General features: G+C 46.4%; 6 protein-coding genes across 19 annotated transcripts; 2 read left to right on the forward strand and 4 right to left on the reverse strand.

Moving 5' to 3' along the window:
- Positions 1 to 334: 334 nt before the first annotated feature.
- Positions 335 to 36,392, forward strand: PXK (PX domain containing serine/threonine kinase like). Of its 10 annotated transcripts, none has more exons than XR_005702890.2 (20): positions 343 to 536; positions 10,794 to 10,844; positions 11,507 to 11,554; positions 15,574 to 15,760; positions 17,648 to 17,725; positions 17,897 to 17,970; positions 18,816 to 18,890; positions 19,707 to 19,811; positions 19,960 to 20,061; positions 20,729 to 20,890; positions 22,163 to 22,280; positions 22,713 to 22,791; positions 24,914 to 24,962; positions 26,559 to 26,636; positions 27,046 to 27,132; positions 27,761 to 27,830; positions 28,695 to 28,757; positions 32,009 to 32,043; positions 32,316 to 32,397; positions 35,350 to 35,387. XR_005702890.2 is itself a non-coding variant. In XM_040076776.2 (19 exons), the coding sequence occupies exons 1-18, from the start codon at positions 435 to 437 to the stop codon at positions 32,369 to 32,371; spliced, it is 1,584 nt and encodes a 527-aa protein (XP_039932710.1). In that variant the 5' UTR covers positions 343 to 434; the 3' UTR covers positions 32,372 to 32,397; positions 35,350 to 35,447. The 10 variants fall into 10 exon arrangements, 8 of the variants coding, with proteins under 8 accessions (XP_039932708.1, XP_039932710.1, XP_039932711.1 ...); XR_005702891.2 differs by having other exon boundaries at positions 28,698 to 28,757; XM_040076776.2 differs by lacking the exon at positions 32,009 to 32,043 and having other exon boundaries at positions 35,350 to 35,447.
- Positions 36,393 to 36,896: 504 nt separating this feature from the next.
- Positions 36,897 to 40,949, reverse strand: PDHB (pyruvate dehydrogenase E1 subunit beta). Its single transcript, XM_040076783.2, has 9 exons — positions 40,811 to 40,949; positions 40,543 to 40,650; positions 40,409 to 40,471; positions 40,290 to 40,325; positions 39,893 to 40,178; positions 39,073 to 39,183; positions 38,357 to 38,448; positions 37,928 to 38,069; positions 36,897 to 37,646 (listed from the first exon to the last, which is right to left on the reverse strand). The coding sequence occupies exons 1-9, from the start codon at positions 40,946 to 40,948 to the stop codon at positions 37,501 to 37,503; spliced, it is 1,122 nt and encodes a 373-aa protein (XP_039932717.1). The 5' UTR covers position 40,949; the 3' UTR covers positions 36,897 to 37,500.
- Positions 40,950 to 41,312: 363 nt separating this feature from the next.
- On the forward strand, positions 41,313 to 49,277 carry KCTD6 (potassium channel tetramerization domain containing 6). Of its 4 annotated transcripts, none has more exons than XM_040076594.1 (3): positions 41,313 to 41,395; positions 46,565 to 46,673; positions 47,881 to 49,277. In XM_040076594.1, the coding sequence occupies exons 2-3, from the start codon at positions 46,647 to 46,649 to the stop codon at positions 48,565 to 48,567; spliced, it is 714 nt and encodes a 237-aa protein (XP_039932528.1). In that variant the 5' UTR covers positions 41,313 to 41,395; positions 46,565 to 46,646; the 3' UTR covers positions 48,568 to 49,277. The 4 variants fall into 4 exon arrangements, with proteins under 4 accessions (XP_039932528.1, XP_039932529.1, XP_039932530.1 ...); XM_040076595.2 differs by lacking the exon at positions 41,313 to 41,395 and adding an exon at positions 41,763 to 42,773; XM_040076596.2 differs by lacking the exon at positions 41,313 to 41,395 and adding an exon at positions 42,804 to 44,698.
- A 935-nt stretch (positions 49,278 to 50,212) lies between these two features.
- ACOX2 (acyl-CoA oxidase 2) lies at positions 50,213 to 67,600 on the reverse strand. The gene is made up of 15 exons (XM_040076593.2): positions 67,482 to 67,600; positions 66,517 to 66,800; positions 65,203 to 65,365; positions 62,434 to 62,585; positions 62,068 to 62,175; positions 61,261 to 61,380; positions 60,670 to 60,785; positions 60,102 to 60,274; positions 58,879 to 59,041; positions 58,037 to 58,227; positions 56,740 to 56,901; positions 55,681 to 55,786; positions 53,515 to 53,732; positions 51,651 to 51,780; positions 50,213 to 50,940 (listed from the first exon to the last, which is right to left on the reverse strand). The coding sequence occupies exons 2-15, from the start codon at positions 66,674 to 66,676 to the stop codon at positions 50,878 to 50,880; spliced, it is 2,025 nt and encodes a 674-aa protein (XP_039932527.1). The 5' UTR covers positions 66,677 to 66,800; positions 67,482 to 67,600; the 3' UTR covers positions 50,213 to 50,877.
- A 4,164-nt stretch (positions 67,601 to 71,764) lies between these two features.
- On the reverse strand, positions 71,765 to 99,301 carry FAM107A (family with sequence similarity 107 member A). 2 transcript variants are annotated; one of them, XM_058422280.1, is made up of 5 exons: positions 98,832 to 99,301; positions 87,853 to 87,916; positions 78,173 to 78,347; positions 74,889 to 75,045; positions 71,765 to 73,721 (listed from the first exon to the last, which is right to left on the reverse strand). In XM_058422280.1, exons 1-5 carry the CDS (start codon positions 98,853 to 98,855, stop codon positions 73,614 to 73,616), a joined length of 528 nt encoding a protein of 175 aa, XP_058278263.1. In that variant the 5' UTR covers positions 98,856 to 99,301; the 3' UTR covers positions 71,765 to 73,613. The 2 variants fall into 2 exon arrangements, with proteins under 2 accessions (XP_058278263.1, XP_039932535.1); XM_040076601.2 differs by lacking the exons at positions 87,853 to 87,916; positions 98,832 to 99,301 and adding an exon at positions 86,412 to 86,922.
- Positions 99,302 to 102,229: 2,928 nt separating this feature from the next.
- FAM3D (FAM3 metabolism regulating signaling molecule D) lies at positions 102,230 to 107,923 on the reverse strand. Its single transcript, XM_040076598.2, has 10 exons — positions 107,793 to 107,923; positions 107,015 to 107,079; positions 106,154 to 106,261; positions 105,840 to 105,860; positions 105,249 to 105,372; positions 104,861 to 104,919; positions 104,540 to 104,590; positions 103,467 to 103,551; positions 103,198 to 103,324; positions 102,230 to 102,979 (listed from the first exon to the last, which is right to left on the reverse strand). Exons 2-10 carry the CDS (start codon positions 107,025 to 107,027, stop codon positions 102,890 to 102,892), a joined length of 678 nt encoding a protein of 225 aa, XP_039932532.1. The 5' UTR covers positions 107,028 to 107,079; positions 107,793 to 107,923; the 3' UTR covers positions 102,230 to 102,889.
- Between the last annotated feature and the right edge of the window lie 20,766 nt (positions 107,924 to 128,689).

A 128,689-nucleotide genomic window follows, 5' to 3' on the forward strand; every position in this document is an offset into this window, starting at 1 on the left:
CATCTCTCCGTGTCCCCCCATCTCTCCGTGTCCCCCCATCACTCCGTGTCCCCCCATCTCTCCCTGTCCCCCATCCATCTCTCCGTGTCCCCCATCCATCTCTCCGTGTCCCCCATCTCTCCGTGTCCCCCATCCATCTCTCCGTGTCCCCCATCTCTCCGTGTCCCCCATCTCTCCGTGTCCCCCCATCTCTCCGTGTCCCCCATCTCTCCGTGTCCCCCATCCATCTCTCCGTGTCCCCCATCGCTCCCTGTCCCGCTCTCCTGGGGCGGAACCCGCGCGGAGCGGCGGCCGCGGCGCCCCCTGGCGGCGGGCGGTGGCAGCGGCGGCGCTAAGGCCCCGCGGCGGCGCTGCCGTGTTGACAGCGGCGGCCGCGCCGGGAGCTGCCCCGGGAAGCGGGTTGGCGGCGCCGGTTCTCTGCTCCCGGCTCCGCTATGGCCTTCATGGAGAAGCCGCCGGCCGGCAAGGTGCTGCTGGACGACACGGTGCCGCTGACAGCGCAGATCGAGGCGAGCCAGAGCCTGCACTCGCACACGGTGAGCGGGGCAGGCCGGGCCGCGGGGGCAGGCGGGAGCGGCCGGGGCGGGGGAGGGAACGGAGGGAGCCGGTAACGGGGGCGCCGGGGGGTGCGCGGGGTCCGCGGGGCCGGCCGGGGCGCGGCGGGAGCAGGGCCGGCCGGGGGCCTGAGCTGAGCCCGCGGCAGCGGGGCCGGAGGTGGCGGGGGGTGCGCCGGGGCACCGCGGGGCGGGCCGGGGGCGAGGGGGAGCGGTGCGGGAGGCAGCGGGGCCGCGACCTCGCAGCGCGGGTTGCAGCGCCCCGGAGCCCCTCGGTGCGGTGCGGTGCGGCGGTGCCGCCGCCGCCGGGAGCGGAGGGTCCTTCGGCTCCTTCGCCCCCTCTGTGTCCGCGGGGTTCCCGGGGGCAGCCGGCAGCACCCCCCGGCACCGACCGCCGGGGCTCTGCGGGGGCGGCCGCTGCGGGGTTCGCCCTGTCTCGCGTTCGCTCCGAGCGCGGCCCTGTGAGTTACTGTAATTCCTGCTTTCCTCGGGGTGTTGCAGCCTTTGGAGCAGAGACGGGCTCTGGCTGCCGCGTTTCAGCGGCTGTGATGAAGTTACACGTGAATGGGCTGCGTTCGCCTCCGGGTCCTGCCGTGTGGCTGAGGGCAGGCTGTGGAGCTGCAGAGACCCCGCAGCCCCAGCCCCGCTTCCTGGCTGTGGGGAGCGGTGGCCCTCAGCAGAACAAGCCCTGCCGTGGCTTGGATGTCACAGATTCATTCTTTCGGGATGCCTGGGACACATGCACGGTGCTTCCATAAGAGCTGTCTTTGAGCGTGCACTATTAATCCAAATTCTATAATGTCCTGTTTGCAGTTATTTTCCATTTTAAAAGCCGGGTTTCATTATGGTATGACCAAGCAGTAGTGTGAATCAGAGAACTGGCTGTCATTTCTGATTCCTGCTTTAGCTAAGAAGCAGGCGTGCTGGAGAGGAGGCCAGAGGTGCCTCAGCAGCAGGTACTCTGGTGGGAAGCTGCTTTAAATGGAGAGAGAGTTTCCTTACATCCCTTACACAGCTCTGATTCCTGCATTGTGGATCGCTTTCTGCTTCCTTGCATCTGTTGCATACCCTTAACCTGAATGACAATAACTGTAGGTTCACCATGGGGTATACAACTAATTTACAGATTGTCTTATTAAATACTCTTCATATAACTCACATCTAAGAATTTTTTTTTTTTTTTTCTTCCTGAGGAACTCACATTTACTGATGTTCCTGTCTTTCTCTGAACAGAAGTTACATGTGAGAAATTGTCTAGAAGGTATTGTGAATCTAAAAGGCTGTGGCTCTCAGTTGTTGCAACTCCTCTTCTTCTAAGTAAGACTAAAGAGATTTATTTCGTGGCAAGTGTGATGCTTTTTACCTGTTTCAATAGCTGAAGAATGGGCGTGCCAAGTCCCGTGAGAAGTTGTGTAACTCCTAATACTCCCCAGTTAGTAGACCAGCTTAAGTTTCATTGGTAACTTATTTCCTTATTATGCTTTATTTGCTAGCGCAAATGACAATAGCATTTTGTGTTCTTTTCTTTGGTTTGCGTGATTCTGGTTAGAAAAGAAAAAGTCACAAAATTCTTTTAGAATGATCACTTGGAAGAACTTTTTCAATCCAGACTCTTTTCTTGTGTCATCTCATCTGAGGGAGTTTGATAGCAAGTGTTGCCCCCCCCGCTTATCTTTCCTATCTGTATTCTATTATTAACGGGTGTGCAGAAGAATTCTCTACTGTTTGGTTCTGATATTTTCTTAATTACAGAATGCTGGAGCACTTTCTATTTAAAATCTGTCTCTAAGATACATCTATTAGTAATTGTTTGTTTTATTGCAGAAGCCCTGTTGATAGCCAAAAGATGGTTCGAAGTGTGTGTAGCACAGATGGTTTATATAGAGCCAGTGTGGGATAACAAAATACAGGAAGCCGTTAACAGAGACTTGGTTTCTTATTTGATATAAGTGGACTATTCTGTCATTTTGGATACTTCATCTTATGCCCCTGGTGTCTGAATAGTTTGTTTATTGGTGGGAGATGCTGTCCCTGATTTGAACTTTCCTGATTCAAAATAAGCTGGAGAAATAAATCCTTGTCTCTGAAGAGGTGTGTAAATGAAGAGTTCTCCTAAGAAATAAGGGTTGAAGTGTTTTTGTGGGGCCTGAAGACTATATTTTACTTTGTTAAATTATACTTAGAAAAAAGCAGATTGTCATTAACTGAATGCTTTTTAGTTTTGTTCATCATTTCACCTCAAAGCAGTATCTTCAAAAGATGTAGATCTATAAAATCCTTTATCCCAAACTAATGTTTGGAGAGCTAGGCCTGTTCTAAAGCAAAGGCAGCCATGAAAAAAATTTCTATTCTTTTGTCAGCAGTATATATTAAGATTTTATAATGTTGTTTAGTTTTGCAAGAGTTGTTTTAAACTTGAGTTTGTATTTTTTTTCCTGTAGATCATAGCTTCTAAAAGCACTCCTACGAAGATGGCTTAGGCTGAGTTTAGGTGCAACTTTAATATGGCAACTGAACCAGTAATTATGTAAACCTTCTGTTGGTGCTGAAAATAGCCAGTCTTCTGAAAAAACAGCTGAGGAAAAGGTGAAGAATTTCAGGAAAAGCTCTGTAGACATGGTGAAATATCACACAGAAGACCAAAGCTTGTTTCTAATGAATAGTTTGCTTGTGTATTGTTCTAAGCAGTTTCTGTTAATTTAAATTTAGTACAACAGACTGAGTAAGTGTAAACTTCATAGCATTGAATCAAGGGCTGTACTTGGCAGAGGCTGAGTTTCTGTTTCCTGAGGCTGAAGGTGAAACTGAAAAAAAGCAAAACTGAAAACAAAACCTGAAATGACTATGTTCTTACCTCCAGAAACCTAAGAAGGGATTAAGCTACTTTTGAGGATTTGCACTTTTTGCTTAGTAAGAGTATGTCAACCCCCTATAAATGGGTTTTTAGATTGATAGGGAGCCAACTGCAAAATTATCTGATGGGTTCACAGGCTCAGCATGCTTCGTTCAAGTCAGAAGAGCTCAGAAGTTCTTACTGGATTTAGGACATCTGAGCTGGAACATAATCTCCATGTTTTTGCATTGCAACAAAGAAATTGTTCACTGAGGTTTTCTTTCTGTGTATTTATTTCCAGTCATAATTGGAAGAGGAAAATGATGCCTTTCTGTATTTGCAAAAGTTGTTTCCCTGTTTAAGTGTGTTACAAGCAGTCTGAATTTTGTTGGAATGTGCACTTAAATACAATTAATTCTATAGTGTGGTGTTTATGGAGTCCTTTTTATTTTGAAATCCAAAAAAGTACATATTGCAGGTGCATTCCAATGGCATCTCACCTAACAGATTTGAAATTACAAGGGCAAGCCCAGTCAGCTTCATTTTGTCTCTTTCTTTATGCTTCGGTCACTAGCACTGCCTCAGAGAGGGAGTAACTGTGTAACTTCCAGGGGTGTGTTGGGCACTTTTCCATAGCCATGAGTCAGTCTCTGCAGGTCTGTGTACCAACCCTTTTGTAGAAAATGAAGTTTTATTACTATTGCATTCCTTGACTTCAGTAGGAGCAGAATTACATCCAATATACTGAGCCATTTGCAAGTGTCTCATCTTGCTGCCAAATGTTGTGTTCTGACAACAGAGGCAATTTCAGCACTAAAGCTTTAATAAATTTTGGCTGTTAAACTTGCCTCATATTGCAATATTTCATCTGTGTGTTCACTATTTAATAGTGGCTTCTTTCTAAGCCTTAAAATAGGATGCTCTTTTCTTCCATGATAATCTAGACGTTTTCCTTACTAAGAACTGCACATGCAAGTCTTTTCAGCAGTAAGAACTACTGGTGAGTTGTAGTGTTCTTCTGAACATTTTTTAATTCTTTTCTGAAGTGATTTTCCTTTTTTGTGTGTTTCATATTTTGAAATTGAAGTAGTGAAACAGCCAGCTTTGATACAGTACATTGTTGTCTTAAAGGCATTTGGAAATGAACAGCTGAAATAAATCCCTCTCCTAACAATCCTTCAGAGTTTTTAGTTTTCCTTAAGCAATGATGAATGTTGACACTTATGGCTTTTAGATTAGAAAAACGTTGAGAAAGCATTTATATTTTTCCTATATTGTTACAAAATAGAAAAATTGAGCCACATATTTCTAGGACTGTAGGGTTTAGTTTAAAAGCTTGTAAAAGATTTTGCACATCTGCTTTACAAGGAATTCAGTCTTTTCAAGGCTGCATTCACTTTGGACAGACATGAAGTTACATTTAGACATGGCTTTACACAGGGAACTGCCATAGTTCACTTGTTTGAGGTTTCAGAAATGCAGTTCCTCCACTGGACTTAGTAAGATTCACTACCTCCCACCTCTCCTCCAGCCTGAGCTCACAAAAGATGGCTCTTTCATTTGCACCTAGTTTTAAATATTCCAAACTTATGCTTTCCACTGGTGATATTACTAAATTAGTACTGCATTTGTAGATCCTGTGAAAATTGTAGTCAAAATATTAGTTTCCGTATTGTACTTTAGTAAACCCTAATCATAATGGGTTTTTTTTGGCTACTGAGTATTTCCTGAAAAATAGCGAGTAATTTGCCTTTCTGGTGAAGGTCACGGTGATGCAGAGCGCTGAAAATCTGTGATTTCTCATCTCCAAAGCTTTTGGTATTCACTAAGTTTCATGACATGTAAATGTGTGTCCTATTTTCCCCCTGCTTCATAGCTTTCCCTTTTTGAATGGCTGACTCATTACTACAGGAGGGATACGGTGTGTGAATGGTGCAGCACACACACACACACACACACACACACACACGCACACACACACACACACACACACACACACACACGCACACACACACACACACACACACACACACACACACACACGCACACACCCCCCTGCATGGTTTAGAAAGCAGGGAAACAGCAACCACTGCTGCTGCTCCTACCTCGGCTGGGCTTAATGGCAGGTTGTGCAACAGCAAATAAATACTGAGCCCTGTAACAGAGAGGCCTCTGAGGCTGAGCAGCTCTCCTGATGTTGTTGCTGCTTTTCACATGGGAGATTTTCTAAATAAACATTTAAAAGAGCTTCTTACTAGAAATTGTTCCAATCCAGCCTACTTAAGCAGGGATTGTGTTCATGCTTAATTAGGCTTTCCTCTCTTTAATGCTTATAAAATAAAGCCCTTTCAAACTTTTAGTTGATGTGACCTGAAGGTGACCTGGATCTTTATAATGGTTGGCTTTTCAAGCCTATTGGATTAAACAGATGTAAAGCAGAAATCTGTGGAAAAAGAGACGGGCTATCCTGATCTGGAAATTTAGAGACTATTTGCTTGGGGAAACAGAATGTATTACCTATTATTGTTGAGTCTCTACATTTTTTAATAAGAATCTCTTCACTCACTTTTTTTTTTTTTTTTTTCTATTTTATCTCTGCAAAAGCCTTCTTTCCTGTTTGCTTCCTTTTTCAAAAACTAGGAATGGTGATAAAGACCGATTGTTAAACAGTTGGAGTGCTTTGCTGAGCAATTTTCACCCAGGAACGTTAACAAAATTTTGCTGAGCGGCTCTGAATTGCTGATGATAATATTTTGATAAGTGCTGGAACACCAGGGACTAATCTTGGTGAATTTCGAGGGAAAAACCAAAAAACAACCACCTAAATCTTGGCTCTGCATGAAAATGGGTAAGTTCAGGATAGCATTAATCCCACGCACTGAGTGTGAAACTGTTAGCAGCAAAGGATTGGAGAAATACAGTGTGGTTGTCTCTGATCCATGTGGTTATTTGGAAAATATTCCTTTTCAGAAACTCTACCCAGAACTCTGTAGTACTAGGAAGCAGATTTTAGGAAATGACAGTGTGCAACTGGGGTCATACATCTTTCCCTGCTCCTGACCTCCTTTTTGACTAATTGGAGCAGTCAGGAAATGATCCCATAGGTAAAACAGCTTCCCTTGGCATCTTTAAAAATGTATTTTGAGCTGCTGCAGGAATATCAAGGTTGTGGCATGAAGTGGCTTGGCAGTACTGATAGGAAGAGCAGTGGATGTACAAACCTTACCTGTATGGAGGGACCCAGGGAGGTTGTTTTAGGAATGGTTTTGTGGCCGGTCTTGTCCTGCTGATGGTGACCTTGCTGCCCGTGGGCAAAGCAGAGTGGGAGGTTGTCTCTCTTCTGCAAGCTGAGACCTTTCTTTCCCAACCAGCAGCTGTTAGGGCTCCTTTGAAGTTATTTGGTAAACTGAGTAATAGGAAAAATTCTGTGCTATTCTTGTGGGAGTGAAAGATGCCATGGGAATTTCTACATGAGCGTAGCTAATATAGACCTCCCCAAGCCTGGTTGTTGATGCCTAAAATAGTTTGCAGGAGTGAACTCTGGTAATTAATATTTTTTTCTGAAGGTATTTCCACCCTGTTTTCCTACGTTAGATGATGCTGCTAAACAGAAACGATCCTGAGCGTGCCTCTGTTTTCCTTATGCTTTCATTTATTTCCTATGGGCACAGTCTCAGTCCCACTATCAGGCTGTCTCAGAAGAAGATTGTTGTAATTCAGGGGTTTTTTTTCGTAGCTGAGACAGAATTTGGCAGAGTAATAAAGGCTTTTGTGCATTTAGACTTGAAGGGTTGAAAGCTCTTCTCTGGTCCTATGGGAAGCATATATCAGCGGTGCTAATTATAATCCCATGCCAAGCTTGTTGCCGCACGGAGGCAATAGGAAGTATCAACTTCTCACTAGAACTCAGCATACTCTGCTCTGCTGATTATGTGTAGCCATGGCAGATACTGGGAGTGGGATTGTATTTCTCAGCCTGGCTTTTCTACTCTTGCTGTTCTTTGACTTCCAGTCTTGTTACCAATTTTGGGGGAAAAGCCCTTCAACCAACTCAGAAGACCATGTAGGCTTTGTCATTAGTTGTATTGACAGGGTAGTGCTGAGTTGGACAATAACTCGTTATGGTCAGTGCTGGGGGAGAGCACGTGGTGGGTACTTAGCTTTTCCATCTAGACAGAACTAATGGGCACACCTGGAGAGTGTTTGCTCTTCTCTTTCCAGCTGCAAACCCTGTGACATAAAAAAGGGACTTGATTAGTGCATTAGGCCACAAAAGCAGATATGGATGGGATGGGAAAATGCTCAAGTAAGTGTGGGGAAAAATAGTCGTGGCCCAAATACGATTTTTTAAAAAATAGAATCTTACTGTGAGATAGAGCTCTGAGTCCCCAGTTATCACAAGGCTCTCCCAGAAGAGCCGTGCTGACCAGTGTGGTTGTGTGCAGTAAGATGCTTTGATGGTTGTGTAATGAATTTGTGCTCTGCCTGTCCTGGAGTGTTTTCTCAGGGCACCATAGAAAATGACAATCACTGGATAAAGAGCAAGTGCTACAAGGGATTGAGCAATAACTCTGCTTCTTTCAAAATCCTAGAAAAGATGAATGACTGCACGTGGTGAATCATCACTGGCGTGGTTTTTCAGAGAAACAGCCAATGTTCCTTTGAGACTTGATGAATAAGCAGTTGCTGCAATTTTTTTGTCTGTGTGTGAAGTAGCCTCTTCCCAAAATGCAGCAATGGTCACAAAACAAGAAAAGCCACGTTAGTGGTGACTATGGGTTTCCAGGTGTCCCGTTAATTGATTTCTGTCACGCAGTTTCCAAAGATAATTACACTGGTTGAATGTTATCAGCTCTGTGGATTTGTGTTACTGTTTATGAGGATTTGGGCTTGTTTTGCCAGAAGAAACCATAATTATGATTACAAATGGGTAAGAGGAAAGAATATGGAGGGACCATGCCAGGCTGACTTTCTGAAAATAGACACTTTAATTCTAATTTAACAGTTACATGTCTTGGTTTGTGACATCTCGGATTTCTATCATTTCCAGCTAAGCTGCTAGAACAAGAAGTGTTTTAAATCACTCTGATTTTCATGCTTAGTAGTCTTAGTAGTCTTGTTTTCTTATCAAGGCTAAGTGGTTCCAACTTGCTGCATGTATTTGAGAGCTCTGATAATGAAAGATATTTTAAGTGAATTTTAGAAAATAGAGTACCATTTTTGCCTCAGCGCACTGGGTTTTGGAAAGAAATTTCAGTAAATAAAATTTGGATAAGGTAAGGTTGAATACACAAGGTAATGCCAGCTGGTAATTGTTGTCTTTGCCTCTTGTCTGGAACAGTCATAGTTTTTGATTTACACTACTTACTTGGTAGATGTTAAATGAGTATTTAATTCTGTGGAGGGGTTCTCTGATATGCCTCACTTTTTTTTTGAATCCAATGGTTTATTTACGTTTTTCAGTGTAACAGCTTTTAGGTTAATTTCACTTGAAAGAGGGGAATTAGTTCTGTGATGTTCAGAAGGCAAATTCCAAAACCAGAAGACATTTCCCAGTACCTGAAAGAAGTTACTTATAACTGCATGATTTTTAACCGTGCAGCTGAATTTATAATACTTCATGAATTGAACACTTACTTAATTGAATTATCTACTTGGTATGCAGGTACGTGTCAGATAGAGTTATTGTTACAGAGTGGACAAATTTGATATTAAACGCAAGGTGCTGGAAATATATTTTTAAAATTTGTTATTTCATTACTGTTTATTCATGATCATTTGGAATGCAGCATTCATTTTAGTAGTTGAAAAAACCCGGTGGGTAATGCTCTGATCAGCCCTTTTTGTTTGTTTAAGACCCCTATTGATTTAACCAGCTCAGCAAAATTTTGGTGGCATTTGAAATCGAAAAATTATTCAGCACTTCACATAGACCATGTTTGGTAGCTTGTCCCTGGGGGGTTGGTGGCACTCTGAGCCCTGGGACAGGTCCTGCCACTGTAGCAGGGGTGGTGAATGTGCTTAAAGGGCACTCTCCTACAATATGAGAGTGGTACAGTTAGGATAATGTGTAAAAAGCACAGCTGCTGGTGTGGCTACTTCCCTCTCATCTGTTTTTGGGTATTCTCCAGCTCACCTCACTGGTGGAAATTTCTTTTTCTCAGGTGGCACTGTGCTTTTTGGCTCTCCATTTTTGTGTTTTTCAAAGTAAATTTTGTGGCCATGGGATTAATGGATTAATCTTATTATTAATTAATAATAAGCCCTTATTTCACAGATAAAAAGAGCTGCATTTGTAGAGTTTTATGTGTACTAATGACAAAGAAGTATCCATTACTATGCTTAGCCCAGATTAAATTTTTTTTTCTTACCAATTAAATATCTGAAATGGAGATTATAGCATCCTATAGGATTATAAGACTCTATATATCTATATTCTAATCTCTATATGTAGTATAAGCTATATTTTAGTATCTATATATTATAGGATTCTATATATCTATCTATAGAATCCTACAGGTCTACAGGATTTCCTTTTCTAGAGGGCAGACTTGCATTGTTTATGATCTTTGAAATATTAGAAGTGTTTTCAAACTGAAATAGAGTAGGGGTAAGTAGGGTAATTTTTTGAAGTATGTCTGAGTAGGGGTAGGAAATACTTAGTATCTATTTTTGAGATAACTGGATAAATATCAAATAATGATGTTGCTATATTGACCAGGTATTAGTCTACAAAAGGAATAGTGGAACTTGAAATTAAGGGACTGAAAAGAATTGTGATTTATGAATGTAATTGTGGTGGTAGAATAATTAATTCTTAAAATTCAGAAGTGGCTCACTGAGATTTCGATATATCTGCATGGCTAATATATAAATATTTAACATTAAGTATGCATTATAAATGAAGAATTAACATAATGAGAAACATGTTCTAGTTATTCAAGCACATTCCAAAACTTTTGTGGTAACCTTCCTAGTACAGAAATAATGAGAGGCTGTGCAGCTGTGGGTATTTACTGTGGTATTTTACTTTGTGATGGTGGTGGCAATAATTCCTGGGGGCACTTGTTAGATATTGGAGGTGAGGAGAGAGAGGTTTCTTCAGCTGTTGGCAGGTAGAGATATGTGCTGAGTATGCTTTTGCTGGCTTTTTCTGTAACTAAATTAAACTGCTCAAGTGCTCCACAGGTATGCAAACTCCTGGAACTGTCCTAGTCTTCTATGCTGGGAAAGCAGAGTGGAAAAACTGTTAGGGATGTGTCTGAGCAAACCCAGCTCTGAGCTTCCCCAGGGTGCTGCATCTGAATTTTCTGCATTTGAATGTTAGTTGTCACGTTTGAAGAAGTGCCTAATAACTTTCTTCAGTTCATTAGTTCGAATTTCTAATGACTTTCTCCTTTTATTAGGAATACATAATCCGTGTCCAGAGAGGAGTTTCAACAGAAAACAGTTGGCAGGTAATTTCTTAAGTTGTGGTTCATGTAACCAGAATTCTTTTTTTAGGAAGAGTTTGAAAATTGCCTATTCTAGCTTTTAAAATTTGAGCTGGAAAGAGAAATGTTGTTTTGGAATTGAGAACATGAAGTGCTTGAATTCTTTTGGTCAAAACTAAGAGAAAAACAGCATTGCTGCCAGCTACAGAGGCATGTTGTCTGCTGCTATTCTGAATATGCCAGGAAAAATGCCTGTCATATGTTTCTACTGTATGTTGGTACAACCACAATTTTAAAATCTCACGTGCCACCTTGCCTTTCTCAGTGCTAAAACCACAGCTCTGCTTACACGAGGCCAGTGAAACCAAGAAGTAGTAATGAAGATGAGTGTGAAAAGTTGTTACATCTAATGTGGCAAAAAATGCCTTGTTTGCAGCCAACTTTGCTCACAAGTTCTCTTTTAAGATAATTTTTTGAAATGCATTTTCTGTCTGATCGAGTTGTGATTAAAAACTCTTTTTTTCTCTCTGGCAATGTGACATAAATCCAGCAGTTAGGCATTTGTACAAAAATTTCAAAAGAAGATGATTGTAAACGGGAATTACTTTTCTCTGATGGGATTTTGAGGAGTAAAATGCTAATGGAAAAAGTAATTTGTTTTCTGAACTTTGTCTTTTATTTTACAGATTGTGAGGCGATATAGTGACTTTGACTTGTTGAATAACAGCCTGCAGGTAATTTTCACTCTTCATATATATATAAAAAAAGTCATTAGAAGAATATATTCAAAATGGTGATTTTTTTCTTGTGCTATTTTTACATATTGTGGTAAAAAAAAAAAAAAGAATTCTCATAGCTGTAAAGAGCAACTGTGTCTTCAAATGTAACATGAATTTGTACTTACTCACCCTTAACTTTTCTCTTATAAAATTTGAATTTTAGCATCAACAGGATCAATTTATATAGAAATGGAGGAAATTAGCAGATACTGAATCTTTCCCTTCAGTCCTGTGACTTGTTCCGGTTTTATGCATTTTTATTTGTTCCTCCTTTGATTTGGAGAAAGCCAAGGCACATACCGACCTTATAAATTCAGCGTTGAAGTGCTATGTGTCTCATTGTTTGTGTTCGTCCAAAAGCACCACCAGATGCTGCTTCTTATGTGATGGTTTTCTGTGCCACTGAGGAGCGTTCCTTGGTCAGACACTGGACTTACTGTGTGTTTTCTTCTGCTTTTTAGGACAATTATTTCTTTTTAGTTTGTGTGGGAAAAAGCAGGGCATGTGAGTGTGTTTGGGAACAGGGGGGAAGCAGCAGTGATTAACATCTACAGGAGACAAACTCGTTACTTGAGATTTCCACACTGGGCAAGCGAGATAAAAAATGAATGACACGATTTTTTAGGATAGATTTTTGTGACTTTAAAACTTTTCTGTTGTTAAGCGTTTCATGAATTCAAGAGCTTAATATTGCTTCCACTTCCTCCTCCCCAAATCCAATCAGCTGCTTGATGAACCTTGATGAGCAAAACCCTGTAAGGGAGTTGATTTGTGTGCTCTGGGAGACCTCTGTAACTGCTTCCTCTGCTGCGGGTGGATGGGGGCAAATCAGTCAGAATTCAACAGATGCAGCGTGGCTGCCTTGTGGAATTACTCTGTTAAATGTGCAGTAAGCACGTAGGAACTTTTATCGTGACCTAGAAACCTTCTCTGTGATGTGCTGAATAAATGCAATACAGAGGTGTCTCCTGCTCTAGGGACGTCCAGGATTTAAAATTAGACAAACACCTGTGGGAACACAAGGAGTTGAGATGGTACTAGTCATCAGAATACCTGGGGGTCACTGTGGTCTTAACCATAGTTTTGATAGAGATCACAGAGAAAAAAAATTGTGAAAGTTTTAAAAAGAGGGAAGAGTTCACTTTGCAGCCATCTATAACAAGCTCCTCTTAACCACGAGGGAATGGAATGTGTTAAGGCAAGAAAAGGCTCTGTAGCCTTCTCATTTACCTTTCAAATGAGGTAGCTTTAGCAGAGAAGGCAATGGACCTTTAAGACTTAAAATCCAGAAATGACAGGTACTGCAAAGCTACGCCTATGTGGAAAACCTATTAAGTGAAGGTAAATAGGTTATGTATGATGGAGTTTAGAAAGAAAAAGCCTTTTGTATCTGAAATAGAGGTGAATGATAAAAGTGGAGGCTCCAGGAAATTATCTGACAGCAACTTTGCAGAGTGGGAGAAAGGGGAAATTTGAAAGGAGAATCTAAAGTCCAGGACAAAAATGTCAGCTGCTTGACTGGCTGGAAAACATTAAAAAGAATTATCAAAATGTACCTCTAACTTTAATGGGAGGATATGTGAGGGTGGCTAAATTAGCAGGCCACGTGCTTTAGCAGTTGCTCTCCTCCAGTGGCTCTTCTCTCTCACTGTTTGAGTTTTTTATAAATTGCTCTTTGTGATGCTAGAGCTGAACTTTCCTCATCCATTAAGACAACACAACACTTCTCAGATGTTTCCATCCAAAACTCTAAGCAACTGTATTCCATCACAGTATTCAGGTGCTATGACATTTTAAAACTCCATACAAATGAGAAAATACCAAACCCTAATGTTTTTCCTTCAAAGCTAAAAATCTGCTTCAAGAGCTGCTGGAGCTTCTTTTGGGTGTGAAACCAAAAGGCATACTTGACCTCTCTGGATGTTTGTGTGGATGTGTTCAAGCACAGCTGCAGTTGAGTTGGAATGCGAATTTTCTGTTCTTAATCTGGTTCTACCTATGTGTTAATAGTTATCATTGAGAAGTTCAAAATTGTCTAGGCTAGGGAATGCAGTCCTGCCAAATACCTTGGAAAATAGTGAAGTGTATGCATGTGACCCTGATTTGTATCAGAAAGTTTCAATACAGGTTCCCTGAACTCTCAGTTGTATCAGATTGAAAACCTTCTTCCCTTTCTGCATTTCTTCCTCTTTACTCATTTGACAGAGCTCAGTGGAGATCTTTGGCTCTCTTCTGTTTTGTCAAGCGAAGTGCTGGTACTGGAAGTACTGGAATTCACAGCAAGATATCTGGCTTTTGTGAAGCATTTTATTGCAGCTTTTGAACAGACATTCCTGAGCAGGCTGTGTTTTGAAGATAAGAATGTTAATTCCCAGGTTCTTCCGTGGCAAAACCCCATCCTGGCTCCAGTGGTGAGCTGGGGCCACTGAGAAGCAGTGTCTGAAAGCATGTGAGGTCTTTGCAAGGTCAGGCCCTCAGTGAGGTGTTCTTGCTGTGCTGTGTGTCTTGGCACATTGCTACAAAAACCTGAGCCTGAATATTACTTTCTGCTGAAAAATAGTAGAGGTCTGATGTATAAGTTTTAAAAGAAATAATAGTGGTTGGAAACGTGAGTTAGAGTCGGTGTCTCTCTGATGGTAGCTGGCTGTCAGGTCAAGAAGGTAAAAGTGATGATGATTTGACATGCTTTTTAAGTGAGTAATACTAGAAAAGGATTTAATCTTGTTTAGAAATTCAGTTTTGAATTGAAATGAGTGGTCTACCAAAGGAGAGATCTGTTTGCCTCTGGTGCTAAAACTAAGTTGGTGAATTACTGGCTGTAAGAAATATATGGTTGCTTTTGGTTTTTTTCCCTGGTTTTTATTAACAGTTTCTGTAATTCAGACATAGTTCTTTTTTGGTCCATAAGTTGAAACCAGAAAATGAGAAATAGGAGAAGTGCTAAAGTTAGCAGGGAACAACTCCTGTGTTCAGATTAAGGAAGCAGAAAGGAAGGGGAATTCTATTCTGTCCCAGTTTGTTGAACTAATCCATTACTTTTACCACTAGTTAAAATGAAAGTTGTTCAAAGACCAAAAGTCCCGGTCTTCTCCATGGTGAACTGTTTGCTTTAGAAATGAGGTTGTTGCATCTGGTGCTAATTGATTCCTATAACACACAGTTCTTAAAGATAACTCCCATGGAGATTCAGCTTACCCAAGGCAGGTGCTTTGATCTGCAGGACAATGATGTGTTAACAACATGAAAAATGTATTTTAGCAATTCAGGTGATGTAATTGAATCTGAACACTAAAGATGATCTCTTTGATCTGATTTACACAAGGCTTTGAATTTTTTCATTGTCCTATTTTGAAGGATTTCTCTGATTTTTTTCCTGAAGTTTTCTTGTGTCAGTATAAAACAATCTGCTGGTAGATTGCAGCTGTTTCTGGGTCAAAAGATGTATAGATGTTTAAAAAATGTACAGGAACAGATTCAGAAGATAAAATGGAAATCTGCACTGTATTTGAAATTACATATTTAAAATACTAACAGAAAGGGCTTAACATTACCCACAAATACATAGAGGCAGAAGGAAGTTACTAATCTGCACTTGATGAAATAAGAAAGCATAAATCTTACCCAGAAAAAATGGTAAGGTGTGAATGGTTTTTGTGCAGTGACAGAAGTACGTCATAGAAAGAATCTGGCTGAAAACTAGTATCTGAAAGTTTCAGTGTATGACTCACAAAAATTCATCTCCTTGTATTTTCAATGTCGTTCCACTTACTAATCTTTTCACAGTGGGATGTGAGCTGTCATCTGACTCTGATAATGGTGCTTAGGAAAAATGTAAATGCTTGTACATGCAAAGTTCAAAAAGAGTTATCCAGTAGTTTGCTTGCTGCTGAGAGATTTTTGCTTTCTGGGTTGCTAGTTTTATATCCTTGAGGCATTTTGAGAGCAAGGTTAGTAATTTTTCCTCTCTTTTTAAGATCTCAACTCTAAGTCTACCTCTTCCTCCAAAAAAGTTGATTGGAAATATGGAGCGTGAATTCATCGCTGAAAGACAGAAGGGGCTCCAGGCCTATCTGGATGTAATTACTACCCATCACATCCTGTCTAACTGTGAACTGGTAAAGAAATTCTTGGACCCAAACAACTATTCTGTAAATTACACTGGTAAGTAGAAAATTTCAAAACTGTGCTTCAGCATGTGCTGTGTATCTTCTGTGAACGCTGGCCAGGATCTACAGTGAAGCATGGGGGGAACAATCTTCTAAATTATCATACTGTGCATGTGATTATTTATGAAAATGCTTCTCCAGCTCTGTGCACGGATCCCTGCTGGGATTGTCAAATATAAATATTTGAATTATTTCACAGAGGAGTGAAGAGGGTCAAGATCTGTATAAGCAGAACTTGGAGGAGGGGCATTGGTGAGAGTGACATCTATTTTTCACAATTCATAATAAATGAAAAGAGTTGTTTTTGGGAAATAATTTGTCTGTCACAGTGTAAGGTGGAGTTAAGTTTGTCAGCTCAATGTTCTGTTAAAACAGCCCATTTTCTGAACACTGAATCTTTTAAGCGTTGTGGTTATCTTGTCCAGCTCCTACCCTTGCTTTGGGGTGAGAGAATTTTAGAACTAATTGTTTGAGCTGGGTTGAGTACTTCTTCAAGGCTAGACTAAGCCAGACACTCTCTTCCTGCAGATACTGGAAAGTCACTGCATTCCTTAAAATGATATCCCAGTTTCTTCATTACTAACAGTTTCTTCTTTGAATTTGTCTTGCTTCAGCTATTGGATATCAATAAATATTTGTCTTACAGACTGAGAAAACTTCCTCTTAGTGATGAAACCCACTCCACAGATTTAGTTCATAAGCAAAACAGCTCTTTGCAAAATGCAAAGCTTGTTTTCTTAGAAGCAGAGCCTGCTGAAGCAGGAACTCACTGCTTCCTTTTCACTTGTCTTTTTTTCCTCTCCCTTTATGTAACATTCTTGTGTCTTCAGCTTCAAAGTGCAAAGAGCATTTCCCAACATGATAAGCTGTGCAGTAGTTGTAAATTCTTAGTGCCTCTTTAAGGATGCAGTTTGTCTGGCTAATGCTGAGCAAGCAATTTAAATTCTCAAGGAGGCGTTGTGACTTCTGTGCTTAATTCTGAGCACTTTTGTCAAGATTTTTTTTCCTGTGAGTTGCTGGTGCGCTGCTGACCCATGTCATTGCCTATGGTCTTTAGAGACACCATCAGTTTGTCATTTCTTAAGTACTGGAACCAAGAGATGATATTCATTGTACATTTTCTCTAGCGTATTTCTAAAGAAATAAGATACAATGCAGAGAGAACAGTGCATCCTTACCTTTTTGCTGTGTTTCTATGCCTTGTTAAAGAAAATTCATGTTGGCATGATTCCCTTTCTCCCCCTCACTTCTCATTGAGATTTCCCCTCAAGTCACTTCATGAATAAACCAGTTGTGTTCCCAGCTGCAGGAGAATTCACTAACCAGATGAGCGTCCTCCCCCTTGGCTCCCCAAAATGTATGAAGACTCATGGTAGCTGGCCAAATACCTCTGCCTGCACAAAAAAGGCACAATAACATAAAGTGAAACAGAACTAATTAGTTTACATAAACTACACTTAGTAATAGCAACATAGATGGATGTTAAAGAGATAAAAGCACTTTTACAGATATAGCAGAAACACTTGATGTCCTAATGTTGTGTGCACCTACTGTGGGAAATCTGAGCTGTGATTTAGACTTGGAAATGTAGATCCAGTACAGATAGAATGGAGATTGGTAAACTAGGTTTTTCAAGTGGTGCTTTCTCTGTTTTCTCTCTGGATTTGAGTTACCAGGTTAAAAATGCAAATACCTGCTAACTGTGTTTTTGTCTGATTTCCTTTTGAATTGATTTCGCTGACTTTTAGTCTGAGTTCCTGAAGGCTTCCTTCTGGAATTGAACCTTACCTCATGTGTGTATAATTACATTATATAGTGTCTTAAAAGCATTTAACATTTTTTCTTCTTTTTCTTTCTCTTTGTCTCCTTTTCTTCTTTCCAGAAATTGCCTTACAGCACGTTTCAATGTTCTTCCGATCAGAGCCAAAGTGGGAAGTAGCTGAACCATTAAAAGACATAGGTAAGAAGGGCACGTGTGCATGAAAACTTATCTGATTTTTTTCCCAGCTATGAGTTGTCCTAAGATTCCAATACTGTCTTTGCTTACCGACCTTGTCCTGACTGTAAGCTGTATGATTTAGCAGTGTTTAATTAAAGCTGCTGCTGACTTTTTTCTTTACTTTTTCTGTAGGTTGGCGAATACGTAAGAAATACTTCTTAATGAAAATTAAGAATCAACCAAAGGAACGGCTAGTGTTAAGCTGGGTATCTATACTTTAATTTCATACTTAAGTCTTTCTCAATTTCACTCAAAGTTTGATTTTGTCTACCATGTGTGAGTGATGGAGAGAGAGAGATCGAAGAGCTCAGGCTTTGGGAGACCTTTGGGAAGCCCTTAGGTAGATGTGTGGTGTGGAATTTCTTGTATTTCTTTCCTCAGGTGGCAAATCCAGTTTGGAAGTTCCTGTGCCTGGTCGTTTGTTCCCAAACCTGCACCTCAGGATTTTTTGGTTGTAATGCTGTGGCTGTTGACCACAATATAAATTTGCTCACTGAAAATAATGAGATGAACCTTTTTAAAGTCATGGGTTTTCCAACTCAGTTCTTTAGTTATACTGACAAACTAATAGGTGAGAGGGGCATGAATTGCTCCCTTAACAGCAGTTGCTTTTGCTCCTGTGCTGAAATGTGTTGTCCTGTTAGTTGTACGAGCACAGCTGCTTGTGAGACTTCACTGGAGAGTGGAGGTCACTAAAGCCTGGGAGAGGGGGGAAGTTTTTCTTACTGCAGAGGAAGAAGGTGCCTTATCAGTTCCTAATGTACACAGTCCCCCAGTTTAGGGTTGGCAAAGTTCATTCAGTGGTAGTAATGCATGTCAGGTCTGTGGGAGGAAAGAGGCAGTAATATTATTTATGGTCAGACTGTATTGCAAAACCATGGCCTTGTTCAGCCTCTTCAGGTTTCATTTTGTATGTATAATTTCCTTGCTTGCTCTTCAAAATAATGCCTTCAAACATCTGTCCTAATTTGCCAGGCTAGAACATTGATCACGTTACCTGTATGGAGTGCAGTATGTATTATAGTGCCATTCTTTTCCTGTTTACTTCCAGGCTGATCTTGGCCCTGATAAATACTTGTCTGACAGAGACTTACAGTATGCTGTGAAACTTCTTTCTTCCTGTTCTGTGAGTACTGGAGATTTTTAAATTGTGCTAGCACAAAAGTGTGTGTCAAGGACTGATCTTGGAAAAGCACATGTAGCCTAGTTGACATAGTTTGTAATTTTAGAGTTGCTTTCATTAAAGGTTTGTAAACCTTTTAATTACATTTCCCATATACTTTGAGGTAACATGTTCTCAGCATAAATAATAATCCTGCAGGATTATTACAGGAGATTCAGTGTTGTGGTTGGTTTGATTTTTTTCTTTTGCAGTACTGTGAGATCATGAGCTTTTATTTCATCTCCTCAACACCTTTAGGCTGTTAGGATAGTGTTGTTTAGGTATAATTGCTAACATGTGATCTGAGATATTCTCAGACAGTAGTGGATGAGGCACTGGAACGAGTATCATTATTTTTTCAGTTCTTTGGACTCAGGACAGGATCACCTTAGTAGAGCTGCAGTGGAGGGTGTGCAATTTAAGGTCCTGTGAAATGCCACATTATAAATCCAATAGACATCTCTGCCTGAAAAACTGGCATTTGACTGACTCCAGAAAAGTCTCTGGAGTCTCTCTTTAAGGATGTTAAGCATGTGAAAGACTGCCTGAAAATTTTTTTTTTAAATTTATATGTTAATTGAATAATGTCTTTGTGAAGTTTTCTTTGCATTTACTCCAGGTTAAGACTGAATAACTTGAGTTATTCCATGTCACTGACAGAATCCAATTCACTACTTCAAATATACAATTCAGGCTGATCTTTTCTTCCTTGTGAATTGAACACAAATGATTTAAAAAATCCATCATCTAAAATTTACCTGCAATTTCTTCTTTTGGTAGCATCCCTATATTTACAAAATCACTTTTGCCACTGCCAATGAATCTTCAGCGCTGGTTATTAGACCATTCAGTGAAAAAGGGACACTAAAGGATATTATTTATAAGGTAAGGCCTTCCCCATACCCCAGCTCAAATGGCAGAACATATATTGGAGTGACCATACATGTTTTTTATAAAAGCGTTTGCCATCAATTGCTAAGCCAATAGATAAATAGTGACTTTTCTGGGCATGATACTTATGTTTCTTTTAAAGGCAAAGCCAAAAGACCCATTCCTGAAGAAGTATTGCAATCCTAAAAAAATTCAAGGTCTTGAACTTCAGCAAATAAAAACATATGGAAGGCAAATATTAGAGGTACTTTTTTTTTTTTTTCTTTATTTATCAGATTTTTTTTTTTTTAAATTTATTTTTTTGGAGCCCAGCTGGTTTAGCTACAGAAAGTGGACAAACTTCTGAGTACACAGGCTTTATATCAGCTGCAGACTTCAAAACTAAATGTAAATTGAGAGATTCTGCTGAGTTGAATTTAGATATATTTGTGTGAGACCGTTTATGACTGCCCCCAAAAATGCAGTTGGTATGTGTGGAGCTTAAATGGGAGAGAGGTGATAGTACAGTCTGTTCCTTGTGTAGAAAGGGAAGGAAGTAACTCATAGCCTGCAGAACATGTGCCATAAATTCATGGTTGTTAGTGTATTTTTAATTTTTTTTTTTAACTCAAACTATCACATTCAGTAGAATTTTAAATTTTAGTTTCCAGATCTCTTTGGCAGGTGTCCATAAACCTGTTTTGAGGATCAGCATCAAATATTTGTTTTGTGAAAAGTGCTACCAGTTAAATGGGAATGAATAGTCAGAGAAAGAGGTTGTAAATAGAAGATGAAGTTGAGTGAGCATTCCAAATCGGGGCCACATTTATTATGTGCCTGCTTTAGTATTGGAGCATTTAAGCTGATGATCTTATGATCTTGAGATCATCACAGCATCTTGTGATAGTGCTTCTCCGTTGGATTTTTTTCAGGTGTTAAAATTCCTCCATGAGAAAGGATTTCCTTATGGCCATCTTCACTCTGCCAATGTGATGTTGGATGGGGATACCTGCAAGTTACTGGATCTAGAAAATTCCTTGTTGGGACTTCCATCATTTTATCGATCCTACTTTTCACAGTTTCGGAAAATTAATGTAAGGTTTGGACAGGGACTTCATCTGACTTATACAAATCTTTATTCTCAACCTTTGTTTGTGGAGAGCTGACTAGAATAGAAAAACCTCTCTCAAGCCCCTTTTTTTTGATCTGAGCTTTGCTCCATCAAATCACTTCCCTGCTCCTCCAAATCACTGCTGGCTGCACAGTAGACACTGGAGTGATGCTGAGGCCAAAGGTAAGCAGGTAGAGGGGGAGTGCAGTGTTATGACAAGAGTGCCAGCACAAATAGAGGTAAAGTGCAGTTGTTCCAAGATCTCTTTCCATCCTGGTCTGTATTTCATAGGAATGTGCATATTGCTATTACAGTTTCACTTGTATGTCTGTACAGTGAGCACAGGTGTTTTCCTGTGCTTAGCTGGGAGCATTAATCAGCCCTGTCTTGGGTGGTGACTGTGAAAATTGATCAGATGCTTGCAGATCTCTAGATACTCAAAGGTTATTTTTATTCGTTTGATGGGTGTCTGTTTGACTGCAGGCTTGCAAAGCAAAGTATTTATCTTACTGCTAAAATATGAAAACAAATTTGTCCTGTTAGAGCAACGTCATTCCCTGCCTTTGGGCTCTCATTGTAATAAATTCTATGCCGCATCACGAGAGAGCTGCTTGCTGGCCTTGCTAAACAAGTTCTGCTGTGTTGTCAAAGAAACGATCACAAGTTCACAGTTAGTCCAAATCTGTTAGTGCCATCAAAGCCTCTTACAGTAAGAGGAGCCTCTTCTGTTTAAACATGATTCAGAAATCTTGCAAATATGCTGTCTGGGAGCTCAGCATGTATCTACAGCCTGCATAAACCTAAGGAGGAGCAAAAGAGACTCTCCTAGGTTTGTTTGGTATGCATTTTTTCCTGTCTTTTTATCTACTTCCCTGTAAAGTGCCAGCTGGTTGTTTTATGAATCTTATTCTTTGCTGTTTGACTTAGCTAGGAAAGTGCGCTTGGTCGGGGCTCCTGTTGGTGTGTAGGACCACACACTTCTAAACTGCTTTGTGAAGAGTTGACTACTTCCCACATTTTTACAGAACTCGACTACACTGCTCTCCCATTTGTACCACCTTATGCAGAAAGGCAACAGAGGCTGCTTTAGCTTGTAGCGTGAAGATTTCATCTGAGCTACAGTTATGCAGGGAAATGGATGTGGTTAGGGACTGCCTTAATGGTTCCTCTTTTCTGTCTTCACATGCAAGATCACTGGGTTAACCAGTTGTGAAAAACTAACAAGTTGTGGTTTTATTATTTTGTTGTCCCACAGACTTTAGAGGGTGTTGATGTTCATTGCTTTGGACACTTACTGTATGAAATGACCTATGGAAGACCTCCAGACACGATTCCAGTGGAGAGCTTCCCCCCTGCTCCATCAGTGTGTGTTGGTTAGTATTCAGTGCAGAACATCTCAGTCACAGCAGCCTGGGTACACTCTTAGACTTTACCTAAGCTGAAGGGCTGCAAAATGGTTGCCTGAGATCTTTGTACCCTGTGACCAGAAAGAATTAGTAATTTTGTCGAATAGAAAATGTGTTCTTCATGAAATATATGTAGTATATGAACAAAACTTTGTGATAAAGCAGTGTTAATCAAGTAATGAGATGCCTGGATTCCCTTTCCTCATGTCTAACATTCTTGAAAAGCTTCTATGTGCAATAGTAATGCTATAACAAAAACCACATGCCACAGAGCTTCATCACTGCTTGGTTGATGCAATGCTTAGGGGAACATCACACAACAGTGCCAAACGTTCATTCTAAATAATTTGCTATCCTGCTGTGCACAAAATGTGTTCATTCTTATTCTTTCTTTGGTAGTGTCAGTGTTGGAGTCTATTCTGACTTGTGAAGCTCTGAAGAATGGGATGCCAACTGTCTCACGGCTCTTACAGATGCCGTAAGTCCTGTTCTACTGGTTTTATATTCATAGCAGTGTTTTTAATTATTTTAGGAGGAAGAAAATTTCTGCTCTTGTTCCTTTTTGGAATGGTTTGCTCCTTGTTCTGAGGGATGTGTCTCAAGTGAAGCTTGATAGGTGTTATAGATCCCATCCCATGTTAATATGTGTGTTTAAATTTCTTTGTCTCTTGGTGTGTTGGAGCTGTTACATATGCACTTTATTTAGCATGATTTGAATTAATCCAGCCGTTAAAGTAATGCAAGCATGACTGAGATAATGTACAGATTGATTTAAAGTATTTAGAATAAGGAGTCTTTTTACCTGTCTCCTTCAAGCCTACTTCAGCAGATTTTGCTATCAGTTCACTTAGGACTGGCAAAATGCATCTCTTGCTTTGCTCAGCAGTGACATTTAGACCTGCTCTGGGTATGAAATGTAGTATGGAAGTTCTGTCTGGTTTCTTGCAGGGTTGGCTTAGGGATTCTCTGAAGCATAGACAGAATAAATTTCCTTACAGGCTGCCCTCCAAGGATGCAGTGAAGGGGTGAGGGCAGGCATGGGGGCAGGGCCAGCATGCAGAAGGGGAGCACTGTCAGTGTGCCACTGAGTGGGGCCCACATCTGTCTGCAGTGCCATCCTGCCTGCAGGTAGGGCACAGCATTCCAGGGAAATTGCTGTCCCCGTGCTGTGACGTGTCACCAGCACGCTGAGCGTGGAGCCACGGTTCTGCTGGGAGGTTCTCTTATTATTTCTTAATGTGAGATGCTGTAGTTGGGACCTCCTAAGTGGCAGATTGTCCATCCCTAAATCTGGGTCTGATCTCACAGCAGAGATTGCAGTGTATATGGAGCCTGCTCTGAGGTTCAAATTTCCTGGTTGGGAAGAGTCACTGCAGCCTTCAATTCCTCCTTCTCCTCCCCTCCTCTGCTTTTTAAGGCGAGAGGTAGAGAAACCTATGTAAGCAGGGGAGAAATACTGTAGGAAAAAACCCTGAAATATCCAGGTGTTTAAAGATGTTGAATAAACAATCTATGCCCAGCTGTATTTCATATGTAAGATATTAGACTACATTCCCTTCATACCAATACTCTTTACAAAAGTGTTCTACATAGATATGCAATGCAATTAATGTAATTTAAAGCCATTAATATAATTTAAATATCTATTTATTATGGCCATAAGAACATGTAATCTGAAAGGGTCAGAAAGTCCTGTAAACAAGGATGAACTTTCATGGATTTTTGGAAGTATTTTAAAATTTGCTTTATTTCTGAGTTTTTCATTCTACTTGATTAACTTGGTTCTAGGTGTGAATTTGTTTTCTCTAGTATAAGCCTGTGATAATTTTCCATAATGAACAGCAACTCAAATATTTATCTTGGAGCCAGGATTCAGGTCTCTCTGTGACAGTTTTCTAGTATGTTCTCCAGGACAAAGTATCTTGAAATGGACTAATCAGTTTATTTTCAGACTACCATTGCCCTCTAGTGTCTTTGTTTTGGATGGAAAAGGATTAGTCACTTATGGTGTTTCTGCTGATACCATAGAGGGGAGAGCAAAAATATTACAATATTTGCTTTAGTTGCCTTTTGTAGAGGACAGGCAAGAATGCAGATATTTTCAAACGTTAAGTTCACTTGGTCTTTCACATGTTCTTGTTAATTCTAAGACAAAGGTCATGCTAAGAGAAGTTTTTTAACAAGACTAATGGTTTTGTTTAGGTGAAATTTAAAATAATTTCCCTGGATTTCTTTTTTTTTTTTTAAATAAAGAATCCATACACTTTTAAGGAAAAGGTATTCTTTTTAGGGGGGAGCCCTTCCCTGCCTTTGGTAACTGTACCTGTTCTCCCCACTTTCAAAATATCTCACACAAACCAGTTTTCTCAGTCATAAGTAGTGGCTGGGTTCTGAGGGCTGGGTACTGCTAATTTTACAGCAGTGCTTAGAAAATAAAAAAACCAGCACATAGAAACCCTTTGGCCAAGGACTGAGGACAGAGAAGCAAAAGAAGAAAGAGGAGTTGAAGTGAACCGTTACCAATAATACTCTTGTTCTACTTTTGCCTGTCTCTTGGGAATAATTTTCCTCTTTTCCCTTTTTTTTTAATCAACTCACAGATTATTCAGTGACGTCCTGCTAACAAACTCTGAGAAACCACAGTTTAAGGTAGAGTTGAACACTGATTTGCTGATGCTTGTGGAAGTGCCAGGATGTGGGTAGCTACATATTAATTGACAGAGGGAGTCTTGGGAGCTGGCTTCATTTACCTCTGTGGCCATTGCCATCAGTTTTTGGCTTCCTTTGCCACGCTGTCCCTGAGAACATTGTGCCACCGCTTAGAGGGGAGCACAGTGTGACCCAGAGGTGTTCAAGAGCAGCTGCTGAACTGGAGCCCATGTGTGTAACTGTGGTGATGCTCTGAGCAGAGCCTCTGAGCCAGGCAGGTCCCTTGCAGCGAGAGGAAACATTGCAAGTACCTGCAGAGGCCGATTGCACTGCGTGAGACCATCAGCACCTTGCTGCCAGTCCAGCACTGAGACCATCAGCCCCTTGCTGCCAGTCCAGCACTGAGCCCATCAGCACCTTGCTGCCAGTCCAGCACTGAGACCATCAGCCCCTTGCTGCCAGTCCAGCACTGAGCCCATCAGCCCCTTGCTGCCGGTCCAGCACTGAGCCCATCAGCCCCTTGCTGCCGGTCCAGCACTGAGCCCATCAGCCCCTTGCTGCCAGTCCAGCACTGAGCCCATCAGCCCCTTGCTGCCGGTCCAGCACTGAGCCCATCAGCCCCTTGCTGCCAGTCCAGCACTGAGCCCATCAGCCCCTTGCTGCCAGTCCTCCACTGAGACCATCAGCCCCTTGCTGCCAGTCCAGCACTGAGACCATCAGCACCTTGCTGCCAGTCCAGCACTGAGACCATCAGCCCCTTGCTGCCAGTCCTCCACTGAGACCATCAGCCCCTTGCTGCCAGTCCTCCACTGAGACCATCAGCCCCTTGCTGCCAGTCCTCCACTGAGACCATCAGCACCTTGCTGCCAGTCCTCCACTGAGACCATCAGCCCCTTGCTGCCAGTCCAGCACTGAGACCATCAGCCCCTTGCTGCCAGTCCAGCACTGAGACCATCAGCCCCTTGCTGCCAGTCCAGCACTGAGACCATCAGCCCCTTGCTGCCAGTCCGGCACTGAGACCATCAGCCCCTTGCTGCCAGTCCAGCACTGAGACCATCAGCCCCTTGCTGCCAGTCCGGCACTGAGACCATCAGCACCTTGCTGCCAGTCCGGCACTGAGACCATCAGCACCTTGCTGCCAGTCCGGCACTGAGACCATCAGCCCCTTGCTGCCAGTCCAGCACTGAGACCATCAGCACCTTGCTGCCAGTCCAGCACTGGGGCGTTTCAGGGGTCACATCTGGTCCCACTGGGGAGCTGCCTGCCCCAGGGTGCTTCTCCTGGAGGCGGTGTGCCCTGTGTCTTGTGATGTCTGCCCCATAGAAATTCGGGGATGTGACTGGAGTCTCAAAGTAGTTATCTGTCCTTGCCTTTAGGGTATCCCTTCCAGGGTTTGGTGTTTCTTTGTCCCTGCTGATATGTAGCTAGATTTGGAGTAGAAAAACATGCATGTAGAGTCTTCTTTTCTGCTTCACTTCTCACATCTTGGGGCTTTAGGTGAGAAATGGGATCAGATGAATAGTGAGTTTTGATCAGTGAAGTTGTGTTTTCCTTCTCACATTTTGTGCTATGATTTTGTTCCCCATTCTGTATTAGATTCCTACTAAGCTAAAAGAGGCATTGAAAATCTCCAAGGAATGCATAGAAAAGCGATTAACAGAAGAACAGAAATTGGTAATGTGTGCATTTCTTTATTTCCTACAGACATTTCTTTTCCTCTTATCACTTTTGCATGCAGAAAGTATGTTTTTATTCAAAAGTGATTTTCAGTTATAAAGGCTTTCACCAACAGATTTGCTTTCCCAAAAATGCAATATGAGGAGTTGTGTGGCAGCTGTTGACTGTGTGGCATCTCACTATTTTAAGAAGTGCAATTTCACAGGTTGTGGCTCCTAAGTTAGAGGATCATTTTAACTTCAGTACAAGTCTCTATCCTCTATCAGAAACAGTAAAAAAAACCAAACAAAAAATGAAACCCAAACATGCAAAGTGACTACAGAGTGTTTTCTTGTACCCCAAATGTTGTTTTCAAACATTTAAGATCTTAATATGGTCTTTTTCTATTTTTTACTTAATTTTGAAGATTCACCAGCACAGAAGGCTGACAAGAGCTCAGTCTCATCACGGCTCTGAAGAAGAAAAAAAGAAAAGGAAGATCTTGGCACGAAAAGTAAGCAATCTTTAAATAGGTTTCTCCCACAAAAAAAGATGTGCTTCTTTTTGTAACGTTTATCATGCATGGGTTTAGCCATAGGTCCATGACTCTGCTCTTTCCTGTGTTTTTCTGCATTACTTCCCGCTTGTTTTCACTTCTTTGGCTAAGGACTAAATTGACTAAATGTTTAAGTTACAGTGGTAGCTGACATACATATCGGTGCAGCCTGTTGGAGGTTGGTGTATGAACCCAGTCTTGGTTCACAGCTCACACCCAGCTGAGCTGCTCTGCTCTGCCCTGCTCCCTGGGGTGGTGCTGGAGCCTGCTTCACTCTGCTCCTGCAGCACTGTCTGCACGGGGCTTTTCTGGGAAAGGGGGTGTGTGTCAGCTTTCTTCCTTTCCCTTGTGGTCAGAGGGCACTGGAGTTCCCTGGTGCCTGGCTCCAGGTATTTGAGCACAGAACAGCCTTGCTGCTCTTGCAACCCTGTCAGTGTGTGCTGGGTATGGGGAGGGGGATGTTGAGCATTGAAAAGCATTGTGTGATACAGTGGATGGCTGCCACAAATCTGTGTATCGGTTCAATCCTTATCATAGAAAGTGATTATTCGTTCCTATCTTCTATTTCCTCTGCTCCCTTTTAAAGAAGTCAAAACGTTCTGCCAATGAAAGTGGGGAAGAGCACTCAGCCAAATACAGCAACTCAAATAACTCAGGTAACTACAGAGAGGGGAATTTGCTTCTACACAGTTGTGTCAGTTTTTTGTTATTACTGTCATTTTCTGTCTGAAAAGATTTAGGATTACCAACACTTTACATATTTGACTACCAAAGTCTGGTACCACTGTTTTGGGTATTTTATAATAAATAAATTGAGTGCTTAAAAATATTGTTGATACTCAGCTGCCTAATTTAAAGTAATGTCTCTTCTCTTCTGTGCCCCATTCCTCAAAAAAAAAAAATCAGTCTCTTAATTTTGTTTGATATTTGAATTGCATAACAACAACATTCATTACTTAGGCCATTAAATAATGAGTCTTCAGGGAGACTCTCTGGTGATCATAGTAAGGTGTTAAGATGAATGAGAAAATTATGTGTTAAATTGCTGCTTCGGGGCCAAATTTTAAAACAACAGAGCCTTTGACAAGTTTTCATTTAGTTAAAAGGCGTGGTTGGTACTATGGAACAGATTTCCAGAGTTGATTTACTTGGCTAAAATGTGTCTAAAAGCAGCTTGTTGTGGAGTACAGCTGCTGACTGAAAATCATCTCTTAGGAGAGATGGGGTGCCACCCATGCATTGGCACAACTCTTAAGGAGAACAGAATTTGTGTGCTGAAATCCAACAGCCTGAACAACAGAAATGTTTCCCACTGAGAAATATTGAGTGCATTTCCTGTGGTTTTGGGGCTTCTCTCATACCCTGTGCTGTAAAGGCACTGTTCTATGAATGGGAGTCTTTCCCAAGATGTGGAAGCAGGATTGGATTGTCACTCAGTAAAGCTGGCCTGCTCCCAGCAGTCTGTCTGGTGTTGAACTGCCATGTCACAGCTGTAGTTACCTGACTGTTGTTTTATTTAGCAGGCTCTGGGGCGAGTTCCCCTTTAACATCTCCATCATCCCCCACTCCACCTTCCACAGCAGGTACGTTCAAGAACCATTATCGTGTTTATCTTTTTGATGTTGTTTTTTTATCCCCCTCTGCTCCTCAGTGGTGGTGTTATTCCCAAGGATGATTAAGGGATGATGGTTTTCAAGGATGGAACACCAAGATGACAGTTATCTTGTGACAGCCTGAGTGTGGGCATGTGCTCTTTTGAGGATCATAGAGAACCTATTTATAACTATAGCCTTTTTTGAGGTCTACATGAGATGATTTACCCAGGGTGTACGTGCTTGCTTCAAAGTCTGTATTACTCCAGGCCTATCCCCATTGCTTCTTGCCAGGCATTTTCTGGGCATCGTGTTGCAGTTTGCATTTGTTCTGGTGTTAATGGTCTGTTGACTCTGAAATACTGCTTGTTCATCCCTTGTTTCTTTGTTCTTTTTATTCCTGTACTGCTGTGATGTATTTTTCAGGAATTTTGGGTGTGACAAATTCGGTGGCTCGAGCTTCATAAATCTCCCTAGTTCTGCTACAGCCCATTGATAACCCAGTAGCTGGTAGAAACAAGTCTAGAAACAAGATTGATTTGGGTTAAAAATAATACCTCTGTTATTTTTGACCAGTTCTGTTTTTCAGTTTGCTGCGTGGCTGTGCAGAGAGTTTTGCTAATGTTTAAGACAGGGGTGGGAAGTGGTGAAGAATCTGCTTGAGTGGGCAATAGAAATGCTCTGAAAGTTTAATTACAAATCTGAATATTGAGCAGTAGTGGATGTGCTTCAGTCTGAAAGACTGGAAGAGGAGCACTAGCAAATATTAATAACAGAAGTTGTTAACAGAATACATTTTTAGAGGGGAAGCAGCCCATGGCATTGCCATTTTTTATGGTAATTCATGCCATAGGATTTCTAATTCCAGGAACTTTCTACACAGCACAACTCATTAACCCAAGCAATGCAATCAAATTTGTCTTTGCTGTGGATAGTCTTTCAAAAGACACTGCAGTCTGTGTGATGTAATTCAAATCAGCCATGCTGAAATTCAAATTAGTAATTTCTCCTTCAATTTGAGGGCATGAGAAGTGTGTATTTTAGGAGCTAACTTCTCCCAGTTAGCCTGAGCAAGATAATGACTGTTAGGTGTTGAGCAGTAACTGTGCTGTTCTCTGGATACACTGACTGTGATCTGGAGAATTTGTTGCCAGTTCTGTGGCTTTAATAAGGAAGTAGCTGAAATGTGCCTCCAAAATGGACGGATGTTTAAAAGGCATTTTTTTTTCCCCCAATAAAACTACTGTCTAGTTATATCCTGACTTGGACTTGTTGGAACTTGGTTGAAAGCTTTTTCAAGTTTTAAACGTGGGATGCAGGTTTATGCACAGATATGGATTAAAATAGCTCAGGTTTGTGCTCAAAGCTTGTCTCAGTTCAAACCATATTGTCACAGTGGGTTTGTTGGTCATCTTGTGCCAGTGTGCTCCTGATGACTCGTGGGGGTCAGCCCTGTCTGACATGGTGCTTGTGGCCCTACCTGTGCTCACACTGGGAAGTGTGGTAGTGAGCCAATGGCTTGGATGCTGTTTCTGAGGTGTAAAGCCAAGTGTCACATTTTCAGGAATGCTTTTGTGAGTAGAATTCGTAGAAGAAATTTCAGATATTAATTCTGAGAGAAAACTAGATTTTTTTTTTCCACCAGCAGTGTTGTAGTTTTAGCTATTCTAAGGAAGTATGCTATTACTGCCTTGAGGAAAGACACACTGGTCCCATGGTAGGACTTTAATTGTGACAAGTGATGCATCTGTAGTTTGCATTTCTCTCTTCTGATTTCCTCGTACTTACTGAGGATATTTACCTCTATACCAAAATTGCTCATGGGTGTCATTGTGGTGAGAGGACTCTCAAAAAGGCATTGAGCCTTTCAGTCTGTCTGTCTGGTTTCATGTGGCTGTGTTAGAACCGGGGCATCTCAAAGCATCCTGCTGATACAATACCACAGCAAAACTAAGGCTGAGGAGGAGAAGTGCCCTCAAGAGCAGCTTCTGCTTTACCCTGGCCTGTAACCAGTCATATATAGAGTGTGGGTGTGTGAAGAATGAGAGACACTGACCGAAGGGGATGGGCTCTAGGCTGACATGCCCTGGGGAAGGAACCTCATTCAGGGGGTTTCTCAGCTATTGAGAGGTGCTTTGTCTCTGAGCAAAGGCCTTGTGAGGCTTGGCTTGCAGCAGAGTCGATGGAAAACTGAGTAAGGAATAAAACGATGGTTGGCTTCCCCTGCCTCATGGCAGCTGCAGCTGTAGCTCAGAGCATGGCCTGCTCTGAGGGGAACGTGCCTTCTGGAGATGCTGGCTCTCGTGGGCTGTTCCCATTGGTGAGAACCTTTTGGGCTGCTAGTGTTACAGGTTCTTGGCTGAATAAGATATTTGAAATTATTAAATCGTGCAAGTGACTCTAATCCTGTGTTTCTGACGTTCTTCCGTGTGGTTCCTTTTGTCCCCCCACAATTCTTTGCTTCTGCTGTGAAAATCTGTTCATTTTCTTTGTGGCTATGAGCAGTGGCTAGGATCAGAAGGCATGCAGAACAGTGTGGTATGGGCTATTTAAAATTTCACTGAATATTTTCTGAATCAAATAAGCCTGTAAGATTCAGCAAGATCTCTTTCAACAGAGAAAAATTTGGAGGATGTCACTTTTGCTTCTCTGGACTTCCCTGCAGGAATAGTGGAAGAATTGCACTTAACAATGTTTTTCTGTGCCGGTTGTTTCTGAACCCTTCATTATGACATATGTTTCATTGGCACCTCTATGGTGCATCTTTCCTGCCCCTCACCTTCCTGTAAAACAGTTGGAATGCTTTAGGAAGTGCTTTTCCTGAGTGTCTCTGACCCATAAGTGTGAATACAGGTGTTAATACAGCAGGCAGTGTTTCTTGAACTGAAGGCATTTCGTCTTCTGTGGCTAATCTTCCTACAGATTTCTTGCTAAATCTCTCTAAATGCACTTTAATCCTGTAAAGCTTGAATTATGTGCAACAGAAAGCGTGTGTGTTGTATTTGTTGATAAAGTGTAATAATGCTTAGAGCATGGAAAATTGTGGTTCGTTTTTGAAATTGAATGAAGCTTTATAAATATAATATGAAATAATCAATCTGATGTCCTTATATTTGTCAGTGAGTAAGAATATATTGACTTCTGTACTAACTTTTCAGCTAACAGTATCTGTTTTTCTTACTTTGACATGAGACCCGGGTGATTAACTTGTGTCCTCTCTCTTTCTCTGCTGTCCTCAATAGAGCATGCATCATTTTGAACGTGAATTTTCGGAAAAGTAAGCTAATGCTGATTTATCTCTTTAAAGATGCTCTGTTTCTGAATGGGGAAGTTGAATGCAAATCTTGAAGTTGCTTTGTATTGGGAGGGAATAGAGGAAAAGAAAAATCTGAATGTTCTTACAGATTATTTTAATGAAATACAGCATCTTTAAAAACTATCACTAAAATTATTTTCTTTGTTCACATCCCATTCTCAGCTAAGTTTTTAATGCTGCTTGCACAATTGCTGTCACTTTAAATTCATAATTAAGTTTTTGTTTCAATTCAGGCGTCAAGTTTACAGCATCTGATTTACTTCCTATTCCTTTTAACACACTCTTTTAACAAAAATGTCCCTGTAAAAATCCTTGGTAAGTTCTTGTTTGAGTGTTTTATTCTTACAACTGCATGAATGAATAAAATGTGTGTTTGCAGGCAACCTTCAACATATGTATTGGAAGGGCCTAATGATAGCTAAGCACTTGTCTCAAATGTTTTTTCTAGTAAATACAGGAAAATATTTCACTGTAGGGCAGAACTATTTCATCTGTTGATGTAAATGTATACGAATGCATGGGTGTGAACTGAGATTTCTTTTGGACCATTCGTGTCAAGAAGGGAAGGAGAGCTTTGGTGTTGATTGCCTAACTGAAGTGAATGGATTTGAAGATTTTTGAATCATGCTCTTAATTAACAGGTTCAATATGTAATGCTCATAGCTAGTCAGGTACCATTCTGAACCCTGTGTGTACTTATGTCTTAAGGTGGAGCTCAAGTGTAAGAGTATAATTCTTATCAGTTTCTCAGGAGTTTAACTGCATGATGTTGTCAGCAGCTCAATTTCAATAATAGTGAGTCCTGAGGAATTTAACAATTTTCAAGGAAGAAAGGTGATCTCTGCCCCTACTTCCCTCCCTTATCTACTCTTAACCAGACCAAAATTTGAAGATAACACATGGAATCTTAGCCTACTAATACTTAGTGATCCAAGCATTTTGTGTCTTTTTTGCCCTTCGTGTGCCTTCTTTCACCACATGTGTTACCATTGTATTTGTATATTTGCATTCCCTGGCCACTGCTTTTGTGGTCATTCCCTGTTACATCTTGTACCACGACTTGCATAGTCCCTTTCAGCCTCACCTTGCAATTCCAGATAAAAATCTTGTCTTTGTTCTCTGCAGTTCTTGCATCTCTTTGAAGCTGTTTCTTTTGTGATTAGCTGCTCTTGGTGCTTTTAGAGCAGTTTAAGTGATCTGTTTGGGGGGAGGTTGGTGCACCAGTCCTGCAGGGTGCTGCTCTGACCACTTCAACCACTAAATGGGTACTTGGACTGTTCTTGGTCTTGTTCTTCCTTTGGCCAAGTGCCAAATTTTTCTTTCCTGTCCCTCCATCCCCAAGAGAAACAGGACTCTAATGCTGGGAATGTTTTTTTCAGTATTTCTAATAGTAAATTGATGTACATCTTTGTCAAATATAAAAAACAGATTTGGATAAGTTAGAAGGCTCAGGTATGCAATTTATTTCAGTTTGTGCTGCCATTCTGTAAAGTTTTGGTTAATTCAGAAAGCAGCTGATCCACATGCCACAGGCAGGTTAAATTGTTTCAGTTGATCTTTGGTGTTCTGTTAGGACTTGAGTACTTCCTCTGGAAGGGAAGAGAGTGAAGATGAGCTCAATTTGTGCTTCAGTGCTTTGCTTTCACAGAAGGCTTTCATGCCAATGAGAATTTCTCCTGAAGAGCTGGAAGTGCTACAGTCACAGCACATATTAATGTACACTGGCAAAATCGGATGCTTTATTATGAATACTCTGCATTTTGAGGTTGCTCTGATATGGGAAAAGTCTTTCTTCAAAGACTGGTTCAGATAGAAAAGGAGGGAGTTTTGAATTATGTCTTTCATCTAGTACAACTGCTTGTTTTAATAACAGCAGTTCTGTTTTTACTGTCACTTGTTAGTCTAAAAACAATTGTTGATGAGGAATTGAGAGACAAATGGAGCACAGAGAATTTTTGTCTGCTTTTTTCTGTAGTTGAGCTTTATCCTTCATCAAATCCCTTTTGAGTCTGAGTGGCATAATGTTACATAATTGCTTGATATTTGCTCACTTCTAGCAAGCAGTTCTACTTCAGGAACAGTCTCTTGGTTGCCTTAATGTTTTTTTACCTTGCCCAGTATCACAGTTCTTGCCACTTACCAGTATATTCCTCTTTGCAGGTCAGAGCTATTGGAAGGAAGTGTTAATAGATGCCATTTGTCTCTTCAGTCTTCCTATGGCATAACTCATGATCTAGATAATAGAGTTGAATTTCATTGCTGAGTAGTTCCAGGATATCAATCATTATGCTCCTACTCCTTCCAGAATATGAGACAAGATAGACCCATTATTATTTGACTTGTGTAGCAATGATGGTGCAATGTGCAGCAGCAGAGCTGCACAAGAGCAGGGTGCTTGGGAGAGTGCCTGGGACACATGAGGCCACTTGCCTGGATCTGAACTGCCCGAAAACAGCTCCATGCAGGCCCTCGCTGCTGGACCAGCTGCATGTCCCACTGTGGGCTCTGGCTTCCCAGGGAGTCAGGACGTGGAGGCTGAGGTTGGATGAGAAGCCCAAAGTGGATGTGGCTGGCATAGAGAGCAAGGGACAGAGTACAGAGGTGGTTGGTGGGAACAGGAGAGGCAGGCTGGAGGCGTGTATGACAGTGTTGTGATTCATTCAGTCTGTCAAAACAACCATTTGTTACCACGTATTTGGAGAAAGTCAAACAGACCTTTGGAAGTGTAAAACACTTCCAGAAAACTCTATCTGCAGTTAGTACTTTAAAAATGAAGTATAATCTGACCAAGCAAAGTGGTCATCACAGATACTACAGTGATGTGGTCCTTCATTCATAGGAATGTAAAGTCAGTTACGTAAGTTAAGGACAGGTAGTGAAATTTGCTTCCAGTCTTTGTTACTGTTCATGTGCCAAAGACCAAACTGCCTCACTGGGGACAAATAGGAGAAACTAAATCTGGGAAGTTCCATTAAGCGATCTCTATTTTCCTTGGTGCAAGATCACATATGAGTCATGTTTTGCATCTGAGTCCTGAGGCCCTTCAGGCTTCATTTCAGCAGTATCTCAGATGACACGACTCACCTGCAGATAGAGGGATTTGATCACTTCGGCATTTTCCATCTGTTCTGTTCTTCATACTCCACTGGCATTCAAGGGATGATGTGACTAGTGCAGGACCGATGAGTCCAGCCAAGCAGCTGCAGGTGTCTGTGGCAGGACATCCCTGGCATAATCAAACTCCATCTTCTCTCCCCACCTTCTCAGGAGCATCGTCCATACCCCCAGCGCCGCCCCCGCCGCCGGCAGCTCCTTCCCCGAGCACAGAGGCGCCGACGGCGCGGCCCGACGTCAGCGCGAGCCGAGGAGCCTTGCTCAGCTCCATTCAAAACTTTCAGAAAGGAACGCTGAAGAAAACACAGACGTGCGACTACAGTGCTCCCAGGATCAGCTGAGGCCGCTGGTCACTGCAGGATTCAATTCCCTCTCCCCCTCCTGTGCTGACCCTCCTGACCAGAACTGACCCAGCAGCACAGAGCAGCTGCAGCTCCGTTCTCCCCGGTTTCAGCTTTCAGCGTCGCTGCCCTGCCCGCGTTGCTCTGCCATGCTGGGATAAGTACGCTGGTCTTTACTTGGCTGCAAGAACTGTCTTCTCTAGCTACAGTTTCAGGGGTACAGCAACTTCTATATAGCTGAATAAAAAAAGCTGAAAATAGGAATGACCATGATGATGGTGAATGAATGCATTTTTCCTAGTTCCATTCCACCCCTTTTTTCAAATTACTGGAATGTAGTTTTAGTCTGCTCAGTTTTTCAGCTCTTTTCATGCACTTGTAACTCATCGTAATTCTTGCTGCATGGAGTCAACAAGTTTGTTTTACATAATCCAACCCTTAAAGCATACTGCACAGGCGAGGGAACTGGAGAATTAAATCTTATTCCCACCATGTTTGCTGGTGGAGTTAAAATGCTGTCTCATAAAGCTTGTTTAAATGCACATCCTACCTGCAACTCTAGGGGAAAAGTGTTTTTAAATGAGGAAGCAGTTGAAGTGGGAGGTTATAGGGCACTGGGCTGTTATTGTTGATTTAATTAAATGAAAAGTTACTTCAAGTTAATTCTACCATTTAAACTTTATTGAAAGATCCTTTTTGATTTAAAACCTTAAACAAATTGCACTTTAAAGGATTATAGATAATCCATTTTTTTAAATTCAAGTACATCAGTGTTTGTTACTATGCAGAGAATGTCTGTACAAAGTTTCATGTAACCTGTGATATTCAGTCATTTTTATTAAAATGTTAATGGAATTCCTTCAGCAGCATGTGGTGGGTATGTTTGGGTGGGATTCAACCTCCAAGCCAGACTTCCCAAGAACTGAACAGCACCTCTGCTAAAGGAAATACCCTGGGAAGTATTCCTGGCTCTTCAGAAACAGGACCCAAGTTCTTCTGTCTGCTTACAGAGGTACCGCCTCTCCCCCCATTTACCCCTCAAGGCAGCTTTCCCTCTGTCCCAGGAGCTGCTGAGGGAAGCCTGGCAGAGCTCCCTGGGATGCAGTGATCTCCAAAAGGCTGCTCTGAATGCATCCCAGCTCTTCACACACAATCCACACGCCTGCTGCTTAGGCTCAGTGCAGCTGAATAAACAAACTCATTTTGCACTGCAAGAACTATAGTAAGAGTGTGCTGTTATCAGCCCAGGTAGGGAGTTGAAGCCACAAACAAACAGCAAAAGCAAAGCATCTGGGCACTTTTTTTATCACTGTTATGTGGCAGCTAGTAAAGAAAAATCAGATATTGTTTCCCATCACATACTGAAAAGGTTGAGGATCTTTATTTCAGCTCTTGTACAGAAGCCTTTCTGCATGTGCAGAGTGCTCTTCAAACCAGACACAGCCACCATCTCTTAACCCAGCCCATGGGCTGCCACAGCCTCTGCTCAGAGCTGCACTGAACTGCTGCACTCATGGGCTGGGCTTCACATGAGCAGCCCGATCGCTCCTCTTTAATGAGCCTGGCAACCACAGGCTCCTGCAGCTGTACAGCATTCAGGGCCTGCTCTTGCTTGTTGCAGCTCTGCGCTCAATCACTGCTACAGCAGGTTCAGAACAGCTCCTCTGGTACTTACAAGCCAAGCAAAAATGGAGGAATTTTTTCCTCACTTTGAATTTAGAGCAGGGTTTCTCCACAAACAGTAGCACTAACCCAGCTGTATTGTTGAACAAACAAGCATTATCACGTTGCATATAGGAAGTGTGGCTTGGGGGGTAACCCCATATAAATATTTTGGGAGGTCATTATACTTTCCCCACTGTAAAAAAAGACCATGGAGCTTATACAACGGAAATTATGTGTACAACGTGCCCAACACCAACAAGGCCTTGTAAAGCAGGATTTTAAAACATGTATTTACAACTTATATATTCAAAGCTTTTTTCACTGCAAATACGATATCCTTCACTTGAGGTATGCTGTTATCCTCTAAGATTTTAGCGTAAGGCATGGGGACATCGGCACCGGTGACACGCACAGCTGGAGCATCCAAGTAGTTAAAGGCAGGTCCTGAAACAGAAGACAGGGTCAGGTTGCCCAGTACTATGGTTTTGCCTTCATTCAATTTCTGAATCTTACTCTATTTAAACAATTTTGCTCCTGTAGTACTAATATTCCAGAGAGTAGTATTCTGGCTTGTTTGTGTTCATGCACTCTGGGCTTTGGTTACCCACCCTGTGAAAACCTCCAGCTCATCTGAGGTAACCTCTAACTCTGCCTTTGCCTGGCTTCATCAAGAATAATCAGGATTTACAGTAGGGAATGAGATAATGTACTATGAAACTCAGTACCTTCCATGATCCTGGCACAGATTTCAGCTCCTACTCCAAACTGGGGCCAACCTCCTTCTACAGTTACCAGGTGGTTTGTCTTGGCCACGCTGGCTTCCACCGTTTCCATGTCCATTGGTCGAATGGTTCGCAGGTTTATAACCTGGGGAAAAGGGAGAGTGAGCCTTGGTAATCTGCACCTCTCAGTCACCACTGTTTGGGTACAGGGCCCTTCAGCACTTTCAGCTGATTTCACTCCAGAGACAAAACTTTTAGATTAAATTAGATAAAATTTCTAACTCAGAAATGTGAAGGGCACACACTGTTCAGGCACTTGCAAGTATTAAGACCCTTGTAGTTAATACACTGACGTTTTGCAGAACTTGAAGATGATGCTACTTTTTTTCTCCCACTTCAGGGAAAGAGAAAAGTAACCCAAGCCTCACTCACCTCACACTCTACACCTTCTTTAGAAAGTACAGTAGCTGCTTCCAAACAATGGCCAACAGGTCTTGAGTGTGCAACTAATGTAACATGAGTTCCTAGAACAGAAACAGAAGTGTTAGAAAAAGCCTCTTGAGATTTAAAGCTTTTTTCCTAGATCTCAGGCTCCTTTCAAGGCAGCATTAGGATTCACTTGCAAATTAAAGGTTCTTAGGTTTATTTGAAATACTGAGCCCAGACATACTATGAAGAGAGGAAGGACCAGGTTATGACACAAATTTTATCTTTGAATTCAGGGAACTGAAGAGGTATTTAAATAGTTTTCAGATTATCCTATTCAAACATTCATATACTTCAGAGGTAAATTATGAACAAATGGGCTGAAACACTATAGTGATTTCTTTTTGCATTTTTGACCAAAATTACATACTTAAGTGAGAAAAAAACTGTTTCAGCCATCACCTACTCAATCTCTATACTACAGAACAAATCCTTTATGGAATCCTTTAGAAGAGTATAATTTCAGCTGAGATAGGGACAGTGAGGTGATATTTCCTTGTAAGGCCAACAGAACACGAAACCACACTACTGGATAAAAAGAACACTTAGCATTTGAAATACTTTTCTGTGCCCTGTGAGAGCAGTACCCTGAATATCTGAGAGGTTAAGAAAAGCCTCCAAGCATGTCAATTAATAAGGAAACAAATGTATTCTCAGCTTACCTTGCCTTTCTATTTTAGCTTTTCCAATGGGAATAACAAATTCCTTTGACTGTGCCTGTTCAGACATTTCAAAGGGAACACCATACAGTAATTCACTTTCCAGCATCACAACTAGAAGGAAACATACTTGGATTAGCGTGTACATCTGCAGGCACAGGCCTGCACTGACCAGTAATGGTCCTGCAGTTCAGGACAGTAAACCTATCCAGGCAACAAGGAAGGGAGGACTATGGTTGCAGGAGCCATTTTTAAAAAAGTAAATCTAAGTCTTTACTTCAGTAATGAATTATTTAAAAAACTCCTACAACTACTCTGAAATGAGGTTAGGTATTTTACTTTCAGTCCAAGACAGTACAATCACTAGTTTTCAAAAGGTCTCATATTTTTAATTACTGTTTGTGAAAAATAAAGATAAAGGTTGCCCTGCTCTTCAATAATGACATGCTGAATTTACCATTTGAATTTCATGATCTGTAAAATTGAGTTACATAGGCCCTATAAATATAGGGACTCCTCCTAACTCATCTTCACCCTTTTTAACCCCTTTATGATAGATTTATAAATGCTTCCAGGTTTCTTTGTTGATATCAAATTAGCACTAAAACCGTGCACCCGGCAGCAGCACAAAATCAGTCTACTGTTAGCAGAGCAGGGGACTGTTAGGAAAAGCATGATTCCCTCCGTGTCTTTGCACGTACCCTAAAACTGCAGTAAGACAACCTTGAGTGCTTTAGGGTTTAACCAATCTTTGTTTTTGTGGGGACAACAGACATTCCTTAGGATCGAGTGCCAGGTATTGCTGCGACCTGCTTGCACTCACCTGGATTATCATCCCGGATTGCTGCTTTCAGCAGCCCTTTGGCATCTTCTGAGCTCCAAGGACTGACGACTTTGAGGCCGGGGCAGTGCCCGTACCAGGCTGCGAAGCACTGGGAGTGCTGGGCAGCGACGCCGGCTGATGCTCCATTGGGGCCTCGGAAGACGATGGGAACAGCGATGGATCCCGCAGACATGTAACAGGTCTTGGCAGCAGAGTTGATAACTTGATCAATTGCTTGCATGGAGAAGTTGAATGTCATGAATTCACACACTGGTCTCAACCCTGCCTGTTAAATGTATCGAAATATATTTTTTACGTAAAAATATGAAACACGTTCTTTTACACAAAAACAGTTTAGTTTTTAAAATCTGAAGTAGAGGAATGCAAATGTACAAACCATAGCAGCACCAACAGCGATCCCTGCAAAGCCCATCTGAAAGAGAAGGAAACCAAGAGATGAGGACCAGGGAGCAGCTGATGGAGAGATCACCAGGGAAGGACACAGAGCAGCCTTACCTCGGATATCGGGGTGTCGATCACCCTTTTGTCCCCGTACTTCTTCCAGAGACCCCTGGATATCTGCAGGGCAGGAGAAGGGAGTCAGGGCCCGCCTGAAGCCCTTTCCCGGGCCACTAACGTCTCCCACATACCTTGTAGGCACCATCGTACTGTGCCACCTCCTCGCCCAGCAGAAAGACGCGCTCGTCCCGCTCCAGCTCCTCATCCAGCGCCTGGTTCAGCGCGTCCCGCACCGTCACCTGCGAGACAGCGGCAGGCGGGCTGGGCGGGGGCACGCTCCCCACACGCCGGGAGTCACCTCAGACCGGGGGCGAAGTCACCTCACCGCCCGCCCGCCCCGGGGCCGGACCCTTCCCTGAGGGGCGCGAGCCCCTCTCCGGGGACAGCCCTCCCCGCTACCTGTATGGCGGCGGGCGCGGAGAGGCGGAGGCCCCTGCGCTGCTGGAGCCGCTGGAGCGGGGCCCCGGCGCCGCGGCCGTGCGGGGCGAGGCGGGCGCCCAGCGCCAGGTGCCGCAGAGCCGCCGCAGCCGCCGCCATCTTGCCCGTGTCCTCTCGCCCTGCGGCCGCCCGGCCCCGCCTTCCCCGCTCTCGCGAGAGCGTCCGCTGCGCGCGGACGATGGCGAGACGCGCGCCTCCTTATCGCGCCACTTCCGGCACCGGGGCCGCGCGGGGATCCCCGCGGGGCCGCGCGTGGCGCGCGCCCGAACGTCCCGCCCGCGGCCCCGGCCAGGCCCGCGCAGCCCCGCGGGGACGCGCCCGCGGGGACGGGCCGGAACCGCCGGGCGGCCCCGGGGGCGGCGGGAACGCCCGTCCCGGCAGCGCCCGTCCGCCCCGCCCCGTCACCGACCGCCGGGGCGGGGCTCGCCAGGACACTCCCCCGCGCCGTCCCCGCCCGCGCCGGCGGCTCCGCTCCGGGATCGGGCGCAGTCCCCGCCGCCGCCGCCGCCGCCGCCGGGCTCCGCCTCAGCGCCGAGAGCTGCGCCCGTGAGTGCCGGGCCGGGCGGGGGGCGCGGGGCCGAGCCCCCGGGGCTGCCCCGGCTCGGGGGGGCGGTGCGGGGCGGGGGCCGCAGCCGCGGAGGGGAGCGCGTCACGGCGGGACGGGCGGGGAGCGGGGCAGGTGCCGGGCCGGGCTCCCGGGGCCGTTCCGGGCCCGGCACGGGAGCGGAGGCCCCGAGTTCGGGCGGGGACGGGACAGCTGTTACGGGGTCCGGTTCGGGGGAGGGCGCGGGGGGGATGCCCGGGTGGGAGCCGCGGTGCCCGGCGGTAGTTTGTGCCAGGGAGGGTCTGGGACCCGCGGGCTTTGCTCCGGGCGGGGAGGGGAGCGGGTCCTGCTGCCCCAGGATCAGAGGAAGCAGAGCTGGGACTCTCTTTTGGGCTGGGGGTCAGGCCGTGGACTCTTGGGTGACTTGCGGGGAGAGAGGCAAGAGCGGGTTCATTCTCAGCATCTTTGCTGAATCACTGTGATCCCGGGGAGAGTTCTTCTGCCACGATCTCGTTGGCTCCTCTGGGATGGAAATGGGTACTTCCCGGCTCCTGCTGAAGCCCTGGACCCCACTCTGGGCTTTCGGGGGGGTTTTCTGTCCCGTGTTGCTGTCACTCCTTGGTCTGTGTGTGTGCTAATCCCATCAGCGTGTGCAGGGAGGCTTGGTGTGTCTGACACCTGCCTGCCACCAAAACTGTTCACAGACATGTTTCCTCATTGGAAAAAGACTGGTTAATATCGCAGAAGCAAAGTACGTGGATAAACCCCAATTACTATCACAGCTCATGGAAGCCTGAGTGCCCTAGGTTGTTTCAGCAGGATCAGGCTGGATATTAGACTCCTCCTTTGGGTCTCTTCTAGGAGGGCCAAAGTTGTACTGGGATGTGGGCTCTTCCAACAAGAAGCAATTGAAATGAAGGTTTGGAATTGGGACTTAAACCAGGATGTCATAGAGCTCCTTGGGGGAGGGATGGAAACTTCAGGAACTTGGAATTTATAGCGAAGCAATTAAACATAAAGGAGTGAAAATGTTGAGTGGCTGGTGTGAGCGTTTTTCCATCCTGCCTGAGGTAAAGAATGACTATTAGTAAAAAACAACTCAAGAAAAGCAAGAACTAAGTTAACTTCTAATAAACTGCATTAGTCATGATATACTTGACATGTGTAGAAGGTGGTAGGTGCTTTCTTTAGTGAAGCTGATCTGCTGAATTGCCAGAGGATTTGGTAACTGGCTGTTTGGAGAGCGCTCCTCCTCCTCCTCTTTCCCCTGCGGAGGGTGGCACAGAGCTGGAACTCAGGGGCTGCTCTGCAGACTGCCAGCTCGCTGTAGTTTGGTGGAGAACAGTCAGCACTGGTGCTGCTCAGTGTTTGTCAGTTCAGGTGAGTCACCAATAACTTACAGTAAGAACTTGCCTTTCAAATGTTCTGACTGGCTGGGAAAGAAAGAGAGCTTATCCCTGTACAGCATAACTCTGCTGGGGGATGGAGTTTCTTCTCATCTTGTGAGATCTAAGTGTGAGAGGCAGGACCTCACAAAGAGGGTGAGTAGCTGAAATGCCAAGTGTATGTCGGAGTCTTACTTTGCTCTTTTTCATTTTTAAGTTGCTGCTGCTAGAATTCCTTCCATCTGACGTAGGAATCAAAGGTAACTCTTGAGGTTAAACAGCCTGTGCTGTAATATTGATACCAAACTGCCCGTGAAAGACTATTGCCACAAGTAAATCCCTTAATTCTTTTGTTTGAAAAACTAGATGAAGAACATTCAGAACAAATCAGGTGGTCTGTGCCTCTTGACTTACAACGGCTGGGTGTATTTCTGCTCCTCCTTTGAGTAGTAACATGTTACAGGTCTCTCCAGGAGTGGTGGTAGCCTATGGACCCAGCAGTGCAAATGCCTGGCAGTGCTGCTGGCATCCTCTGGCCTGGCCTCAGCTTGTGTGTGTGTGTGTGTCTGTGTGTGTGTTTTCACAGATGCAGACGTTCATCTGACTCTTAAATGCTTTCTTTGAATTTCAGCTTGCAAACTGGTTTGCAGCTCTGTTCTGGGAGAAGCCCTGCTGGAGTTAGTGGCACTACCTGTTGCAGCAGTATTGCTGATAAACAGCCTTGTAATCCTCTGAGTCATAACATATGAAATAAGAGTGAGCGTTTTATAAATGCAGGTATCCAGTTTGGTGTGTTGAGTATAAAGTGATGACTTGAGTGCTTTTCTCGCTTCCCATTCCAGTTGTGGCTGTGCTGGGCTGTGGCAGGAGCCCCAGTGACTGTGTCACTGCTGTGTGTCTGCTCCCTGCACGCAGAGCAGTGTCACGACAACAGGACTGTGGCTTGACACCATCCGTGCACTTCTGCTCTCATCAGAGAGGGACATCCCGTTTGGCTTAACTGTGTCAGCAATTTGTCTGACTGAATTTCACTTTAAATATTTTTTGTGGCTATCAAACACAAGCTGCCTTAGGATATGACTGTGTATCATCTGTAATTTGCTGTCTGGACAGGGGTAGCTGCATTGACAAGCCTGTCCCTGCATGCAGTCCATTGGTGTGTGACACAAGGACAGGGCTGGCTTGAGGCTGCCTGTGCTGGGGGACGGATGGAGTGTCTGCCCACCCCTGCTGATGATCCCTGTATTCCATTCAGGAGGATTTCAAGCATCATTGAAAGGACACGTGTCATGAAGGGCGTCTGTCCTCAGCCTTGCTGTGATGTGGTTGGCGAGTCCTTAGCTCAGGTTGCACCCAAACTAAGCTACTTTCACCTGTGAACTTGTCTAGAAATTCAGAGCTCCCAGGCTGGTGAGAGAAGTAGTGAATAGTTGGGATCACACCTGGGCATTTTAGCATGGCCTCATGGTATCATCCTTTTGTATGGCACATCTCGCTCCTGTACTGGTTTGCCAGGGAGGTCTGTATGTGTCTTGTGGTTTTGGGTTCTTACACAAAGGTCACAGAGATTTCTCCATGCCCCTTCTGTGACGAGGGCTAGATTTGTTTCAGATAATTGCTCTTGTAGATTATTCACTCCCGTGTTACACAGCAGTGCTGTGATCAAAGATTAAATCATGCCTTTGCACAGGCTTGCAGTGCCATCTCTTTCTTTCGCTGATGAAGTCTTGGTTCATCTGTACTGGACTTACATGCTGACCAAAATAATATCATATTCATGAATTAAAATAACACTCATGGACATCTCTGTCTTTGAAATATTCTGGATATGTAATTCAAGTTAATTTTATTAAGACTGCAGATCTCCTCTGTCATGATTACTGATGAGGTTTCTGGCTGGCTGCATCATTTCACTTTCAAGTGAGTATCAGAAACTTGTACCAGTCTCATATGGTTTTAATGCATCTGCGTGTTATCTGCATCTTGTGCTTGACCAGAATATTACCTTCAAGTGCCGGAATTTAAAAGGTCTGGTCTGTTGCTAAAAGTTTACATACTGTACTTGAGTGACAGTTCGAAAAACAACCCCAGAAACCAAAAAACTAAAACCAAACCAAGCAAATAAACAAAAAAAACCCCAGAAACACCCCCAATCCCCCCCCCCCCGACAAACTAACAAACAAAAACAAACAAAACAACCCTGAAAGAATTCACTTCTTGATTTGTGAGCAGTTAAAAAAAAATAATTACAGAGGCTGGCAAAAGAGCTGGTGTTCCAGGTTTATCTGCTGTCGGGGGATGAGCTTTAATGTACTCTCTTGAGGCATGCTCTGTCTCTAATTTGGAAAAATAGGATCCTGGTATGACTTGTTCTGTATCTTAGTATTCCTTAGCCTTCTGTTGTCTGACCTCACTATTTTCATACACTGATTCTGTTTTTTTATTCTTTAATCCACCTGAGATGCAGCAGGGGGCTGTGCTTGTGCTGCTGGGTCCCAAAGACCTGACCTGCTGAACACTTTTGCCCAGTCTGTGGATTGCCCTGTGGCAGGGCAGCAGGGCACAGAGAGGTGGGATGTGCTGCCTTGTTCTGTGGTGAATGAAACCAACCCAATTTCCTAGGAATGAGAAGGGCACGTTATCTTTTTTGTTTGGGAGTTAACTGTGAACATTCAGTCGTTTTGGAATGTGGGGCTCTGGCTTGGCTAAATCTTTGTGCTGCTTTAGCTGGGTGGCTGTATGTTGAAGTTTGTTAGTAAAGAGGATGGGACCAGAAGTCTTGGGAACTGTGTGGTCTTTTAAGATGTAAAAATAAACAAAGCTGAGAAGCTCTACCCTACTTAAAACAGGCTGACCTAAATTTTCAGCAGTTCTAGCAGAGGCAGACTCTGGGTAGGGATAAAGGCTTACTGATGACTGGCTTCCCTGTCCTTCCATCTCTTGACATGGTTGACAGGCCACCTTTGGCAAATCAACACTGGTGTCTGAGGTCACTCACTTCCCCCTTCCCCGAGTTGCACAACCTGGCTGTGGATTTGCCTTGTGCTTGCGTGGACTGTCCCCTTGTTAGGCAAGTCCACAGTTCAGCATCTACTGGGAAGTCACAGCATGAATGTCTTCTCAAATTGCTTTTGTTGCAGTGTGTTGACAACATGTTAAATGTCCTCTGGCTTGTCCCTGCAGAGATTGCTTTTGAGAGTAGGTGTCTGGGAAGTCCATTCATACTCTTAGTTTGTAGATTAATGTTTTTGCTATCAGTGGCAGTTCTCCCCTACTGAATAATTAATTCTGCAGCGAGAGTTTTTTTTCTTCTTAGTGTTCATTGACTTTCATGCTTGATTTATTCTTCTGAGCAGTTTGAGACTGGAGCATGGGAATGTTGACTAATATTAATGGATCACGTGTGTGACCTCAGAGGTGGTTGAATAAACTTTTTTAATTGAGAAAATGACATCTGTCTTTCAAAGTACTCACAGTTTCCCAGGTGAAAGGTTGCTTGTGAACATGTATTGCTCTCAGAGGCACATTGCTTGTTATTCAAGAAAACTGGGATGCTCAGGCAATCGGTGGAGTGGTTATGTGTGCTCCAGAGACAGTCCTGTGGGTAATGTGATGGGAGAAGGAAGGAAAAGTGGGTTTGCAGATTCTCCTGCTAATGTGACTTTGTAGCTGAATGCTTTCCTGGCAGAGAGCCTGCCTTTGATTGGAAAGCATTCCCCTTGGTGTTCTTGTAGGTGCTGATGGTCTGCCCTGTTTTGTTCTGTTTGTGTGTGCTTTTTCCTGCAGGGAGATAAGAGGAGGGGAATTGTGTATCCTTTCAGCAGCCTTCTGTTAAACTTGGAATACCACAGTTCAAGCACTTGAACAGATGGATAATGGAGACTGGGGATATATGGTGAGTGCAAGTGTGCGCTGTGCACTACAACTGGGCTTCCAAGGTCTTGCAGCAAGAATCCTTCCAGATCTGCCTTCTGTAGATCCAGAGCTTCAGTCATGAGAAGGGGGAAAACTATGCCTGTTAAAACAGCTTTACAACAGCTTACTCACCTTCCCTGGAGTGCTGCACCTCCTGCGCAGTTTGTGGGGAGTGCCCAGGTTTGTGTTTCCTAGGGACAATCAGCCAGGACTGAACTGATGCCTTGAGCTCACTGTTACTGTTTTCTTAACACAAAGGCTGAAAATAGTTTGTGCTTTCTGCTTATCATTTTAAGGACTTTGTCATTTTATTTATTGAGAAAAGTATTTTTCCATGTAAACCTTGTCTCAAACTAGACAAGCACATCTTATTTTTCTCCCATTCTCATTCTGCTGCTATGCATATGTCTCTTTTTCTCTGGCTGGCTGCAGTCCTGGTTGTTAGAGTTGGTGGCCAGATGGAATTTATGTTCCTTTCTTTCTTGCTTCCTCATGTGCTATCTGGAATCTGATGCAGACTGGTTTGTGCTCTGCCCCCCACTTCTATGCAGCATGCTAATTTGTTAATAAATATTTCTTTTTAGAGTTACAAGCTGAAACTTCTTTTTTTCCCTTGCCTGTTTTGATGAAGCCTCTGAGCCAAAGCAATGGATTGTTTTGATTGTGAGCTCTTGGTCCTGTGTTTAAACCTGCATTATCTTCCTCTTTTGAGGGATAAAGAGAAGCTTAACATTTGTTTGGCTGATTTTTTTTTCCTTTTTTTTTGATTTTGGTTTTGTTCTAGAATGGGAGACAGATTGTGAAAGTAAGGAACATTGCTGGGCCTCATTCCGACTAACTTGTTCTTCAGGAAATTCCTCTGTTCTCATTTCCCCATCTGTAGAATAGGAAAAAACTTGCTGCCCAAATGCTAAACTTGCTCTTGTGACAGTAGCTCAGTTGTTAAGGTTTCAAAGGCATTCTGGAAATGTGCATTCTGCATGCTAAGCATCATCCTGTCTGGTTGCCAGTTGTGCCTTGTTGCTAGGTGGCTTGGACTTGTTCAGGTTTGTACAGCCCTTAGAGGTGTTGAACGGGACAAGTGTGCTTGCCCCCAGTTTTTCCAGCAGTATTTGCCATGTGTGTCAGTGAGGTGATCGAATCTTCTTGTCGGGGCTTGATAAACTCTGCAATTTCTCTCTTTCTAGATGACTGATCCAGTCACGCTAAATGTGGGTGGACACATGTATACGACCTCCCTCACAACTCTAACGAGATATCCTGACTCAATGCTCGGGGCCATGTTCAGGGGAGACTTCCCCACTGCCAGGGACTCTCAGGGCAATTACTTTATTGACAGAGATGGACCACTTTTCCGTTATGTTCTTAACTTTTTAAGGACCTCAGAGCTCACTTTACCGCTGGACTTCAAGGAGTTTGACCTGCTCCGGAAGGAGGCGGACTTCTATCAGATTGAACCCTTAATTCAGTGTCTTAATGACCCCAAGCCGCTGTATCCCGTGGATACCTTTGAGGAGGTGGTGGAGCTGTCCAGCACCCGGAAGCTTTCCAAGTACTCCAACCCGGTGGCTGTGATCATCACGCAGCTCACCATCACCACGAAAGTCCATGCACTGCTGGAAGGCATTTCAAACCACTTCACCAAGTGGAATAAGCACATGATGGACACCAGGGACTGCCAGGTGTCCTTCACCTTTGGGCCATGTGATTACCACCAGGAAGTGTCGCTCCGAGTCCATCTCATGGAGTACATCACAAAGCAAGGCTTCACGATCAGGAACACCAGAGTCCATCACATGAGCGAGCGTGCCAACGAGAACACAGTGGAGCACAACTGGACTTTCTGTAGACTGGCACGGAAAACAGATGACTGATTCTGACTCCACGAGAGCCACTTCAGTAATTAGCAACTTAATTGGACGGTGAACCCAAGAGAGTCTGGATTTTGATTTAAGCAACAATATGGGCTTTTTTTATACGACTATTTATTGTTTATCAGTGAGGACTGGAGGAGTTTCATTCTCTAGCAGCTCTGTTCTTTTGTCCAGTTCAGAAAAAAAACCGTGCATGTGCCTGTTCAGTCAAGACACCTTTTTGTTTGAAAGAGGGAGTCCGAAGAATCAGTACAATAGGGTATTTTGTGTCATTAACACAATTCTCTGACTCGACTCAAAGTGCTAAAATTACCTCTTGTTTAAATGGTTTCTAATCCATCTAATGCTATGACACTGGGAGCAAGAAACAAAAACGATTTTAAAATGCAGTTGGGGAGAAGCTGCTATTGTGTAGACTAGTTTCTAAATCAATAAACAGTATTGTAATATTCTAGGAAAACAAATCCCACCCTTTGAAAGTACTTGATAAGTACAGTTTCTTGCAGTTATGACAACTGTTTCTTTCTATGCATATAAATCAAGCAACCAAATATTATCTGTAGCCATGGAAATACGATTACAAATATTTATATTGGATTCTAAATGCAAAATGTCCCTGTGGTAGAATTCATATTTTTAATGCCTGGTGCAATATTATTCCCAAGTGTAATGCCTGCCAGAAGAAGCTAATAAAAATGTGAAATACAGAATACTGTTTTGTATTTTCCTTTTGTCTTTTAGACCTCTCATACTTAAAAAACCCAAACCCCACCAAACAGAAAAACTCCCACCCAAATTCTGGGGTTTTGTGCTGCAGAGTAGTTTGGGTGTTCTTGTAGGGCCCTGGTTTCTTCCAGTACTGATGTTACTTGTTCGTTTTTATGTTAATCAGTTGATTCAAATGTCTTAATTGTAGACGAAGCTTGTGTTCTGAAAACTGCTTTAGATTGATAGAAAGATGGCAAATATTTGTACTGGCTAAAGGGGTAGGGATGGAGGGAACACAGAGCCTAAATATTTGTAGCTGCTAATTGAGTTGCTTGGTTTGTCAGCACTTTATGTAGTGACTTATATATATAATTCTAACTGCAGAATGCTTTTTCTGTCAAGGCACTCAAATTCTGTGGCTTTACTCAATTTCATACAGACATTTCTACTTATCCTGGTCCCTTTGTCATAGTTATTAATAGAATTTCTTGGTTATGTTCTGACTTGATTGCAGCTGGGAGTAAGGGAGTTGGTGTCTTTCGTGGAGTGGATCCTGTTCTTCCATGAAGTTCTTGTCCCAAGTAGGTGGGAGCTTTCCATCTCATATCTGGCTCTAAAGGCCGGTCTTGGGGGGTATTTCTCTGTCATATTTTGTCTCTTCCTGTTCATACATTGCAGGTTTTTGACTTATGTAATAAGATGCAGCAGTGAGAGCTTTCTTCTTGCTATCCAGGAGGGAAGAGAAGCAGAACTGATGAAGCTCAGGAAAAGTTGTTTCTTTCTTGCAACACATGGTAAGAAATATCTGTGTTAACTGGCGTTGAATTATAATCACAAGATGTTCTTTGCAACACTTCATTTATGAGCAAATTAATGACTGGCCTGGATCGGCCTGCCCTTTCCACAATTATGAAGTATAATAATTAGAGAAGCAGTATTCCAAATAATACATTTTATTGGAGCTCAAGATTTACAGAAAGACAGTATGAGCAGCTCTGTTAATGGGAAGGTAAATTCTGCAGACTAGAGCTGGCATCAACTCTGCATCTTCATTAGGAATATTCCAGTACTGAGCAAATCAAGAGCTATTTTAATTGTGAAAACAGATCACTTTCTAATATACTTTCTGATCAAAGAAAACAACTTGTTCCTAAAAACAAAGGACCATTATTTCACCATGGATTTTTCAGTAAAATTGGTTGTTTTGGGTTTTTTGAAGGCACTATATAGTTACAACACACTGAGAGAGGGTTCACAGGTTTTTTTTTTGTTTTGTTTTTGTTTTTAAATCATCATATAATGGATTTAGAAAGAGAATAAGAAAGCCAAATGAGAGAGTTTTGATGCTATCAAGACACTTCAGGATAGAAAACAGGGAACTCTGGACCATTCCTGACTAAATTGTCTCACAGCAGCAGGTACCACTCAGCTCTGTTGGCATCTGTCTAATTGCAAATGGCTGGCTGAGAATCTTTCATACTTGCTGTAACTGCAAGTAAGCAACTGATTATTAATTCTGATTAGTCATTACTGATGCTTCATAAATGTACTGCTGCACAAAGAACAGGAGGAAATGTGTGCCCTTCACTTGGAACATGGTCTTCATAATTTTGATAGCGTGTTGTGCAGAAGTGGCTTCAAATACCTCTCGTAGGCTGGGCTCATCTGTTCAGAAAGAGAATGTGGAAGGGAATTAATGGCAAATAAGAAGGGAAAGGCTATAATTTTTTTCTTAAGAACAATCTCTGACATACATAAAGCTGCACTACTTAAAAAGAAAACAACAACCAACAAACACCAGCTACTTCAACTATGCGCAAGATCTTTTTCCCTATATTATGTGCTGTCCTTCATAACCAGCACACCACACTCATCCCAAAGGGGACAGCATACTATTTAACCTCAGAAAATATGCTTGGACTTGCATGTTTGCTGAAGGCAAATTTTGCATTCAGCTGTGGAGTTTCAAAGGGATACTGATAACCACAGTAAAAATCTCACTCAAGGCCAAATCAGTTTTCAAACAGAGCAATACATATTTACATCACACAGAATTTTACGTTACTCTACAGTATGGATGAACTGAGAAAGCCAAGTGCTAAAGACCATGAAGGATCAAATTGCCTTGTTTAACACTTTTCCTGGCTTATCATATTTTAAACCCCAAGTTTCACACTAGTAAAAGTATCAGTGTATAGAAAATACCCTGCATTTAGTGCTGTTCTGGTGCATATGTAAACACTTTTATTTTAGCTTATTCTGTACAGTGTGATGTAAATCAGTGATACAAAGAGGAACTAAAAGCTCTTGTCTCTTATCTCCATTGCTTTTGTTAGAAGAAAAGCAGTTACAGCCCAGCTGTAATTCATCCCTACCTGGTTGGTGGGTGACTTCTGAGCCCACTCGTAGAGCCGCTGGTAAACCTGCCCGTCGTAGCTGCCGAGCGCAGAGTTCAGGCTCTTGTCTGTGAAGTCAAAAGCGTCCACCAGTGGCACAGCATCCTTCCTACAGAGCACAGGAGTGACATTCCTGTTACTGAGGGGGTACTGCTTTGCAAGATGGGAAAATAAAGATAAACTTGGAAGTCAGTTTCCCAGATTTCTCCTGGAAAACTTGTGCCAGTTTTCCTCCTTGTCCCTACTGGGGGAAAATCCTGCTTGTTCTGATTCCTCAGAGACATCTCTAGGTGACCCTGACCCGGCAGGGAGATTGGACTGGATGATCTCCAGATGTCCCTTTCAACCCTAATAATTTTGTGATTCTCTGATGTTCTACTGATGCCCTGAGTTGTCTGCACTGCTGAGTGGGTGTTTGCAGGGTCTTGTAATCAGCTGGGCTCCATCCCTAATTCAGGACTCAATCTCATGTCAGATTTTTGCTCAGTAGTCTCTGCCAGTTAATTCTTTCGATTTTTGTCTTTGTTTCATCTTTCTGATGCTCTATGTGTGTCTTACAAAATGGAATAAGATTCCTACTAGATTGATGTGAAGTTGCTTTGCTGATCTCCAACCTTCATCTACCTTTCAGTATTTCTATTATCTTCATCATGAAGTGTTGAGCTCTTCTATTCATGTCTGTAAGAACTAAACAACCCTGACACATCCACGGGCCCATCTAGCCCAGGGGCCAGTCTGACAGCATGGAGAGCCAGAGCACAGGCAGCATCTCCTAAGCAAGAGATGGTTTCTTTTTCCTCATCCTCCCATCATCCTGGGTGTAGGAAGTTTTGCTGGCTGTACCTCACACCTGAGTTAGCAGGATGCAAATTAGTTTGCTCAAATGTTGGCATTTCCATCTTCCAGTTCCTTTTGGGGAAGAGCTGTCTGAGGGTTTGGGAAAGGCAGGGGTTTTGCTGCAGACCAGGAAGTGGTTATATCCTTTCTGCTAGCTGTAAATATGTAAACACCCCATGCTTGAATTCTGTTAACAAGGCGTGGACTAACACAGAAATCACAATGAATTCCAAAGACATGTTCGGCTTTTGAAAATGTTATGTTAAACTTATCACTTAGTTCAGATTCTGCTATCTGTTCTGAAAACCCTTGCTGTTTGGCTCAGCCCTGTTCAGCCCTTGTTTATAGTGTGTTCTTGTTTCTCTCCAGGTGGCTTAGGTAGAATTTTACATACAGTAGCAACTCCTCTGCACCCTAAGTTAATATGTTCTAAGCAAACAGCGCTGAGTAGTGGAAGCTGAACCCTTTGTCAGAAAGCCTCTGAGTGTTGGTAAGTGAAAACCTTAATGCAGAATTCGCAGAGTTAGTGGTAAATGGTATTGAGCAGATGCCTCTGAAGTAGCTGTAGGCAGGATTGTTTGGGTACCAGTTGCAGCTCAGCCATGGCAACAGAGTAGGCTGTATTAGCTGTGGCTTAAACAGATTTTGCAATGTGTGATGGGTTGCTGTGGCTGCCTTCTGCCAGTGTGCTCTGACTACATGTTTTCCTGCTTTCACTCTACTGCAGATGGTAGAAAGCGTTCATGACTTCTTCATTTATAATTTAAGATTTCATGTTACAGAACTTTAGAGATTGCAGAGGAGCTGGACACTTGGGTCTGTTTTGCCATGAAAACGAGCTCTGAGCAGATGTTTCAATCAATTTCTAGTGCTACCAGGCAATGGAAATAAAAACTGAATGAGGTGGATTGACTGTGGAGATGTTGGCATAGGTACAGCAGCACCATTTTATACCTAGCAGAGGGATAAACTGATCAGATGTGTGTGTCCTGCCCAAGCAGCTCACCGAATGACAGCCAGGAGGTCCAGGTAGGATGCTGTGACCATGTCCATTTGAGCTGCAGATGTATATCCATCATGCAAGAAGGCTCCTGTATTTGAGAAGATCCCATGTAGTGCAAAGAGGTCACAGAGATGTTTCATAATCTTCTGGATGCCAGCCTTGGTCTCGAGTTTTTCCACAGTTTCTGCAAAGTTTTTCACTGCAATGTAGTGGCAGTGAGCCTGGAAAACAAATGCAATCAACAGTGAATGCACCTCAAACACTTTAGTAGGCCAAGTGACTCAAATGTTCTTGCAAAGAATATAAAACCTTTTCATTTCCCTGGCACTTCTCCAATCTGTATCCTTTGTTTGCTGGGTGACCAGGCCTTTTGCATTCATGGCTTACAGCGACAGCAGAAGACAGAATGTGTAAACAGTCAACACTGTGGTATTTGTAAACTCCAGAAAACTGCTTCAGAAATCATGCTAGTACTTATTCTAAATAGGTCTGATGAATATCCCAAAGAGTTTATGTGTAGGAAATGCATTGGAATGTGTTTGTGTTGTACATCAATAGGAGAAAACTTCTGTTGAAGACCTTGGGCTCATGGTACTTTGGGATCGATGTCTACAAGCCTTCAGCTCTAGAAGCACCATTGTCACAGAAGAACAACCAAATTTACCTCCCACTTTTGTGGTTTTAAACTGGTATTTTTGGGGTAACACACCTGTAGAGTGTCTGACCCAGAAATGACAGAAATATTAGCACAGGTGCAGTGGAGATGAATTAGGCTGACCCCACCTGTCTGTGGGGTGACTCTCGCTACACTGACACTGCTGTGGGTGGTTGGTGGTGCTGGGATCTGTGTGGGTTCGCTCCCCCACTGCACAGTTCCCTTCCAGCTGTAGGTGTAAGAATGGCACAGCGGCACTGCGGCCTCTCCTGCTGGCACGGGTGAAGCAGCACAGGTGGAGGGCAGTGTGGACTGCAGAACCTGCCTGAGGAGCTGAGTGGTCCTGAGTGGCCACTCAAGCAATTAACCTGTGTGGGGTCTGCCAGGCTCTGAGCCACTCAGCTGAGAGCTGGCAGGTGTCACTTCACAGAGGTGCCATGCCAGGTGTGTGGGTGACTCTCCAGGGAAGGTATGACATAAGAAGTAACTACAGAATTGCCCCAAGAAGGCAGCAGTATATCAAAATTTTAAAGTTATGGGGCAGACTTCAGGGGTTTGGATGTTTGGATGACTTTTTCTTTTCCCTGAAATAATTAAGAAGCTTTGGGGGCCTGGATCCCATTTTCTGAAGAGTTTAGCAGCAGCACTGATGATACCACAGCCAGTCCTCTGCTTATGTTAGGCTTTTCAGAAATAGTTAATGATGCTAAAATAAGTTGTGGATCTGTTTCAAAATGAAGGGAGGAAGGAAGGAAGGCCTTCACCATAACTGTAGAGGAATTGCACTTAATTGCATATTTAAACAAAAGAATTATGGTTCTTTGGAAGATACAAAACTATCAACTGATTAGTTTTCATTAATATTTAGGGCTTTTCTTCCCTCTTTTCTGCTTAATTCTGTACTAATTCACCCTTGTTTTAGGGAACAAATGCTGCTTCAATGCAGTCCCAATGCTACTTCAGCTGCTGAGAGCATTTTTTATAAATTTGATTTATCTTTCAGCAGTAGTTAACGTTGCACTTATCACTGGTTTTCACTCTTTTCCCTGCAGTTATCTTTCCAGCAGATGGGAGAAATACCAGGCATGTTTCATCCTTTGCTGTGACTCCACCAGCTTTCACTGGAGTGGCTTTAGGAAGACTCCTCTGGGCTCCAGAAATGCTGGATTCTTACAAAAAGATGAGTTGGCTGGAGACGGTGGGTCTTTGTTGCAGGATATGGGAGGTCTTATTCTGCCAGTAGTGGCAGCATAACTGTGAGGCTATTTTTTCTCCCTTTCATTTCTCCAAGTCTTTTTCTACCTGGCCTATACAGACAGCAAATTTTTCAGATCAGGGATTGCTTCTTACTACAACTTTTCCACCATCCAGACCACAGTGACAGTCTTTGTGTTGTCTCTTAGATGCCAACAGGAAACAATAAACAGCACTGAGACTTTAAGCTAATCATGTCATTTCTGTTGCATATTGTTTCATAAAGACAAACACCAGATAAGCAGATAAATTTTGCTAACCTTCGCAGCCTGCACCAGCTGCACTGTGCACTGGTTCCACGCATCGTGCTTTTTGACTCCAGTCTGAATCAAGTCCTGTAGTTTCGCTGCCGTGCTGCTTATGAGCCTGAAAAATTGAAAAAGCATAAAGCATCTTGTATGTGCATCCCACATGCACGAATTTGCACTCGGGAGTTACGTGTGACTGAAGGGCAAACTGGCATTTCTGACATATGGAGTTACCTACACTCAGCATGAGTGAACTTAGATTATACAAAATCTAAGTATAAATTGTGAGAAGAGCCCGCACCACCCTGGTACTGGAGGATTTCTGCCTTCTCAGCTTCCAGGGTAGTTTACCAGAGGTTTGGCTGAGCTTTTCTTGGGTTGTATGTGTCTAGAGAGAGTTTGCAAAACAAACAGTAATACTGGACTGCTGTTACATTACGTTTCTCCTTTTCTACACAGGGATTCAATTCCTGTCCCCATTGATGAAGCTTTTTGAAGAGTGGCTGTTTTTACACTTCAGTGACCGCAGGGTTGTCTTTTTAGCTGATTTTCAGAGGTGACACCTATACAGCCATAACTGTGTACATAATTCTGAGACCACTCATGGTACCATTTTTATTTATGTTGAATTGCTGAATGTGTAGCTGAAAGGCTACAGACAGAATGAGGGGCTCTGTTCTTGCTATGGTGTAAACTGAAAACAAACATCACTTTCTCAGGTATGTGAAATTTTAAGATTCTAAGAGAATTGCTCAGGGTCTAATAGATTTTACTGGATGGCAACTCAGTGACGTGGTTTGGGATTTACTTTAATATTGCCCCCAAGTCTTTGAAATGTAATTGTTTGGTAGTGCATGGCTTAAAAACTTCTGAGTATGAAAGGTTCATACTAAACATCTGACATGGCTGTTAATCCTGTGTAGCCTTCCTTTTCTTTTTCAGGAACAGATGGTGCCAATCCTAGTTTAACTTATTTTATTTTACCTCCCTTTAAAGCAAGGAAGAAGCTGAGCTCTTAACACATTTCTGATGTCAAAGAGAGAAATTCTGTCTCCCATCCTCTGTACTGACCTGACTGCCACGTGTTGATAGGCTTCAGTGTAAATATCTGGACTGAGAAAATCCAACTTGTTCTTGGCTGGACACTTCCCGTGCTTCACTGCAGCCAGATAAGTGACAGATGGTGGCACAGGCTGCCCAGCATTGGCTGCCATGAAGCACTTAATCAGGAACCTGGGAAGAGGGTAACAGTCAGAGCAGGGTATGGTGGTGATCTCCTCACAGCAATCAGACATGCAAAAAGTAAAGTGGGCTCAGGTGAGGAGCAGCAAGGTGTGACCCATCCCATCAGTGGCCCAGAATGGACTTGAACAAATAATGACCTTTTGTTTTGCATGTTACTCACAATAACCTGATCTGTGCTAGGTCTCAGGGCTGGCCTGCCTGCTGTGTTTAATACTACAGCAATCCATAATGATAACTTTTTCAGCAGAAACTTGCTGTGGCTATTAGCAGTCTCAGCAGTGTGGTGATTAGATACATTCTCAGCTTTGCAACCTGAGTCTCAATGCTCTGGAGCTTTAACGGGGATTTGGTCTTACCCAACGCACAGTCACATTATGTTTACACATGAGACCCCTGGAGAGAGTTTACAAGGAGCATTCCCCGCTCCCTTTGTTTTCTGGTACCTCTGCTATGAGCTAGACTGACCAGGTCTGGAATTCAAAGGGTACAGCGTTTCTCTTGACCTTGCTGTTGATCTTGCAAAAAGCAGTAATGAGTGCAGAAATGTCTGCATGGCCACATGGAGCTATGTGGTGGCTTTGACCCTGGGAAGTGCCCTGGTTTTCTCCTTCTAGTAAAAACATACATTATTAAAAGTTCAAGCAGCTGTAGTTTCTTTATCCTCTATTTCATCTACTCTTGATAATCATCAGTCTGGGTGTTTGGAGGAAAGTGATATTCTTGGAGCGTGACTCATCCACTTTCAGTATCCAACAACTTTGCTTCCTCTCAATGACCCCACTGTACCAATATTGTGTTACATTGTACCACTGTAACATTGGTTGCTTAAAAAATTAACCACAGAACTTTCACAGCAATACCTTTGCTGTGCTACTAGGCAAAAACGAGGTTATGCAGAACAGCACCTGCATACGTCCCCAAACCAAAAATAGAAGAGATAATCCAGTTCCCACACACTTCCATGCTGGTTAGACTGAAGACATGAATAGTTTATGTCCTGAGCTGTATTTTTAGAAGATGCTGTGAGAAAGGAGTATCTGGTTTTACTAGTTTCAGAGAAGAAGTGGTAAAGGCTGAATAAATGAGGGGGCAGGCCTTTAGATGAACATATTTGAATTGTTACCTAGCAGTTTGCAGGAGCAAAATGGTGTTTTCCCCTTCATAAATACAAGAGGCAAGTATTTTGGTATACAAGGAAGGCAGTCCACTCAGCAGGGAGTAGCCATGGCCCCCACAGGCCCGGAGGCAGATCTCCACTCCTGCAGTGCAGTGCTGAGTGATCACAGCTTTAAAACCCGAAGATAATGCATGGAGCTGTTAAAAAAAAGAGAGAGGAAAAAAGCAGAGTATTACTGGTGGAATCTTCAGAGTAAGTTCCCTTTTTTAATTTTGTGCAATATCTGGGCATGAAATCCCTGTTGTGTCCCACTTTGCATGGTGGTAGCACCCCGTTCCCTGAGCCTGGCCTTTGGTGTCTCTCTGGGATGCTGCATATGCTCCTGCTGGGCACACTGTAGTCAGTTTATGCATTTTTGCGTTTCTCTCAGCCAGTTCTGGCTTTGGCTGCTTTTGTTTAGAGTGTGTTTTTATTTCAAGCACCCAACTGAAAAATATCCTGTTCTGTCTAAAAAGTCACATTTTTGATTTTGGCACAGATGTATGTGCATGCGCATTGCAGGCAAAGTTGTGTAATAACACTTTGTGCCACCAGCTATTGGAACAAGGTTTTGGACATGCTTTTCAAGGACTTTTCACTCTGCAGTTGTTCCCAAAACAAAAAGTTTGGGGTGGTAGAGCGAGTGCTGTTGCTGACTGGTTGTGGACCTGGGACACGTCATTGGACCTTTTAGTGCTTCCTCTTTCTCCAGTTCCCTAGTGGTGAGAGGAATGCTTGTCCAGTTTGCTAAAATACTTTAACATTTAGAGAACAGAAGTGCTGTATGAGTTAATCATGCTGCAGCTCACCTCTGGCAGCATGTCAAAGTTCTTCCTCTGGATCTCTCTGTACCCCCTGTTGAATAGCTCCTGCAGGTAGTCATTGATGAAATGAAAGGCATAGGCTGCTGCCAGCTGGGGCAGCAGTTTCTCTTGCTGAGTCTGGTAGTCAAGGATTTTTGCTTCTTGTTCCCTGTTGGAAGACAGCTGATGAAGCAGGGAAAGCGTGGACATGGGCATAGCTACTGTTACTTTACATGCTGCAGAATGAAAATAGCATTTTTCATTACCAAGAAGCAGTGTGTGAACGAGACTGAGCTGACAGTGTGGCAGAAAATCTGCCCAGCTTGCTGAGCTATTGGAGAAACAAACCCAGAAAAGCCTAACAGTGTAGAAAAGGCTCTGTGTGGTCAGTCAGTACAGGGACTGCAGGGGAGGATGAAAATGAGGCCCGAAGGACAGCAAGTTGTTAGGTGTTCCAGGAAAGGCAGTGGCACTGCACCCTGATAAACTTTGGCTTTTTAAGTGGAATCTTTGTGGCCTCTAGCATAGAAATGTTTCCCTGAAAATATTTGAGTCTGAATTATTTTAAGTTTTCTGAGGTGGTTTTGGATGTTCTTTATGACTTCTGCTGTGGTTGGTACATCTAGGGCTTCAATCAATGGAATTGGTTATTACAATAGTTCAGCTGCTATGCTCTTCTGTTTGGTTTGTGTTTGAACCAAGACGTGTTTTCACTAGGATCTTTCTGCTTTGGAAAGGATATTTATATGGAAATTTTTGTAATACATTCAAATTAACATATATCTTTAAAAATAATGGGGATTCAACCCTGAATACAATTCAGTGCTTAAAGTGCAGATATTGTATTTCTGGATGTTGGAGGGTATTTTAATGTCACATCCACTAGCAGGACACTATGGAATATGAATTCAGCAACTTGACCACTTTGTCTAGATTCTGCTCAGTTATGGGATTACAGGGGAAGGCCAGTTATAAAAGGGTAAGTTGCCTGCATGAGCCACTGACCTATTCAAAGTATGAAACTTATCTTGGAAAGAACTGTAAACATTCTCTTGTACTTTGACTGAAGCTCGTTAATGTAAATAATGGGGAAGCATGTTTATCATGCCCTGTCTGGGCCAGGAAATCAGCCAGTGATGGGCTGAAAGATAAGCTGAAGAGAAGGATCACATACTAGTGTGGGGGAACACAGTGTACAGTCCCCTTCCCAGCGGGATGCATGGCATTACCCAGGCTTTAACTTGGACTGCCGGCGAACCACCGAGTATCGGATGGCGATGGTGCAAGCCTTCATTAGGGGTGTCAGAACCTCGTCTGAAATGAGCGAAATGCGCACTGTCGTCATTGTGAAATAATTAATCTTCTGTGACCCCTGTCTTACATAGGTGCCATCTGGTTGGACCTAGAGTAGAGACAGGCTGTCAGATGCTGCCTTATTCGGTACTACTATGGTTGTGTAATTGCTATGCACGGAATAAAATGGACATAAAAATCCTTCACTGAATGCAAACAGTGCTTTTATGCATGATGGATGAAAGATCCATTTGAAGAGACAAACTCTTACTGCTTCTGGCAGACGAAGGTTCTGCCTGCTCCATGATCCCCAGTTCCTGAATGTGAAATTCTTGACACTGACTTTCATTTAGGATTCAGGTACCTTCTGCCCTTGATAAAACCTCAGAGACTTGCTGATACTCAAAGGAAGATTTTTGTCCCAAATTTAGACAGGTCCCTGTTGACTCTCTGGTTGTGGAATGAGAGTCTGACGGCAAGTTTGTGATGTGAGTCCTCACATACCTCACAAAACTTGCTCAGCATGTTCTCCCTGGGGATGCGCACGTTCTTCAGCAGGAGGTAGCCATTGTCAATGTGCTCAAAATTCATTTTGGGACCGATGTCTCCTGCAGTTATGCCTGCAGCAGGAGAAAACATAGCCTGCTTACTTCCATTTGAACTTTTGCTCCCCGTTTGTGTCAGGATGGGGACCTCACAAGAAGGGCATGGTCAGCTCAGCTTTTTCCCCAGCATGGGTGATCTTGCCCAGGGGCTGAAACAGGCATTTGAATGCCTTGTAGTAGTTTTGTTTCCACGATCCATTGACAGATGGATCTGTGTTGGCTGGGGTCAGAACTGAGGTGTTAGTGTAGAGGTGCTCAGAGCAGCTCAGGCTTCTGCTTATGTCAAGGGCTTGGTCTGGATACAGCTGAGGATATGTTAAATTTCCCTTCAGATCAGAAGGTTGGGGTTAATGATAACGACACCTTGGGTATCTCTCTTGGCTTGGTTTTGCCAATTAAAACTCTCCCTGGGCCCAATGTTTTAGAAAACATTTAAGGCAAAAATAGGCAGAGCAGCTGCACAAGTGCTGCAGTGTCTGGGGTCCTTTACCTGGGCAGAGGGAATGGTCCTGAAGGCTGCGTATCTGCACGATGAAGGGATGGATTCCATAGCACTTCCCATGGATGTACAGCTGAGCAAAGACCACTGTGTGGGTTGCTGATCTTCCCACTGTGAGAAGAAAAACAGCCCCATTCCCTTAGGACAAGCTATAGCACAAACACAGTTATGAGAGGTCAGTACTAATTATGTGTTGGGTCTTAGGTATGGGTCAGCACAAGCATGTGCTGGAAACCTGTATCAGCCTGCTCTTAACTCTCAGAAATTGCACCATCATTCTGCCTCTGTTGCTGCCCATGAGGCTTGGATTAACAGTTTTGTAACAGAATATAGGAAAAAATAAACAGTTTGAGCTAATGTAACACTGAGAGTGGGAGGTGGCTGTTGCAGTGACTCCAGTTATTGTCTGTGAAATACCTTCCTGAAGGGAGCCAAGAATTTCATGCTTGAATCCTTTATACTGAGACTGTCTGATGACTCGAATCCTTTTTGCTGATAACCTCCCTGCAGTTTTTGGTTGTCTGAGTATTATTTACAAAGAAGGGAAGATTTATTCCTGCAGAGGCAAGAGCTTTCCTGAGTGAGGTTCTTCAGCCTGCAACCCAAGGGACTTTTACAGATGGTAGTGGCTCCCTTGTGGCCTTTCAACTTGGACAACCCCCTCTCACTTGCTTGTCCATGAGAGTATCTCTTACTGAAGTCTTCTGCTAGCACCTGGGCCCTCAGACACAGAGCTTAACTAGGGTAGAAGGAATAACTAAAGGAGGCAAAACTCAAAATCTTTTGTGTGGTACTTACTGTCTCCGGGCCACCACTTCATTGCAGAGATCTTTGGTGTGTTCAGTATAAACTCCTGAGTACCGATATCAAAGACTGCTGTTGTTTCCAAACCCTGAAGATAAGTGCCTTAAAAAAAAAAATAAAAAAATCTGTCTGTGTATCTATCTCCTGGTATATCACAGGGATGGAGAGAGTGAAGGATCCCTGGAAGCTGGTTGTGGGTATTATCAGAGTTTTGTGGTTTACCCTTCTGATGAGAACCATGAATGAGAACCCAACCACACCTTTCCCTATAAAGGATGGGCAGTTTGGAGTCAAATTCCCATGGGAATTTGGGCTGCAGCCTTGTGTCATATAGAAATGCTGTTTTCCCTGCAGCCTTACCGTGTCCCAGTTCAGTCTGTGCGTAGCTTCCAATGAGCTTGTGCTGGGTGGCAAGAGGAATCCACTTGGCAATTTGTTTGTCAGAGCCCAGCACTGAAATACTTCTCATGAAGACGCGGTGAAGGAGGAACGCGACATCTCCTGACAGCGCCCTGTGGAGAAGGCACAAGGGGTGCTTTTAAGGGGATGAAGTTCCAGGCATGTGATGAACGAGGCAGTGGCACTGCAGCGGTCACCAGGCAGTACCACCTGCTGTCTTTTGATTTCTGCCTTGTCATACCTTGTCCAGCACCCAGCATCAGCACAGCATTGCAGGAAAATTGCCCTTCCAAGCTGCTTTTGTCTCTTCTTTCATAACAGAGTTTGCATATGTGTTGCTTGCTCATTCCACTTGGTCTTGGAGGAATTATCTCTTCTGAGTAGCAGATGCTGAGCTAAAAGCACAACCCAGCTCCAAAGCCCCTGAGGCTCTATGAGCATTTTGTATTTTTATTTTACTTCATAGGATTTTTTTTTCTTTTTTATTTAAGTCAGATTTTGAGGTGGAACTAAAAAGAAAGAACAAAACAGCACCCTACCTGAAAAACCCCAAACCCTAGCAATTCACTGTGGAGCATATTAGACTGAATAACACATGTAGGTATCTGGGACCTGTATCTCCTGAACCTTCCTATTTCCATTCTGGAGAAATACTATGTTATGTTTGGTTTGTTGCTGTACTTTTTGCCGTTTGTTTGCTGCTTGTTGCTGTCAGTGAACAATACTGGGGTTCATGTAGATTTGTCCTGAATTAAGATATTTTCTTGGGGAAAAATTCAAACACATCCAAGTAATCCCTGGTTTATTATCTGGTCAGGTCCCTTGCCACCACCATCTGCATACATCCTAAAAAGCACTATTCCAGAAACTGTGTATGGGAACTTGTGTACAGTGATATCCATGGCGTAAAAGAGAGGTTTATTTAAGCTTTCTTTGTGTTTGAGAAATAATAAGAAAACATGAGGAATATAACTATATCCCTCTTCCTGGCATCCCTCAGAACATGGCTGAATCACATGTACAAGTAAGGGGCTGTGCTGTTCTCAGTAGCTGAGTGGCTGTTAGCACATTGCTTTATTGCAGTGCTATAGAGTGCATCTCCTTTCACATAGATACCTTCTATTGTTAACAAATGACTCTGACCTTTCTTTTATACTGGCCCCTGAGAGAGAATTAATCATGCTGAAACAGTGTAGGGGGGAAATATGAACAAAGAAGTTAAAGGGAAATTGCTTTGATTAACAGAAAATGACTTAATGAATCCTTGGCAGCCTGGCCAGAAATAACGTTCCTTTAGCTGCGATTTGAAAAGCTGGATTTTAAATTGTATGAGTGATTCACTGTGCCTGGCACTGGGAGCCAGGATTCTGTCATAAGAGCTTGGTGCTCACCTGGAGTTCCATCAGGCAAGAGCTGCCCTGCCAGACAGTTCTGCTCCTAATCCAGCAAATGGGACAACACAGGGCTGGTCCTGCTGCAGCCTTTGGCATCAGGGGGCATGATAAAAGCACACCTGGGTGGGATTTTTTTTGTTCTGAGGGAGCAGTGGAGAGCTGCTTTTTAATGGGAATATAATGATCAGGTCCAAGAGCTCTTGATGGCACATTTCCCCCTTCATTAGTTCCACTTGCTGTAAGTGTTGAAGAGCTCAGCATAAAAAAAAATTATCATCTTTCATATGATGGGGACAACCTTTTAGCAGGGCCTGTTACCATAGGGCAAGGGGTAGTGGTTTTAAACTAGAAGAAGGTAGATTTAGATGAGACATAATGAAGAACTCATTTTCAATGAGCATGGTGAAACAGTGACACAGGTTGCCCAGAGAGCTGGTGGATGCCCCCTCCCTGCAAACGTTCCAGGTCAGGCTGAAGAGGGCTCCCAGCAACCTGATCTAGTTGAAGATGTCCTTGCTCATTGCAGAAGGCTAGACGAGATGACCTTTACATGTCCTTTCCAACGCAAACTGTGCTATGAGTCTATGAAATGCCAAAAAGTGGCTCTGAGTGTCAGCAGTGCTGCGCAAGGGACAGGCATTGCCCTTCTGAGTGACATTTCTGAACTTGCACCTTCCTACTGGGTACGTGAGCCCACCAAGCAGACAGCATGCCCTGGGCAACAGCCAGCCAGGAACTGATTGAGCAAAGGGGGAAAGCAGGGGCAAGCAATTGAAATGTGGAGCTCAACCCCACACAAAGTGTTAAGAAAACTTTTAAAGGAAAGGACTGTGAAAATACTTTCTTCTCGTTTACCTACAAACTAAGGTGAGTTTTTCCTTCATATTTTTCCCCTTTAATAAAATACGTGTTTTCTAGATACACAAAATGGAATCTTTAATTTATTTAGAAGTCAGTAACGTAACTGAAACAGCATCACTTCCAATTCTGGTTATACATTTAAAAATATCTAAGGGGTGGTATGAGAGTTACAGCACAAGTAAGGAGGTTGTTGAAGTGGAAATCTCATGTTGTGGTTGTGAACCACTGTGATCTATCACATTACCCATGTGCTGCTCTCTGGGAAGTTCCCAGTCGTGTACCACAATCTTCCCTTTTCCCAAGTGTGCTGCTGAAGTAAAAACCTGCAGCACATTTTTATCCAAACCTATTCTGTCAGCTGTTGGCTTTCCTAACCTTTGCTAAAGCTGATTCTTGTTGGCATACAAGCTTTTTGGCATAAAGCTTTTAACAAAAAATTAGTAGTACATTAAAAAAAAAAAAAAAATCAAATCACCTGTAAATGTACTTATATTCAGGTCCATTCTCAGTCCATCCCATCTCATGCATCTTTTTCTGGAGATGAACAGCCTTCCTGACTGCTGCTTCGTACCTCTCATTCTGGGTCTGGAAATACTGGTTTTCTCTGCTAAATACAGGGTCAGATTCGATAGCTTCCACTGCAAAGCAACACAGAACAGTTGGTTCTCCTGGGGCTGGGGAAGTGCAGGCAGTGCCTTGAGCCATGTTTGGGAAGCGCAGGCAGGACTGGACTCATGGATACTGATGCTGTGATTTTTAGGGTGCTTGTGGGCAGGTTTTGTTTTGCCATTTCTGGCTCCCATAGCTGTCACATCTAACTGTGAAAAGCAGTGGGTTTAAGGAAGCAGAAGGGGAACTGAGTGGGCCTGGGAAGGGTCTGTTCAGTGGAAATGGTGACCCTGCAGGGTAAGGCACCCTCCCTGGTCAGGGTGGGAGAGGTGACGTCTGGCAGAAGATGTCATGGATCCCTCCACCTCCAATTGCTGTGAGGGCAGTAAGGGCTGTGGTGAGCTGCATTAACCACAGGGTGGGTTATGGCTGGAGCCTGCTGGGTGTCCTGCTTGGGATGTTACCAGCCCATTGCACTGAGTCGTTGCAAAACAACTCAAAGTCATGATTTCTGTGTCAGTTTGGACACTCCCCTTGTCCTTTTACCTTAAATCCTTGAGTCTATTTATGTGGAAGGTTATACTGAACTCCAGTGGCACTGTGAAGAGGGCGATCCCAGTGGTTGTGCTGTTTTCCTTTGGTAAGTGTATAATATGGATGCAGTTACAGAGACAACAGGGAGGGTTTTTCCTGTTTCTTCTGAGCAACAGTAATTTTTTGGCACACCCATCACAAGTGAGAGCAGCTCAGCCTGGCTGAGCCAACCCACGCAAGAAATTCCCCACCTGGATGATCCCAGCGTGCCAGGGAGTGAACCTGGCTGTGGTTCACACGTGATGTGCGTTTCTGCACAGCAGCACCAGTCCCTGCACGCATTTCCCTTGCACATGGATGCTCGACTCTCAGTTCTTGTATTCCAGTTTAACCAGTCCTGCCAGAGACAGGGGACGGGAGCGGGGAGGAGGAAAAGCTTCAGACAGCAGGAGTGGCTGCGGAGGAGTCATATTGATTTACATGAAGAGAAGATTCCAGCTCCGCACTCCCACTACTTAAAGAGATGGGGGATAAGCAAATGCCCAGGAGCACAAACCCCACTGTGCGGCAAAGGAGAAGCAGAGCAGCAGGGGGCATGGGCACGGCCTGTGCCAGCTCCCACCAGGGCCTCGTAAGGGTCACTCACCCACTGCCCTCCGTATCCGCGTCTGCTCTGTGCCGCCGTCCAGCAGGGCCGTGAGCTTCTCCACGCCGAAGGAGGCTGTTTGCCTCTCGCTGGCGAGGTCGGGGTTCACGCTGCCGGGCACTGAGTCCTGCGAGTATTTGCTGGTCTCCAGCAGAGCCATCCTGGAGCCTGTGCTGCCCTGCAAAGGGACGGGGCTCCTCTGGCACTGGCACCGTCGGTGGATACCTGATGGAGGTGTTGGCACAGCGAGGAGTGGTTTTGGTAGGTTGGCCAAGATGTTGTACCTGCACAAGGGTTGCATAAATATTTAGGTGCTATCCTGTGCTCGCTGCAATGGGAAGTGGAGATTTACGGCACTTTAAACAACTCAAACTGCAGGTTTCATGACATATTTTAAAACAAAATATTTTTCTTCCCCCAGTCTGTCCCCAATATTCTATGAGAAGTTCATGCTGGAATATCCCACAAGTACGAGTTAATGTTTATGGGAGTTTCTGGCCCAGGGCTCACAGGCACTGATGGCTCTGCCCGTTCCGCCTCTGTCCTTGAGGCTCAGCTTTACATTAACCCTTCAACTCTATGTTAGTGAGATCGGTCGCAGGACACTAGGAAAAACAAAAACCGTGCTGAGTAGAAAATAAACCATATTTTTCCCTTGAAGAGGCTGCTGCATTTCCAAACATCAGATTACTTTTAGAAATACAAACTCTGGAAACCACTGCAAATGTGTTACTAATTCCCGCTGTTTCTGATATTCAGGCCTTTAGTCCAAGGTGTCTTGCGGGAGAGAGAAGAGCCTCGGGGCAGCGCGGCGGGCACACAGGGCTGGGGTAAGCCGGCGCTGCCCTTCAGCCGTCACGGGGAGCGCGGGGCCGGGACGCCTCGGCCTCGGCTTCCTCTTCCGTGAGGCTGCGTGGGGAAAATGCGATTCCTTTCCCTCCGTGCAAACGCAGCCCCGCACGTACCTCGTCTCAGGCGTCCTCCGTGGAGCCGTCCGGCTGCTGCCGCTGCCTGGGCCGCGGCTCCCGAGCCCTGTGCGGGGACCTTGTCCCCGGGGCCGGCGCCGCGGGCCGCGGGTGTTCCTGCTGACCTCTGCAGGCCGGAACACCCCACAGCCCCCAGCGCTCGGAGGGCTCCGCGCTGCGGAACAGCGCTGCTTCTGATCCCGGTGGAGGCAGCCTTGGAGATTGCACCTCCAGCTCCGTCACCCGAGTGACACCCTGCCCTTCCCCTGGTGTTTTTGATTTTGGTTTATTGTTTTCGTAGTCTTCTCCGGGTGGAGAGCAGCACCCTTTGGGGCTGGCGCTGCTCCTTGCCTGGGGGTCTGACGTGGCCTCAGGGTCCCCCCAGCTCTGTCGTGGCACTGCCCTCAGCCCTTCCCGCAGTTTGGGGTGCAGGGCTGGAATGCGGGGGTGTGCTGCCCTCACCGCCAGCGGTCCTGAATCTGTCCCTGCTGGTGCCCGGTGGGCAGCAGATGGGAGCTCACTGCCCTCACACCCCGCTCAGCCTGGCTACAGCAGGATGAGCCCGACGGGAGAGGAATCCGGCAGAGGATCCCCCCTGCCCACGGCTCATCCACGGGTCTGTGCCGCCGCTGCAGGACCCACGCTGCAAACTGCCTTGTCAGGGAGCGAGGTGGAACGCGTGGGGTTCGCACTGCGGAAAGCTTGCTTTAAAATGGGAAGTTAAGCAAAGGTTGGGAAATCGAATGTAGTTTTGGGTAACAATAATTTTAAGCCTGAAGCTGAGCTTGTTGAACCAAGCCCCGCAGCCACGAGGAGCAGCAGTCAATGAGAGCATCCAGCCGCAATGCGGTGAGTGGCTCACGGGCAGTGGAAGGTGTGTTGGGATCACTCTGGTAGATTAGAGATGTCGTGAGGTTCCATCACACTCCCAGAGCGACAGGGTGTCCTATGGATGTGCCATTTTCTGGTCCATATTGCACCGTATCACACCCCGCAGTGACTCAGGTCATGAGTGGTTGGGAGGCAGTACATCCTTCTGAAGTGCTCTGTGGGATTTTTCCATTTGTTCTTACATTTCCTTCTGCTGGAGTCAGAAGTGCTTGGCCTTGTGCTTCCTGACTGCTGTTTGTAGTTCATTGAGTGGGTCTGGCTCTCCTGAAGGGAGGGTAAAGGATGACAGATTGGAAAAAGCCTGTCCCTGAAACTCTTTGCAACCTGATATTCATGCAGGTTTATATTTGTGCAGGCTCAGGTGCTGCCTGAGTTTGTCTGTCTATGTTAGTGAGGTCTGTCTGTGTTAGCTTGTCTGTCTGTGTCGTTGCCAGTCTGTGTTACTGAGGTCTGAGCTGGAGAGCCAACGGAGCTGCACACCCAGTCCAGCTCCAAGTGCCTGTGGATGCCCAGAGATCTCATGGGCTGTGATGAGAACCAACAAAACCCACAAGAGCACCTGCCATGGTGTGTTGGAACACACTCTCATTATTATGTTGCTGATAATTTTGCACTTTTGCCCATTTTCATTAGGCTGGATCTCACGAGTATCATGGCCAATTCAAGATTTCATATAATGCTTTCATCAACAAAAGCGTTCATTTTTTTTTCATCAACAAAACCGTTCAAAACGGTGGCAGTTTTAGATCATTTTGGGAAATAATCTAAGTATGGGAAAATACCTAGGATAGGCAGAGGCAAATTCTCAGGAAGGGCCAGTCTGAGAATACCACTGGCTTGAGGAAGAAAACCAGAACTTGCCATTTCTGAAGCAGTCATGAGAAGTAAACCACACAGTAAAATGTAAGTGTTCCTTGACAGGAAATTTCACTGCAGCAAATTATCTAGGAGCACTTCAGGAGTGAGTGCATAGGAGAAGAGATCTCAGCATGACCTGGATAAAGAGCAAAGCTGGTATTGAAAACTCTGGCAGTGTGAGAAATTCCAGGCAATGGAGCAGTTTGAGCATAGCTAAAAGGTTTTTATCTTTAAAAAGCAGAAGTGATTGGTTTTTACTCTCTTCCACAGAAGAGGAACTGTCACAATGAACAACTACCATTGCCATCCATGCATGGAAGGAGGTGTGTGATCACGGTAAGGAGTTTTGGGGCACAGCCCATTGAAACCTCACTGCTTGGGGGTGGGAAAGGTTGATAAGCATTTTACAAAGCCCTGCGTGAGTGCCCTGGTCTCATGTCTAACCAAAGGCTGAGAGAAGATTTGTCCCTTTGAAAGGTTTATGCCAGGAAATGAAGTACACAACCTGCCTTGGTAGGGTAGCAAGGGAGCTGCTATTTAGCATTAAAGAGGTGGGAAGATGTTTTGTAAACCTGACCTGAAGAACAGGTTTAGCAAGTGAGATCTCACCCCCTGTGAGGAGCTGACTGGCCACACCAGTGCCACAGGGTGCTGAGGGTCAGGAACAGCTCCCAGCAGATACCTGGTGTCAGAGAAATGCATCCAAGCACCAGCTGTGCCTTGTTCTGAGTGGGATGTTGGTATCTGTGCTGATAAGGATGTTGCTAATGAGAAGGAGAAGTCCTTTTCGTTTGCTTCGCTTCATTCACTTTTAGTTCTGGCACTCAGGAACCATGATATGTGTGACCTGCATGTGTGAAGCATCATCTCTTTTTCTTATCTGCTAATGTGTGGTCTTTGGTTGCTACTAGAGCAACTTTAAAAATGTTTAAATATAATTAATAGGCTCACTAGTATGAGGATTGTCAGTTCAAAAATGTGTTTTTAAATTAAATCCAAGGATGTGTTTCCTTGGCTTTGTGTGGATTTTACCCTGCTAGGCAGGTGGGCATCCACAGTCAGTTAGAAATCAGATTGGAATTTAATAATAAGCACTGGATGCAGTGGGGGCTGATGATGCAAAGAGCTCATTGGTGAGTGAGTTAATACAACAATAACAAAGGAATTGCTGTCAGACTTTACTGTTTTTTATGTTCATCCAGTTTATTTGGCTGTTGTCTGTTTATATCCTTGGAGCTTTTTCAGTTCCTTGTGGAAAAGAGCAAAATATACAATCATCATTTAGTTTATTTCTTCAGAAGTGTCCACATTAAACAGTGAGTTAATTCAGTAGAGGTGCATGACATATAATTTTATATAAATGCATAAGCACCAACACAGAATACAGACTATATACCACATAAACAACACACACAGTGCAAAAAATTGTCCTCCATCGATACTCTGATAATCTGTATCTTCTGGATACACCAGTTTTATTCAGGAATGTGCTTTTGGGGCACAGGGAAAAATTAACACAAAAGAAATATAGACACAAAGGTACCCCAAAATCTTCCTGGTGATACCTACACTGATTTTTTTAGGGTGCCACTTCCTCACTGCTGTTCCATGAAGCACAAGAGCATCAGTGAAAGTTGTATGGGCTCTGTGTCTGAGCCCAGCTGCGGGTTATCAGTTCAGAGGGGTGACAAGAGCTGTGCTGGAGAATGCTGTGATGTTTAAGCCAATACTTGAACAGCAAAGGGATCATTTCCCATGTGCCATCTCCGAGGGCTGGAGCCTGGAGCTCTGGTCAGGGTTGAAGCTGTGTGCCCTGCTGTGTGCCCCAGGATGCTGCCTGTGCTGGCTGCCCCTGCTGTGGACTCCTGGTTGGCAGCTGGGTTGGGGCTTTCTGCTGTCTCTCCACTGCTGGAAGGATTTCTTGTGACTCTGCTAGCCCAGCCTGAGCTAGGACTGTGTGACCTGGCCCTCCCTCGCTCCTTGGGACACCTGCTGGAAATGACCCAGACACCCCTTAGCCACAATGGCCACATTGTGTGCAGCCCCTCTCTGTCCTTGGTGGACACTGCATCAAAGGGAGACACCTTGATTTGTTTTTCCCCTCCAGGTAATATTTGAATACTTGAGAAGAACAGCAAAATCCTTTCTGCTTCTTCACTCCTGACCCTACTGCATGGCTCCCACCCAAGGACTTGCATAAATGCCCCTGTCCCAGCCCGGGTGAGCTGATAACATGGATTTCACTGGTGCATATGGAGTGACAGACTGCCTCTCCTGGAGTGCATTTCCATCTGTGGCAAAATTACAAATTAATTTGCTGAATTTTTTGGAGCTCTTTGATCAAGGTTACTTAATCTGTGCCATAACTCCTCACAAAACCTCAGCACAGTAATTCTAGCTTGTTACTTACACTGATGTTACCTGTGGAGTATCATGCAGCATTCTTTACAGCTACATGCAAGCATCCTTAGCAACGCTTTTTTATCCTTGGAGAAATTTGGCTTTTTTCTTTTATAAAAAATACTGGATGCTGCTTCTTCCTTATGGTTTTTAATCATAACCTGTATAAAAAGCTTCACAGTTGGAAAGGCTGTTAATAGATCCTTTCAAATCTTGTTTGACCCATAGTGACAATAAGCACTGGATCTCTGAAATAAAATCATGTTTAGTATAAGCATATTAGCAAGGGTCTTAAAAACTACAGCAGAAACAGTGCCATGAGATGGGGTGCTCAAGGACTGAAGCTGAGTTAAGGGCTTTTATAGTCCAGTCTATCACTGTCCAGTAGCTCCATACCTGTATCACTGCTCTTGACACGTGATGTGGCTCAGATGTTTTACTCAAGCTGCCAGGTCAAGCCACAGCCCTCTGAAATGAAACATCCCACTGGACCAGGAGACTAGAGAGTGGATTAGTAACGTTTTATAAATATCTATAAATGCCCAGTTTCCCTTAAGTTACATATAGATCCACTGTAGATGTGGATAATAAATGTTGATTAACCGGGTATTACCTGCCCAGCTGATGAGGTCTGCTGAGGCCATTCAAGAGTCAGTGTCCAAAGGCAGTCGATGAGTTATGCTGTTCAGGCTTTGTATCAGGGTTGATGTGAGAAGCAAGAAGCTGAGATATTTCTGAAAACACACTTCTAGCTCTAGATGTGGTTATCCCAGGGCACGGGTGTCCCGTAAGTGTGACAGGCTCTGTCCATACATGGTGCAAATGCACCATCCACCTCAGCTTGCCTATACCAGCAGCAAAGAAGAGTTTTAGCTTTGTAAAGTGGCAGCTGCAATGAGGCAGCTCTGACCTCTGGACAAGAGGATGAGAAGCACTGACAAGGAGTTTTGCATCAGGACCTACATGCCCTGTAACCCCTGGTGCCTACAGATACCAGCAGGATGGTTAACAGGACAGCTTGGAACTGGTGGGACATGAGCACATCACCTCCTCTCCATCACAGGGCGTTTCTGGTGAGTCCCTACGGTAGCACATGTCCAGCTGCTGGGCGAGGGGATGAAGCTCAGTGGTGCAGGGGCAAGAAGCAGTTTGTCTGTCTGCTGCGTCTACAGGGATCTGCTGCCTGGTCACTGCACACTTCCATGGACACCCGTGCTGGGAACACCCAGCCTTTGCTTTCTGCACGGAGCATTTGCCTTCCACCTGGGGTGTTGGGGGAACAGCCCAATGTATCTTCTGCCTGAGCATGGAGTTGCCTAAAAAGCCACTTTCAAGCAGGGCTGAAATGCTGTTTAAAGGTGCTTGTGAAGCACAGCTGCACCTGCTTGTGCTGCACTGGTAAGGGCACAGAGGTTTGTTTTTCTGATAGTGGAGGTGTGCTGCTGAGACACACAGCACAGCCATGCTTGACTGGCACACTGGTGCAAAGCCAGTGACCCTTGGGAAAGCCATTACGGTCTCCTGGGATGTTCTCAGTAATAAACAGGTTGTCCCTTTTAGTTACCAGGTTTCTAGGAGGTTCTCCAGAGCTGCAGCTGCCCTCTTGTCCCCTTGTACCTGGCAAACCTGCCTCCAAGAAGCAGGGGTCCCCCAAACTGTTGCTACACAGACTTCCCTGTTTTAAATATTCACTGTGTCTGTAGAGTTAACCAAGAGTTAGCTGCTGGTTAGTGTGCACCCACAGTCTGGGGGGAAAATAACACCATTCTCTCTGCATCCACTTGTGTGAGTACTTTGGTGAATACTGCACTTTTTCCACAGTGATTCCCTCCTGGTCTGGGAAAACCTTTTCTGTGCCTTCTACTGGAGCAAGTGTTAATAACTGCAAGTAGCCCCAATGGCGTGGCTGGGAATGTCCACCATGTACAGAGATTTCAGCGGGGTTGTTTGCCTCGGTAGGATCCTGTTGGGTTTTGGCAGAAGCTATGCTGCTTTCTCGTCCCCCGTCACCGTTGATGTTCTTCTCAGGTTTTCCTTGACTTTAATGAATTCTGGTGCATGGTCTTCCTGCTTCTCCTGCTCTTTCTCCAGCTGTAAGAAAGAATTCATTGTGCACATGAAAGGACAAAAGGGCATCAGCTATGTAAAACAGAAGGCTTCATTATTGTGGGGTCCAGTCATTATTGCCCAAAGCTCAATGAGTGTGTAGTGCATGTGTTGTGGCTCTTTTTACAAGCCATCACACCAGACCTACGTTCACCCTTAGTCTCCTTCTGTCCTGCTGAAACATTAATTTCTTTCTTTCCTGCAGGGAGGAACATCTCCATCAGAAAAGCAGGGTAGGACTTCACTTCAGACCTGGCATGGGAGAGGGAGGAAAAGGTTTGAATCCTTCCCAGCAAAGGAGGCCTGTGAGCCTGGGAAAGCACTCAGCATTAGGTATTGTCTAAGGTGAGGTAAATCATTGTACTGCCTTACTTTTATATGTGAAGTCCTTATGGATCTTCCCTAAACCGCCTTGTTTCATATTCCTTGTTCTCTGAGAGTGCCAGGCTGTGATTTTCAAGTGATCTCAGCTTGATGGACATTGTTGTTGTATTGTTAATTAAACAAACTGGTTTCATCCATTTGCAGTGCAAATACTGGCAAGTGGGAGAGGCAATGACTCTGTTCTTGGTAGTAATGAGTCTGCTCACTGCTTGCACTGGTTTGGGTAAGAGGCCAGGCACAGAGCACCTGGGGCATGGCTGTGCTGCTGTCAAGCGCACAGTGAATACCGCTTTCCCCAGGCAGAATTTTGGCCAGGGTACATGCCAGAAAATGTTCCCCAAACATTTGGGTAAGATTGGTAAGTTTGGGTAAGATTGCAGCAATGTTTCTTCCAGCACTTCTGCAGCCTCTCAGCCTCTCTGCACTGCAAGGCCCTGAGTCCTCCTGTGGTGGGTGCTGCAACAGCTCCCATGCATTTTAGGGTGCTTTGAACTGGAAAAAATCCCCAAGGAACATTGTGTGGGACCCAGAGGAGACTCAGGGTGAGTGGAGTATAATGGGGATTCTGGGTGAAGTGTTAAAAACATGGTGGATCCCACTGTGAGGGTGAGAGTGCTGCAGCTGTGTGGGGCAGCAGTGGAGGATGTACTTTGGCTACTGTTTTGTGGAGGATTAGAAGTGTTATACCTTGGGTTGAGCCTCAGCCCACCCATCTCCCCTGTGCCATGTGTCAGGATAACCCAAGGATGGCTGAAAGCTCAGTTCTACCTGATCCAGCCTCTGGTGCCTCTTTAATAGCTCCTTTTCAAAAGGAGACTGCAATTTCTTTGCCTCTTCCTCTTCCTTCTTCTGTTTGATGAGCAGGTCTCGCCGTCGGTGCTCCAGCACTCGCTGCAGCTCTGGCTTGCTCTCCACACTCAAACCTCTGTGGATAAAAAGCAGAAAAATGAGGACCAGAGCATCTACACCAGGGGTGTAACCACTGCCAGCCTGGCAACCCTAAAACTTGTCTTGGTCCTAAATGGAAACACGGGAGACCTGTGTTCCATGAGATCAATGGGAGATCCACGAACCAGCCCTGACCCACAAACCCATCCACAAGGTTTGAGGGTGTTTGATGGTGCCTTGGGCTGCCTGCTCGGGGTAGGCACATGTTGCTGTTCGTGTATGGCACATTTGGTGCTTGAAGTTCTGCTGATCCCATTGCGCCGGGGTACCACAGCTTTCTGTGTCGGGTGTGGAAACGGGACCTTCCCTGGGCTCGTGCTGTTACTGGTTTTAGCGGTGTCAGGTGTAGATTCAGCGGCGTTAAGAACATGTGCAATAATGACGATTTTTTTCCCACCAGCAGGGGTAGTCATTGGGCTGCAGTAATTGTCCTGCCAGCTCCTTCCCTCCCCGCGCATCCCATCTGAAGCTTTGAAGCTTTGCTTCATCCGAAGCCTTGCTTCGGAGCCGAGGGCCGGCGATCCCGCTGCTGACACGGATAGTTTGGATCAAGAGGCCAAAATGAACCGTCCTTTTCTCCTGGGAGCCGGAGGGTTTGCTGATGGCTCAGGTGCCTGACTCCCCTTTGGCCACCTGATGCAGCTCGGGGGAACCCCTATTCTGTGCGGGGCACAGGAAAGGAGACACAGCAGGGCCATGCAGGCAAGGCGTAAATGTGTGGAAAAGAGATGGAAGGCGTTCCCTGAACAAACTTCAGAGACCTCACACTTTGGATATTGCCATACCTGAAGTAGTTATGGGTGGTGTTTGGTGTTCTGTGGGTGCAGTCTGTGTTCAGAGAGGAGGGGACCTCGCCATGCCTGTGCTAAGGGCTTGCCCAGGGTGCCGTGGGCTGGGCGTGCTGTTGATGTAAAGCTCCTCCTCCTCAGCACCAGGAGGTCTCTGTTGACCAAAGGCTGGTTGATTTTGGCCGAGGTTGTTTGAAAGCAGAGGCATCACACCCTGTGGGCTATGCATTTCTTAGTGGGGTGGCAGGTGCTGAGGTGGTACCTCTCAAGAAGATGAACTGGCAGGCAGGAGAGAGGAACCATCCTCTCCAAGTGCAGCAAACCTCTGCACTGTCACAGCATGGCTGGGACTCGGTGCTTGCATCCTTCCAGTACCACTTTTAATGATACTTCCTATTGTAAATATAAATATATATATATATATATATTTTTTTTCCTTTCTTTCTTTCTTAATGGCAGGACAAAGTTCACAGCAGCATCAGTGACGGCAGCCATAGCCTTGGTCCCAGAGCTTTCATGATGGTTTTTGAAGCAGGAACAACTTGAATGCCGCAAAATTGCTTTTCACAAGGCTTGAGAGAAGGAAAACCTGCTTTGGCTTGGTGGAGACACAGCTTGCACTGTTGCCTGTAGATTTGTTACTATTCTTTGATTTAATCAGCCTGTGTTGTTAGTGCCCAGAGGTGTTGAGTAAGATAAGAATTTTGTTACACAAGCTGCTGATTTCAGTTGCTTCTCCCTGCTGCTTGAGGGGGAAAAACCAACCAAAGCAGAAACAGGAGCATAATTCCTTCCCTCTCCCCTTCTCCCCTCTCTCCCTTTATGGTAATGTTTAGCAGGAAGCAAAACTGGTGGATTTGTGACAAGCAACCAGCAACAATGGATTAATTTTTGCAGTAGGGTTTGTTTCACATGTTTGCTGAAAAACACTTGGGAGGTCAGAGCCAAACCAGGTTTAAACTGATGCTTGAGAGGGGCCAGTAGGTGGTGCAGGATGTCTGTGGTGGAGCTGCCTCCTGCCAGTACCTGGTGGCACACGTGGATGTGACACGGTGGCAGGCACAGACCTGGAACACAAAGAGATGATGTACTTTGTGTTTGTCAGTGTGAAGTGCAGCTCTGGTGCCATAGGGTCTGCCCCTCCTTCACTGCCATTCCTCTCTGCAGCTTCCATTGCAGGGGTTTCTTGTTCCTTTGTTCCATCATGGTTAGACTGGAATAATGTTCCGAGAGCAGAGACAGTGCTGGTGAGTGACCCTTTAAACGGAGCAGTATCACCAGGGAGGAGATGGTCACACTCAAGCCAGAGACTTTTAAAAATATCTGGCTGGTATAGTGACATCTGCATTGATGCCAGAGAAAGGTGCCTGTAATTCTTCTGATTCTGGGAAAACCAAATCAAACCCAAGCCCAGCCAGTGCCAGTATTGATTAATGCACCCTGCTGGCAGGCTTGATTGTTCACTGAATTAATATTACGTGTCTGGTTCTTGTGATGACTGCAGTCCTTTAGAACATAGGCTGTGCTCCTTTTAATTAGGCAGCCAAAGAGCCATTGTGTCAGGGTATTTCAGGGTGTTCAGAAAATGTAAATATAAAGCCAGCAGATTTCTTGCTGTGCTTAAAAGCCTCTGAGCAGAATATAATTTTATTGCACTGATGTTCAGACAGTTGCTACAATGAAATGATGTAGTTGTAGGTTCTTGATCATTGGTATGGTTTTCCTGATGTTGTATCTGTACCCCCAAAGAGTTAAATTGGGGTGATGGGGTAGGAAGTCAGGAATACGCATTCTCGCCTGTCTTTACCAATTTGATATTTAGGGAGTTGGTCAATAGCCTTGTAGAGATTATCTCACCCTGCTGCTACCTCAGCTTTCAATGGCTGCATCCAGCCTGCCCCTCTTCCTGCCTCTGGCTTGACCTTCAAGTGCCCAGGAATGCTGTACATTGCTGGGGACTTGGCAGATCAGTGCTGGAGATAGAAAAAAACCAGAAAACCTCCAAGGAATGCCAAAAAGGGGCTGTAGGGATGCCTTGCATCTTCCAGTGCTTGTGACTCTAAAAAGTGCCAGCCAATCCTTCAGGATGGCAGAGCAGGGGCTTTTCATTCTGCTTTATTTTTTTAAAGAAATGGTCACATCAGAGAAAGCAGGAAAGGATACAGCAAAAGAGGACAGGATACTGTGTTTGTGTGCAAGTGAGAAGACTTACCATGCTGTTCCAGCTTGCAGCCTGTCACTGGCACCTGTGCCTCAGCTCCTGAGCTCTGAGCACCCCTTGGACTGCTCCAGTGGCAGGCTGCCATCTCCTCTTACCTTTTGTGGTTCATCAGCAGCTCTCTGTGCAGTTCTTGATGGCTCTTGGAGGCTTTTACAGGATTTAGGAGCTTTTTAGGTTTGATGAGGTCTGGGTTCCCATCTATGTAGTCTGGGTGAGTCAGGATATTTCCACCATCTGGTCGCTCCCGCTGTATTTCCGTGTACATCGATGCTGGAAGAAAAAATGAGGTGTTTGCACGAGAAGTCTCACCCTGCTTGGTGTGAGAACCCCGGGCAAGACAGAGGAGAGGTGTTACCCACTGTTTCACAGTGACAAAGAGGAGCTGGTGCTTGTCCTGGCTGCTCAACACCCGTGTCAGTGTCAGAATGCATGTGCCTTCATGTGCTGGTGTGGGTTTTTTAGAGGTTTTAAAAAATACTCCCTATGCGTTGTTGATGAGACACATATTAATTAGATCACTTAAATTACTTGCCAGCCACTCGCTTCAGTGGCTGCAGAGTTTAGTGCCAAGGATTAATTAATGCAAGACAGGTCTAACTAAAACTGGAAGCAGCCATGGATGTAGACTGTGTTGAGCTGCTGCTTTGAGGATTCTGGATGAAGCTCTTGGTCCCATAGCACAAGGGGATGCTGTGGGATTCTGAAATACTGGCCTAAGGAAGTCCTGCTGTATCTGAAACTTCTTGCCAAAGAAAGACTTTGCTGATATCCTGCTGACCTATTCATCAGGATCGAGTCCAGTGCCAAGAAAAGCATCCTTTGCCCCTGCAGTCTGTGATCATGCTGCAATAATTTGTATGTTCTGGATTTAAGAACAAGAGCCCACTGTTTTGGAAGAGATGGCAGCTTGGATTTCAGGCAAACCACAGGGCATGCTCACTGCTGGTGTTTTCCAATTCCTTTACATTTTCTCTTTACAAAAAACTCCTATACAAAGTGAGTGCAAAGCACAAGTTATAAGACAAATTGCATGTGGTGGGCTGTGTCTTTAAATGAGGAGCACAGTAGGTCTGCCTCCAATTATTCAGTGTATGGTCTAATCAGGGGCTCAGAAAGAGCAATTTATTCCTGACTATTCACTTGAACAATTTGGAAGTTTACCAGTAAGAACCAAAAAAGTCCCATGAAAAGGTTGTAGGCAGCTTCATGTCTTTAAGTGTCTCATTATTGCAGTATTTTTGAGGCCTACTGTGAAGTTATATGGGTTGATGGACCTGAAGAAAAACAGTTGTTCGGTAATGTTGCCCCTTTCTCTTATTTCAATCTCATGTATAAAAGGAACAAAATCTTTTTAAAAGAGAAATCAATAAAAAAAAGCCAAGAGAAAGCAGGCTAGGTCATTCTTTCACAGTCAGTAAGCACTTAAAAATGTGAAGTGGATTGCAATCAAACAAAATTGTGTAAGGAATAATACTGCTGAAGAAAAGATTCAATATCAAACAACTTCTCATTGAATGTTAATGTGGCCAGTGCCCTACTGCTTTGGGAACAAAGGAAAACAAATCAGAGCCCATTACAGGAGTGTAATTGGGGTGAATAGTTCGGTATGTATTTAAAGGGTGCTTGGAAGCTGGAACCAGAGATTTTTTTTGTATCACATTATTTTCCTCTAGGATCACACAACACTGCTGGCAGAAGGGAAGGTGGTGTGGTTTGATGTTTGGTGGCAAGTGCCAGGCTGACTCAAACCCTTGCGGGGCTGGACTCCCCAGGCTGAAACTGGGAGCTCAGCCTTGCCTTGCAGAGAGATGCAGGGACTGAAAAACAGCCAAGGGTTAAGGCAGTGCAATTTCATGACTGTTTTTGTTAGATGAAAGCCATGTTTTGAACAATGAGAAAACATACCAGATTTTCACTGGGATAAAATTGCCTTTTTTTTTTTTTCCTCCTTTCTTCACAGAAGAGGCAGAGAAAAGACGAGGAAGGGAGGAAGGAAGGAAGGTACAAAAGCAAAGGTTTGTTTTGGCATGAATGAAATGGTTGAACTATTTCAAATGGTAAGGCTACGTCTTCATTTTTCAAATAAAAAGGTCTCTCCATGGAGTAACTTCAATAAAATGCCAGGTGTTTTTAATGGAAACACTGTTTTTGGAAGCTGTGTTAATAGACTGGGCTCGATATCACCGTGTCATCCCACTGCCCTTTCCTGCTGTTCCTGTTTAGTCCAGAGCTGCCTCCAGTGACACAGATGCCCACACTTGCTTGTGTGTTGGCACTAAATCCTGATGCATGTCAGGAGAAGGGCTGGGACATGTCCATCTTGGATTTGTCTATCTTAAATCCACTTGATGTACTCTGCTACGGGATATTGCAGTGAGTAGAGAGCGTGGAGGGATTATGCAGCCAAGCAAGCCTGAAGAACCAACCTGAGTGTGTAAATGGCTGAAACTCAAGTGACTTTGGTATTTTTCTGTGGACCAATTAGCTCTTGGGTCCTGTTGCTAAGCTGCCCTTGGGGCACTGGTGCAGCACTGTTATTTATTAAATAATGTTTTCCCCTGCCTCTATGATGTATGGCTTTCCTTTTGCAACTCAGGATTGGGAGTCCCTTCTTCCCTACCTCAAGACCCAGATCCTGGGAGATTTAGATGGGCAGATTTCCCCATGCACATAGGTTTAACACCCAGCAATGCACACCCGTGGGATGATGTCATACAGTCCATCAGTCTGGGCTTGTGGTGTTTCCCCACACACCCAGGATGATCAGGGATTCATCTGTCCTCTTTTATGCAGCATTTTGAGGGAGCACTGTGGTGAGCCTGGAGGTTTTGGATGGGCTCATGTGGTTGTTTCTAGACTGCAGCAATCTAACGTTGCATGACTGAGGCTTGCAAAGAAACAGCAATTTATCAACCTATTCACTGAAGGCAGATGGAAAACTTTTCCCTTAAACTAGTACAAATTAAGAAGAAAACTGGGAAGGAAGGAGTGGGAGGAACTGAAATGGACTGGAAGCTTTTCTGGGCCGGTTCTGTTAAACCAGCATGTGAAAGTTCTCATGAGGAGTGCAATTTGCCTCAATAAACTGCGGGGTCCAGGACACAGCAGGTACCTCTGTGCTTGGTTTTCATGGCACTAGATGTACCTAGGAGTGTGCAGAAAACCCACCTGGAGGGTTTGGCTTCTCATGGGTATCTCTACTGCTGCCCTGGGGACAAAGTCAAAGCCCTGACTGGGACTGGAAGGAGTCTTGAACCTCTCTACAAGAACAGTACTTTAAACCTTCAGAAGCTTCAGAAGCCTGGAACAATTCAAGGAATGGCTTCATTTGCTCTGAGCAAAAAAAGAAAAATGAGAATATAAAAATACTGGTGTATCTGGAGCCCAGCTTGGGGTTGTGCTGGGGGTAAGGATGGGACATCCTTTCTCCTGCAGGTTGGAAAATAGGACCCAGTGCTGGGGAGTAGATCTATCATCTCCAAGACCTGAGGTAATGCATGTCTGTGTAACGGAGACAGAGTGCTATCAGGCTGCTTTTTGTCATTATTTATGGTGCTGGAGGTGTAAATCAGGCCAGGTCTCTGCAGTGGATTTACAGCAGGATGTCTGTTTTTGCATGATTCAGCTGCAGATCAATGAACAAGGCTCTGCTTTGGCACCTCCCTGGCCACCATCATAAATCAGCAAAAGGTGTTGGACATTTTTATTTTGTTCTTTGCAAGATACAAAAAAAAGAAAAGAAAAAAAAAGTGGATGTTAATATTCTCTGCTGTACTGAGGAAGACAGCACGGCCTTTTAAATAGTCTGCTATTCATTTCTAGAAGCTCGAGGCTTATTCATTTCTAGAAGCTCGAGGCTTTCTAGGGAATGTGTGTTTCCAGCTACTTTTCTGTGAGTAAAAAGCAAGATTGCCAGAATGAGGATGCCCCTGGCAGGTACCTGGACATCACACATGGAGTTATCTCCTCTCTCAACTGCACTGTGAAATGAGCCTCCAGGCTCTGTTAGTTTTCTAGGGGACCACACAGGGCATTTGCAACATTTTTGAGGCGGCCCAGAGACCAGACACCCTCCTGTCCCAGGGTGTGGGACTGACTGGGGGAGAAAAGTGACATCTTAATATCTTGTTCTGACCTAAAGCAGAGCCCAAATTCCTGCTCAGACCACCTGCAAATACTTATAAATCTCCCAGTTCATGGGAGAGTTGCAATATAATCACCACTCTGCAATCCTGGGACAAATTGTTTCCACTTCTGATTATGCTCAGCTGCAATCTTTCTGGGAAAGAGGGTATCAGGCAGCTTTGCTGCTCCGCTAAATGCTTTTGAAAGCATGAATGCTGTAAATATATATTAAATATGCTCTACCAGGACTGTAAAACAGGGTGTTCTGCTTGGGGTGCTGAGTGGCTTTTGTGCAGCCCACAAGGAGAAAGGTTTTAGCCTGGTCCTGGAGAGGAGGTGGAAGAGGAGGAGGGAGAGGACTGGCTCATGCCCGAGGACCGCATTGGACATGAGGGTTTGGTAATGGCTGGAGCTGAGCTGTGGTTCCTTTGGCTGCTGCTGCTTTTTGGTTTTCCCTCACAAGGAGGAGATGCCCTTCACAGAGCATTTATTTAGGATTAAGCAACTTGTCTCCTGGAGGTGGATTGCTGTATGAGCCCCTGTGAGTCAGGACTGTGCACTGCTGCTGGCAGCCTGTGCTACCATCCTGTCGGGATGGAAATAATCCCCAGGAATGTTAAAGGGATTAACAGTCCTGGAAAGGGCAGGTAACCTGAGGGATGCAGCTCTGTTTAGGGCTGCCTACATGGCTACAGCTGTTATTTACAAGGGAAGAATTAAACAGGTTGGAAATGGAATTAATCCATGGCTGTTGGGTTTAGAAAGCTGTGGAGTGGAGGTCTGGGGTCCTCCCCAGCACCTGTCAATCTGCACCTGTACAGGAGAGTGGAGGGTACAGCATGACAGCAGCTGCTTTTTGCAGCTTTTTATGTGAAATGCCCGAGTTGTGTTTTTCCAAGGTCTCCTTGACATCCTTCCCCCCTGTGACATCTCGTTTTTCCCCTCAGCCCTTTCCCATGCCACCTGCATCCTTAAACTGCAAAGCTGTCAATGCTGCCTTATGCAGCACAGATCAGTGTTCAACTTTAGCTGAAATCTAGAAAGCAAATGTAGTTCACAGTGTTTTATTTCTGCTGTCTGTGTCATTTGAGAACTGAACTAGAGCATCTCAGAAGAGTTTTGTGTGTAGGGCCAGATGATGACCAAACTGCTTTTTGTTAAAAATATTGTATTGGTGTACATTTCTGGGCAGATAATGGGCCTTTGTGAAATGTCACCCTTGTAAAAACAGTCAGAAGGCATTCTTTTGGGAACAGGATCTGTACTCAGAGGACATTGCTGTCTGTAACCTTGGGAGACCCTGTTGCTTGGTAGAAGGGATAAGACTGGGCAAAAACCTCAGGATGTCCAGGGTCAGAGCCCTGGATCTGGGTTTGTAAATCTGCTAATCCAAGAGACCAATTCCTGAGCAGAAATGATCACTTAAAACTGTGGTTACGGGGAAGAACCTCTGGTTTTCTGGATGCCTGGGATTAATTAATGAATGTGTCTTTTTTAAAGAACCAAGAGATTAATGAAGGGCTGCTGGCAGCAGCTGGTCATACACGTCCTGCAAGTCAGGTGGCCACAAAACCAACACATCAGTGTGGGCCAGTAGAGCGAGTTTAAAGGTGTTTACACAAGTAACCTCAGCCTGGGGGGAACTGCGGGTTTCTGACACTTTTAACTGCAATTATGGCACAAAACCATCCCTTTTCCGAGCCTCAGACCCCAACAACATCCAGCCCCTGGGGAGCCCTCCTTTCCTCAGGGTGAGGGTACTGTCCCTCACCCCTTTTGGGAAGGCTGAGAGGAGTAGGGCTGTCAACCCTGTGAGAGTTTTTTTGTGCATTTGGAGGTCTTTGGGATCTTTAAACTGGCTTCTGTTACTTTTAAGCCCTTGCATGCTTCTCTCTGTTAACCAGAACTTAATTTTTTTTTTTCATTTTAGACTACAAACTTTCTGTCAATGCGTTTCCAGTGTCTGAAGTGCAGCTGGAATTTGCCACTGGAGCTTTTCTTGTGAGAGAGTAAATGGCAGAAAAAGTGTCTGCTGTATGTTAAGTCCTACAAAGAATGAAGCTGAAAGTTTGTCATTAGTTTCGGATTCCTCAATTGATGGCGCGTGCTAATTTGCATGATTTTTCTCGTGTTAATTAACTGTATTTTAGAAATACAGAATAGCTGAGGCTGGCAAAGTGGGAAAGAATTCCATGTCAGTCTCTGAAAGCCCCAAAGCTTTGTCTGATGATAGCAGCTTTCAGGTGTGCACCTGCATTGCAGAGGATCATCTGCCAGGTGGACAGGAGGCTTGACCTCAAAGTCAGGCCCTTGCTTTAGGAAGCCCCTTTCTGCATGGTCGGTGGGTTCAGGGCAGAGGGAGGCACCCAGGCGTGGGTGCTGCTTGATGGGGAGGCTCGCGGTGCCTGGACACCCTTTGGTGGGTGAGTCCCCACAGCTGAGCCCACAAAATGTCCCTTGCCACCACAGTAATCCGTATGCTGCTGTTACAACAACCTGGAACAAAATACCTGTAATTCACGTTAGCCTAAGGACTGCTGTGGCTTGCTGCCCTGGTGATGGATGATGATGACGTTAATAATGATGATGATGATGATGAAGATAATAATAATAATAATAATAATGTGAGCCCAAAGATTGGCAGATGCTAAAACATTACCCTCCCTGGGTGAGATGGCACCAGCTCCCATCCTCACTGTGATTTTCCCCTCCTCTGGTTCCAGCTGTGCCAGCAGCTCGGGAGCACCTCATACCGACGGACGGACCTGGCACGCTCCCCTGTGCTTGTCACCAGGCGACCGTACCTCTGATAAATGATATGTGTGCTCTGGGAAGGAGTCAAAGAGCCTTTGTCTGCTTTTAATCTATAGTTTTAAATAATTAAGCGAGGCTAATTCTGGTATTTATAATGCAATAGGGTGAGTGTAACTCGATGTGGCTGCTGTGGGAAGCAGTTCCCAGCTATCAAGTGGCTGCCTCAGGGCAGCGGGAGCTCACACCCCAGGTCCCCTTGCCTACATTCAGCCCTGATGGTCAGAAATAAACCCCACGGGGTCACAAGGTCAGAAAGGCAGAGAAAACTCTAATGGAAATGTAAAACAGGGCTGGGGGACACATCTCTGCAGCTCCCAGTACTGCGGCGTCACCACTGCTCCTTACCTCTGTGTCTCTGCTGAGCACCTGCTGGGGACGGGGCTGCTCACCTGTACAGCCAGTGCTGCCCTCCAGTACAGCTACAGCCAGTCCCCCAGCTCGTCCCCAGTCCTGCTCACCCTTGCTGAGCCCCGTGGCAGGGCCGCAGCCCCCAGGGCTGGGTCCCCCCTCTGCACCAGCACTGCACGCGCCGAAGGGAGCACAGAGCAGGCTCTGGCTCAGCCCGGGCTGCTCACGCATTGCCACCTGCCATCACCCCAAAGGTAAAGGACTCTGGATGTCACACGGTCACCCGCTGAACTTCGCATTCATGCACATGGATTTAGAAGAGAGAAATCCCACCAGGTTTGAGGCTTGCTGAGCTGTCTGGGGTGCAGAAGTTACCAGCTGGAAATGCTTGTACTGTCAGGCAGCAGCAAGTGCCTCTGCTGGCAGGCAGGACTGGGTGTGCTGGTTAATCATTTCATTAAATTACCTTGGACTGTGATAAGCAAAGATAGCAAGGCTGGGATCTTAGTCTGTTAGCAATCACCAAGACGTCCTGCGCCTTTTACGAGCAGCATGTGGAGCACTGCTTTAGTTTTGTTAGACAGTGGCAGATGCTTAGCAGTCCTTCTTGACAATCATAAACTTAGTTTTAATATCTCACCAAATATTTGCTCTCCCGATGACAGAGATGCACATCAATCAGTAACGAATGCTTAAAGTTAGTTCAAAGGTATTTTGTTAAGTACAGAAAATATCCTCCCGTGTTGGTTTGTAGGGATTGCATTAGCCCTTTATCCAGCCCAGTGCCTCTCCAAGAAGAAGGTTTGAATTGCAGCATGGGTATTCTAAGGGAAATACTTGTGGGACATGGAAAGGCAGAAGCAGAAGGGCAGCTTCTCAACAAGCTACCCAAGTATTAAAGTAACACCATAGCTCAAATAAACCCGGGCCCCAAGTCACCTGCGGATGCAGTGCAGAGCAATCCCGCGGGATGAAGCAGCCCGTCCCCGCAGAAGGGAGCAGCAGAGAAGCGGGGATCCCCCGGGGCAGTCGGGGTCCCGGGCTTACCTGATTTCCGCAGCGAGGCCCTGGGGAGCCCGGGGGGCAGCTGCTGCCCCGTGCCCCACGACATGGGGCTGTGGGGCTGAGGCTGCCGCTGCTGCCCGCCTGCACTGGCGCCTGTGTGACTTTTGGCCGGTCCGAGGAAGGCGCCTGGCTCCTGCCAGGTGTCTGCGGTGGCAGCAGGGACGGGAGGTGACGTGGAGGTGGCTGCTGCGCCCTCCCTGCTGCTCCTGCCGCCCCACCGGGACCTCACCGAGCGCCGGAGCTCAGCCGCTGGCCTTGCTCGCTCTTCAGTGCCGGTCCCTCTGCCGCCCTGAAAACTTCTCCCCTTTGCTCTTTGTTGCCCGATGATGTTTTCCCAGGAGAGGTGAACGAGCTAATCGCTTTTTTTTTTGCCCAGAGCAAACAGCTCCGTGCGTGCCCAGGCACCCGAGCTGCCTGCTCGGCACAGCCACTGCTGCGGGTGGAGAGGTTGTGTCCCTGCTCCACGGAGGACGATTTCTCCTCAACGTGCTTTAACCACGCTCCTGGAGAAATCAGATCGCCCCAGAGGAAGCCGCACGCCCACTCTCTTTAGCAACCACTGCAACAGCCAAGCCGGCACCAGGGCAACCGCTCGAGCTATCGTGATTATTCCCTGGCATGTTGCAACACCCTGTCATCCACCTACTGCTGCACGGCCCAGGGGGAGCAGCTGCTCCACCCCGGGGGTAAGGGCTGTGCCAGGGAGGAGCAGCTCCTCCACGGGGCCATGGGTGTCCTGGTGGCATCAGAGCTTGCGTGATGCCGCAGCATCGCTGCCCCAGGTCTGCTGCTGCAGGGATGCAGCCCCTGCCTGAACTGTGCTTCTTGTCCCCATCGTCCCTGCGGCTGGAAGGTGCCATGCTGAATGTCCCTGAATTGCAACAGCCTGGGAAACCAAAGGGTGCAAAGGTGGGGGAGAAGAAGGGCTTAAACCACTCCAGCAACTCCTTTTGGCTCTTCAGGGGGTTCTATGGTCCAGTTCTGCCCAGGCTGCCCAGTGCTAGCCTGCAGGTGTTTAGTGTCCCTGTCCCAGGAGGGTCAGGGATGAGGCAAAACCATTTCCATACAGAGAAATGGGATAGGAAAGCTGGGGGGCACCACTGGGGTGGCCAGTCACTTTCACACTCTGAGACACCCAAGGGTGCATGCTCCAGGCCATGTCTTGGTGTGACACTCCTGGCCTTGTGAAGGACTGGAGAAAGGAGCCAGGTTCTCACAGACATATGGGTGCTCTTTCACTTACTTTAACCTTTCCACAGTTTGCACCTCTCCACATCCCCTCTCCACATCCCAGCATTTTCCCCCATCCCAGCCATGTTTCCCAGGCAAGGGCTCAGCAGCACCAGGTGTGAGCAGAAGCTCCAGTCCTTCCCAGTTTGCCTCCAGTGCTCTTTGAGGGTCAGCAAAGGCTGCTGGCACTCACCTGAACTGCCACTCCCTGGCTTCTTGCTTCCATTTGGACCCTTGGACTGAAGGGAATATTCTTTCTGGAAGAAAAGACAAGAGAGAAATGAGAAAAGACTGTACAGGTATTGCTCTATCACAGGAGGCAAAACAAAGGAGAAGTTGCCAGCCCTTTGCTACCAGAGACTAAAGAAATTGTTATTATTTTTAACCTCCTGACCAGGAGCTGTTCAGTTTAATTGACATGGGTCTCAGATGCAGGAGAGGCAGACTGGTCCTTATTCCAATGTGTGTGATGTTTGTCCGTGTGCTTCTGAGCGCAGTCAGCCCCACCTGTCCAGCCATGGATTACTCACAGGCAGGGTTTGGAAGACAGCTTTTGCACCCAAACCAAGGCTGTGGCAAAGGAGAGGCCTTTAAGTGGGGAGGCTGTGTAGTTTTTATGCTCAAGCTGTGACTTCACAGCCCATGTGTGCCCCACAAGATTTTTGTGGCCCAGCAGACTTTCCTCACATGATGCAATGTCCCATGGCCTGGCTGCTCATTGCACACTCCAAAAATACCTTTTGGTTCAATTTGAATGGAAAAGGAAATGGATATGGGTCTGTGCTGTTCTTGGGTCACCTTTGAACAAGTTTCAGGTCTGTGAGTTCTCTGGAGATGTGTCAAAGGGGGAAAAGAGAATCAAGCATCGATCTAAACCTGTTTTGAGCTCCCAAGGAAGTGTGGTTATGGCTGGTGGACGTGGGACTGGAAAGGGGCTGTGATCCATCAGCACCTGCTTTTGACCGAGTAAAATCAGAAAAAGGCCAGCTAAATTCTCTGGATAATTTCTGATGCACCATGGTGCCTGACCAGCTGCACATCTGGGCTCCTCTCCTGCAGAGAGGAGGAAGTGGGTTTGTGGGGGTTTGTGGGGTGCATCACAAATGGCAAAGCTCTTTCACGGCAAAGCTCTTTTTCTGGGAGCTCCTTGCAGAACAGTTCTCTTTGCTATCTAAATTAGTAAGCAGACTCCGCTCCCCCCCCGCCCCGCCGTGCTCCTGAGTCTTTGAGATTAACAAAAAGCCTTTGTGTTGCCCCTGTGGCTCCCTGAAGGTTACTTTGTGAGGGTGGTTGATTGCTGGGTGAGATTGAGCTGGAGTGGCTCCTGCAGACAAGGAGTTGCATCATTCACCAGCTGCCCTGTGTGTCTCAGGAAGTGGCTTCATGTCCTAGAGAAGGTGACATGGGGAGCTCATTCCAGCGTCCCCCACTGCGTCTCCTGTACACGGTATGGCCCCGTGCTGCTGGGAACGCTGCAGGGGCTTGCAGGGGGCGTTTCTTTGGAAGTATCACCCCAGAGGAGTGAGCCCAGGGTGTCCCTGAGTCAGCAGCTGGCAGAAGACCCAGGCATGGCTCTGGGATAGCTCTGAAAGAGCTCTGGTACAGCTCTCTGACGTGTGTGGCACAGAGGGCTCATCCCTTGGAACCTGGGCTCTGCTGTGATGGGGTGATGGTGTGGTTTTCTTCAATGTGCTCGTAAAGAGAAAATAAGGCTGTGCTGAATGTGCACCTGGATGTCACTGGTGGGTGGCTGTATGGTTATTAATGAGTACTGGGGACAGGAAAATGGTTCTGGAGGAGCCCACAGCCAGGTTCTTGTTACCAGGGCTGTTCATTCCGTGGTCTTTTAGCTGCTGAGTTACTGTGTTAGTCGTGTTGGCTGCTGGCTGTTATCTCTTTAGCCAATTGCTGTGGCACCACAATCTTTCTTGTATGGACATGTCTCCTGTGTATTAAAAAACCCCAGATGTGTCAAGCCAGTTCCCAACACCAACACTGGCTCTCCCTGGATGTGCAATGCTGCCCGCTGACGCCAGTGCAGTGCCAGTGAGGTAACGCTGTGTGCCCATGGAGGAGCCTGGGTGCAGCTGTGAGTGACAGAGCAGACAGCTCTGCCTGCATCTTTATCAAATCTCCACTCTCAGCATGAGGTTGGGATGGCAACATCACTGCCAGTCATGTCAGGCTCCCAATCTGCAGGCAGAACTTTACTCTGCTGAAGTCACCTGGGGCTGGACTTGAAGGCAGAGCATTTCAGTTCCTGCTGCAGGGACGTCCTGGAGGCTGGTTAAACATTCCCTCTGCTGAGTTAATGCTTGGTGTGGCCTGAGGTGCTGCTTGTGGTGGTAGGGACTGGCTGTGCAGCCCAGCCTTCCCTCCCACCCTGTGGCACCAGCTCCCAGCACAAACTCTCTGCCATCCCAGTACAGCCTCAGAAGTCGTGCTAGTTGCGCTGTGGTGGTGACCTTGGTGGTGGCAAAGCCAAAGGCAGGGGATTGTGTAGGCTGGTCAGACCATGCCAGGTCCCTGGTACCCTGTCACCTCTTGGCACAGGCTGGTTGGTAACACAGTCCTGCTAATCTCCACTTGAGCCATTAGTGTATTTGCAGAGCAGGACAGCTTCTCCTTGCACCTCTCCAGCTCACCGGAGCAGTTAATGATTGTCCAGGTGGTGGAGACTTTTGCCTGCTCCCTATGGGACAAATCAGGTTATGGCACTCTGTCCCCAGCCAGCTGAGGGACAGGTATTATAGGAGTCAGAGGGCTTAATTTGTCACAGTGATGGCTCAGATGGGGAGTTTTTGTTGCAGTAAATGGGTAGAAAATGCCTGCTATTTCCCAAACCCTTCTATTTCCATGTGAAAGCCACTTCTGTGTGCAGTGTGACTGCATCTTGCCAGGAGTAAGAAGTAGTAGTAAAATCAAGTATCAGATAATAACACTGTGCCCCCTCTGCAGCTGAGAAGGACAGTCCTGGAGACTGCTGATGGGAGCAGGTGCCACTTCCAACCTGCAGGCAAGCTCCTCCTGCCTGGGATCCCCATCCTGTTTTGACCATGTCAGTGAGGACAGCACTACTTCAGCTGGAATTAGCCTGGTGATTAAGTGGGTTAAATCCCACAAAGCAACACAAAGTATAAATAGTAAGTAGTTCCATGCTTTACATGCACTGTTCTGTGTTACTTCCAAACATCCTGGGCATCACTCTGTCCTGGCAGGACTGTTCCAGGCCTTGACTTGGATGTACAGCAAAGAACTGCAGCAAATGTCTGGAGGCAGTATCACAGGCACGAGCTGCTTTGAACCACCAGCTCTAACCACTGTCCTCCTCCCTGGCTCCCCACTGGGGAAGTGCAATGCTCCTACTGGAGCTCAAAGCCAGCCACCTTGTATAAACCATTAATCAGTGTTGTTTGTCCCACCTGTGGGTGCTGTAATGTTTACTTGAAGCACAACTGACAGGAATTTTGGACTCTGTGCACTGATAAAAGCAGGGAAAAGAGCCATCAGCACGGTCAGAGTGCGAGCCACAGAGAGGGTGATGAGAATGGCTTCAGGCAGGTTCGCATCAATACAGGTGCCATTAAGGTGCAGTATCAAAGCACCTGGATCACTCTGCAGCCAAAGTCTGAGCTAATGAATTAGGTAATAAATTGCTGCAATCACATCAGGGTGACAAAGAGGTATGAAAGTGTGCAAAATGCCACTCAGGCTGATGTGACTCTCCCACAGGTCTGGTTTGGAAGGGAGACACCATTAGCAGGGTTAGACATTGCTCAACCTATTTAGGAGTAGATGGACTCAGAGAAAAGTACTTTGTCCCTAAGGTGCTGTAGCAGCTCTTGACATCGGTGTTCAATGAATGATCACATCCATTGATTAAAACAGTCTTATTGCTGAACCAGAGACTTCGAAAGGAGTTCTCATGACCTGGGAACAAGGTTCATTGATGGCTGGGAGATCGAAGCCAGCATTTCTGTATGTGATGGAGCCACAAAACATGTGTTTTAGAGGTTAATTAAACTGTTCTCTACCCTTAGTTTTGATTAGCCCCCAATACCTTTTGCTGTTCTCAGTGCTCTGTATGAAAACATCTCGTATATGACCCTGGACTCTGAGATGCCATCTGAGCTGTTGCCCAAATCTCCTGCATTATTGCTGAATTTTGGTCTTTCTGTGCTGATTTGCAGCAGCTGGGACTGATCCAGAGACATCAATGAAATCATCCACTGGAAGGAACTTTGGGGGTTAGTAAGACCTTTTCCCATCTGTGATGTTAATGCACAAAAATCTGTCAGCTCAATTGTTTTGCTGCAGTCCTGCCATGTGAGGTGTTGCGGCTTATTTGATTCAGCAAGCTGGGGCACATGTTTGCCGGGATGACACTGTGTTCTTGGTAAGGAGAAACACAGAGAAAATCAGCAGCCCAATGCCTCATACTTCTGCTAATTCCCTGAAGGCATTGGCCAAAGGAAGTGCTGCAGTTTGGTTGAATTTCCAAAACTTCTTGAGGGCTAGGAAAGGCAGTATAACACCCAGCTCCCTCTGGAGCTTGCAGACTGGGCTCTGCCTTCCTGGTGCTGCTCTTAGGATTGGTGTGGGAAGCTGCATGTTCCTGTCTCCTGCAGAGGCAGGGCAGTGCCGGGTTTGGGAGGGTTACTCCTTGGCAGGGAGCTTGACTGTGCACATTCCTGTGCTCCCAGCTCATTAGGGGACACTGCTGTATTGGCAGGTTTTGCAATCGGGACTGGCAGGCACCCAGGAGTCGGTGTCCGGGCACATCCCAGCATTCCTGGGCCAGCAGCTGTAAAATCTGCTGCCACGGTGCTGCCCTTGTCATGGGAAAGGGTCTTGGAGTCACCACAGCACCCAGTGCATGCCTCAGCCCAGCCCCATCACCCCCTGTCCTGTGCTCCAGGGTGCCCCTGTCCAGCCCTCCATGCACACCTGCCCTCAGGGAGCTGGGTTTTCAAACCAAGCGGAGCTTGTATTACTCCTGGCCACAACCATGGCTGATTTCACTATCATATTGCAAAGGGCTCTAAGAAACATCAAGTTATTGGTGTAAGATTTCATTACTGGTCTTTTGACCTCTCCAAGTCTGCATCCTTTCTTGGGTTGAAGTGAGCTGAGGGCAGATGCCTGTGGCTGCTCTCATGAGAGCGGCCAGCAGCCTCAAGGATATTTCAACCACAGGAATTTGTGAATTTAGGCTTACAGAAGGGGATCAGGCTCTTGGCCTGCCAACAGGGTCAGGCTGACACTCCTCAGCTCCTGTGCCAGTCTCTGGGAGCCCCAGCCAGGTGGCCACTTTGCTGCTTAGTTGAGTAGAAAATTGTAAATGCTTCAGATAGTGTTTGGTGTTATTTTATTCATAAAGAACACACACTTTGACACAAATGAGTGCTGTGCTGACCCCTGCCTGTCTTTTTCACCAATGTCATTCCCCCTCCCAAATCCCTGTGGCCCCAGAAGGCAAGCACAGCCCTCCTGTGGTGTGAAAGCTGGCAAATCCAGTCCCATTTCACTGACTGTGAACAAAAGAGGACAAAAACCCCAGGTAAAGCAGGGAGACACGGGAATAGAGGCTTGCTGGAGCTGCCAGCCCTGGGGCAGTGAGCCCCGCAGAGCTTCCCACCGGGGCTGAGCAAACGCTGCTCCCTGGCTGCTCCCGGCGCACGCCAGCGAGGTGCAATGCCACACACCAGACCTCAGCAGAAAATTTCCTGCAGATTAATGAGAGCAATCAGTGGCAGGGCTCAGCCCCACAGCAGCCGGTGCATGAGGCTCATTTGTCAGCATTCAAGCTGACTGTGAAGCCTGACATCTCTCTGAGAAGGGCACGAAGAGGCTCTTGGCACAAGGCAGGGCGGTGCGCACACCGATGGACCCGCTGTTCTGCCTTGGTCCCTAAGGAAATCCTCACTGCAATTCAGTGCTTTTCAATCTGGTCCCTTGCAAAGTGCAGAGCATGCACCACCTCTGCAGGCTGGGGCAAAGCCAAAATGCAGCCCTGTTCACTGCTGGAAATACCTGTATCGCCCACCTCAGTGTCATCAGCAGCAGTTAAGTTGTCGCTACAATGGATAAACCATTTTTTACCTGTCTCAGGAGCTTATTCTTGCCCTGTGCTGGAGATGTGATACCACTGCTGATATGAAAGATTGCTCCACTATTTCTGGGGATGCTGCTGATTGCACAGGAAGAACATCAGTCACTGGCACAAAAGGGCTCCAACAGCTTTGGAGTGAATTGTTGTCATGCTGCAGAGAGACCATTAAGACACTCTAAAGTGCCTTGAAGAATGTTATTTTGCAAAAAGTGAGGCTTATTCCTCATGATTAATAGGGACAGTGTTTATTTCTGGCACAGTGTCATGCTGTCCTAGAGCCTCCAGGCTGCAGTGGCATCATCACTCCATTTCACAACTAGGGACCATATGTTAGGGGCTAAGGATAGGGCTGCTGTCAGAAATTTGCTTTTGTGATACCACCTTGTTGGGCTCTTTACTTGCCCAGGGTCACTTGAACTGGTCCTTACCTTGGAAAAGTGGAGTTTGTAAAAAGCAAGGTTAGAAATGCCCCACCAGCCCCAGGCACTGCTGGTAGCAAATGGGGTGCTCTGATCCTTGCAGGCAGTGTGTGCCAGCTGGGATCTGTGTGGAGGAGACCCCAAAGGAAGGGGCTGGAAGGGAGGAAGTTTGGCTGCTGTCTGGGATGAGATGCCACTTGCCAGGCTGCAAATACCACCATGGGCTGCAAATGGAGGAGGCAGTGAAGGAAGACATGAAGCATCCCTGTTAATGCAGGGCTCAGGAGGAGGCAGCAGATGCCACTTAAACCCCCCCAAGAGCTGAGTGAACCAGTGAAGCCTTTAATTACTTTAATCCATTTTTATTTGAGGACTGCTGAACCATCCCAGAGGCAGCAGCTGCAGCATTTCCCATGCATTGTTGTTCTTGGTCTCTTCCTGAGCACATCATGCACCCCGCTTCAGTCTGAGCCCTCTCCATGACTCCCTTGCAACCTCAGTGCTACAGGCAGCATTAGCCAGTGCTGAATAGCCTCTGCCCTTACCCTGGAGGGGCTGGCAGCACATTCCTCTGTATCCTGCCCAGCACCCTCACCCATGGATCAAACCCTTGTGCTGCTTGTCATGCATGGAGGCAGAGTTTCAGCCTGGGCTAGCTGTGTCCAAGTTAGCTCCCTGTCCCACTGCGCCCATTTGAGCTCTCTCAGGACTAGAATGTCAGCCTGTTTGGAGGGAGTGGGTTATGTTAGGTGATGGAGATGGTTTACTGGTGCTGTCTAGGTGCTTGGGATGGAGAAGTAAGAAATAAAGCTGTGATCTCATTCTAGGAGCAAGAGCAGTCCCACTGTAATGGGTTTGGCTACCGAGGACTGGGATGCTGCAGCATGTTATTCACTATAAAAGCTACAAAAGCTCAGAGCAGTGTCTCTACTTAGAGTCCCCATGTGTCACCACCTGTGGGACCTTAAAGGGTTGAAGAAGAGGAAGGCAAGAGGCAGGATAAAGTCACCTTAGAGGGCTTCTGTGAAGGTTTTGGGACTAGCCCTGGCCCAGTTCTCCCACTCTGGACTGTGCCGTGTCAGACAGATGAGAGGACGTAGAGATGTTTGCTGTCTCATGATGCAGAGCTGTTATTTTCCAGGTGTGTGTAACTTTTCCCCAGAAATGGGATTTTTATCACTAACGTCCCCTCTCCTCAGGCACTTTGGGACTTTACCTGTGTGCCTCTGTAGCTCTCATCCCTGCCCCTCTAAGCAAGGCTTGTTACACATGCAAACCCTTCTCCCCAAGAAGCACAATGCTCAAGGACACTGAAACGTTGTGGTTCCTGGTTGCCATCTGTTTTTTGGATTTGCTCCCGGGGCCAGTGCCACCAAACAGCCTCTGACATTCTGTGACTGTCGGTGGGACTTGTTCTGCTCAGGGGCCTTGGCACCTGCAGCCCCTCTTGCTGACAGTGCAGCAGCCCTGGAGCCCTGGCTGATAATGAGGGGACAGCCTGGGCTGCAGTGTCAGAGCAGGCAGGGTCCCTCGGAGGGATCTTGTGCTGCCCAGGCACAGGGACGCTTCCAAAGAGCTGGCAGGGACACTGGCTACCAGCTTCCTGAAATTCTTGTCAGGGAGAGCCAGGAAAATCCCACTGTGCCTGCTGCTCTGTGGAGCGTGATGGAGCAGAGGTGTCCCAGCTCACTGCCTTGGAGTAATATTTCCTCCCATGTGAGAGGGGCTGCTGGACCATGGGTCTTCCTTGGGGTGTCACAAGGTGCTGGCTGTTTCAGACCTCTTTGTCTTTCTGTGGCACAGGCTAAAACACTTCTCTGGCGAGACTGTGGGGGTCCCTCACTACTGAGGGAAGTCGTGCTTGTGGCGAAATCCCACCAGCAGCTCCCAGAAACGTTTGTCCTGTCTCGCTCAGATGGAGGAGTTTTAAAGCATGTTCTCAAAGCCCTGTTTGCAGCATGGGCAGCCAGGTACAGTGGTTTGCTTGAACAAGCAGAGCCTCTCTCCCTGGCACTGGCGTGCTGCCTCTTGTTGTTCTAAACCAGCCACAGAGCAAAGCTCCCCGCTCAGCAGCAGGGCTAATCCGGGCTCATCTGACATTAGTGTAAACTGACACTCTTGGGAATTTGGGGACAGAGAACTTTCCCTGGGGAAACTTTCCCATCACTATGCAAACTTTGCCTTGAGAAGATACGGAGAAAAGAAGTGGAGAGGTGCAGGTGCCTGGGAACAGTCTCCTCCACTGCCACAGGGTCTGGAGCATCTGCCCTGGCAGCCTGGGGTTCTATTGCTGGTGAGGCTGTGCTTGCAGATTATTTGAAGGATGCTCTCTGAGGTTAGAGGGATGTCAGCCACACCAGTGGGCCTGAAGCACTGCAGAGCAGAGGGATCAGCAGGGAATCATCACCAGCTCATCAGAGAATCAGCACCAGCTCTGCAGCACCCATGATCCAGCCTGTGGCAAAGCCCTTGCCTCCTCTTCAAGGGGAGGGCACCCCCGCAAAAGTCTGTGTCTTGCTGGAGCCCTGCTGTTGGCTCGGGCCCACAGAACACTGGTGATATGAGAACAGGTTTTCTGGGGCTAGATGCAGCCTTTTAAAGTAAAAATGTCCTTGGAGCCACGCTGGCAGCCTTTCTGGTCCCTTTTGTTGTGGAGCTGTGGATTGCCTTGCACTCCACAATCCACTACTGTAATCTCCTTGGAGTACTGTTCTGGACTAAGCTTAAGAGAGGTGCAGCTGAGACTGCTAATGCAGGCTGTGCTGGTGAGGGGTGCAGAGCTGCTCTGGGCTCCCTCTGGGTCCTCTCTGGGCTGTTGCTGATAGAAGGGTTCAGGCCTGGCAGGTGCCTGTGCCCTGAGCTGTGCCTCAGGTCCCTGAGCCTGCAAGGGCTGGGGGAAGGGGAGCTTTCCTGGCTGTCACCTGGACTCATCCTGCTCTTTGGGAGAGCTGCATCCTGCTGTTCACGCCCACCCTGGAAAGGCAGTAGGAAGAGTTGTCTTGTTTTCACCTCCCATCAGCATCAGCCCAAGGGTAAAGCACCGACCCAGGAGCTGCCAGTCAGACATCCCTGCTTGGTGCCAGCTGGGCAGTGGCACAGGCTTTTGTCAACTTAGGCAACATTTGGGAGGCTGAAATGGGAGTGACATCTCTGACCTTTCGGTACCCATGGAAGTAAAACTGTCTCAGCTTTCAGAAGCTGCCAGGAAGCTGGAGAGCCCGAGCTCCCGGCAGCGTTTCAAAGCCAGGCCATTCAGTGCTGGGCTGTGGTGGGATCGTGGTGTTTCAGAGAGAGGGAACAGTGGGGAAAGCTGTCCAAAAGCAGTCTGGTCTGGTGGTCAGGAGGCTGGCATGGGCTGCTTTGTATGCAGCAGGGCTTAACTGGGTGGCACTGAGCCAAGCCTGACCTAACCAGCTTATTTCCCTGCTTCCAGTAATGCCTCTACAAATGCGTCGGGGCCTGAAGGTCAGGGCCACGTGAGCAGGGGCCAGGGGATTATCTGTGGGCAGAGCATGGCCCCTCCTGGGTGTGTTGTAGCCCTGAGCCACGGGAACAGCCACGGCTCCCGAGTGTGCTGGAGCCAGCGTGGCATGGGATGGGTGCTGAGCAGCCCCGGGCTGGCTGGGAGCAGCACCTCCTGTACCCAGCACTTGTCAGCAGTCCAGAAAAATAGATACGGGTTTACTAGTCCCACTTCAGCTCTGGTTTTCCTTCTGGGTGTTGGTCACACTGGCCAGTGGGTTGCTTTTTCACGTTTGCCCTGCAAGAGCGTCTAGTTCTGGTTTTGGAAGAAAGTGCAGCAAGTTTGCAGAACTCTGAAGGGCACTTGGTGCCCATGCCTCTGAAGGCCACAGTCACGCTCAGCTGAGCATGAAGCGTCCCTGCTGGGGCAAAGGGTCACTGCTGTCCCCATTCCAGTGGAAGTTACTGACCTAATGTGGTGCACAAGTATTTTTCTCTTAGAGCTGGAAAATGAGCTATGGAAGCCTTATTCCAGACAGGGCATTGCAACTGGGCAGGGATGATGCACTTCTAGGCACTGATGTCATCAGTCATGGAAGCAAAATGACATCCAGTGACATCCTCAGCACAACCATCCCTAGCCACCTCTGCAGGGCTCTGACTCCATGAAACTGTTGCCATTTGGAGCTGTTTGACCGCTCCCCCTGCCCTCCCCAGGACATTTGGAAGACAGGGATACATGTTGGTGCCGTGGGACCTGGCCCAGCTCCTCCCTGTCCTGGGAGGGAGCTGACATCAATTCCCAGGCCAAGAAATACTCAGGGCTTGCTCTGCACCTCACCTACAGGAGACATCCCAGAGGCTGCTGGATGCATTCAGAACAAACCTGACATTTCTCCCCTGAGAACCAAACTTTGCCTGTCCTAATGCAATACTTGCAACGCTCTGATCCCCTCCTTGCTGTCCTGAGAGCCCCGGCAGGCCCCGATGCTGAGCCCATTAGACGGAATGACTTAATCCGGCCCTGCTGAGCGGCGCCCACACCCAGGAGCGGGTCCCTTCCTTCTAATCCCTGCTGCCATCAGCCGCCTTAGCGCGGGGCAGGGCGAGCACGGCGTGAGCAGATGGTGCCTCCTCCACCCCGTCCCAGCCCCGCGGCCCCGGGGAAAGCCCCGTTACCTTTTTCCCGTGGGAGGCCCCCATGGTGGGCTGTGTCGGCCGCGCTCCTCTCTCGGCTCTGCGGTCACGGCCCCGTCACTCCCGCGGGGACAGGCGGCCGTGCTGCTCCCGGCCCCTCGGCGGCTGCTCTGGGGAGACGTGGGTGCAATCCAGCCCGTCTGTGGCGGGCTCGGGTGGGAAAGCTTGCTTTTCCTCCCTTCTTCCAGCACGTGGAGAACTCATTTTCTTCATGCACCTAACGGCTGGCTCGCACCCAGGCTCTGCCCGGGCACAAAGGCAGCTTTCATGCTGTGGATGCCCGGTTTCTAAGCCGAGATCCGTATTTTGAGAGGCTGTGGAAGATTACAGTAATTGCACTTGACAGGGCAAGATGTCACAGGATGCGGATTCGCCCAGCTGCGGCCCGGCACCCGCAGGTCCTTGCCGTGGCATCTTTCCTGGATACTCCTTTGGTGCTTTGACCGAACGAACCCCCCGAAACAAAGGAAGATTATCCCTCTGCTGCCTGCCTGCATGCTGGCTCTTGGCTCCTGTTGCAGCACTGGATTTTGCAAACTTTGCTCCCACGAGCACCCCAGGCTGCCTGTTTGCTGCTGCAGCGTTGGTGCCTGCTGGGACCCCAGGTGAGCCCCGGTTACCTGGAGCTGCATCCTGGGAGTCCGGGCGGGTCAGGCTTGTGTTCGGTGAAGACTCTGGGGTTGTGGCACAGTGCAAACCAGCACAGGTAGGTGCCTGTCCCTGCAGAAGTACAGCTTTCAAAATGCCAGGGCACTGCAAAACCTCATTTGGAGGTTGCTGTCTCTGCACCCACTGTCCTTTTCAGATCCTTTTAAAGAAATTAGCAAGTTCAATTTGACTCATGAATCTGTATTTATTCCGTGCCTCTCAGTGTCTGGATACTTAAAAACCTGATTTATTTATCAGGGCACAGTGACTTTGGCAGGAATGGCTCTTCAAAACACTGGCTGCTACCGAAGGTCCCTGCACGGGAGTTGCAGTTTTAGCTCTCCTATTTCTGGAAAATAGTGATGTACCTTAGTAACTACTCTGTGATGGATTCAGAGCTAGTTTTAACTGCCTATAGCGTGCTGAAACATAAATTTCCTTTATTTTGGCTTTAAACCAGATTTCTAATGTGCATTGCGAAGGGCTAGGAAGAGTTTCCTGTGGCTGAATGGGGCTGGTTGTTTTTGGGGCTGTAGTTGATGCTGTGCTCTGGTTTACCCTGTGGAGCCACCTTTACAGCTCTTGGGCTGCGTTCAGTTTGGTTTATGAGTGAATCTAGATCCTTTGGGGGGCTTAAAATAGTTGGCATATTTACGCTCGCAGCTCGGCAGGGCTGTTGTGTCTGCTGGTGGTGTTATTTCTTGCTGCTGCCACGAGTAGGGATGATTCAGCACTTGGGATTAACCGCTGTTGTTGCAGCAGATTTAGGGATCGATTTATGGCAGAGGTTTCCCTCAGTGCCATCAGGTGTGTGCTAAGAGCGTGGGAAGATAAGCTGGGATAAAATACTACACCTCTTCGGGGATTCCTCTGCGATGACTGTTTTGGGGTTTTATTTCAGCTCTGCCTTTGGAAGTTCTTACAGGTGTTGCACAGTTTATGTGGGGAATTTTCCTTGTTTAGGGAAAACAAATTGATTGGTGGGGCTGAGTTTTGGATCTAGGGTTTCATCCTTCAGGTGGCCAGCACAGGACAGGCTGTGTCCTTTCCTGGCCTTATCCTGCCTATGCTTCTCAATTCTGCTCCCCTGAGGTGACCTGAGGACTCGGATAACCCTGTGAACCGCTTCTAGGAGTTGTGTAGGGGCTGTTGGAAGCACAGAAGGATGTGCAGGACAATCTGATATCCCGCACAGCTCCAAATGCTCCAGGAAAAACACTCCATCCTCATGTTCTGCAAAGCTGCTGGTCTGCTTCAGATAATGGGGAAAAACCAGATACAATCATCGGAAATTAAAGTCTGTACACGATGCAAATTCATCCCTGTCTCTGATGATAGATAAGCCTGGCCATCACCCGTGCAGCTCATCTGATCCCAGCAGTGCCAGGGCTCAGGGAGGGCTTGGGAACAGACCGTGCTTGGCTGATGCATCTGGACAGGAGCAGGGGGTAGATGCTCCCCAGAAGCTGCTCGGTGCTCTAGGAGGGCTGTGGGGCTTTCCTGCCCTGCCTTTGGGCAGGGATCTTTCCTTTCCTGGAGGTGTCTGCTGGCCCCAGGCTGGGGTGCAGCTCCGGATATGTGGCTGACCCCAGTGGGTGCCAGCCCGGGTGCTCTGTGTCGCTCCAGAGTGATGCTGGCTCCGGTAAAACCGGGAAAAGGCTCCCACCTATTGGCTGTGCTGCACAACTTCAGCTGCCCAGGAAACCTGCACATCCATCACCCACCCATCCATCCATCCATCTATCCTGCCCTGAGGGCAAAGCAATGTTGGCACATCCATGGAATTATCCTGCCCTTTGATGGGGATGTGTCACAGAGGATTTAGCTTGGATTTAACCCAATGTAAGAGCCTGATAATAAGAGAATGGCTTCAAAAATTTCTCTGTCATTATGTCTGCTTGTCATAATCACTCTTGAGCGCCTGAAAACTACGGGTGGGATGGACTGTGAGCAGCCCACCTTGAAGCTCATAAAAAGGAAGGTAAAATGTGGAGGGGAAATCGAGGGGCAGAGTCCCTGACCTTTGCCTTTCCCCCACCACCATTGCCTGCTGTGAGACACCCTGAGGCTGCAGGAGCCAACGCCGCCCGCTTGGGGAGACCCCCTCGATCCTGCAGCCCTGGACCGAAGTCTCGAGTGAGTTGTGGAGCCCCTGCCCTGCTCCTGTGGCCCGTGGCTGGAGCAGCACCAGTGGACTGAGGTTCGGCCGCAGCGACCGAGCACCGCGCCTGCACCTCGGGGCAAGGGCTGCTGCATCACGGCCAGACTGCTCCAGAGGTGGGGAAGGCAGGTGAGACCCTTCAAACAGCAGGGGAAAAAGAAAAGAAAAGAAAAGAAAAGAAAAGAAAAGAAAAGAAAAGAAAAGAAAAGAAAAGAAAAGAAAAGAAAAGAAAAGAAAAGAAAAGAAAAGAAAAGAAAAGAAAAGAAAAGAAAAGAAAAGAAAAGAGGAAAACTTACTCTGCTCCCCCCACCCAGTCTCATCATCAGCAAATGTAGCACAGTGAGGTGGTGACCTATCCTATGCTTTTAAAAGTAACCTTAGCATTTTCTAACTTTCCCCTAGTTTTCACTTTCTTTATTTTGCCTCTCTTATATTAAATAAAAATATATCAATTTTTTTTTTTGCTATCAGCATTTAATCTAATTTGGTTTTTTATCTCATTTTTGGGAATATTTTGAACCTTCGAAGTTCTTTCTGTTTTATACACAGAGACTTCATTTTCTTTGCTCTTCTGGGTTCAAACCAGTTCTTAACACCCAGGAATGATACTTTGGTCTGCAAATATTAACCTACATTGCTGCAAGCTATCCCTGTGGGCTTCTGGCCTTATTATGGCCGTAGGAGACCATAGGACACTGGCAAGAGCTCCAAGGGGAAACCACCAGTCTGAGCATCCCCAGGGATGACTTTACCCTGTGCCATGTGGGGAGGGGGTGCTCCTGTGTGCAGGGCTGTGGGATGGGTGATGGTGATGCTTGGCTGGCGGCAGAGGACCTGGCATGCTGTGCCTGTGGGTGAAAGTGTTGATTATGCTTGAAAATGGAAGGGAGAAGGTAGCATTTTATAATTAGAAATCTCATTTAAGAAATTTACAAAACCATCTACAAAATTTTAGTTTAAAGATAGAAAAAATAAAATACCCAAAATTGACCCGCAGATGAGGATGGCTTGGCTGCAGCCTGGCCACGTGTCTGCTCAGGCTCTGCAGGCACTTGTACAGCTCTTCTCCAAGCCCTGCAGGGTTCCTGCTGTGGAACAGCCAGTTCCTGTAAGCAGGCAGCAGCTGCTGGACTCTGTGAGCTGGCAGTGGAGAGGGTGGAGTCCCCACGATGGGGCTGGTGTCCCTGTGTGACTGCTGAAGCTGCCCTCCATGGCAGGCTGCAGTTTGATGCTAGTCCATCTTCCTGGGGGCACAGCCCTCCATCTCCAACAGCTCAGGCCAGCCCTCGTATTTATTTGTCTCTTTATCATTTTTAATGTGCTGCAGGAAAAAAAAAAAAAAAAAAGAGAAAGAGAGAAGATGAATGAGGAGACTGGAACAGTGCAAGTTTGCAACGTGGCAAAAGCTGCAGCTCGGTTTGGCGTGGGGGATAATGCCACTGGTCATGGTCTTCTGCAGACAGGCAGGTGAGATGGAGCTTGGGAGGTGCCATGAAGAGGATGGAGCCTGCAGAGCTCATGCAGGGGAGGACCACGTACCTTTTCAAAGGGGCTCTTGTTCATCAGCCCTTTTGCCCCCAAGAAGATCCAGTTGTCCCGGAAGCCCAGCTTCTGGACGTGGCTGCTGCCCAGCTCCATAAAATACGCCCTTACTTTGTCATTCATCCTGAAAGAGGGCAAGAGGGTGTCATTGTGGTGCCTGGTGGGTGTCCCCTCTTTTACCCTCTCTGTTGGTGGCAGCAGCATGTCCAGCTCCCCCAGCTGCATGTTTTTGGGGAGCCTGGGGTGGCTTCCGTGGGCACACTCACTTTGTGGCAGCATCATCGTAGCTCGCTGCAAGCACAAGGGTGCCACGCTTGATCCCTTGGAGGAAGGTTTGCAGCTTGGTAATGTCTGGGACAGAAGAGCATTAGGGAGAGAAAAAAGGGAATTAGTAGGTACTTCTGCACGGTAGCTGGGGGAGCTCCTCTGGGCTGGTGGGAAATAACCTGACTGTGCTGGTGCTAGCCAGGATTTGGGGGAATGGTGGGCTCCCAAATGATGCATTCCCCATCCTCTGTTCCCACCTGGGCTCTCCTGCAGTGCACGGGACTGATGTCCTCCATTTGGTACAACTGCAGGGTGGAAATTCCTCCTAAACTTTGCTTGCTAACTCTAAAATCTAGTTGTGTGAATTTACTTCCTAACACAAGAAATGAACCTGCTCGGCCGCAGAACTGCCTCATGCCTTTGGTTGTACTGGGGAAATTATTCCTCATCCCGCATCTGTGGGATGCTTAATTCCAATGCCCCATCTAGTGGCACATGAGCTGACTGCTGCCTTCTTCCCAGTGCCTCTCCCACCGAGCGTCTCGCTCGCAAACTTGGCTGGAAACCTCATTATATAGGTGCTTCTCCTTAAAACTCCAGAGCTGCAAACCGAAGAGGTGACTGGAGGGGCCATGTCTCCCTGAGCTCCTTCCTTCGTCCTGCTGAGAAAGGCAGGGGAATGAGCTGCTGCTCAGCCACCACCAGTATTCAAAAACTGAGTTACAAGTTGCAAAGTATCAGGATTAGTGTAACGACCTGATCTCAGCAAGTACCTTTCTCGTCTCGAGTGCCTTGGTTTATCCAGGTTAGTGAAATCCTGTTTTCCAGGCTATTAAATGCTTATAAAAGGAGCAAGAAGCCAATCTTGGCTGTGGAAGCAGTGTGAGGACTCCAGGCTTGATGGTCTCAGGGAAAGCCGGGCGTTTACCACCCAGGCTGGCAAGTCTGGCCAAAGACCACTTGACTTTATTATTAAATACCTGACAGAGAAGCAGCTGAAGTAGGCAGCAGGCAGCAGTGCTGGCGTGAGCCCTGGCTGGGAACCACCAAGGAGCAGAGTGACAGTGCTTACCTCCGGAGTACATGTCAAAGGTGTCCGTTTTCAGGAGCTGCCCAGTTGTTCCTGAAAGGTTAAAATTGAAAACAGAGCACAGTGAGTTTGCGCCGGGAGGAGTTTGTGGAGCTGGTTGTGCACGACCCAGGTGGGTTTGCTCCCTTCTCGCTGGCAGTGCTTGTGACCATAACTGTGGCTGTGCTCCCCATGCACCCCCAAATGGATGTGCTTTTGGCTCAGCCACAGCACTGGGACGGGGTCTCCAGTGGCCTGTGCTTTCCTGGGGAAGGAAGGACCCCTGGCAGTGGGGAGAAGGGGCTCAGTGCCTGCCCGACTCACCATTCACCAGTGCAATGTTCAGGCCTCTGCCAATGTTGTTCTTCACGCTGCTCATGAGGCTGGAAAGGAAAGCAGAGAGCACCAGTGAGTGCAGGACTGTCATGTGCTCCTTCGAATATTTGCTTTTCAATGACACAGACACACCAGAACCGGCCAAAAACAAACACCCTACTGGCCCTGGAGATGCTGACGCCAGTGAAACTGTGGTGGGTGAAGTGGCTCTAGGTGGCAAAATAACCAGAAGTGGTAGCAAAGAAATCTATTTAATTTTTTTTTTTTAACCACAAATACACTGTGATGGTCATTGATGTGCTTGGCAGAGGCCAAACTTGCCCTCTGGAAGGCCAGGCCGGCCACGGCTGCCTCGTCCCTGCCAGGTGCTGCTTACACCAAATCTTCAAAGCAGATCGAGGGTCCCACCACATTTGCAGCACCGCTGATGATCTTGAAGGCAAAATAATTCTGGGGGCAGCTCTTCTGGTTCCCACACTTGTGCCGAGGCAGCTTCTCACCTGCGAGGGAGGAGTGGAGCTGAAAGTCATGGCTTTATCCCCACGGAGACCCTGGGGCTGAGTGGGAGTGACCCCGGGATACAGTGGCCCACTAAGGGGGCAACACCCGGACCAACTTCATGCATGATGGAGGCCTCTCCTGGGGCTGGGACCAGCTTCTTGTTTGAGGTTTATGGTGCCAAGGGCAGGTGCTGCTCCAGGTGTGACACATGGTGTGTGCCGGGAGCATTCGGAGCTGGTGTCCAAGACAAGACCCTCGGGGTTTTTCTGCCCAGAGTTTCCCCATTCTGGGCCAAGGCAGGGACCTGCCAAAGACCCCACTGCTGTATGCAGTAGCAAAATCCCCCGTGCTTGGGAGAGGGGGATTTTTGCTTCAGGGAAGGGGCTCTTGAAGGAGATCTCACGCTTTCGCCATCCCCCTGAGCCCTGGAGTGGAGTTGTGAGATGAAGTCCAGAGCGATACTCACTGTTGGGCTTGTTTGCGGCACCTGTGGGCATCAAGCAGGAGGATTAGACACCCTGGAGAGCTGCTGGCTCTTCCCCAAGCCAGGAGCAGCTGTTCAGGCAGCAGCTCTCTAAAACTGCTTCCCACGGTGGCAGGCATCCCTGGACACACCCAGCCCACCACACTGTCCCCTCCCTGCCCTAGTGGTCAGAGCTGGTGGCTAAAGCCTCGGCCAGAGACCAAACACAAGCGGCCAGGGCAACAATATCCAGCTCCGGGGGCTGGCTCGCTGTGGAACATCTGGCTCCCTCCCTCCGGAGCCTGTTGGTGCCTCACCGAGCCAGCTGCGCAGGCTGACGGCTCTCCAGCTGCGGTGGAAGTACGTCTGCATGATGAACCAGGTGCTCAGCAGGGTGACGAGCAGCGCCAGGTACCGGATCACAGCTGCAGGTGTGGGAGAGCAGCGGCTGAGAGCAGCGGCTGCAGCACGGGGCAGACCCTGGATCATCCCTCTGCTTCCCTGGGATTTGATCCGCCCGTCCCAAGGTTACCGGGCGCAGGGTGACAGCCCAGCTCGCATGGTGTGGGAAGGCAGCTAACAATCCCTCACCCTCCAAATGGATTCTGATCTCTTAATTACCATCTGCAGAGGATGTGGTTGTGCTCAGACAGGCATTCCTGCTCTGCTGGGAGGCACTACTCCTATTTCTCTCTATGTTAAAGTAAATCTGATAATTACTCAGAAGGCTATGTAAATCCAAATATTTCTTGTGTTCCCAGCGCTGGGAAAGCTGCTATCCCCCAATTAGTCACTAGCTACAGCCGAGCAGCTGCTGATACAACTGTGATTGGCATTTGGCTTTAAAGCAGCGCTCATCAGAGCAAAACGTTCCAGTCCTGCATGGAAAGAGAGCAGAAAAATGTACTTTTATTGCAGCTGAATGGCTCTTATGGAACCAGGAACGTCTCAATAGCCATCTCTTCCCAGTCACAGAAGGCTTCACTGGGAAAAATACAACAGGCTGAAATCCACACAAATCTTGTAGAAACCTGATGCTTATACAAAGGTTCTTTCCCATGTCCCTGGCAGGGGAAGGGCAGGGTTGCTGGGCTTGGAAGGCATCATGTAAATGGGAAGGAGGCATAAAGAACTGCAGAAAAACAGACAGAGAAAAGTAAATATGTGTCCCTCCTTACCTGTTACCCGCATGGCAGTGGGCAGAGAGAGCACAGCTGGGAAGAACTGCCAGTCACAGGTCACCCTGAGGAAAGAAGGCAGCACCTTAAAGAGTGCCTGCAACCCACCAAAGCCAGGCAGATTCTAGACGAGAAGATATTTGCCCTGTTTAGTCATATTTGCAATAGTGAGGGCGTCATCAAAGATGTACAAATTCTTATGCAGAATTGCTTGGTCCCACCCTGATTAAGTCCTGGAGCAGGTGGCACTGACTGAGCTCGCTTCCTTCTGGAGCCTCAGAACCCTCCCCATGTCTGCTGCCCCCTGGACTCCTGGCTCATGCCCCCTTCTTGGTAATGGGCCAGCCTTTTCTGTTCTGCTGATAGCAAGGAGATGGACACTTTCAGTCACAGCTGCGCTGCATTCCCATCTGGGGTGATGCAAAGTAGATTTCAAATATGAGGGACTGCAAAATGCTGTCTGAGGACGAGCTGTGATCTGGCCTTGCGCAGTCAGGGGAATGTCTGGGAACAAGTTTGTCTTCCCTCAAAATCCAAACGAGCAGGGAAGAAGGGCAGCGCCGCTGTGCTGAGGGGAGCGGCCAGCTTTGTGGGCACCTGACTTAAACCCCAAAATATTTCCACCTGGCCAAATCCTGGAGCGTCTTCACCCCGTGGACAGGGCGTGGCCGTAATTTGGAGCATGAACTATTTCCTACCCGGGAGAGTCCACCTGCTGCCCTCTGCCCCACTGCCACCCCACGCACTGGGCTCCCCCAGGGGCTGGGACCACTCCTACCTTTGAAATTCGGGGCTGCAGTCTGTTGAACCTCTGTCCTGGAAGCCACGCTGAGCCCTACGGCGAATTGTCACTTGTGAGATGAGTGCTGAGAGTTAATGAGCCTAATGTTAACTAAAGCAGCCCTTTAGTAATGTTTGACAGAAAATTTGTGAACGAGCTGTGCTGAGAGTTGCTTTTCCTGTTTGAAGGGTAAATAAGGAGCAGCGGGCTGTAGCAGGGCTGGGCTGAATGTTGATTTCAGGCTGCTGCGTCATGAGGAAGGAGAGAAAAGCTTTTCCTCCTGCCCAGCCCTGCTCTGGGTGCCCTCCCAGGGCTTGCTGTGTTATTGACCGTGGCTGTGGAGCAGCCCCGGGCTGGATGGACCCGTGTTCCCCCTCCATGCCCTGAGGAGATGCTCCCTGTGGCTTCCCCTACACCAGGGGTGGGTTGCAGCGTCACTGTCGGGGTTTTTAGGCAGCCCCTCAGTGATGTTTCAGCTGATGTTTCTGGAGCCTGGCACTTCTCCCCACGAGACCCCTCTGCGGTCCCCACACCTGCAGTGACTCTGCAGCAAGGACAATCTGCCAGAGCTGCTCCTGCACGGAGCTGCCAGCTTCCCGTGGGAGACTGGCCCAGCTGCATTTTAGGGGAAGCCTTGGGAGGTGTTTGTGTCCCCCCATGTACGGAGACAATGTGCTTTTGACTGTATCAGCTGAGCACACTGGCTTCCCAGCAGCACCTGCCCTCTCTCTGCAGCTATTCCTCTCAGAGGAGGGGTGGATGTGAGCAGGAATCTGTCCCCAGGGGAGGTGGCAGGGGGGTCTGTGATGACCAAAGCACTTGCCCCCAGCTCAGCCCTCTGCAGTTACTCTGAAATGGATTTTAAAGCTTGTGTCAGAGCTGGCATGAGCAAGCCCATTTCACTGTGATGGTATAAGAGACACAGACCCAAAAAAGGAAAGTTTAAAGGTTTTGGAGGACAAACATTGCCTGTGGCGGGATCTGGAGGGGCAGCACGAGGCTCTTCCCTCTTGCTCCTTTCATCATAAAGTTTATAAACACAGGAACCCTCTTCCCATTTCTGTCTCCCCATCCCAGTGCCTGATCTGATGATGGGGTTGGAAAACGGGGCCAGTTCTCACAATCCCCCTTGGCAAGTTGTGAAGACTTCAAAATTGATATTGGTTTGCTTTGGGAGCTTGTTTTCTTCTCCACGGGTGCCATGAGCTGAGCCTGGATCTGATGAGAATTCAGACCTGGGTGTGATTTGAACACAGTGAGTGGAGTAAAACTCCACTGGATTTGCAAAACCTTCCCTGTTTGGTCCCCAGTGCTACAGTCAGCACTGGCCTCACTGGGGCCCGTGGCACAGCCCTCCCCTTCACCAAAGTTGTATTTTGTCTTTGTGCATATTTGTTTCATTGCAGAGGAAGAGAAATGGAAAAATAAACCAATAAATGCCTGTGCTTTAGGGAAGTCATGTATTTCTTTAGGCTATTTATCTTCACCTTAATCCTAGATAAAATTTTCTGGGTGAAGTCCCTGGGTGGTGAAATTCCTGGAACCTGATTGCATTACAAGAGGGTGGCCCTGTCCTGGCATTTCTATTATATTATTTTTTAATTGTTTACATTGATAATTTTTTTTTTTTTTTTCTTCCTAGGGTTATGCCAGAATAAAAGGCACCTGTGCTCTGGCATCTGCCAGAGAGCTGCTGGCAGGAGGGCCAGAAAAGAAAGAATTGTGATAGGCGTTAAACAGAGTTATTTGTCTAATAAACCTGAAACTTGCTTGCTTAAAAAACATTCCAGGAACAAGAAAGTTCTTGGGCAAATATTGCTAGAGGCTCACGGTGCTGTAAAGCAAAAGCTCCCCGCAAGCCTGCTCTGGCCCGGAGTGCCGCTTGGCGGAGCTGAGTCACTGCTGGTGGGAGGAACAGGCAGAGCCCTGTGCTCCCAGAGAGGCTTTCAGGATGCGCCAGGTGAGTGCTCCTGCTCTCCCTCACTGCTGCAGGAAAACTTTACTTCTCCTCCCCACAAACTTCTGCCTTTCCCCCATCTTTTTATTCTTTTTGTCCGTTTTTGAGCCCAACGCATCTCCCAACAGGTCCCTGACTGTGAACAAAACCATTTTGGTGCAGGGGGTGGGGATGAGACTCCAAAAAGGGCGACTGCCAGATGCGCACAGCCGCTGAGCCAGCCGTCCAAAAGCCGGGGTTTTCCCAAAGCACGACTGAATGCAGGGGTGCGGGGCGGGACTGGCAGGGTGGGTGCACGTCCCTGTTGACACAGGGAGTTCATTCGTTCAGCCCATGACACCAGCGCAGCTGCTCCCCAGGGAAAGGGTGCCAGAGCCCGGGGCTTCCCCTTCCCCTGCAGCCCACGAGCCGGAAGAACAGCTAAAACCTTCCCCGCGCAAGCCCCGAACCTGCCAGCAGGTCAAAAGGAAGGATAATTTCAGTCATGCTCTAGAAAACGCATTTCCCCGGTCGGGGATGGGTCGAGCCCACGTACCGCTCAGTGTCCCGGCCGGGCCGTCCGTGTCGGCGGGCTGTGCTGGGGCAGCCCGGCAGGCCGGGGCTCCGTGTGCTCGGCAGCTGCCCAGCCTGGCCGGCCCTCGGGGTCCCGGGCACCTCCCCGAGCCTTTTCTCCCTGCCCGGCGCTGGGCACTGCCCGCGGGGAGCCCGCCAGCAGCTGGAAACGCTCAGCGCTGCCGCCACGAACCTCGGCGGCTTTCTTCGCTTTGGCCCTCGCCTTTTCGGCACGTCGGGAGAGCGAAACCTCTCCCGGGGCGGGCACCAGCCTGGCTTTCTGCTCTTTCACCAAACCAGCCCGTGGGGCTGATAGGGGCGCTGCAATGGGCATGAGGCCGGCGGTGGTGTTCCCCGAGCTGGGGTAAAACCAGAATAACCAGAGATCTGCCAGGATTTCCCCCCAGCTGTGCTGCGTGTGTGTGGTCTGGCCCTGAGCTCTGCTCCTCTGCCTCTCATTTACAGGAAGCTGCAGGTTCCTTTTCCAAATGAGCATTTATTTATTCATTTATTATCGGTCCAGTCCTGAACTCTAAAGGAGTCCTGAGTTAACTCAAGATATAGATTTAGGCTGTTTTCTTTTTAATCATTTATCATTGTTATTATTATGGTTCTGAAGGAAGAAATCACTCCTGAAGTTAGCATTAGGGGCTCTCTATTTGAATCTCATTTACCTGGCAGCCAAGAACAAAAGGGTTCCCATTCCTTCTTTCCTTTTTCTTTTCCATTCTTACCGCTTAGAAGAACCAAAAGGTTTCTCTTGGAGCTTTTAAAGCAATTTTTATCCAAGAACCAGTGGAGATGTGGGGCTGGCAGCGACATTGCTGCTTTGGGATTGCAGCTTACACAGGGCTGGAGCAGAACCCCTGTGGGACCAGTGCTGCTTCCTGGTATTTGGTTTAATACCTGAGGGTGATCTCTGTATAAAGCTGAGCACTGAGCTTTTCTCTGCTTCCCCCCAGCTCTGGTACTCAGTGCTGGGCCAGAGGTGCAGGGGGTGCTGAACACCAGGGGAAATCACAGCCTCTAAACCAAACCCTTCCAGACAAGGAGCAGAAAAGCAAACACATGCTTGGGCTCTGCATTGAGATAATTATTGCCCTCGGAAGGAAATTTTAGCTGCGGTGAGAGCCTGAGCTTAAACAGCGCAGTCTAAATCAAAAACCTTCTCTCTCTCTGGGGAAATATCCTTCCTATTAGTTTGTTTAGCTGCTGGCAATAACCGGCTCCGCTCAATAACAAAGTGCCCCAAGCCCTGGAGTGCCACAGCTCTCATCCCTGCTGTGTCCCCGTGTTTCCTCCCCCTGCAGGGGCAGGCCCACGGCGTGGGGATTGTCACACCCTGGGGGAGGCCTGGCCCATGATGAGTTTTGCCTCCTGTTTTAGGGGACCTGAAGCCAAGTCCTCTATGGAAATGAAAGCGTTTCTGCTGCTTTCAGAGGAAATGAGCAAAGTCCACCAGCAGGGCCAGGAGCCTCTAAAAATGAAATCTTGTGTGAAACGCTTCTGCTCTCTGGAACTGAACACTTCATCCAAGATTTTCCCTGAAACCACAGGAAAGGATGGGGAAATGTGGGCTTTCTTTGTGGCACACACTGGTGTGGGCAGCCCTTGTGTCCCATCTCTGCATCCTGTGGTAGCCCAGGTTTTGCCCATCCACTGTGGCATGCAGTAAAAATGGGCTTTTAAATCCCACCTAACATTAGGGAATGTGTCAAGTGCTGGGCATGGGGCATCAGCCTAGTTTTGACTTAGCAATTAATTAACTGGTGCAGTGCAATTAAATTGCATCAAATCTCATTTGCAGGCTTCTCCAGGGGGCATGATCTAGAAAAAGAGGAATTAAAAAAAAAAAAATTATATATATATATATATAGATGTGGTATCTAAAAGCTGCCAGACTGGGGAATGAATGATCCGTGGTGCAAACTCCCTGCACTGTGATCAGCACTGGGGTAGATCAGCAGGAGTGAGCTGGTGAGTGAGGAGCTGCTCTCCTCCTCCTCCTCCTCCATCCGTGTGTCGACACTGGGTGCATTCACTCTCAGTGAGCGGTGGGAAGCGCTGGGACACTGGTGCCAAGAATGCAGCTGCAGGACTGTCCCTCCCAGGATATGACAGTTCAGCACCGGGAGGAGGTTTCCCCCAAAGATCCCTTGTTGGGCTCTGCAGTGCCCAGGGATTGCTGCTTTTCTGGAGCGTGCTCGCTGGGATAAACTGATGGCAAATTCTCGTCGGAAGGGTTTGGCCGCTGGTAAGCACAGGGGGTGTATGGTGTCAGATTGCTCCTGCCGGACTACTGCAGGTGTTAAGTGTAGCTCCTCTTCTGTGTTTGTCTTGTGTTAAACACCTCCTTCCCTTCCCGCATGCCACATGCGAGGGGTGAAGGCGGGCTCGGGCTCTCCCTGCAGCCCACACCTCCCACCAGTGCTGCTGCGGGGATTATTCACCCTCCACTAAACAATCGCTCCCCTGTAGTCACCTGTCCTCTCCCACTTTTGCAGAGGTCAGTGGCCGGCCCTGCTGCATTGGCCGAAGAGCGAATCGTGCCAGCGAAGCGATGGCACATCCCCAGGGTTTCACGGGCGGCCGAGCACCCGGGTGAGACCCGGCGCAGTTACCCTGTGCCGGATGGGAGCAACCGCGTGAGGACAAAGATTTATAGGAGGGCTGCTCTAACAATATGGGACCGAAAGGTGAGGAGGCGGTTCCAGGGGAGGAGGCAGGTGCTGTTCGGCCGGGAGGGATCGGGTTTGGGTCCCTCGCAGCTCTGTGTGCCGGCTGCTGGAGGTGCTGTTGTGTAGCGCATCCCGCGCCCGCCGAGCGCCGCGCACCGCCCGCCGCCGGAGAGAAAAACAAACAAAGGAACTCAGAGCCGCTTTTACTGTTAAACGAGAAATTAGCTCTTGCGGTGCTAAACCCCTGCTCTGTGGGCCCAGCACAGCCAATCTGCTTTCATTGTTTTGCAGGACTCCTCTGCAACCCAACGATGACAAATATCAGGAATTAGCGCGGTGTAATTACTCCGTATTAGCTGAATTCACAGTATAGACACAGATCATAAACAGCCATTGATTATTCCTAATTTCACATTTTTACCATTCTGAATTGCAGCAATTATGCCTGTCTGAGGGAATTAGCTTCTCTTTCAACCCTGCAGGTTCTCAGTCACTGCCCTTCCTTTCAGAGACTTTTTTACTGCTGAAGAAAAGGACATTCAACACAAATCCCTCCCTACTTCTAAAATAAAATGTCCTCCCCTTCCCCCCTCTCCTCAGTCCCGAAATTCTTCTGACTTCCCAGCCCAAAGATTGCTCCTTTTGCTGCCAGCTACCTGGAGATACAGGTGGGTGCTCGGTGTGCTCTGTAACAGCTGGGCCACAGCTCGTTTCACCCTGGGTTGTTGCAGGGACATCAGCAGCCCTGGCTCTTGGTGCAGGTGTTGCAAAGATGCCTGTGGGAAGGGGCACACCGAGGCTCAACATCCATCTCCCGTTGATGGTTGGTCCATGCAAGCGGCACTTCTGTTCAAGCATTGTCTCTTTTTTGAAATAAGAACATGATTTCCAAAAGCTAACTTGAACCCCTGGTGAAACCACGTTGGGGTTCTCTGTCTCCAGCTGGGTAACACCTGCACCCATCCCAGACAAAATCTGTGAGAGGGGCTGGTAGACCTCAGCACTTCCTTGCTACAGATTGCAAGCAGTATTAAAAAAAAAAAAAAAGAAAAACCAGAAGAATGTAGATATAAATTATTAATATTTGCATGGGAAATTTCTAACCCTATTAGTATCATATCGTTAAATTTGTTTCTTGCGCACAGGCAGTGATTTCATTACAAAGGGTAGCAGAGCGTAATGCCAGCTCTGCTGTGCTGGCTCGGTCAATTAATGAGGAGGAGGGAAAGAATCTCTTGTTCCTTGATGGCGAGGCCTTTGGGACTACTCCTTTTGCTTTGCCCCTAGTATAAACTGAGGGGTGGTGGGCGCATGCTGCATTCACAGATGTGCTGGGGTGTTAAACTGGAACTGGGGGGCTCGGCCCAGAGGAAAGGAGGCTCAGGGAGCTCCTTACTGCGCCCTGCATCTCCCTGCAAGGAGGCTGTTACCACGTGGGGCTTGGTCTCTTCTCCCAGGTAACGAGCGACAGGACAAGAGGAAGTGAACTCAAGCTGTACCAGGGGAGTTCTAGATTGGGTGTTAGGAACAATTTCTTCACCAAAAGGATTGCCAAGCATTGGAGCAGGCTGCCCAGGGAGGTGGATGAGTCTCTGGAGGGATTTAAAAGATGTGTAGATGTGGCTCATGGGTTACGGTTTAGTGGTGAACTGGGCAGTGCTGGGGGAACAGTTGGACTCGATGACCTTAGAGATTTTTTCCAACCTAAACAACCCCATGATTATAAAGTTCTATAAAGGGATGAGGGTCTGGAAAACCTCTGGTCCAAAGCACTTTCCACAGCTGGCATCGGACAGGGAGTTATTTATTCCAGGCAGTGGCTGTGGCCATCCAGCAGCAGCAGCAGTTTTTTATTGCATCCATTCTAGGACACTGAAGAAAGATTATGCATGCTTGCACCATGCCAGCTTTTTATTAGATTGCAGGCAGGGGTTAAACTGATCCTTGTCAGCACAAATATAATGCCCAGGGTGATGGGAGCAGCATAAATTGAGGACAAGAGGTGGCCGCTTTTACCACGGCTCTCAAGAATGCTCTGCTGTTTTACTGCATCATTTGCTCTTTAATTGGGACATTTCCCTCTGGCCAGGGGATGTCTTTCCTTTTTTGCCAATGAGGTGCAATAAATAAATGGGCTGAGACACAGACTCTGAGGGAGGTGAAGTACAGAGGGCAGATGAGTGACTCTACCAGAGCCCTCTGAATGTCCCCAGTTTGCCACAGTGGCACCTGTTCTGGTACTTCTTTCCCGAGCTGGGGACACGGGCAGGGGCTGCCTTGTGGTGGCAGGGGGTCTGCAGTACTGCAAATCACACAGGTGCTTCATCCATTCGTCACCTCCATTATTTTCAGAGTACTCACGTCATGAGGTGACAGGCCTTAGTGCTGGGTCAGTGGGGCGTTTGTTTGTGGCCAGTTCTGGTGTGTCTGTGTCATAGAAAAGCAAATATTCGAAGGAGCACATGACAGTCCTGCACATGGGGCCAGCCAGACCTGCTGAGTGCTTACAGCAGAGCAGGATATGGGGCACACGGCCACCCCAGCTTGGGGCTGGAGGGCATCTAGGGGGTAAATAAAGTCCTCATTCAGTTGTCCTCTTATTATTTACCTGCAGTAGTAAATTAATGAGATGTCTTTCACCCCTGCTCCCCACCCTCCCTATGCTGCCAGCAGAGGAAATCCTGCTTCTGTGCTGCTAATGGTCCTCACAGATCCTGTAAAACATTACAGTGCAGACAAAATGTCTCTTTAAGAGTGCAATAGAAATTCAAACTCTCCACTGAGAACAAAGCCAGTGGGGCTTTTTGCATCTCCTGTTTTTATTGTATTCTGTAACATTTGTAAAGTAGATCACTTTCATCGAGGGAGTCTATCTCCTCTCCCAAGCTGTAATTCCTAGACTTCTTAAAGAAGATTTCTGCTCACAAAGGAAATAAAAGATAGAAATATGATGCTCTCTGACATTTGAACACACTACTGAGAATCTGAATTAAAAGGAACAAACTCAGAAAGTATCATTTATACGGCAATCAACTTTAAAAAGTCACCATCTGCTAAGAGTTACCACCTGGTGTAGCTGTGTCTTTACTGCCAGACAGAGAATAGGAAATAACTCAGGGAACTCTCCTGCACCTGCTGGGTTTTTCCTGGTGCTGTGCACGCTCCAAGCCGTGGTGGCTGGGGAGCTGCAGCGTGCCTACTGCAACTCTCCTTCTACTCCAGCCCACTACAGAATATAAATCTGAATACAGCTGCCATTAGCAGGGATGATTTGGGGTTGTTCAAGTTTTAGCTTAGTATCAGCTTTTCAAAAAGTCTAAAGGGCAGGAGAAATGACCACTGCTGGAACAAGGGACCTGGATGTGGCTTATATTTAGAAATATGATTTTTTTCCTCACTTGCTGCTCACCTACTTGCTGTCCCCCACCCCAATGACATTTCCTGGGTTATCATAGCCCTTTCTAGTTTTGCCTTCCTATTTCATCATAATTGGTGATAACATTACCAAATTCTTTGCCCTGTGCAACCTGTCTAGTGCTCACCTTGCAGTATTTTGCCTCATTTTGGTTTTCCACTGTTCATCATCTCCTACAAAGGTTGTGAACTTTTTGATATAAAAATTTCCCATCAAATTTTATATCTTCCACCAAGACCACTCTGTGTTCAGGTGATTCTTAGCACAATTTAATCCTCTGTGCTCAGTGTCATTCACTCTGTCTTTGTAGTTGTGATGGTTTCCCTCTGACCTCTCCATGCACGAGACTCAACTATGGCAACACAGTTGTGTGCACCACTTCAAGTCTTTGGGTTTTTTTGGAAAGAACTGGGAACTGAGCTACATTCATGAGGTGTATCACCTGGAAAAGTGAGGAAAGGCTTGTGCAAGTTATCTCTGTGTTGTCTGCCTTGAGTTTTATTCAACAGCACCAAGTGCTGGGAAGCTGCCATGGCTTTTCTCCACTGTTTCCCATCACTGTGCATTTATCGCAGACTCCTTAGTTTAGATGCAAGGAAACAAGGCACAAGAAATGAATGAAGAAAAAAAAGATACCCCATCAAGTTTTCCTTGTGTCTGTTCCATCACTGGATCTCATCACTGCCAGGGCTGCTGAGGGGCATCAGCATTATTTGAGCTGAGGCAACAGCACCTGTCACGGCAGGCAATTGCATTCCCCTCCCCCTTTAGGACTTTAAAGCTTCTTACCCCATCCCTCAGGAGGCCACTGTGTCCTGTCTCCTTTCCAAGATCTTGTCTTGTTGCAGAGGCTAAGGGATTATAGAAAGTCATGTTACTTTGTGCCTGGGGAAAGATGCTTTTGTCCTCACCCTCAGTTGTCCATTCCTGCGTGTGTTTGTAGCTTTGTGCTGGCCTTGGGAATGAGAGTGCCTGCAGTCCTTGCTGACTTGCTTTAAGGGTTTTAATTGCATTTAATCACAAAGGTCTAATTAAAGTCTGGAAGCTTTATTTGAGGGCACTTAATAGATAAATTAGTTAAATTAATTGTGGTTGGTTGTATAGAGAGATACCCTTGGTTTGGCAGAAGGGCAGCTAACACACGCTCTGGTGACAAATATTTCCAGCCTGGCCTGTGAGCCTGGAGTGGCCAAACCCCTGGAGATTGATGGTTGGTGTTACAGGATGTGGGGCTGTGAGTGTCTCCTGCTGGTTTTCTATCATCATCTTCATCATCACACACACAACCTCATTTATTGCAAAATTAAATAACCCTTTACAAGCTGGATAGGAGTCTGCTGCGAAGCACGTAAACAACCTGCACAGGGGCAATTGCCAAGTGCCCAAATGGTCTGTTCAAGGTTAAGTTTTACATTTTAAGCTTCTTTTAGGTGGAGGATAAACCTCAGGAAGATTCAGAAAGCAGGGTGACACTGCCTTGAAGGACACCAAATAACATCTCTATTTTCCCCTGTAAATCAGCTGCCTTGGAAACCCACGCTCACATTTCATTGGTGACCTGCTTTGGCTTTATCACCAGGAAAAATCAACATGCATTGAATTGTCTATAATCCTTCCTCAGATGGAGGGGGTTGAATGAGCTGGGATTTTGTTGCTTTGTTGAGATGAAATGTAATTACCTTATGGGGCTTTGCATGGTGTGTTAAATTCTGCCAGTATTAAAGCGTGATGCAAGCTATAGAACTGTGCCGCTTGCTGAAGATTTATGGAATAAAAGGTATAATTTCACACTTCACTGCATTTTATTTTGAAGTTGGATGTTGACGTGCTTTTCAGTTGTTTAGATGTGTTTATTTAGCCTTTACTCTTGGTTGAGACAAGTAGGCTGAGGGATTTGATGAGTGAGAGGCAGGAATTGCCTTCCTCACTTTCCAAAGGAGATACCTGAGAGAACGTGAAACCCCGTGCTGGAGCCCTGACCCAGTGTCCCTTATGGTCACAATGCACCAACAGCTCAAACATTATGGTTTTAGAGGGTGAAGAGTCTTTCTTCTGTCTGCTGTATTTCAATAGCTTATGTTTTCCTTTTCTGTACTCAAGAGGATGTTCAGCCAAGATGCAGTTCACAGCCAGTTTGGCCCCAGAGCAAATGGCTGATGCTACCAAAGGAAATGGTAAAATTTGCTAAAGTGCAAATTCCTCCAGAGCTTTTCAAGCCAGACTGGCCAAACATGGGGGGCATCTGTGTGACACATGTCACAGAGGTTCCCTCATGACTGAGGCAGTGCATGATCCTGTCCTTGCATCGACAAATGGCGCTTTTAGAGCATCCAAAACCTCACCATTGATGAGGATTCTTATAGCTGGACTCGTGTGTTTGACTCAAGAGAACTGATAACAAACTAATGACTCCCTTTAATGAACACACACACACACACACACAGAGTATAGCTGAGCCAAGCTGGGTGAAAACTCCCTGCACTTTCTGAACTTCCTTGAAAACTCCTTGGCTTTAATATCCATCAGCTTCTGTGTGGGGCAGCACGGTGACCAGTTCATTTTTAGGAATGATTCCACGTGCCATTTGGTGCCACTGGCTAATTGCCTGAAAAACTCTATAAAGAATTTTTTTCATGCAGCTCCATAGGAAGAATCCATCTGTTTCCCCCCCACCCCACTTTTGTTCCCACCTCCAGCAGTCACTGAGAATCCATCCAGAAGCTGCATGGAGAGTGGTGCAGTTCCTGAGGTGAAGAGTCAGGGTGAAGGCAAGAGTCAAGGCCTTTGGGCTGCCCAGGGGCCTTCACCAGAGCTCTGCATTCCTTGGAAGGGGGAGTTGTTAATCCAGACTAAAGACTTTCACATTCAGCCCATGAAGCCCAAACCCCGCAGGCTGCCTGCACTGTGGTGAGCTGCTGCTCTCAGCACCTCAGCAATTCCTTCCCAAATAACCTAATTCTGAAGACCCTCCAGCGGGTGGTCAATAGCTGCTGCCCTGGCCCGCAGTGATGTGTGCTGGGGAGAGTGCTGCTCGCCCTGGCGCTGCCGGACACACAACACAGAGCTGCCGGAGCAGCAGCTTCCGACCAACCCCGGGGCTCTTCAGCACCTTTGTCCTTCGAGCGACCCTCCCAGATCCCGTGCTGAGCCACTCGTCCAGGAGGAACACCTGTTTCAGGAAAGACTTTCCTTTAGGGCAGGACTGGCTAAAAATAGTCCAGATCCAAGCAGTTGTTGGTGAGCTTCCAGCGTGCCTCAGCTGTGAAGCTCCAACACGAGGGAACCGTTCCTGGAAGAGCCGTCTCGTAACGCGGCGCTGGAGGAGAGTTACGGGAAAGGGCCACTCTGTTCCTGGCTCGGTGTCCACGGCACGTTTAGGTGACAGTGAGCAGCTCCCTGCCCCCGCCAAAGCCTTTGCAGGGCATTTGGGGCTTTCTGCAGCCCTCTCTCAGCTGCCACCAACTCCTCCCTGGTGCTGCACACGCGGCCAAGCAGCTCCCAGGGCACCCCAGCGCTCTCCCACCTGCACTCACACAGCCCAGCTGCAGGGACACACATCTAGAGAGACTCTCCTGGTGGTTACCACTGGGTCTGCTTCAGAAGAGAAGACCCTGAGTAAATCCAGCACTGAATTGAAGCTGCTTGGGAGTCAGGGGAAGGGCTTCTTTGGAACAGGCACCGCAGCCGTGGTGAGCCCGATGCCTCTGTGCTCCCTCGTTAGGGTGTTTGCTGTCTCGTTACAGGTAATAAATGACCGTTATTAATATAAATTTCATTTTTTTTCCCTAATAATTCCCTGAACTCATCAGCCTTTTCTGGTACTAAAGCACCTCCCTTGTGCCCTGTTTCACCTGCTTTAATATTACTTCACGGGAGTTGTTATCTCCTAGAAAACATTGGAGTGCGCTGGAAAACTGTGGGCTGGAGCTCTGTGGGGTAGGTACAGCACACAGCTCAGAGCCCCCTCGCAGCCAGCCCTCGCGCAATGTGCTGATGCTGTGCTTCACAGCAGCACATCTCGATTTTAACCATTTAATAAAGGCTCAAAACTGCTTTCTTAGAGACGCTGCATCTATAATTATTTTCCTCATGAAGTAATTTTGGTTTCACAGGTAAACACCAATCTCAGCAATTTCCACTTTTAATACACAATCTGATTTAGGACTAAACATCCTCTGCCTGCTAAATAGGTATTTATCAAAACCAAGCTGGCCTGGCACCCTTCCTCACCACCCAGGTTTTCCCCTCCCCCCTATACAATAATTATGGTTCTGGGGGGAAAAATATGTTACGACACATGCCTGAGGGGGGCCTGAGCACTTTAACAAGGTTTAATTACAATATTAGCAGTGCGGGTGAGGCATACAAGTAAACAAGTCATAAATCAGCTCACAAAAGGAGCAAAATAACCTCCTTCCACCCGCCCTGAGTGCAGATTGCGCCGAACAAATGGTGTCCTGGGTGTTTGGGATACACGGGAGGTTTGCAGATTCGGGTGCCATCGAGCTGGGTACAGCCACAAATGTCCCCAGGCGCTGGGTGTCACCTCCTGTCCCCCAGGACTGACCCTTGTGGGGATGAGGTGCTCCTGCTCCCTCGTCCCACGCAAGATTGGAGCTTTTCCCATGAGCTTCTTCCACCAGGATCCAGGAGCTCCTGTCTGCTTGGCCGTGGGCCGTTCCACTCATCAGCCCACTGCAGATGGTGTCATCTGTCCAGCTCGCCTTCCCTATGGAAGCAGTGATGATCTGCAACGCCTGGACTGGATTTTCAGGAGGAACTTTGGGAATTTCCATGGTGGTGTGGTAGCAGGTGTCACCCTGCCCACAGGGGGCTGGCATCAGATGCTCATCCAGAACCACTGTGGTCAACAAACTGTGAGCTAAGAAGGATTTACATGGCAGTGTGAGAGAGCTCTCAAGAGCTGTTAGAGTGTGCTCAGTGATCCAGCTACAAAAATGTGCCACTGAGCTTGATAAAAGATTTTAACTGCTTTAAAATATAGTTACAGGCTATTGCATAAAGGAGAAACGGTGTCTTAACTATCCACAAGCATTGAATCTCCTTTATTTTATCATGTGTTACAGTGACTTATGCAACATATAAAAAGCTATTGTCAAAAATGTGAAAGAAAATTCAGAGGCAAAAGCAGAGCCATTTGTTCTGACAACATCTGGTAACGTGTTAGAGCGGGGGAAGAGGCACATCAGTGCTGCGAGTGGAAAGGGACCATTCAGCAAAGTAAACTCTTCCCTGGGGAAAAAAAAAAAAAAAAAAATCACAGAATAATAATTATCAATTAGTTTTAAAATAACCTACAAGTTAATAGGTGTTTTCCTAGCATATAACATGTTTTTCCAGGGAAAACAAATCTATCACTGAGTGAATTTGTAATTCTTATGCTCTTTATTTTTGTGATTGGGTCAAAATAAAACCTTGTTGAAGACAGGATAAAAAAAAAGTGCCTTCGAAGAATAAAGGGTTATAATTCAGTCAAGGTTTCATAATGGCACTGCATACCCACTGCAGTGGAAAGAGAGCCTTGAGACTGAATTAGTGCCTGAACATTTTGTGCAAAATCCTTCATTGTTACAGGGCCTTGCCAGTTCATATTTATGTGGTTTATAAGGTGTCACGTTGTTGTACATTTTAATCTCCTGGCACTGAGTTTATTGCTGAGAGGACTGCAGAGCTGGAGGTGTCACGGGACCAGGAAGGGAAATCAAACTCATGAATTAGCACCCTTATCCTTATTTCACTGGGTTCTCTATGCAGAGCCCTACAAACGTCTGTTGCCAAGATTTTCTGAGCTCTGGGGTGCACACGGGTGGGCTCTGAGCCAGCAGAGCCCAAGGAGGGGAAAAGCCTGTCGCAGAGAGCAGCGCTGGGGCAGCAGCTCCCCTCGCCAGCCACCCCAGGGCTGGGGGCAGTTCCCTGCCACGGGCGATGGCAGCAGCGCTGTGGCTCAGCACCAGGACTCTGCCTGGCACCAGTGCTCCAACTCCAGCTGTAAATTTGACTACAGATAGCTCAGTCCCATTTAAACAATGCACCATTGACCTGTAACGGTGGCAAAGAGCTCCCACGATTACCTTCAACGTGATGAGTGCACAAAGCGATACCAAGCCCCCTGTTTCACTTGGAGGAAGGTAAAGGTACCTTAAATACCTCCTGCCTGTGTGTGTGTGCGGCTCTTAGGTGGCTCTGGAGGGGAAGTGGCAGCAGGAGATGGGGTGATGGATCCAGGTGAGCTGGCACGCTTCTCTTGGCTGTCTCAGAACCTGCTGTGTGTTGGTTTGCTTATGAGCTGGGAGTTAACAGGAGATATCAGTAAAAGGTGAGTCCTTGGAGCACCTTAGAGACTGACCAGACGCTTCCTTCTGTTGTAGATGACATTGAATGAGGTGTAGGGCACAGCAAGGGCACTGTAACGTGTTCGTGGCACGAGGGGCTGCCAGGCCCTCACCACCCCCAGCTCCGCTGCCATGGCAGACACCCGTGGGTGGGATGGAGCTGTTTCAGACAGAGATGGAGGATTCTTCATGTTTTGCACTGGGCTGAGTGTAGAGTCCCAGCCTGGCTCTGAGTGTGCAGAGGGCAAGGGTCTCTTGTATGGAACACATCCCTCGTGATAACATCTGGCGTTTGCTGCTCAGGGCACGATGCCCTGGGCTCCTATCTGGGAGTCTCACAGCAGGTGTTTAGCTCTGGTATCACCCCAGAGAAGGCAGCACTGGGACTGGGCACCCTGGCACCCTTGGGGGAACTGCAGAGTGGCACTGCAGAGGAGCAGCAGTTCCTTGAGGCTGGCAGGAGCCCTTCATGGGTGTCTGGACTCTCCCACGTGGCCCCTGTCCATCCCTGTTTTCCTCTGCTCAGTCCCCACAGTGTGATGGGCAGCCCTGTACAAGGATGTGCCTGCACACCGTTGGAATGACTCAGTTTTACCCTACTAACATTTCAGAGCACTGACACAATGATATTCCTCCTCTCAAGCCCCAGCGAGAAAACAACAGCCTAATGTACAGGAAACTCGTGCATGGGATGTTTCCTGAGCTTTATGTATTCATTAGAAAATTACTCCGTGCCGTAATAAATGCATCCAGAGCTTTGGTATTTTGCACATCAGGTGGTAAAACAGTAGTTGTGAATAGATTGCCTGTATGAAAGTTTCTGCCGCGAGTGCTGCAGCAGCAGATGGTCTAATAAATATGCGGTGCTCTAAAACAACGTCAGTAATTTCTGTGACCTCAGGTTTTTCGATCTCCCACACAGATAAAACGCACAATCATCCAATAATAAACTTTTTCATTGAAAAACCCTCTAAGCAGTCTCATGTAAACATCATTTGAAGTACACTAGCAGTTTGCACCGGGAGCCTAGCCGGGTTTCTTTATGAAAAGTATTTTAGTGTCGCCCTGTGGATCAGTGCGGAGGACACACTGTTGGCATAGCCTGAACATCTTCTCTGGCAGTGGCCTGGTGAGGATACCTGTGAGGACTGGGATGAGAGCACAGTGTTAGTCTCCAGGAGCATTCCAGCCACAATGCAAAAATAAAATTGCATTTTATTTAATGGCTCTCGATAGCATTTTTCTTCTGCTGTTTTGCAACCCGTTTCTGTAATCTTTCAAGCCTGTCTGTTCTTCAAAACTCCTGGTGAAAGAACATGATAACAAATGAAAACCCCGAGATCTGCTGAAGATGCCACAGCTGCAGGGATGGATCGCCAAATGCCCTGGCTTTAGCAGAATGTCCTGCCCCCTGCAGCTGGACCATTGTGCCCGATGGCCAGGAGCCAAAAGCAGCTGTTCAGGTGTTGACATCTCCTTTCTCTTCCAGTGCTGAGGGGATTTCTGTGCAGAGGGCTTGAAGGACACCGGTGCAGGGGCTGTGTAAGCAGGGGGACCTATCTGGGCCTCATTTTGACAGAACTAGAGAAACAATCCCTGTTACAAGCATAATTCTCGTGCCCTTAGAACAAAAAAAACGTGAAAGTGCTGAGGAGTTGTGCTCAGCTGGGGTGCCTGGTGTTTGCATTGGCCTTGTGCTCACCTCCAGAAAGGTCTCTCAGCTCCTCAGCACCCCCAGCACAAGTCCACTCTCATCTGCCATGCAGACTGGATGGCACATACCTGGAAAGGGATTAAAAGCATCACAAGGCTGAGATTCACCACTGATTTACCACAGGAACCGTCATAATCACTCTTACCATGTAGTTTAATGCTCACAGATTATTTTTGCACTTGAAAACTGTCAAGCCTGGAAACAGAACTGCTTTTAGAGTGGTGTGATAAGAGCAAAATCCTGCTCAGATCTTTGCATCCTGGGCTGCTATGTGAGCCCTTGGGACCTCACAGCTGTTCCTGGGTTTCATCCAGGACTTCTGTGTTTGTGCTGGTGACAATGCCTGCAGCAGGATCCCTGAACATCACAGTCAGAAATGCTTCTACAGCTGCTAATGAGCAAGTTAAACACTAAATAAGAAGAAATGACAAATATTGTTGTTACACTTATGCTTATTCCCATGGGTATCGTGAAGCCAAGCTTTCAGCTTATCTGGGAACTCAAAGAGTTTTTTTTCAAGGTGCCAAAAAAGGTGGCAGATAAGGATGCCAAGTTTCTATAGTAACCAAGAGAAAAGCAGTGATTATCAGAATTATCACATAGGAAAGACAGACTGGATTGTCTTTTCCTTTCACATGTAGCCCATTGCTTAAAAAAATAAGCCATTTTTGAAAAAAAAGAAATACCATGAAAATAAAGAAGTATAAATAAAGAAAGAAAATACCAAGAAATACTGAGAAAAATACATCGAATATGAAATGCATTATGCAAAATTATTTTAAAGGATTTTCCAGCCTGTTTATCCTTGCCACTTGACTCAGTGTTTAGAGGATGTGCCTCTGAACAGAATGCTTTATGGCTGAAGAATATGTGAAAAATAAAGCATGACTTTTCATATTTTCTCACCTAGTAACCCAGGCAGCAGGGGAGAAAAATCAATATTGATTTCTTACTGTAAGCTCCTTAAGACAGAGCGTGTTCTTTGTTTGGTATAATGAGGCTCAGGTACAGACAACCCTTGGGTGCAGCACTGCAAGATGATGAAGCCACATTACGGACTGGGTCCGGTGTGGCTGGACAGTGCCCAGGCAGAAAGGGACCTGGGGGTGCTGGTGACAGCAGCTGAACAGGAGCCAGCAGTGTGCCCTGGTGGCCAAGAGGGCCAGTGGCATCCTGGCCTGTGTCAGGAATGGTGTGGCCAGCAGGAGCAGGGAGGTCATTCTTGCCCTGTACTCGGCACTGCTGAGGCCACACCTTGACTGCTGTGTCCAGTTCTGGCCCCTCAGTTTAGGAGGGACATTGAGATGCTTGAGTGTGTCCAGAGGAGGCAACGAGGTGGTGAACGACTGAGGGAGCTGGGGTTGTTTAGCCTGGAGAAAAGGAGACTCAGAGGTGACCTTATCACTCTACAACCTCCTGACAGGTGGGTGTGGTCAGCTGGGGGTTGGTCTCTTTCTCCAGGCACCACCTGACAGAACACAGAGAGGACACAGTCTCACACTGCACCAAGGGAAATATAGGTTGGATATTAGGAAAAATTGTGTATGGAAAGAGTGATGAAGTACTGGAATGATCTGCCCGGGGAGGTGGTGGACTCACATCCCTGGATGTGTTTTAAAAAGACTGGATGTGGCACTCGGTGCCAGGGTTTCGTTGAGGTGTTCAGGCATGGGTTGGACTCAGTGATTCTGGAGGTCTCTTCTTTAGACATTCTTTGTGTGTATCTGTGAGGGTGAAGTCTTAGAGCTGCTTGGAGGAGTCCACGTGACACCACAAGGTTTCAGGTTGTCAGTGATCTGCGCCGCAGTGCTGCTGCTCTCCACAGACACCTGAAGGCTGAAACCTGGGGATTTGGCTGGACTATGGAGAAAACCCTGGCAGATGGACCTGAGAAAAATAGAATGAGAAATGAGGAGAATCACTCCAGCAACATAGAAACACACTGCTCTGGACTATGTTTTAAAGCAATAAAATGTGTTTTAAAGATTTCTTCTTCCTTCTGAACTATCTGAAAGCTGGTTGACTGTTTCTTAGCAAGCAGAAGCAAGGCAGAGATATCAGTCACATCTCACATGTAAGGAACATAGAAAGGTCTGAGAGACCAATTGGTTGACTTGCAATCTGCTGAATCCAGCAGCTCTACCAAGCTAACTTCAATTCCTCTATTTTTAAAGCAGGTCCAAGGAACATTAGTGAAGCCTTACTAACATTTACCGCATTTCAAAATTTCTGTTCCCAAAAATCATAACTGATGACAGGTTTGTAGAAATAAATCCCTGCAGTTTCATTAACCTGAAACTTTATGCCCAGACTCAGATATTTTCACCTGTTGGAAAGCATGCTCTAGTGACAACTGTGTGATTCTCATGGGCTCAAACATTGCCCGTGACTGCTAAGAGCAAATCTCTGTGTTCCTCATCACTTGCCATAACTGCTGGCTTTGACAAATTGGATCAACAAAACACCTGCTGGGTGTCAGCAGTGCTTTAGTTTGAGCTTCACAGGATGATGATGATGAAGAAATACATAGTGAGCAAAACTCAGAGCCCTGTGAGCCTCTTGTGCTGCTCAAGCCAGAGGTGTTGTTCACAGCATCAGGGCAATCAATCCCCACGGATGCTGAAGGCATAAAGCTGCTAACTAGAACACAAAGGGCAAGGATCCCAAACTGCTGATTTTGAAAAGCAGGTTACAACTGCTTACCTATAAAATACTACTGTGCTAATGACAAGAAAGCAGATCCTGTACTCGACTGTGAACTGGGAACAACAGACTCACCCTGAACCTACTGTCACTGCTCACCTGACTCCTTGGCTCACTAAAGGCAGGGATAAATAAGAGTGTGGGGTCTCCAAGGACTCCCTTTTGCCCAAGCTTTGGATGCCTACTGGTGCACTTCTGGATGTGACAGCTCAGTGACTGCCTGCTGTGAAGCCAGGACAAGCACATCCATCCAGAACAACCTCTCTGACACCAGTCTGCAGCCAGTGTTAATTAAGATGGGTTCTTTTCTCCCAAGAGAGTGGCTATCTCACATGCATCAGGGACCCAGTCTGGACTCACAGTGGTGCCCCGGAACATCCAACCTCTCCTGTGAGACATGGCTATGAAAGAAAATTAATAACATATTTTAAATATCCTTGCCACAGACAGAGGGAGTGTGGTCCTGATCACTAAATGATCCTAAAATGGCCAGATATGCACAAGCATGTACAAGCCTGCACCTGATTTTTGAAAGTCAGAATTATGATTTCATTGAACTTTAAAACTGATTATGGCATTAGCAAGAAGAGGTACAAATCTTTCTGGCTAAGGTGGGGTAAGTAAATTATCTCAGTGCAGTATCTGACTTCCTGTGGATTTCAGGGCCACTCTTCCTTGAATCAATTTGTGATGATATGTTTGTACCTGCCACAGAGCCAAATACACAATCTGATCTTATGCCAAGCCACTATTAACAACTGCATTTTCAATTGATTCTAGGATATTCATTAACTGGGATCTACAATTACATATAATTTACAGGCATATAATTTTAAATCACTTGCAGTGAGCTTACTAAGCTTGCTTTATGACACTCAAATACATTATTCTTAAAAATTCACTGAGTAGTCAGCTTGAAAATAATTACAGTGGGATAGCACTGGATATAATCAAGTAGAAACCTAGAACAAGAGTCACCAGAAATGCCCATAGATCACTTTTGCCATGAGACTTTCACATTCCCCTCGGCTGTCTCCAGGAAAGTGTTACGTCCTGAACTGGTGGACTCCAAAGCTCTTCCACTGACTCATCTCCATTAAAACAAAACTCCTTGGACTTCTTGTGTCATGGACAACTCCTGAGCAACACCTTTTCTCCTATACCTGGCAGCTGATGTTTTAATGATTTATTTACCCTTTAGACAAGTGCCCTGTTGGTTGGGGGATGCTCTTGGCAAGAAGCACTTGCTTGGGCTGGGAATGTCAGACACAGCTTGGAGCTGAGCAGCAGCCAGAAACATCAGGGTCAGGTTGACTGGATTTTAGATCAAAGTAGAGTACACAGTATCCATGCACAGTAATAAATCCATAAATAACTAAAACAAATAAAATACATGCATGGTATTTGATTCATTTTATCTGGTGATTTAATTTTCAAATGCTACATATGTTCTGCTGTTTATCTGTATTCTTTCTCTGTGATCAGTAGTGATATTTTACATACCACAGAAGCAAAATGCACA

Source organism: Hirundo rustica, chromosome 12 (assembly GCF_015227805.2).
Source record: "Hirundo rustica isolate bHirRus1 chromosome 12, bHirRus1.pri.v3, whole genome shotgun sequence".
NCBI classification, from domain to species: Eukaryota; Metazoa; Chordata; class Aves; order Passeriformes; family Hirundinidae; genus Hirundo; species Hirundo rustica.

Coding starts and splice junctions, on each gene's coding strand:
- PXK (XM_040076774.2), top strand. CDS start 435: ATGGCCTTCATGGAGAAGCCGCCGGCCGGCAAGGTGCTGCTGGACGAC. Junction 17,726..17,896: donor TGAACCATTAAAAGACATAG/GTAAGAAGGGCA, acceptor CTTTTTCTGTAG/GTTGGCGAATACGTAAGAAA. Junction 22,281..22,712: donor TGCTCCATCAGTGTGTGTTG/GTTAGTATTCAG, acceptor TTTCTTTGGTAG/TGTCAGTGTTGGAGTCTATT.
- PDHB (XM_040076783.2), bottom strand. CDS start 40,948: ATGGCGGCGGCTGCGGCGGCTCTGCGGCACCTGGCGCTGGGCGCCCGC. Junction 40,326..40,408: donor TCGACACCCCGATATCCGAG/GTAAGGCTGCTC, acceptor CTTCTCTTTCAG/ATGGGCTTTGCAGGGATCGC. Junction 38,449..39,072: donor AGCTAAAATAGAAAGGCAAG/GTAAGCTGAGAA, acceptor TTTCTGTTCTAG/GAACTCATGTTACATTAGTT.
- KCTD6 (XM_040076594.1), top strand. CDS start 46,647: ATGGATAATGGAGACTGGGGATATATG. Junction 46,674..47,880: donor ATGGAGACTGGGGATATATG/GTGAGTGCAAGT, acceptor CTCTCTTTCTAG/ATGACTGATCCAGTCACGCT.
- ACOX2 (XM_040076593.2), bottom strand. CDS start 66,676: ATGGCTCTGCTGGAGACCAGCAAATACTCGCAGGACTCAGTGCCCGGC. Junction 62,176..62,433: donor ACAGACTGAACTGGGACACG/GTAAGGCTGCAG, acceptor TTTTTTTTTAAG/GCACTTATCTTCAGGGTTTG. Junction 60,275..60,669: donor TGCTGAGCAAGTTTTGTGAG/GTATGTGAGGAC, acceptor TCTCTACTCTAG/GTCCAACCAGATGGCACCTA.
- FAM107A (XM_058422280.1), bottom strand. CDS start 98,855: ATGGGGGCCTCCCACGGGAAAAAG. Junction 87,917..98,831: donor GGGCCTCCCACGGGAAAAAG/GTAACGGGGCTT, acceptor CTTTTCTTCCAG/AAAGAATATTCCCTTCAGTC. Junction 75,046..78,172: donor CTGCTGATGAACCACAAAAG/GTAAGAGGAGAT, acceptor TTTTATCCACAG/AGGTTTGAGTGTGGAGAGCA.
- FAM3D (XM_040076598.2), bottom strand. Junction 105,373..105,839: donor TGCCGCAAACAAGCCCAACA/GTGAGTATCGCT, acceptor CCTCCCTCGCAG/GTGAGAAGCTGCCTCGGCAC. Junction 104,591..104,860: donor GAACATTGCACTGGTGAATG/GTGAGTCGGGCA, acceptor TTAACCTTTCAG/GAACAACTGGGCAGCTCCTG.